Source organism: Bos taurus, chromosome 4, assembly GCF_002263795.3.
Source record: "Bos taurus isolate L1 Dominette 01449 registration number 42190680 breed Hereford chromosome 4, ARS-UCD2.0, whole genome shotgun sequence".
In the NCBI taxonomy this organism is placed as follows: domain Eukaryota; kingdom Metazoa; phylum Chordata; class Mammalia; order Artiodactyla; family Bovidae; genus Bos; species Bos taurus.
The window spans coordinates 112,465,615-112,588,783 of record NC_037331.1 but is presented as its reverse complement, the minus strand read 5'-3'; the positions used below and the strand labels follow the sequence as shown (position 1 = coordinate 112,588,783).

At 48.5% G+C, this 123,169-nt stretch overlaps 2 protein-coding genes and 8 non-coding genes across 24 annotated transcripts; 3 read left to right on the top strand and 7 right to left on the bottom strand.

The window, feature by feature from the left end:
• Window positions 1-1,785: 1,785 nt before the first annotated feature.
• On the bottom strand, window positions 1,786-24,202 carry KRBA1 (KRAB-A domain containing 1). 9 transcript variants are annotated; one of them, XM_024991223.2, is made up of 18 exons: window positions 23,971-24,202; window positions 19,616-19,742; window positions 18,781-18,900; window positions 17,961-18,098; window positions 17,212-17,364; window positions 16,045-16,176; window positions 15,705-15,890; window positions 14,693-14,848; window positions 13,873-14,097; window positions 13,048-13,221; window positions 12,438-12,611; window positions 10,551-10,769; window positions 9,983-10,165; window positions 8,956-9,150; window positions 8,740-8,871; window positions 7,663-7,767; window positions 6,989-7,234; window positions 1,786-5,352 (listed from the first exon to the last, which is right to left on the bottom strand). In XM_024991223.2, the coding sequence occupies exons 1-18, from the start codon at window positions 23,980-23,982 to the stop codon at window positions 4,472-4,474; spliced, it is 3,558 nt and encodes a 1,185-aa protein (XP_024846991.1). In that variant the 5' UTR covers window positions 23,983-24,202; the 3' UTR covers window positions 1,786-4,471. The 9 variants fall into 9 exon arrangements, with proteins under 9 accessions (XP_024846991.1, XP_024846992.1, XP_059741964.1 ...); XM_024991224.2 differs by having other exon boundaries at window positions 19,616-19,724; XM_059885981.1 differs by lacking the exon at window positions 23,971-24,202 and adding an exon at window positions 22,047-22,106.
• Window positions 24,203-24,285: 83 nt separating this feature from the next.
• On the top strand, window positions 24,286-102,877 carry ZNF746 (zinc finger protein 746). 7 transcript variants are annotated; one of them, XM_059885607.1, is made up of 8 exons: window positions 24,286-24,451; window positions 24,728-25,404; window positions 83,757-84,056; window positions 84,142-84,262; window positions 85,799-85,912; window positions 97,477-97,668; window positions 98,453-98,578; window positions 99,990-102,877. In XM_059885607.1, the coding sequence occupies exons 3-8, from the start codon at window positions 83,772-83,774 to the stop codon at window positions 101,042-101,044; spliced, it is 1,893 nt and encodes a 630-aa protein (XP_059741590.1). In that variant the 5' UTR covers window positions 24,286-24,451; window positions 24,728-25,404; window positions 83,757-83,771; the 3' UTR covers window positions 101,045-102,877.
• TRNAC-GCA (transfer RNA cysteine (anticodon GCA)) lies at window positions 29,645-29,716 on the bottom strand. Its single transcript has one exon. It is a non-coding gene; the product is annotated as a tRNA-Cys (tRNA).
• On the top strand, window positions 33,431-33,502 carry TRNAC-GCA (transfer RNA cysteine (anticodon GCA)). Its single transcript has one exon. It is a non-coding gene; the product is annotated as a tRNA-Cys (tRNA).
• TRNAC-GCA (transfer RNA cysteine (anticodon GCA)) lies at window positions 38,316-38,387 on the top strand. Its single transcript has one exon. It is a non-coding gene; the product is annotated as a tRNA-Cys (tRNA).
• On the bottom strand, window positions 52,691-52,762 carry TRNAC-GCA (transfer RNA cysteine (anticodon GCA)). The gene has a single exon. It is a non-coding gene; the product is annotated as a tRNA-Cys (tRNA).
• On the bottom strand, window positions 56,811-56,882 carry TRNAC-GCA (transfer RNA cysteine (anticodon GCA)). The gene has a single exon. It is a non-coding gene; the product is annotated as a tRNA-Cys (tRNA).
• Window positions 65,694-65,765, bottom strand: TRNAC-GCA (transfer RNA cysteine (anticodon GCA)). The gene has a single exon. It is a non-coding gene; the product is annotated as a tRNA-Cys (tRNA).
• On the bottom strand, window positions 67,081-67,152 carry TRNAC-GCA (transfer RNA cysteine (anticodon GCA)). The gene has a single exon. It is a non-coding gene; the product is annotated as a tRNA-Cys (tRNA).
• TRNAC-GCA (transfer RNA cysteine (anticodon GCA)) lies at window positions 69,345-69,416 on the bottom strand. Its single transcript has one exon. It is a non-coding gene; the product is annotated as a tRNA-Cys (tRNA).
• Window positions 102,878-123,169: the final 20,292 nt, after the last annotated feature.

Genomic DNA, 123,169 nt, shown 5'->3' with positions numbered 1-123,169 from the left:
CCCGTCATGGACCCGACACTCCATCTTCTCTGCTCTAAATGTTGTCCATTCTCACTTAGCACGACTTGGACGTGCTAAGTCGTGTCCATGACTAAGTGTTTCAATTGTGTCCGACTCTTTGCCACCCTATGGCCCTGGACCCTGTCCATGGGATTCTCCAGGCAAGAATATTGGAGTATTGCCATGCCTTCCTCTCTTCCTGACCCAGGGCTTGAACCCACTTCCCGTACGTCTCCTGAGTTGGCAGACGGGTTCTTTACCACTAGCACCACCTGGGAAGCCCAGTCTGCTTAGAGTATCTATAGATGTAGGCTCTTATCAAATGATTTTTATGCAGCTATTGATCATGTGACCTTTCTTCTTTATTATGACGATGGGTTATGACTAGTGATTTCCAAATGTTAAAACCATCTGTGAATCTCTGCAACAAACCCAACTCAGTCATGATGTTTTTTATATCTCTTTGTGTTGTTCAGTCACTAAGTTGTGTCCAACTCTGCGACCCCATGGACTGCAGCATACCAGCTGTCCTTCACTATGTCCCGGAGTTTGCTCAAACTCCTGTCCATTGAGTCGGTGATGCCATCCAACCATCTCACCCTCTGTCATCCCCTTCTCCTCCTGTCCTCAATCTTTTCCAGCATCAAGGTCTTTTCCAGTGAGCCAGCTCTTTGCATCAGGTAGCCAAAGTATTGGAGCTTCAGTTTCAGCATCAGTCCTTCCAGGAATATTTAGGAACTTATTTCCTTTAGGATGGACTGGTTGGATTTCCTTGCAGTCCAAGGGACTCTCAAGGGTCTTCTCCAACACCACAGTAAGAAAGCATCAATTGTTTGATGCTCAGCCTTCTTGACGGCCTAACTGTCATATCCGTATGTGACTACTGGAAAAACCATAGCCTTGACTATACAGACCTTTGTCGGCAAAATCTATCTCTGCTTTTTAATATGCTATCTAGGGAAGCCTCTCTATATATTTATGTTTATGCTATTTCAGTAATTTCTACTCTTTAAAAATTAATTGGAGGATAATTATTCACAATATTGTAATGGTTTTTGCCATACATCAACATGAATCAGCCATGGGTGCACCTGTATCTCCCCAAATTTCTCTTACCTTTACATCTCCTTAACCTTTGGGGGAATTTCCTTCATTGTCCTGTTTGTAAATGCTCAGCCTTACCTTTTTTTGTACTCACTTAGGCCTACCCATTTTTAAGTATTAATTTAGCTTAATCCTACAAGTTTTGATATGTGGTACTTATAGTTCATTTCAAAATATCTCTTATGAATTCCTCATTGACACACAGATTATTCAGAATAATTCTTCTCTAATATATAAGAATTTTTAATTTTTTGTTATTTGCTTCTAGCTTAAAGCTAAAGTATGGCCAGAAAACATACTCTGTATAATTTTAATACTTTTAAATTTGTTTAAATTTGGGCTTAGTATAATGTCAATTTTTGTAACTGTTTTACGTATGCTTGAAAAGAAGGAATATTCTGTAGTCCTGTGGTGCAACGTTCTAACTATTCATCAGTCGAGCCAATTTTGTTACCTGGTTTGCCCAAATCTTCCATATCCTTCCTGCTTTGTCCAGTCAGTTTCTAAAAAAGAAAAACTATGCTAAAACTTCCCAAATATAATTGTAAATTTGAATGTTTCACCTTTTAGTTCTTTAAATGTTGAGGCTCATCAAGGCGGGGGGAAGAATGACTCAAAACCCACAACACTGCCAGTAGGAAAGAAGCCTCCTGCCCGAAACGAGTGAAACAAAAACACCAGCAAAAATAAGATGGTATATTCAAATCTCAGTATATCAACAATAATATTACACAGAAGTGGATTAAGGGCTCCGACTAAAGAATAAAATTTGTCAAGTTGGATTAAAAGACAAAATCCAACAGGAGGCTGTTTACAGAAGCCACATCTAAAACATAAGGACACAAGAGGGTGGAGAGCAAGCCTGGTCCGCCCGCCTGACGAGCTCCTTCCGGAGAGTGGTGATGTCGTGGGGTGTCTCAGGGGGCTAAGGCCCCCCATTCTACCGGACCCTTGGGGGGTGTCATCTGGAGGCTGTGGGGCCCTGCCTTGACCCGCCCAGGTGGGACCTTCCCGCTTTCCTGCCTCACAGTGGCCTCGGGCTGACAAGCGGTGGTAGGGACACAGGGGACCCTCATGTGTGCGAGCGCCCGGGGAGGGAAGGTTCTCTGCCCCCCACCTCCTGACCCCGGGAATTCCTGAGTTCACAACAGTCTGTGGTTTCTCCTACCAAACCGACCACATTTCCTCACCAAGTAGATGGAGACGGACACAGGACCAAACTCCTAAACTGCCGACAGGTTTCTCTACCAGATCAGTGGTTCTAGAAGGCTTTTCAATTCATGCCTTGGGAAGGGTGTTGTCCACGTAGCAGTGGATCTGGGGGCGAACACAGCTGCGGCTCGTGGAACCTCCCACCGTTCACTTCATGGCTGGCTTTCCACATTCTTAAAAAAGGACCTGAACTTCTCACAAGGGCCAGCTGGACTGGGAGCTCCCCGGCCTGGGCGGCATCAGGGCACGCACTGTCCTAACTCGGCCGGAGGAAGGCTGTGCATCCCCGAGCAAGCCCCTCGCCCTGTCTGAGCCCGTGTGCTCCTCCGCGCCTGCAGCACAGGGTGGTGCAAAGGCTGGTATTTGCAAAGCCCACAAAAACGAGCCCTAAAATGCCACACGGGCGTGTACGGCAGGCCACCCTCTGACTCCTGCTACGGCGGGTGAGCAAAGGGCCGGACAAGCCCTCCTCCTTCCAGCCCGAGCCCCTGGTCCACAGCGCTGACTCCATCAGACCCTTCCGATGGCTCTGAAACGGCCCAGCGTCACTCCCTACACAGCCTGGAGACAGCTGGACTCATCTTTCTAGGAAGAAGGCCTAGACCTCTTCTGTTCCTTATTCTTCATCAAGTTATGGCTAGCTGTGAAGGCTGCGTGTTTAAACAACCTACTTACATGATCTCATACACCTAGCTTCTGAGACGGTCATCAAGGGACTTGCTCCAGTCCTGGAAACGTTCTAACACTCAGTTTTGATAGTCTGTTTACCCAGAACCTGCCTCTCCTGCCGTTGCCATCAGTGCCTGCTCCTTCCACAGGGACCATGAGCAGCACAGGCCAGGCCCTGCGTGTCCCCAAAAACCCGATTTTAGGGGTACACTGGGCAAACCAGCCAGTGGGCCCCCCTTGAGCACTCACTGTGGCTACAGCCCCTCTGGGTCCCAAGCCAGCTCAGGCCTCAGTGCTGCGCCCGGTTCCCTGACAGCACAGCCAGGCAAGGCCTTCCCAGAGTGCATGGACCGTCCCGAGGATTCCTCAGATCAGGTAAGGGCTTGGTGGGGAAAGATCGGGAAAAAAGATGGGAAATGCAGTGATGACAAGCAGGTCACTCCTCATGCCCCAAGTGAGGGGTGGGGCCCAGGGCAGCCTGGTGACCCTGGTGACACTCCCTCCTCCCACCAGGACCAAGACGAGCTCGGTCCCTCATGTGTGTCGGGGGTTGGATTGTGCGCTCCCGCCCCCAGATTCACACACTGGAACCCTAACAACCCCAGGACCACAAACGAGACCTGAATTAGAGATGAGGTCTTTACGGAAGCAATCGTGTTAGAGGGAGGGCGTGAGGATGGTGTCCTTAGACAAAAGGGACACTGAGGGGCATGAGCAAAGGGAGAGCGCCCTGGGAACGCGAGGACAGTCAGCGACCAGCCCCGCAGAGGGGCCTAGGGCAGACTTGGAAGGAACCAACTCTGCCGACACCTGCATCCTGGACCTCTGGCCTCTGAACCGGGAGGATGTAAATGTGTGTTGTTGGAGGCTCCTGGGCTGTGGACTGTCACTACGCGAAGCCAACACGTGCGCCGCTGTCTCCTTTGGAGTCGGCAGGATTCTTCCTGTAACATCGGGCAGACTGCTGGATTCTCCGGAGGAGGCGGGAAGGCAGGAGCCAGCTTGTCCCCAGTACTGGTGACAACCACACAGCCACACTCTGCTGCGGCCCCTCTGAGTGCCTTTCTTCCCCTTGGCAACCACCTTGAGTAACTCAGAATGCACACAGGTACTCCCAGCCTCGGCCAGGGGGTGGTGGAGATCTGCCTCAAAGGGAAGCTAAGCCCGGGTGGACCAGGAAGACGGGCAGCACGCTCCCCAGCGCTGAGGTCAGGATGGCAGGTGCTGAGACGAGGTGGTCTCGTGGCCCCTCTGCAGTAGCCCAGGGCACCCCGGGCACATGTGGCGTGCCCGCACATGGCACACACACACATGTGGACGCACACCACCCTCCTGCCCGCCTTGGCGGTTCCAGTGAGAAGGGCCAGAGGGGGAAGCAACATTCAAATGAACCTGAGTCAAGAAGCCAGAGGCATGGTTGGGAAACGCAACCCCCTCAAACGGCGGCCTCCCTGAGCAATGGTCACCCTGGAGTCAGGGGGCCCCTTCACGGCCTCAATGTGGGGAAGGTTCTGCTGGAGGGGGGCGAGGTGGCCGGAGGTGGGGCACCCTCCGTGGGGCTGAGTCCATGAAGGTGGTGGCTGGGGGGTCCCCATGCTGGGTCCCTGAGCTCCCCAACCCACTGTTCACCCTCGAGGGCTCTCTGGAGCCCCACCAACACGCCACCTGGATCCTTGGGCCACCTTGGGATCCTGGCGGGGGCAGCCACCACACCCCTCGGTTCTGCCTCTGCAGTGCCCACTGGAGCAGCCACCTGGGGGGGCGGGGCAGCCGGCAGTGAAAGGGGAGGGGGGCTCTGGCGGGCCTCGGGGTGCCCGAGGGGGTGACGTACAGTCTGCACAGCAGGGCCACTGCAGGCCGAGGAGTGAGGCTGCCAGGGAGGGCTGGAGCCGGTCCCGGGGGGCTCTGCTGAGGGGGTGTCCGGAGGCACCCGACGGAGCCTCCCACTGGATAGGCCCGATGACAGGTCCCCGGCCCTGCAGCCTTCGGCCGGGCCCCCCCGCAGGATCTTCGGTCTCGGCCTGGGGGGGCCCTTGTGCCTCCAGTAGGGCAGGTGTCTGTGGGCAGGGCCGCTGGACAAGCGAGGGCCCCGGGGGAGTCCCTTGGGCCCCGCGCCCCGAGGGCGCCTCCGGAGTCGATCCACCTGGGTCCTCACAGCGGCCACCTCCTGAGCCAGGCCGGCCAGGGCCCCGGCTAGACGGTCCAGCTTCTCCGAGAGGGCGGCGCCCAGGCTGTGGAGCTCCTGTTGCAGAGAAGCCCCACAGGGGCACGGCGGCCGCGGTGAGGTACCGGGTAAGGCCCCAGGGACGGCGGCTGCAGGCGCTGGCTGGGGCACACCCCCAGGAAGGGGCTCCCCGTCGGTCCCGGCTGAAACCAGAGCAGGATGCGGTGAGTGTGTTCAACTGCCGGGACCTTCCCTCCCCCGAGGCCCTCCAGCTGGTGTGTCTGTCACCCTGCCCACTAAGGGAAGGAAGGGTCCTGGTGACTCAGGCTGGGCAGCATGGAAGGCTGCCCACCTAATTCACGGGCAAGATAGATCACAGGCTGGGTCTCCAAAGAAACCAAGCTGACTTAGAACAGTGGCCTCCCCACCTCCTAGGAAAAGGACTGGTGGGTTCCTATGCTACCTCTGGGCCCAACCGCTGCCTCAGAGCAGCTAATTCTGCCTCTGGAGGGTCAGCGGGCAGGGCCGTGTGCAGTGTCTAGAGAGGGCCCAGGTGTCTCTAGCCGAGAGACAAAGGGGGCCGCATCAGCACCTAGCACTATTTGCTCTTCAGTCCCTAAGTCGTGTCCAACTCTCTGCGACCCCATGGACGGCAGCACACCAGGCTTCCCTGCCTTCACCATCTCCTGAGTAGCTCAAACTCATGTCCACTGAGTCAGTGATGCCGTCCAACCATCTCATCCTCTGTCGTCCCCTTCTCCTGATTTCAATCTTTCTCAGCATCAAGGTCGTAGTCATAAGCAAACCACAGGGGTCCCCACCCCCTCCTGACCTTTACCCTCCCTAATCAAATTACAGACATAGGACTTAAGTTACTTTAAAAAAAAAAAAAAAGTCACCTACTCCTTCACCCAAACTTCTCCCGGACCTGGTCTTCACCCGAGGCCAGCCTCATAAGGAAGCCCCGTTACCACCTGGAGCTGCAGGACAGACCTGGTTTCAGCCATGTCTGAGTCCCCAGACCGGCTCCGGCCTGAATCTCCCAGGACCCCCAGGGCTTCAAACAGCAAAAGTGGAGACTGGAGCCCAAGGACTCAAACGCTGCCCAGCCACGTTCTTCAGGAAAGATCTCGGCTAAGGGTCAGCAACGGTGCTGCTGTCCCAGGTGTCTTTCTACCCAAGATGGGGCAGTGAGTCCATGGGCCTTGGGCCAGCTCAGCACTCCTAACAAACAGCTGCACTTCCAGCCAGGCCAGGCCCATGACACGCTGGAGCCCCCACTGTAGGCTTCAAGCGTGAGGATCTGGGTGCATAGCCCAGAGTGGACCGGGCACCGAGCCCCGCCCGCCCACCTCTGCTGTAGTCTGGAAGACCTTCCCAGGGTTCGGGGTACAGATGCCTCTCTGGGGACCTCCCCGCCTGGTCACTCACTACTGACCCTCATTATCCCTACCTGTTCTCTAAAGTCCCCTCAAACCCCAACCTTTGATCCTGGATGCATCTATTCAGTGTTTCTTTTGCCTCTAAGAAGTGTCTGCGTCCTTTCATAAAATAGCCAGCTATTCCTATAGGAAAACCCTGAAATGAAATAAGCCAGCTGAAGGGGACTCGACGTGAGGCTCTTCCTACTTAGGACCCAAAGGAGCCTGGAAGGCTGTTCAGAGAAAGCCTACCCCAGGCTGTGGCCCCGGGGGTTCTCACCAGCCCACCCTGCCAAAAGGAACTGAGCAGCGGGGAAGGAGGGAGGGGTGACCGTGCAGACGCTGAGCCCCAGCCGCCCCCCCACCCCGTGCCTGTGGGGCTCCCGATACTTGGGGGGCCGGGGAAGCCCCAGCTCACCTGTCACACCTGGTCTTCCGTCCCCAGGCCCCAGGCCCCTGGACTCTTCACCGGCCGTCGGCTTCCAGGACTGGGGCCCGTGGGCTGAACCAGGAGGCTGGCAGGGCCCAGGCCCCGGTCTTCTTCCCAGCTGACCGGCAGGGCAGGGATGCACAGCGGACCGCTCAGGAAGAGCACAGAGCATTTCTGGTGTGGCCACGCACTGCTTCGCCATGGCCACACTGACGGGGGACACTTGGACATGGCCTAAAGCAAAACGAAACTTTCAAGCACTGGTGAAATGAGACGCGAGAGGGTTACACTGGGCTTACCAGGAAGCCCATCTCTGGTTGAATGGCTGGCTAGGGCCCGCGGGCTGAGTGAGGGTGGACATTGTTTCCAGAATCTTCTGCGGCTCTAGCATGAGGCCTCTGGCTCTCCCAGGAGGCTGGAGAGAGCAGATGGAGAGGGCCATGCCCACAGGTCCAGCCCCCGGTGAGGCTCCTCCAGGGACGTGCTAGGGGCCCTGTGGATCCATGCCCGGCCCACTCTGCTGTCTCCTGTCAGGCCCACGGGCAGGAAGGAACATGGGGACCAGCCAGGGCCTGTTCAGAGGTCAAGGACTGGGTGGAGTCACTGGCCTGAGTACAGCAGGGGGGCCCCCTTCCCAGACCTGGCAACCCACCCACCCCTACCTCCTCCGGCGCTGCCCAGGGGGCCAGGCAGTCCCAGGGTCTCCAAGCACACCTCTCTCCAGGGCGAATGGGACCTGCCTCCCACCTTCTCTTCTGCTTTCCCTGCTGGGAATGATCACTGGGTCAGGACTGGACTGAGAAGCAAGGAGGCGTTGATACATATATATATATGTATGCTAAGTCACTTCAGTTGTGTCCAACTCTGTGTGACCCCATAGACGGCAGCCCACGAGGCTCCCCCGTCCCTGGGATTCTCCAGGCAAAAACACTGGAGTGGGTTGCCAGTTCCTTCTCCAATGAATGAAAGTGAAAAGTGAAAGGGAAGTCGCTCAGTCTTGTCTGACTCTTAGCGACCCCGTGGACTGCGGCCCACCAGGCTCCTCCATCCATGGGATTTTCCAGGCAAGAGTGCTGGAGTGGGGTGCCATTGCCTTCTCTGATACATATGTATATATATATATATATACATACGTATATGCATGCATGCATGCTAAATCGCTTCAGTCGTGTCTGACTCTTTGCGACCCTATGGACTGTAGCCCGCCAGGCTCCTCTGTTCATGGGATTCTCCAGGCAAGAATACTGGAGTGGGTTGCCATTTCCTTCTCCTATTATATATATCAAGTTTACTGGGCTTCCCTGGTGGCTCAGACAGTAAAGAATCCGCCTGCAATGCACAACACTCGAGTTCAGTCCCTGGGTGGGGAAGATCCCCTGGCAGAGGGCATGGCAACCCACTCCAGTACTCTTGCCTGGAGAATCCCACGGACAGAGGAGCCTGGTGGGCTACAGTCCATGAGGTTGCAAGGAGTCAGACACGACTGAGCAATGGACACTTCGACTTTCCAAGTTGATTACCAGGTCTTTAAACACACTCGTTTGACACCCCTGGGGCCCCAGGGGCCTCAACATCTCCACCTTCTTTTCTTGGACTCGGCTCATCCTACAGGGAACTCAAGTGTGACAAAGGCAGAGAGCCTTCTGGCAAGAGTCAGGCCAAGTGATGTGTGGGACTGTCTTTGCACCCATGGCCCTCCTGGGGGACACGCTCCCCTCCTCCAGAGACCCCGGGCTCACCTGCACTGAAATCGCAGCGGTGCCTGGGCTCGCGTCTCCTCGAGCCTTCCCCAGGGCTACAGCCAGCACGGGGGCCACCACATTGTGGGGACAGGGTGCCAAGGCCCTTGCTGCTGGGAAGATGGTCCCTCTCTGGCAAAAACAGAGCCGGGGTCAGGGTGGCGCTCACACGCCGAGGCCGGGCTCCTGGTCCCCCTCTCCCCCCAACAAGCTCACCCTGCAGGGGGTGCTGCCAGAGCTCGGGTTCCGGCCTCGGGTCTTCTCCTTCTGAGCTGCTGATGCTCGAGCTGGAGCTGGAGCGTGGGCTGGGGCCCAGGCCGGCCAGGCAGGCAAAGCGCAAGGGCCCCCCAGGCAAGATCCCCTTCAGAGAGTTCTCCAGGCAGTGAAGCGGGGAAGGCTTGGTGGCTGGCCCTAGGCAAATGGCAACCAAAGAGCCCTCTGTCCATGAGCCCAAGGACAGGCCGGAGGGCCTCGGCCTCCATGGGCAGGCACACAGAGCTGGTCCCCCTCCAGCTCAGCCCCAAACAAGCCCTGGGGGAGCCTGAACAGCATCCCATGGCCACGGGAAGCGGAAGGAAGCAAAGTCAGATGCTGGTCTGGCCCCCAGCCACTCTGGAAGGCCGCAGCAGAAATTCCAGAAGCTCGGGTTCCGAGTGACCCTGGAGGCCACTAACAGTCTGGTTCCAGCCAGGCTCTGAGTCTCATAAGCCAGGCGGCCCGTTCTACTTGTGTTCACTCAGGACCAGCAGCCTACGGAGAGGCTCAGTCAAGTCCACGGGAGGCCCCCCGGAACAGCGCTTGCGTGGAGGGAGTATGACAAATACCTGCACTTTCTCAATTAGGTCAGGCCTGACCCGCCCACTTCAGCAAATCTAGGCAAGGATTCCGCTGTAAGTTCAACTGAACTGCAGCAGCAGAAGGAGGAGACCCCCACCCCCCAACCTCAACCTCCATCCCCAGGCAACTAGAATTAAGGAAATAACCGGTCCTTCGCCCAGAGAAACCCAGCCTCTGGATGAGAGCAGTGCTTTCCCCACTTGCTTTCAGCACACTTCGGAGCGCTCCAGCCAGCAGGCTTCCGGAGACGCACGCACACACCCTCCAGCCAGCAGTCCAGGAATGGCTGAGACAGTGAAGGAGTGGAGGAATAGGAGGGGAAAGGGAAAGTCTATTCTCTCATCAAAGATTTTACACTGAGGGGAGGAGACATGCAAGCGAGTCCCTAGGCAAGAATCCCGCTCACCGTCTCGAAGCCACCTCCACTGTCCTGGCCTGGCCGCCCCGAGGTCTCTGGGGCCTCGTGGGGAGCAGGTGGGCAGGGCACCAGAGGCAAGGGCCTGCGGGCTGGCCAGTCGGAGGCTCCTGGCGGGCACGTCGCCCCCACGCTGTCCCAGGTGGGCTGGTTCACAGGCCTCGCCCCTCAGTCCTGTTTCAATGAGAAGCCAAGAGGCCCATCAGCTGGGAGCCTTGAGTTAGCACGCAGGCCAGGGAGGCGCTGTTCAGAAGACAAACTCTGGTCCAGGACGTTGGATGACGCTACCGAAGTGGGACACACCCTGGCCCTGCAGATGTTCCCAGGGCCACCCTCATCCTCCAGGATCTCGTTATTTCTGGACCCAGCTACCCAGCCTCCCGGGAGCCCCCACAGCTCAGCGCCATGCCAGAGACCAAGGCCAGCATACAGACACCCTGTTGTCAAGGCCCCAGCTCAGGCCTGGACTCGGAGCAGCACTGGGGGGCTGGGTGTCCAGGCCCACCGCACCCCTCCACCCAGGAGAACAGCGCTATTGGCCTTGCGGCCTCCCACGAACCTCTGGCCAGGCTGCTTCCAGAAGGTTGACTCATCTCAGGCCGGGACGTGGGCCTGCCCACATTACCTTCCATGCCTGCTGCCCAGTTCCTGGGCTCCGCTCGCCGTGGCCCTCCATCTCCAGCTGAGGAGCAGGGCCAGGCAGGCTGCAGCCGGGGCTCAGGTATCTCTCTGAGACAGTTCTCCAGGCCCTGGAGCGGGGAGCTTCCCACTGGGCTTCCTGTGAAAACCCAACACTCACGGTCCTGGCCAGCCAGAGCTCCGTCCTGTGAACCCCAGGAGCCTTGCCCGTGTCCCGGGTCCACTGCAGCTGGGGCCCTGGACCTGTCACACCAGCTCAGGGCACCCAGAGGGAGACCTGGCCCCAGACCCATGTCAGCCCTGCCTCTGGGTGGCCCTGGGAGAGGCCCCCTCATCTTGACCACCTACACAGAGAAGCCAGTCAGCAGGCCACCGGGCCAGTGACGGGGGAGATGGGCCCTGAGGCTGGAATGTTGTCAGTTATTCACTATTCACATGACTAGTCAAAGAGGGAAAAGGGTACAGATGCAACAGGTGAAGAAGGAGAACATGAATGCATTTCAACTCGAGGATAAAAACACACTGCAGAAATCCTATTTCTAGTGACAGCGCTGGAGAAGCTATAGCCACTACATGAACTGAAATTCTAGATAAAGGAAAAGCCCTCCCCTTCCACATCTCAGCCAAGCTCTTTCCAGAAAAGCATCTTTGCTGATGCGGGCGTCAGGCAGAGAAGGGGAGAAAAGAGAAGCTGCCAGAGGTCCAGGCATCGTGGGGCTGGGACCTCAGTGTCTCGAGAGGAGTCCTGCATGTGGCTTCCCCACGGATGCTGCGGGGTTCTGGGGCAGCACAAGGAGAGCTAGGGGGCGGGGCTGGATGCATCCACAAGGCGGCATGAAGTCGCCTGCTGTTTGGGTGACTCAGAAAACAGGTCTGCCGATAGAGAACACTCGAGAAGGAACCACAGACACTGAGCAGCTGCAGGAGAGAGGGAAGGGGGCCCGCGCAGCGCCGAGGACCCTAAGGCCAAAGGGAAGCGGGAAGACAGGGAGCTCGGTGGAGAAACTGCGAGAGGGATGCTCGCCCACGCAGCATCCCTGAAAGTGCAGGAACCGGCAGCAGGGGTGGCTGGAGAGCAGGGGAGGGAGGCAGACGCCACCGACCCTCTGCAACCTACCGCAGCTTTTCAACAAGACGAAACGAGCACAGTACCTACTAAAAATTGAAAAGCAAAGTCAGCTGCCTGTTGGGAGCTAAAAGCTCCCCTACCCGAGGGGCTGAGCTGTGGTGGGCGCAGGAACGCGGGCCCCAAGCCCATCCGATGGCCCCGGGGGGTGCTTCAGGCCTTTCCACTGACAGAGTGAGGCCAGGACACAAGGTGAGCCCCGGGGAACCGGGTGTCCATGAACAAGGCAGATGGGGAGCCCTGGCATTATTCAAGTGGAGAAAAGGGTTGAGGTCCTGCAAGGTCCCCTCACGGAGGGACCCGGGGGAGCACGCACCAAACACACCCTTCCAAGATGGTTTTACATGTTTTCCCTAAGTTGGAGAGTCAGTCAGATGTTACAGACACTGACTTCTTCAAGGCTGGGATAAAGAAGTATTTGATGCTTCTAGTAAGAATGCTTCTAGTAAGAAGCATCAAATGCCTTCTAGAGATCTTAGATGTTGTCCTGCCTCTTCTGAGCCAAGTCACTAAAACAGACCCCCACCCCCCAAAACAAGTCCTGCGTCTGCTCTCTGCGGCCTCTCCAGGCGCGGAAGCCTGGCTTGGACACTGGTCGGGTCAGACACATGGCAGTGGGCAAGGACGCTCCCCGCCGCCCTTCCCCAGGACCCACTCCCAGCCTCAAGCTGGCCATCTCACCTTTTCCGGGCCGATGCCCCTGGCTGCGCTCAGGGCTCTGGAAATCTAGGTCCCCGTCAGAGCTGCTAGATGACGAGAAGCTGCTGGGGGTGCCTTGGGAGCCCAGGGGCAGGGCCGGGCTGTCTCTCATGCAGCCCTGCAGGCCCAGAGCCGGGAGAGGCCCTATGACCACCTCTGTGGGGAAACGGCACAGCTGGCATCGAGAGGAAACCACGGGCCAAGAGATCCCCTGGGCACTGGGCTGCGGACAGGCGCCCCGCCTCGCCCCAACGCCTCTCCCGTGCAATCTCCCCTAAGGTTAGGGTGCTCATGGCCCTGATTAAAATCCAGTAGCTTGTTAACCCACATAAACCCAACTGCTGGCCTCAGGGGCCTAGAGGGTCAGTGAAGCTCTCAGAGGTGGCAGGGGGCAGAGTTTAACTGGCTTCCACCCAACACAGGGGTTGTTGGGGGGCAGGCATGAGAAGGGGCTGGGAGACAGGGGCATGTGTGCCCCCCGCTTTAGCCTGGGATGAGGAGGGGGGACCTAATGGCATCCTCAGCATTCCCCCCACTGACCCCCTTCCGTGCACAAGGATAAACGCCACCCTGAGCCCATGGTGCGGGCTACCTTTGCTGTGTGGTCCGAGGCGCGGCAGCTCGGGCCTCTGAGACCCGGGGTCTCCTGGCTGGGGGCTCCGGGACCAAGAGCTGGCCGGTGGCTGGGGAGGCAACGACCCACTCAGGGGAATGCCCCTCAGACAGGCCTCCAGGGCTTCCAGGGGTGAGCTCGAGGCGCTGCCGGCTGGGACGGGGAGATGGCCCGTCACCATCTCTGGCCCATCTCCCCCCCCCGCCCAGCCCCGGCTGACTGCCCGGCCTGCCTGCCTTCCTCAGGGGTGGTGAGTCCCACACCAGGCGTGGGGCCTGCCAGGCAGGACGCCCTTCCCTCAGGGCCGGCTCCCATCAGCTCTCTGCTCCCCAGTCTGGAGGAGTGATGCCAGCCAGCTGTACCCAGGCCCAGGGGTGGGTGGAGAGAGAGCCACACGCAGTGGGCAGCTTCCTGACACTTGGGGATTCTCTGCAAAACCAAGGCCCTTCTAATGGAAGGCTCCCTGGGCAAGGGCCTGGGTTAAGGAGGATGGAGATTAAGGGATGGGACGAACCACTTGGAACCCTGGAGAAGGAAATGGCAACCCACTCCAGTATTCTTGCCTGGAAAATCCCATGGACAGAGGAGCCTGGCGGGCTACAGTCCATGGAGTCACAAGAGTCGGACACGACTTAGCGACTAAACCACCACCACCACCACCACCTCTTGGGAAGGATGCCCAGGTGGACGCCTCTGTCCACGCATGAGACACCCAGGTGCCCCTTCCCTGTGGGCTGGCAGAACCTTGTTGGGGGCCTGAGAACCCCACCCGGGAGGATTTGAGCAGATGAGTCCAGGCCTCACCTTGAGCTGCAGGGCCCCAGCTGGGCACCCGGACCTGGGTGGGGGCAATGTCTTTGACATTCCTGGGGCTGCTGGCGGCAGAGGGGCCGTGGGGCTGCTTGCTGAGCTGACAGGATGTGGGCTCCAGGGGTCCCTGGGGCCAGCTGTCCTCCACCTTCACTGCAGAGAGCATGCTGCCGGCTCCAGGCCCAGGCCCCGGAGGAGGAGTCTGGAGGGGTTGGAGTCCTGTGGGAAGTCACTCATGAAGTCTCTATAGGGTCAGGATGGGGTTTCCACAGCCCCCAGCTTCCACAGCCATCTCAGCTCCAAGACAGTCACTGCCCAACCATCAGCAGATGGACCAAATCCCACCTCCACGTCTAGAGGTTTCTACCGAGGGGTGATGCCAAACCAGCCCACCCCAGGAGCACTGAGTCAGGGTCCTGCTTCCGAGGCCAGCAGCCAAACGACTCTCAAGAGTTCTGGAACACCAACAACCCATGGTGAACCCAAACGATCACAAGAACCCCCGCGTCAGAATGAGCCCCGGAATGTGCACTGCCCAGACCTCTGCCTTCTGCTTTTTGTCTCTCCCTCCCAGTGATTCCCTCCTTCCTTTTGGAACCCTCAGCTCCTACTATAAGAGCCAATCTGGAACGTTTTCACATTGATGCACCTCCCACAAGCCCAGCTCCTTCTATAGCGTGAGCCCCAACGTTTGGCCACTGCAGCCAACACACTGACATGCGGGCCCGAGTGTCTGGTGGTGGAAGGTCTGCTTAGAGCAGAGAAAGGAAACAAGCGATGCCCAGGGGCTCCCTGCCCAGCCAGCGGCCTTTACCTCCAGAATTCCTTTTCCAGGCCCCTGGGTCCTCCTGCAGCCGTGGGTCACTGGCTCCTAAGGGGCTGGGATGCCTGTCCCGAGCCTCGGGGATCTCCTTCAGACAGTTCAGCAGGCTCTGGAGGGGACAATCTCCCGAGGCTGCCTCTGTCTTCACTACAGGAAAAAAGGAACACGCGTCCCCCTAACCCAGTGACCTCAGTCTTGGTGACAACAACCGAAAGAGGGATCAATTAAAGGTCCAAGGCCAGAAACCCAGGGATGTGGGTCTTCTTGCAACTCACTCAGCCTTGCGTGGGGCCACTGTCTTCTTAGCGCTTGGTTTAAAAATGCCTGGCTACACCTCCCAGAGCTGGCTGGGTAAAAGGAAGATGAGGTTCTGCTCTGAGAACAAATGAAGGAAGTGGGTGGCCTGGCTCACTACTTGGAAATGGTTCTCTTGGCCTTGAGCAGGATTTAATTTGAGGACGCCCAAGCGTTTTACAAACACTTATGCACACATCATTAGTGTGCCTAAGCCTCAGGACAGTCCTCTAAGGTGAGAACAGTTACCCTTTTTACAGATGGGAAACCGAGGCTCGAAGCCTCAAGGAGCTTTTCTCATTCTGCCCGGCTACCAAGCTTCAGAGTTCAGGGCTGGGGCTCCAGTCCCCACCATATCACCCCCATCCCCAAAGCCCATCCCAGGGATCCCGCATAGTGTCAACAAGAAGTACCCCTCAGCCTCTTATTCTCAGATGTCCCACCTTAGGATGAGTCAAGAACCCATAAGAATCCAGGGCAAAATCTATTTCTGGTTTTCTTCCACAAGTTGATTATGCTGACCACGCTGTTCCCTTAACACAGCCATCTGGCTCCAGAAATGTGACACTAGAGATACTGGAGCAGCCAAGCTGGCAAGGATCCTTAGGGAAGACGTCATATTTTACAGAGAAGTATCTGCAGAGAGCAACTGGAGCTCTCCACAGGCTCAGAAACCTTGGCCCAAGGAGACAGGTCCGCAGGGACTCACCGGCCCAGGGCGGGCCCCCAGGCCCCAGCTCTGCCCTGGTCAGCTGGGAGGCACCCAGGCTGGGGGCAGGTGGCGGTGGCGAGCTCCGTGGTCCCTCGGGGCCCTGGGGCCCAGGCTCGAGGATCTCCTTCAGGCAGTTGATGAGGCCTTGCAAGGGGCTGTGCCCAGGAGAGATGCTCACAGCTCCTGCAAGGCCAGCTGCGGTCAGGTTTCCCACCCATGACCACAGGGATGCCATCTGCCAGGTAGGACCATCAGGAGGCCCCAGGTGAGGGCCACATGATGCCTCCCCACCTGCCCCCCATCCTCAGCCCCACCCTCAGGAAAGCCGGCCCCTCACCTGCCCCCGGGGTCCCTCTCTCCGGATTCCTGCGGCTCTTGCTACTGCCCTGACTGCAGGTGGCGGGGCTGGGCTCCCGGCCAGGGGCTCCTGGGCTCCCCTCCTCCACAGGCCTTGGCTTGTTGGCAGTTTCTGTTGCAGCAGAGACAGGCAGGCCTTTCCAGCCCAGGCTCCAGACCCTGAGAAATTGCCCCTCCCCAACACACACACAGAGGATGGGCCTCCCCAGCTTTTAACTGCTCCCCGAGGGACAGCTGAGTCCTGGGAACTCGGTGGCTCAGCCAGCTACGACGGGCTTGTTCCCAGAGTCCATCCTAAGGTGCAGGGTCCTTCCCCATTTCCTTCCGGTGTGAATGTAAGCACAAGACTGCTCGCCCCGGGGACCCTCCCGTAAGGGTCTCTGATTGCCTCCTCAAGTCAGGCCCCAGCCTTGCACTCAACATTTCTCAAAGCTGGACACGTGGGACTCCAGAGCAAAGGTGCCAGCTGATGCCTGAAACTACGAGCTAAGTGGGGCATGCTTTTCTTTTTTTTGGTGGCCACCGGCATGTGGAATCTTAGTTCCCTGACCAGGGATTGAACCCACGCCCTCTCCATTGGAAGAACGGAGTCTTAACCACTGGACCACCAGGGTTAAGCCCCTGCTGCTGCTGCTGCTAAGTCACTTCAGTTGTGTCCGACTCTGTGTGACCCCATAGACGCCAACCCACCAGGCTCCCCCGTCCCTGGGATTCTCCAAGCAAGAACACTGGAGTGGGTCGCCATTTCCTTCTCCAATGCATGAAAGCACTGGCTATTTTATGCCATATTAATTTAAAACAGTTTAGATAAAAATAGACATTTAGACAAATGTAAAATCTGCACGCATTTTAAAAATAAACTGAGACCCAGAGAAATTCCAAAGGCCAGCCTTGTCTTGCCCCGCTGTTAGGGCTGCCCTGATGAGAGGTCTGAGAGTCAGGTCCGCAGACACGCTGCACACAGCACTCCACGAGTGAGGCTGAGCATCCTGAATCCTCTCTGGTCCCCAGACAGAGGCCAGCACCAGGCCTGCTCCGCACCTCCCCCAACTCCGCCCCACTGAGGAGCTGGACCCAGGTATAAAGGAAACCAAGTCCTGGAAAAAAATCAAGAGGGTGTGGGCCCCCTGCACTGAGTCCTACTCACTGATGGGAAGGGGGCTCCCCGGCCCCCCGGCTCCGGGGGTGCTGCTGGACGAGCTGCCGCTGGGCTTGGCGGCCAGGCCAAGCAGGCCCACGGGTGTATCTGGAAGGCAGCGGAGCAGGTCTCGAAGAGGGCACGTGTCCTCCGTCACAGCTGCTGAGGGGGGTGCGGGGTACTGGAATTAAGCCTGGCAGGAGGTACAATGCCCCGACACTGCCCCATGCTGGCCCTTCCTTGCCATGTTCCACTAACAACGACCAGGACGTCAGTAACCTCTGCCTTGCCATCCCTGGGCTCCGAGATGTAGATTCAGTCTGTGGCCTTGTTCTGATAAGATCGTCCCCAGCTGACCATCAGCTGAGGGGACGCAAAGAAACCCTGCAGGCTGGGGCTGGGGGGAGAAACTTCTGGGGAGGCGGGAGAGCCTTGCAAGCTTGGGGGAGGAAGAAGTCTGGTAAGACGGGGGGAGCACAGGCTGTGGGGGACTCGGCCGCTGGGCACTCATCTACACAACAGGGACGGCCTCATCCGCCACTGTAGGGCAGGACGCGACGGGGGCCACAAGGGCGTGGATGAAGCCGGGTCGAAACCACTAGAGAAAGTCAGAGGCCACAGTCTCTCCCCCGTCCATGTCCTCTCAGGGGACCGGCCTGCCACCCGGGTATTCACATTAACGGGTAATTCCACCCAGGGGCCAGGCCAGCAGCTTGAACTCATCTGTGGGACGCAGCGGGGCCCACCGTCAGACTCACCCTGGGAGCTCACAGCCACCCCATCCAGGCTGGCTCCCCCACTACTCTCGGGGCTGCCTTCCCCGAACAGGAACTCGGGGATCTCCTGCACGAGCTGCACCAGGGCGCTGAGGTGCAGGCTGTGCTGGGGGGCTCCTCCTGCCAAGAGACCACAGTGAACTCCCGCCCCTCCCCCAACATCAGTCGGCACGTGCTGCGTCTCACGTAATCCTCCCACCACGGGAGGGGCTGCAAAGGAGACACTGATGTCCACAAACAAAGAGAACCTGGGTTCAAGGCAGGTGCCCCGCGCGTGGGCGCAGCAGGACCAAGACGCTGGGGGCTGAGGGTAACAGAGCTCCTCTCTGCTCTGTCCCTCAGTCCCTGTTGGGCCATGGAGGGGACACCAAGGGAGGACTGCCTCCCCATCTCCGGCCACCATCCGGACTCCTGCCTCTCCTGCCAACCCCTGGACCACATCCACCCCACCCCCGAGCTCTCTGGACCTTCAAGGGCTGCAACTGGCTCTGTTTGGATGGCGGGGGAGGGGGCCTGAGGGGCAAAGACTCTCCCAGGGTGAGCCCAGGCTGCTTCTGAGCGCTTCACACAATGAGCAACAGTATACCAGGTTCCTGGTCCAGAGGGGTCGGGTGAAAGGTCAGGGAGGGGTGGAGTGTGGCAAGGTGGGGAGTGCTGAGGTCACAGTATCCTGTACGGAATGAATCCAGGGGCCGAGGACCACGCGGTGGGAAGGGACATGAGTGAGTTCACCCGGGGCCCAGGCGACCCAGGGGGTCCAGGACCCCGCCCCGAGGGGCTCTCATCTGCACAGATTACTCACCCAGGGGGCCTCCTCCCTGGGGTGGCTCCTGCCGGTCTCCAGCACGGCTCCGGGCCCCCACAGCTCCTCCAGGCTCTGAGGGAGATAGGAAGGCCGAGAGGGGGAGCGGTTCCGCCGTCCCTGGGAAAGAAAAGAGGGACCGTCCCTGGGAGTGGAAGCCGGCCTCCACCCTTCTACATCATCACACCAGAGGCCCAGGCACCCAGACATCCAGGCACCTATGTACATGTGTGTACATGCATTACAAGTCTATCCATGTGACTTTCCAAATCCCATGTACATGTGTATACACGTCTATCTGTGTGACCACCCAAACTCCATGTACATGTGTGTACATGTGACCACCCAAACCCTGTGTACATGTGTACACACATGTCTGTGTGATCACCCAAACCCCATATATATGCATGTACATGTCTATCCATGTGACCACCCAAACTCCATGTACACGTGTGTACGTGACCACCCAATCCCTGTGTGCATGTGTACACGAGTGTGTTCGTATGACCATCCCAAACCTGTGTACATGTGTGCACATATGTGTGTCTGTGTGACCACCCAAACCCCAGGGACCGTCAGAACTTCCAAGACCAGTGCCATTGTGCCAGCTGTTTGGCACCCCCACCAAATCACACCCAGACCCTTGGTACTGTCCACAGTATCAATGGCATGAAAGACCCGAGAGGCGCCCCCAGCTCAGCGCCGGCTCTCTGACGCCACCTTGCCGTGTGAACGAAGACTAAGGCCCCACAAGACACCCGAGCTCCCAGGCAACCCTGGACCCTCGAGCTGCTGCGCCGGCACCCTCCCATCCAACAACGGCCCTGCTCCTCACCCAGGGAGGCCAGGGTGTCGTAGTTCTCCCGCATCACGTCCAGGTAGAGCGCCCTCTGGCCCTCCCCCAGCAGCCGCCACTCGTCCTCGGAGAACCGCACGGCCAGGTCCTGGAAGGCGATCGACACCTGTGGGCACAACCTCAGGGCAGTTGGCTCGTTCCCTCCCAGCAAGGCTGCCCAGGAGTGGTCCTCGGCGTGCTGACCCAGCCCGCATCCCCTGGTGGACACGGCGTGGGCACCTGACACGTGGAAACAGGCAAAGGGGCAACGGGACAAGAGATGTGTTCCCAAAAAGGCATGCTGATGTCTTCACCCTGGTAGCCGAGAATGTGGCCTTATTCAAAACTAGGGTCGCTGTAGATGAAATTAGTTAAGCTAAGGTCATAATGGACTAAGGTAGGTCTTTAATTCAATACCTGGAGAAGGAAATGGCAACCCACTCCAATACTCTTGCCTGGAAAATTCCTTTGGATGGAGGAGCCTAGTAGGCTACAGTCCATAGGGTCGCAAAGAGTGGGACATGATTGAGCAACTTCACTTTCATTTTCTTTCACTTTAATCCAGTATGACTGGTGTCTTTCTAAGAAGAGGAGCACAGACAGACCCACAGGGAGGAAAAATCCACATGACCAGGGAGGCAGGAGTGATGGGGCCACAAGTCAAGGAATCCCCAGGGCCACCAGATGCTGGAAGAGGAAGGCAGGATCCTGTCCTAGAGTCTTCAGAGAGGGCATGGGCTCCCCAACATTTTGATTTTGGACTTCTCCCTCTTGCACTGTGAGAGATTAAATTTGTTGTTTAAGCCCCCACCCCCGCTTTGTGAAAGTACTTTCATGGCAATCCAGGGAAGCTAATACAGAGAGTCTCGTGGCCTGCAGCTCGGGCCCAAGAAAACATCGACTCCAGGATGGGAACTCCAGCCAGCCCTGAATTCACCATGCTATAACAGGTTTTTTAAGATGGTGATGGAGGAGACAGGATGGCTCTTGAGTACAAATAAATGATAAATAAATACAAATAAATGTGTGTGTGTGTGTTAGTCGCTCAGTCATGTCCACCTCTTTATGACTCCATGGACTGAAGCCCACCAGGCTCCTCTGGGCGTGGAATTCTCCAGGCAAGAATATTGAAGTGGGTTGTCATTTTCTTCTCCAGGGGATCTTCCCAATCACTGAATATTCACTGGAAGGACTGAAGCTGAAGTTGAAGCTCCAACACTTTGGCCACCCAATGTCAAGAGTCACTCATTAGAAAAGACCCCAATGCAGAGAAAGATTGAGGGCAGGAGAAGAAGGGGGCAATGGAATGAGATGGTTGGATGGCATCACCGACTCACTGGACACGACTTTGAGCAAATTCCAGGAGATAGTGAAGGACAGGGCAGCCTAGTGTGCTGCAGTCCATGGGGTCGCAGAGTTGGACACGACTTAGCAACTGAACAACAGCTCCTGCATTGCAGGCAGATTCTTTACCATCTGAGCCACCAGGGAAGCCACTGCTAAATGGCTGAGTTTAATAGCACGGCCCTGGCTGTAGCAGCAGGCGGGGAACCCAGCAGAGCTGAGTGGTGATTCTGTTGACCAGCTAATTCATGCCAACAGATAGCTTCTCTACTTAGCAAACCAGGTAAAAAATACTCTGTGTCCTTATCTTCTCCCATCAGAGTTTACTACCTAACCACTGAAAACACAAAAGAGCTTTTAGGTTCAAATAAGGTTCACAGTTCCCTTTATTGAGGACTGAATTTCTCACCTGATCTTAGATCGACTAAATCACAATGGTGTTCAGTGCTTTCAGAACCCAGAAGCTGACATCTTCAAGCTTCCCAGATGATTCTGACACATTCTAAGTTTAGAATCAGAGTGCTGGGGAAGAGCTGCTGTCCAGTTACTGGCTCAAGACTTGGGTAGACCTGCCTGGGCTGCCAGAAATGAAAACTACTCCGGCAAACGGGACCCTCTCCTCCCCGCAGGGGAGAGCTGTCCACTATAGCATGTCTGTGAACTAGAACTCACCGACAACTGCAGAATACCTTTACGGGGTAGTGAACATTTAGTGCCAACTTCTAGGCTCACACAGTGAAGAAGCTGTCTGCAATGCAGGAGCCGCAGGGAGATGTGGGTTCAATCCCTGAGTCGGGAAGATCCCCCAGGGAAGGGAATGGCCACCCACTCCAGTATTCTTGCCTGGAGAATCCCATGGACAGAGGAGCCTGGCAGGCTACAGTCTACAGGGTTGCAAAGGGTTGGATACCACTGAGTGACTAACTCATTCATTTTTTTTTTTTTCCATTTACAATAGGGGGCTCTTCAATTTCTACTTGAATACCCATAGCAACTATGGGGGCTCACCACAGTCCTATGGCTGGCCTAATCTGGCATTAAGAAGTTCTGGGACACAAACAAGCAGAGTGTGGAGGTTTGAGCTTACCCCAGGAGCCAGGTGGCTGGAATTCCAATCCCTGCTTTGCTTCCATTTAGCTCTGGGCCCAGTAAACTCATCTATAAAAGGAGGATCATAAGAACCTCTCTCATAGGGATGTTGTGAAGAGTAAATGAATTACTGTGAGAAAAGTGCTCAGAACAAATGCTGGGATGTGGTTAAGTGCTATGATTCCTGCTCCTGCAGCCAAATCTGTCTGCCTCACATCCACTGGCAGGTCACAGTCGGCCACCTCACACACCACTCCTGACCCCAAATGCCTCTTTGTCTCCTGGCTAAATATACCAGCTCTTTTAGACATCCGGAAGAGATGGTTTCCAGGCCACTCGCCACCTCAGCCAGAAGATAAACTCTTGTCCAACAAAGTTGGGAACAGGAACTGACTGTGGCCAGGGTAAGTGGGTCCATCAGTAGCAGCCCCCACCCAGAAAAAACAGAGGAGTGTGTGTGTGTGTGTGTGTGTGTGTGTGTGCACGTGCACAAAAAAGGTAGGGAGCAAGCACAATGTGCAAACCCTCAGGCCACAGACTTGGCCTGCGGGTCCTTCCCAGGGCAAACCCACTTTCCTGGCATGTTTCAGGCTCAGCCCTGAGCCCTGCTGCCCCCACCTGTGGGCTGTGCTCCCACAGCCCCTGGGCATTTGGGAGTCACGTTAGGCAGGAAGACAGGAGGCGCACCCTGTTCCTCTCCATCTGACTGTGACCTACTAGCCCCCAAGGCCACGGCCAGGCCCTTTTCAATGAAGACACACAGCGTAAGGACACACCCCAGGACACTGGATCTGAACGATCAGTGATCCAACCCCTCGCTGTATAGAGAAGGAAACTGCGGTCGGAGGAGGCCTGAACATGGGGCCCATGGGCACATCTGAGCAGAGATGGGGGTGATGGTGGAGGGTGTCCGGCTTCCTAACTGTACGGCCAGATCTGAAAAGGAGACTGCCCCTGCTCCCACAGCAGCCAATCTGCCTGTTGTTGTTGTTCAGTCACTCAGTCGTGTCCAACTCTTTGCAACCCATGGACTGCAGCACGCCAGGCTTATCTGTCCTTTGCCATTTCCCGGAGTTTGTTCACACTCACGTCTATTGAGTTGATGATGCCATCCAACCATTTCATCCTCTGTAGCCCTGGCTTCTCGTTTTTTCCCAGGAGCTTGTGGGGCATTAACGCCATCAAGGTCTTGGCAAAGTGATGCTCTGCCTGGCCACAGACTGCCCTAGCCCCTCATCACCACCCGCTCCTGGGCCCTCAAACCATGGAGTCGGCAGTTGCCTGAGGTTGGCCCAAGCTAACGAGCCACAATTACAGAGCTGGCTCCAGGCTCCCCCAAAAGGACGTCCAGCAACTCCCCACTGGTATCCTCAGGTTTCCTAGCACCTTCACAGCCCTGCACACAACTTGCACCCGACACACTGGTCCCAGGCTATGACAGATGGGGCTCCCCCTGTAGCTCTCTCACCTAATGGCTAAAAACCTGGGGCCCTGTTCATGCCCTCCCCCAGCCGGGACCCCAGGATCCTACCAAGAAGGAAAGTGCCCAGATTTACTCTTTCTCCTTGGGCCTCCATGCCCATCGCTCCCAGGATAATTTTTAAAAGCCACGCCAAGACAGTGTGAGGCTTAACCCAAAGGAGTTTCCAAAGATGGAGCTCCGGCTCCAAGTCCCTTACACGGAGGGGACGGGGAGAAGGGAAGAGGAGGGGTCCCAGATCCTGGACTTCCCTGCACCAAATCCTGCGCACCCCAACCCCCCACGCACCTCGCCCGGCCAAAGTTAGCGGGTCCCAGGCTCGCCCCCCGCCCTCGAGGCCCGCACAGCGTCGCACAGGGCAGGCCCGGCCAAGGCGATTGTCTGTCCTCCCCGGCTGCCGGCGGGATCCCGGCTCGCGCGGCGCTGTCCTGGCTTGCCTTACCTGGCCCGCCATCCCGGACTCAGTCTCTGCTCCCGACTTCCGGCACGGCGGGGGGAGCACTCGCTCCGTCAGCGATCTAGGGCGGCGCAGGAGGAAATCGGGCCCCGGGGAGCGGGCCGCAGGGGAGGGGGCAGGGGTAGGTGGGCGTCCGAAGCAGCCCAGAGCACCGCATCCCAGGAGAGTGGGACCAGCCCCCGCGGCCCTCCGGGCGCAGGCGCGAACTACATTTCCCAGAAGGCGCCGCCTAGCCGGCCAGGAAGGCGGGGGGCGAGGGGAGGGCGGGGCGAGCCTGGCGGCGCCCCCTCCCCACTGGTTATGCCTAGACCCGGTGAAGCTTGCCAGGGGAGGGGCTTGGCGCCGGGATCGGCCTTGTGGCCAGCTCGCTGTGTGCTTGCCGGACTAAACCCGTGCATCCACACATCCATCCATCCATCCATCCTTTCTTGCATCCAACTTTTACTGAACGATTCCTATCCTCCAGGTGGGGATGCTCGGATTAAACGGGATCCGTCTCTGCCAAAGGACGCATCCCGCAAGCCGACCGTGACTAGGGAAGGGGTGGGGGAAGCGGACCCCGAGAGGGGCGGAGGGGGCTGCAGGCTGGACCCCGTGACTTGGGTGGTGGATGGGCCGGAGTGGCCGCCAGACCCCAGCGCGCGCTCAGGTCTGTCCCCCGGCTCCCGCGCTCACCCTCGCCTTGACCAGGGAGCCACCGTACCTGTGTGACTATTTGCTGCTCTGTTTTGTTGATTTGTAGACGTTCCTGGCAAGGAGTAGGCCCTCAGATAAATGTGTTGAATGAATGAAGCGCGAGCCCACCATTCTATGGGTCAGAAAGGACGCAGAGAGGCTGGAGGAGAGTTGTGGACTCGGTGCGGCGGAGACGATCCCTGGCTGGGCCTCATCCCAGGTCTGGTGGACCCTTGTTAGAACAGCTTAGAGAAGGCGGGCTCGTGGGGCTAAACCTGCGGTTTGCAGAGGCCGAGGAAGCCGGGGTCCAATAGGAGGCGACGCCTGCCGCCCGGAGAGCCTTTCCCCACGCCTGCGCCCCCGACAGTTCTCTTCCTCTGGACTCAGAGAAAGGGAATTTCTTGCCCAGAAATCCCAGTGTTGGTCCCTGAGGGTCTAACCTCCGTGGGTCTCCGCTGGCCTTGCTGCGGGTCGCCTCCCAGAACTTTGGGGTACAATGTTGACCACCTTGGCCTGGCCTCCAAGGAAAGACTGCGTGGGTAGAACACCCCCAGTGACTGTCCAGCCCCTTCCTTGGACAAAGCCCCCTTCTCCACACCCAGGGAATCACTGACACAGGACCCATGTCTGTGAAGCCCACGGTCCTGAAGATCTGAAGATATCACAAGGTGTCAGGCGGTGGAAAAAGGCAGGTGCAAGTTCAACATCTGCTCTCAGGATTCCTCAAGGCCACAGTGCCCCTTGGTAAGTACCTTACCTGTGCTTGGTGCCTAGGGCCCTTCTTGCTGAGGTCAGCTTTCTCCTGGTAGGTATCCCTTCTCTCAGCTCATCCCACATGCCACCCTTAGTTTCAGAATCTGTAAACTTTAAAATCCCTTCACTTAAAAAAAAAAAAGTAATATCTCTACCCAAGAAAGATATGTTTCCTTAAGCATGTACAGGCTTGGTACCTCTTTGATTCAACCTCCCCCTTACCTGACCAGGCTGGGGCCCCAACTGTAGACTCTGGGTCAACAATTGCTTGAAGCAATTCACCAACATCCTATGTGCTGAATGACCCTGTTGCCAAAAATCAATTTGCAAATGGCCAGTTCTCCCAGTGCCTGAGAAACCTCTTTCCTACCTTTAAATTGTAGTTGTACCTCCCACCCCAGGCCGACATCCACCTTGGCTTCTGTAACTGCCTTGTAAAATGATTGTGGAGAACTGTCCTAAATGTAGATCAGTGTTTATTTGGCAATTCTGCACACAAACAAAGGGAGGAATGCAAATGGAACACAATTTTTGAAGATTTTCAATAATTCAGATTGGTTTTTCAGCAACTCAATGTTCAGTGGTTTAACTTTCATGTACTTTGCTTTTGGCTGTCTGGTCATTCTGTGAATTGGCTTTTGGTGAACTAGCCAGCTACAGTTTTCCCAAATAATTTAGCTAGCTTCCTGTAGAGATGCTGTCTACTTCTCCTTGTGAAAACAGCCACAATCAATTTGAGTATTTAAATATTTTCTGATTTTTGTTATTTCCTTTTTTATCTATTAAAGTACTTTTTAGTTTCTGAATGTATGTCTTTAACGATGTTATATTTTTGTAACTGAGTTTTGCCTTGCATTAAAAAAATGTAGTATGTGATGCTCATATTTTTAAGGATTTTCTGATACACACTTTATGTTCAAGTTATGCAATAAATGTTTCAAAGTATTCTATGTTTGCTTCAAAAGAGTACATATGTGTGTGTGTGTGTGTATGTGTGTGTGTAGAGATCAAGTTAGTTCTATTACATCAAGCTTGGGTTGTGTTATTTATGTCTTCTATATCTTTTTTTTTTTTTAACTTTTGATCTATTCGTTACTGAGAAAGATGTGTTAAAACCTCCTGTCAATCTTGTGCATTTGTCAATTTCTTCCTGTATTTCTGACAATTCTTGCTTTACATATTTCAAGACTGTGTTTACAAGTTTAGAATTGTATTTTCCTGGGAAAGTGTTTATTTTATTATTATGAATTAATTCTCTTTATCCTTAATAATACTTTTAATCTATACTCCATTTTGCCTGACTTAGTATTGCTACATTAACTTTATTTTTGATAGTATTTGTTTAATATATCTTTTGCCGTCCTACTTTCAAACTTTCTGGATATTTATATTTCAGTTGTGTGTTTTATAAGAGCATGTAGCTACATTTTGTTGTTGTTGTATAATCCAATATGACAATCTCTATCTTAATTGCCAAGTAGTCTATTTACCTTTATTGTGTTTAGTAATATGTTTTACTTCATTTCTATCATCTTATTTCTTGCTTTCTATTGATAATGATTTTTTCGGTGCCTTTTCTACATTCTTTCCTTCTATTGGATTGATTAATTTTTCTTTACTCACCTTTTTTATTCTACTGATTTGAAATTTATGCCTTCCTTTTCTATGCTTTTAGAAGTTACTCTTTAAAATTCTTATACACATATTTGTTTGAATATAGTCTAATTATATTTTACAGTTCACTCTCCTTCTAAACAATAGAAGGACTTTAGTATATTAATTTGTATAATCTATGCTGTTTAGATTTACTACCATGGTTGCTAGTATCTTCATTCACTATTTTTTCTCTTCTTTTTCTTTTCTTCTGGGTTCTATGTTTTTCTTTCTGAAGTACAACTTTTCAAAGCTCTTATAGCAAAGATAGATATGTGAGAAGTAAAGGACTTCAGTTAAATACCTTATTATTCTCTCACTCTTTAATATCTGAGCTAAGTAGAGAATCCCCAGTTAGCTACTCTTGTTGTTGTGCTTAGTCTTTACCACCCCATGGCCTGTAATCCACCAGGCTCCTGTGTCCATGGGATTTTCCATGCAAGAATACTGGAGTGGGTTGCATTTTCTCCTCTAGAGGATCTTCCTAACCCAGGGATTGAACCCAAGTCTCCTGCGTCTCCTGCATTGGCAGGCAGATGCTTTGCCACTGAGCCTCTTGGGAAGCTCCAGTTACTTTACACACTTAATATTTTGTTTCATTGTCTTCCAACGTTCATTGCTTCTGTTGAAAAGTCTGCTGTCAGTCTAATTATTAGTCCTTCTCACAAGAATTGTCTTCTCTGTCTGACTGCTTTTAAAATCATCCTTTGTCTGGGTATTATGAAGTTTCTCTGCAATGTACCTAGGTATGGATTTATTTTTATTTATCTTTCTTGGAACTCATGGTTCCTAAATCTGAGGCATTGTATTTTTGTACAAGTCTGGAAAATGTCAAACATTGTATCTTTTAATAGTGCCTCTCCTCCATTATTTTTTCTGTTTGTAGAATTCATATGTGATATTTGTTGGAACTTTCAATTTTATTCTCCACCTTTCTTAGCCACTCCTTTATGTTTTGCATTCTTTTAGACTTCTGTGCTTTGTTCTTGGTCATTTTTTCTAAGATTTCTATCCCATTTCATTCCCAGATTTCTCTTTTCTCTCTCTCTCTGTCTAAACTGCTCTAAACTATTAATTTCAATTATTGTATTTTTTATTTTAAATGAATGTCCTTCATCTCATTAGAAATCATCTATTCTCATATATTCAATTCCTTATATCTCCAATAACATTAACCATACTTAATTTATAATATCTGTTTGATAATTCTGCTATCTGACATTCTTTATTTGTCTAATGGTGTTCATTCATGGTAGATGGATTCCTCATATATTTTACTATTTTGAACTGTGAACTCATCTTAATCCAGGTTTCATCAGCAGAGTTCTGTGGGGCCTCTTGAAGGCATGCCTGTAAGAGTTTGTGATTGCTCCTTCTGGGTACTCCAGAATCACTGTTAGCCTGAGTGCACGTTTAAGGTTAACTTTCAGCTTGGGAAGTGTCTGAAGCATGCAGCTGCTGTAAATTCAAAGCCATAACATATGTGGGAGTAAATCTGTGGCTATGAATTCTCAGGGGAGATGCCTCCTTCCTGCTGAAGAGAGAAAGGCCCCTTGTCTTCTTTGTGCTGGTGTTTTCCTAGTCCACCCTTTCACTAATGGTGTGGCTAGAGGGGATAAAAACCTAATTTCCTGGACTGAAATGGCTATTAAGACTCAGGTAAGTAGGTTATATCACCACAACCATCACAGTCCTTCTTGGAGGGTTTTAGTTCACCCTCCACCCCCATTCCTAAGAGATCTTTACTGCTGTGAGAGCTCAGCAAGACCTATGAATGGATATTTGCTCTCTTTCACTTTACATTTCTGGACATTCTGAGGTAGGAGGAGTTTTAGAAGATCAAGTCTAGCATATTGCTGGTTATAGAAATCCTTTTCTTTTATTTTTTCCTTTTCTTTTAAATTAGCACCTTTCTTCATTTATCTAGTTATCCTTACATTCAACTGACCAGTTCTTCACTTAATTCCCTTGCTCACCACAGACAGTTCCTGCTGTGCTCTGTCTCTCCTGTGTCTGGCATCAAGTAGAACACAAATATGTCTTGAGTAAATGGATGATTCTATGAGAGCCATTGCTCTTATTTCTGTAAGCTTTGTGGGGATATCGTGGGGGTCAAAGAGCCCATGCCACTACAGGAAGATGGGTTAGGAGCAGTGGTGTGCTTGAGCCTACTTGCACCAGAGAGGAACTTCAGCATGTCTTCCCAACACCATGATCAGCGATCTTATGTTTGTGGCTTGACATTGGATTTGGTGAGATTATTTATACTGTGAAGTTGGAAAACACTGCAAATCAATGCTTCCCCTCCCCTCAAGAGCTGGTTGTTAAACACTTACCAACACAGCACTGACTTAGGGCAATGAAAACATGTAGAAACAAGCCTATGTAGAACAAGACCAGTGGTAAGTGAAATAAAAAGCCATAGTTGGAGGAACGTATCACTCTAGAGTTGTGGTGTTCAGAGATAGGGTTTTAAGTTACCCCAGATTTGAGAAGACTTGGTATCCTGAGGCCCTGGATAGGGCAAAGAAGCCGAATCTTCAATACCAGCTCCAGCTAGCAAAAGTGAAGGACAGCAAGGGGGCACCTGGATTTGAACCAGGGACCTCTTGATCTGCAGTCAAATGCTCTACCCCTGAGCTATACCCCCTGATATAAGTGGAAGCCTTAGTACTACCTTTTACCTGTGTAGCCATGCCCAACATTCCTATAAATTTTTGCCACAAGATGTTCACCAGGCTGGGCCTGCTCAAAGCTGCCAAACCAGCCTCACTATAATTTTACTCCCTTGATGCCAAACAAGCACCGGGTTCCCCCTCCCTGTAACCACCTCCCTGCTCTTTCTGGAAAAGCACTGACACTGGTGTTTATGGCAGGAGGGGCCTTCAGGGTCACCGGTCTATGCCCTTCACAGTGGGCATCTGAACACAGAGATTCAGGATTACTGGTCTGCCCAAGCACACACAGCTCCTCACAGATAAACTTAGGACCTGAATCCACTTCTCCTGACTTTGGGTTCAGGACCTTATAACTAAGCCAGTGAGTCTCTTATCTTCCTCTTTTCCCTATCCTCTATCAGTCAAAAAATGTAAAGGCTACAGAAGAGGAGTGTTTTAATAGATTAATGATGAGTTGGGACCATCAGGGGAACTAGAGTGTGGGCCTAGCAGAGCACAAGGAAAAGCTAATGGGGACACCAGAATTTGACCTTGGGCATGCTGCACCCTTCGGGCCAGTCCTCAGATTTCCTGTGTTCAGGAAGCATCTTGGGAGCTTGTCAAACATGCAGACTTGATGTGGGGTTAGGAACAAGCTTCTTATTGAGGGTCTGGGGGATCCCACTTTGAGAAACACCTGTCACAGATCTATATCGGCTCCCTTGTGCGCCACCTGCAGGAAGACTTAGGTACTGAACCCCCAGGAAGGGATGGGTTAGGAATTCTAGCACCTGCCCCAGGGTCAGACTGAGCTGGTGCGCAGAGGCAGGATGAAAACTAAGGACCACAATCAGATTGCTCATCCTCTGAACTCTGTTCTAGACCCCTGGTTCTTAACTGTAGGGTGCGTCAAAATCACTTGGAGGACTTGTTAAAACAGGGATGTTTGGGCTTCCCCCTGAAAGTTTCTAATTAACAAATTCTCAGGTAACGCTGATCCTGGGGGACTGGGGCCATGCTTTAAGAACCACTGCTCTAGATCCACACATCTGTGACCAGGCCCTTTCACACTCGCAGCCACACCCAGGGCACCTGTTCACCCTTGCCTCATCTGTGTGCTTACTGAGCACTGCTGCCTCCACTACACCAAAGATCCATATCCTGAGACCCCCCACTCTTTCCTCCCATTGCCTGCTGGGAGCCCCTGGGAGGGTCTTCTTTGTCATGGATTAGCTCTCTTCCCAGTTTACCGTTCTGGAAACTAAATCTAAAGGAGCTTCTGCCAATACGGGGAAAACTCATTCAAGGGAGTCAAGGAGATCCAGCTCTTCTGTCCAGAGCAGCCCGATTCAAGCTGAAGATCCTCAGTCTGCCTCAGAAAAATTCAGCCCAGGGGGTTGCATTGTGACTCCTATATTGCAGATGAGGAAACAGAGGACAGGAGAGTATCTTTGGCCCCACAAAGGCAAGTCGCTCAGGAGAGAAGGCGGCTCCAGATATCCCAGCGGAGTCATCCTTCAGCTTTGCACTTCCTTGTTTCTCTCTGGGTTCATCTCCCTTCTTTCTCCTTAATTCATTGAGGTTCTGATCCAGTTAATGCTCTTAGGTTTGGCACATCTGAAATGTCTTTCTTTTGTCCTCTTGCTTGAATGTCAGTTTACCTGGGTTCAGAATTCTAGATTGAGTCTACAGCTGTAGCACCCTGAACGCACCCAATCTTGTCAGAATTCTAGGTTGGAAGTTTTTTTTCTTTATACCTAAAAAATTTATTTTATAATACTATAAAGTATCAGTAAAGACAACTTTATTATTCAATTGCTCTTCTCACCAAAGTATCACATTAAAAATTTTTTTGAAATGTATGCACAGTTGGGTCTGGCCACACAGCTATTTAATTTTACTTATTTGTGCCTATATCTTCACTTACACAATTTAAAAAATAACATTTTCCTAATTATGATAAATAATAATAAAGTGCTGTACTCAGTATGTCAGCAAATCTGGAAAACTCAGCAGTGGCCGCAAGACTAGAAAAGATCAGTTTTCATTCCAATCCCAAAGAAAGGCAGTGCTGAATAATGCTCAAATGACCGTACAATTGTGCTCATTTCACATGAAAGCAACTGCTACTGCTAAGTCACTTCATTTGTGTCCAACTCTGTGCGACCCCATAGACGGCAGCCCACCAGGCTCCTCCATCCCTGGGATTCTCCAGGCAAGAACACTGGAGTGGGTTGCCATTTCCTTCTCCAGTGCATGAAAGGAAAAAGTGAAAGTGAAGTCGCTCAGTCATGTCTGACTCTTAGGGACACCATGGACTGCAGCCTACCAGGCTCCTCTGTCCATGGGATTTTCCAGGCAAGAGTACTGGAGTGGGGTGCCATTGCCTTCTCCACATGAAAGCAAAGTAATGTTCAAAATTCTTCAAGCTAGGCTTCAGCAGTACATGAACTGAGAACTTCCAGATGTTGAAGCTGGATTTTGAAAAGGCAGAGGAACTAGAGATCAAATTGCCAACATGCATTGGATCATAGAAAAAGCAAGAGAATTCCCGAAGAACATCTACTTCTGCTTCTTTGACTACTCTAAAGCCTTTGACTGTTCGGATCACAACGAACTGTGGAAATTCTTAAAAAGATGTGAATACCAGACCACCTCACCTGTCTCCTGAGAAACCTGTAGGCAGGTCAAGAAGCAACAGTTAGAGTGAAAAAACTGGCTTAAAATTCAACATTCAAAAAAACTAAGATTTTGGCATCCAGTCCCATCACTTCAAGATAAATAGATGGGGGAAAAGTAGAAACAGTGACAGACTTTATCTCCTTGGGCTCCAAAATCACTGCAGATAGTGACTGTAGCCACAACATTAAAAGACACTTGGTCTTCGGAAGGAAAGCTGTGACAAACCTAGATGGCATATTAAAAAGCAGAATATGACTTTGCCGACAAAGGTCTGTATAGTTGAAGCTATGGTTTCTTCAGTAGTCATGTCTGGATGTGAGAGTCGGACCGTACAGAAGGCTGAGCACCAAAGAATTAATGGTGTTGAATTGTGATTGCTGGAGAAGACTCTTGAGAGTCCCTTGAACTGCAAGGAGATCAAACCAGTGAACCCTAAAGGAAATTAACCCTGAATATTCATTGAAAGGACTGATGCTGAAGCTGAAACTCCAATACTTTGGCCAACTAATCCAAAGAGCTGACTCACTGGAAAAGACCTTGATGCCGAGAAAGATTGAGGAGAAGAGGAGAAGGGGATGACAGAGGATGAGATGGTTGGATGGCATCACTGACTCGCTAGACATGAGTTTGAGCAAACTCGGGGAGATGGTGAAGGACAGGGAAGCCTGGTGTGCTACAATCTGTGTGGTCACAAAGAGTCGGACACAGCTTAGCAACTGAACAAGAACTATAATAAAGCCATAAAAAGGTATAAACCCACAGGACAAAAAGTATATAGATGAGATAATTAGTTTGACCTGGAAGGAAAAACCAAAACAGCTAACGTAGTCTGTAGAGAAATCATCCAAGAAGTAAGCACTTCTGTGGGAGGCGCAGGGGAGGTTGGAGACCAGAGGGCGTTACTGAGGGATGCAGTTCTACAGGTTCCCACTGGCTCTCGGAGAATGGATGGTAATTGCCATCTACTGCATACCTGGGTGTTATGACATCGTGAATTGGTGCTAGTTCAGAACCCAGAACGGCCTGGGGGTATAGCTCAGGGGTAGAGCATTTGACTGCAGATCAAGAGGTCCCCGGTTCAAATCCGGGTGCCCCCTGCTGATTTTCTTTCCATCTGGAGACCACACACGTGGTCACTGTAGATTAGATCTGAGTACCACCAACCTTCACCTCCACCCAACCCCGCTTGTTGGGAGGCTTTTTAAATTAGGCTACTTTCCTCTAGGGGGGCTTAGCAAACAGAACATGGAAGGAGTAAGGAGAGGAGAGGAAAGGTAGGAAAGGTCATCTTCTGACTCAGGAAATGGGAAGTTTTCCTCATCCAGCTTTAGAGGCTTTGTCTTGACCCTAAGAGCTGTGTGTGTTTGGTCACCTCTTCCAATTGCTGTTTATATTATTATTTCTCTTTTCAAGTGAGTTAGGAAGGTCCAAGGAGCCAACTGAATTAGCAGCTGTGCCCCACAGACTCTGGGGACGAATCTGAATACTTTTATTTGAAAAACAACACATTCTCTGCTCTTCCTACCCGACCAGCACTATCTACCCGATCAGACACATTTGGGGGAGAGATGATACTGGATGATTCTCAAGCGCATTTTGCCTGAACACGGGCTTCCCAGATGGTGCAAGTGATAAAAGAACCTGCCTGCCAATGCAGGAGACTAAGAGACGAAGGTTCAACCCCTGGGACGGAAAGATCCCCTGGAGGAGGGCATGGCAGCCCACTCCAGTATTCGTGCTTGGAGAATCCCATGGACAGAGGAGCCTGGCAGGCTACAGTCCATGGGGTCGCAAAGAGTCAGACACGACTGAAGTGACTTAGCACGCAAATATGATTATCAAAGCCAGTGCCCTCGACAGGGCCAGGAGCAAAGAGGGAGAGGGCAGACCTGGTGGGAAAGTCGTGCTTCTGCCAGGGGGCAGACCCCCAGGTTCTGGAAGCCACAACCACCTGGGTGACTGGCTGTGCTGTGGGTGGAAAGGTGCTTTTTAGATAATAATGGCTCACAGATCATTTAAACACAGATCACGAGGTCTCTGATTCATAATCCAAGTAACCTTACTGCTGTCACTTTAAAAAATTAATAGACTTTATTTTTCAGAGTAGTTTTAATTTTAAAGAAAAACTGAGCAGAAAATACAGAGAGCTCCCCCCCATCCCCTCACCTCAGCTGCCCCCTCCCAGCTGCCCCATTATTAAATTTTATACTAGTGTTGTTGTTGTTGTCCAGTCGTCCAGTCACATCTGACTCTTTGCAGTCCCATAGACTGCAGCACGCCAGGCTTCCCTGTCCATCATCATCTCCCGGAGCTTGCTCAAACTCATGTCCATTGAGTCGGTGATACCATCCAAACATCTCATCCTCTGTCAATCACCTTCTCCTCCTGCCTTCAGTCTTTCCCAGCATCAGGGTCTTTTCCAATGAGTCAGTTCTTCACATCAGGTGGCCAAAGTATTAAGAGTTTCAGCTTCACCATCAGTCCTTCCAATGAATGTTCAGGACTGATTTCCTCTAGAATTGACTGGTTTGATCTTCTTGCAGTCCAGGGGACTCTCAAGAGTCTTCTCCAATACCACAGTTCAAAAGCATCAATTCTTCTGTGCTCAGCCTTCTTTATGGTTCAACTCTCACATCTATACGTGACTACTGGAAAAACAATAGCTTTGACTAGATGGACCTTTGTTGGCGAAGTAATGTCTCTTCTTCTTAATATGCTGTCTAGGTTGGTCATAGCTTTTCTTCCAAGGAGCAAGTCTTTTAATTTCATGACTTCAGTTACCAGCTGCAGTGATTTTTGAGCCCAGTGAAATAAAGTCTGTCACTGTTTCCATTGTTTCCCCATCTATTTGCCATGAAGTGATGGGACTGGATGCCAAGATCTTAGTTTTTTGAAAGTTGAGTTTTAAGCCAGCTTCTTCACTCTTCTCTTTCACCCTCATCAAGAGGCTCTTTAGTTCCTCTTCACTTTATGCCATATGGGTAGTGTGATCTGTGTATCTGAGGTTATTGATATTTCTCCCAGAAATCTTGATTCCAGCTTGTATCTCATCCTGCCTGGCATTTCACATGATGTACTCTGCATAGAAGTCGAATAAGCAGGGTGACAATATACAGCCTTGACTTACGCCTTTCTCGATTTGGACCCAGTCCATTGTTCCATATGTGGTTCTGTTGCTTTTGACCTGCATATAGGTTTCTCAGAAAACAGGTAAGGTGGTCTGGTATTCCCGTCTCTTTAAGAATTTTCTACAGTTCGTTGTGATGCACACAGTTAAATGCATTAGCATAATCAATGAAGCAGAGGTAGATGTTTTTCTGGAATTCTCTTGCTTTTTCTATGAACCAGCAGATGTTGGCAATTTGATCTCCGGTTTCTCTGCCTTTTCTAAATCCAGCTTGAACCTCTGGAAGTTCTTGGTTCATTTACTATTGAAGTCTATCTTGGAGAATTTTGAGCATTACTTTGCTAATGTGTGAAAGGAGTGCAATTGTGCAGTAGTTTGAACATTCTTTGGCATTGCCTTTTTTGGGATTGGAATGAAAAGTCCTGTGAGACTTTGGAATGAAAAGTCCTGCTGAGTTTTCCAAATTTGCTGGCATATTGAGTGCAGCACTTTCACAGCATCATCTTTTAGGATTTGAAATAGCTCAGCTGGAATTCCATCACATACTCTAGCTTTGTTTCTAATGATGCTTTCTAAGGCCCACTTGACTTCCCACTCCAGGATGTCTGGCTCTAGATGAGTGATCACACTATTTTGGTTATCTGGGTCATGAAGATCTTTTTTGTATAGCTCTTCCGTATTCCTGCCACCTCTTCTTAATATCTTCTGCTTCTGTTAGCTCCATACCATTTCTGTCCTTTATTGAGTTTATCTTTACATGAAATGTTCCCTTGGTATCTCTAATTTTCTTGAAGAAATATCTAGTCTTTCCCATTCTATTGTTTTCCTCTATTTCTTTGCACTGATCACTTAAGAAGGCTTTCTTATCTCTCCTTGCTATTCTTTGGAACTCTGCAGTGGATGGATATATCTTTCCTTTTCTCCTTTGCCTTTCACTTCTCTTCTTTTCTCAGCTATTTGTAAGGCTTCCTCAGACAACCATTTTGCCGTTTTGCTTTTCTTTTCCTTGGGGATGGTTTTGGTCCCAGTCTCCTGTACAATGTTATGAACCTCCATCCATAGTTTTTCAGGCACTCTTTCTATCAGATCTAATTCCTTCAATCTGTCACTTCCATTTTATAATGGTAAGGGATTTGATTTAGTGTGACCTTTATTAAAAATAACAAATGAATGTTGATGCATTAATATTAACCAACGTCCATGGTTAACATTAAGGTCCATGCTTGGTATCATATGGTTTTGTGGGTTTTGACAAATGCATAATGTCATGTACCCACAATTACAATATCCTTCAGAATAGTTTCACTGCCCTAAAAATTCCCCTGCTGTACCTATTCATCCCACTCTCCCACCCTAAATCCCAGGCAACCACTGATCTGTTTGCTGTCTTTACAGTTTTGCCTTTTCCAGAATGTCATCTAGTCGGAAGTGTACACTATATGGCCTTTTCAAACTGGCCTCTTTCACTTAGCAATATGAATGTAATATTCCTCCATGCCTTTTTGTGGCTTGATAGCTAGTTATTTTTCATCACTGAATAATATTCCTCTGTTTGGACCTGATACGGGGTGTCTGGAAGTCTGCAAGGGGACAGGCACACACAGGACCCAGGATCTCCCACCGCAGGCTAGAAGGAAAGAGCTCTGACCACATAGCAGCGCCCCTTGGTCCCAGCCTGTAGGCCCCCAGATAACCACCTTTACGTATCTGGTCATGAAATTGAAAGACGCTTGCTTCTTGAAAGAAAAGCTATGACCAACCTAGACAGCATATTTAAAAAGCAGAGACATTACTTTGCCAGCAAAGGTCCATCTAGTCAAAGCTATGGTTTTTCCAGTAGTCATGTATGGATGTGACAGTTGGACCATAAAGAAGGCTGAGCACTGAAGAATTGATGCTTTTGAACTGTGGTGTTGGAGAAGACGCTTGAGAGTCCCTTGGATTGTAAGGAGATCCAACCAGTCAATCTTAAAGGAAATAAAGTCCTGAACATTCATTGGGAGAACTGATGCTGAAGCTGAGACTCTGATACTTCGGCTACCTGGTGTGAAGAACTGACTCATTGGAAAAGACCCTGATGCTGGGAAAGATTGAAGGCATGAGGAGAAGGGGACGACAGAAGATGAGATGGTTGGATGGCATCACTGACTCGACGGACGAGTTTGAGCAACCTCTGGGAGATGGTGATGGACAGGGAAGCCTGGAGTGCTGCAGTCCATGGGATCACAAATAGTCGGACACGACTGAGCAACTGAACTGAACGCCTGGTCTTAGGTTCCCCGATTGTGCTCCCCGAAGGATCTTGGCGCCACCTCTCCTCGAGTCTCCCCTGGGTTCAGCCCCTAGGACACCGCCTCAGGCGGGGACCAGGCCGGGAGGGCTGAGTGTGCCATGGAGGGTCAGGGAAGGCAGGAGGCTGAGGCAAGGAGGCTGGCGCAGAGCGGGGGGCGGGGTCAGAGGAGCTGAGGGAGGAGGAAAGGGAGGAAGAACGCTGAGGGGGCGGGGTCTCAACCCTAAAAGCCCTAGTTCTCAAACTTGGTGCCTCCCTCCCCGCTGCCGGCAGTGCTGGTGGCAACTAGAATGGAAAGGTACCTCTTGGACAAGGGCGGGGCCTCGGGGGCTGCACAGGTGAACTCATGGCCCGAGAATGGACTCCAGTCAGTTTGTGGTGGCTTCGCCAGTTTCAGAGGCGGTGAGGAATGAATAGAATTTACAGTAGCTATGGAATGCTTGGGTGTGGTAACACACTTGAAGTAGGGTATTGAGAAACCATTGTGGAGCAAGGGGGTATAGCTCAGGGGTAAAGCATTTGACTGCAGATCAAGAGGTCCCCGGTTCAAATCCGGGTGCCCCCTGGCAACTTCCTTTATTGCCAAATGGCTTCCCTGACAACAGATTTGTCATAACTCTGCCACCGCTCTTCCCCAGAACTTGTTGTCTTTCCAAGTGCCTTCTCTCCTGTGTCAGAGAGAAGTGAGGTAGACTGAGCTATTGGCTGTAATTCACCTCTGTCGTCGTTTCTACCCCTGTTGTTTTGTGACCTGTCTTTGCTGCAGAAGCCGGTGTCCTCTGCGTCCCTTTGCGCTGGGCTCTGCTGCAGTTTTCAGTCTAGGCCAATCAGGAGACAGAAACTACACAGTAATTTACACAGGGACGTTTAAAATAAAGAATGATTGTGCTAAGAACGATTGTGCTAAACAACGATTGTGCTATGAAGAGGGAATAACTATAAAGGTGCAAAAGTGAAAGAAAGTGAAAGTGAAGTTGCTCAGTTGTGTCCGACCATGGGATTTTCCAGGCAAGTGTCCTGGAGTGGACTGCCATTTCCTTCTCCAGGGGATCTTCCTGACCCAGAGATCAAACCTGGGTCTCCCACATTGAGGGCAGACACTTTATCGTCTGAGCCACCAGGGAAGCCCCATAAAGGTACAAAGAAAACCCTAAAGATATCCCTGGGGTGAAGGGCCCAGTCAAGGGCGAATTTGGAAGGGGAACCCTTCACCAAAGATCGGATTCAGACCTCATCGAGGAAGGTGGGGTTATAGCCCGCTAACCACGTTGCCCCAGCCAGACCAGCTCATGGTTTCCAGGCAAGCAGGAAGCAGCCTTGGGGGACACAGGTAAGCCGTGTTGAGGTGTGAGGCCTGAACTGTGCAGTGTCCACACTGGGAGGATGTGAAATCAGACTTCTGGGCAGAGGCAAGTTGAGGCTGGCAGGCAGGTGCATGGTGGGGCGGGGGTGGGTGGCGGCTGACAGGTACAGGAGTGGTCATCCGCTCAGCTGGGGCTGCAAGGTCACCAAGTGATTCGTCCTCTGGGTGTGTACCTGGGGCAGAGCATCACCAAGTGTCCTTACACACCCACACCACTGCCCAACTTGCAACAGGAGGGCCAGGGGCAAACAGCTGCAGGAGGAACTAGGCAGGGGACCGCTTTCTCCGGCAGTGTCCCCCTGCACCTTCTACTGACAACTGTTAATATTGTGCTCACTTAAAGGAGAGACAGAGAACCCAGTCCATTATCCCACCGCAGGTATGGAAGGGTGAATTTGGAGCTGAGAGTCCTGATAACTGGCACACCATGTGACTTGTTTTGGCCAACAGGATGTGGGTAGATATGATGCACGCAGCGCCCCGAGATCTACTTGCAAGGTTGGGTTTGCCCTCTGGCACTTCTGCCCTTACCCTGAGCCGGGCTTACCCTGTAAGCTTCTCTCCTTCCGCCGGGCCCCTGAATGAGCACACCAGACCCAACCCTGAGCCCAGCTCACTGAGAGGCACCAAGGCCAGCTGGCCCAGAGCTTGAAGCCCACTCACCCAGCCCAGCCCAGCCTAGACCAGCTGATTCCTGCAAACCCATGGAGGCGACAGTAAATGCTTATTGTTGTGTGTTACTGGTTGGGGGTGGCTTGTTATGCAGCATTTTTGTGAATAAGACCAGCCAGTACTGAAATCGGTGTCTCGGAGGAGGCTGTGGCTGTACCCAAAGGTAGAAGGGCACGTGGTGGTTTCTTCTGCATACTCATACCTGCTTCCTGTCTTGTCCAGCCTGTGAAAATAATGTTTATTGCAGTAAGTCTACTGCAAGTGATCCACTACTGTGTGTCTGCAGTGTCCTGTCAGTGGATTCGGGCTGTGTGAGGGGTGGATAACTTGTCATAGGTTTCCAGGTGCCTCACCCGGACCTAAAGTAGATCCTGAACTTTGTCTGATTGAATGAGACTTTGAGGACTTGGGATAAAGCTGAGTATATTTTGCATGTGGTAGAGCTGTAAGTAATTATGACCGAGAGGGCAGATCATGGTAGATTAAACTTTTCCCCCGCCTTGTTCACATTTTCTGTCTTGTGCCCTTTGCCACAAAGCTTTTCAGATCCTCCCATTAGAAGGAGGTATGTTTCCCTGCACTTGCTTTAGGGCTTGGTCCTGTGACTTGTTTTGACTGATGGGATGTTAGCATATTTGATACAAACAGAGGCTTGTGATCTGCTTGCGTCGTCAGACTTGACTTTTTGCATTTTTGCCATTTCCAAGAGAAAGCTTCCCCTGCTAGCTGCTATTCCTCCAACTGGGACTCTGGAATGAACAGACAGGGAACAAACCCGAGCCCAGTTCACAGAAACCGAGCACAGATGGACCCACAGCTTGAAGTGGGGCCACCAGGTAAAGTCCAGCTGAGATCCATCATTGTTTGGCATCTGTGCTGCTGCCCTATGAACATGAAAATAAATGCTTATTGTTGCATGAATCAGAATCCTGGGATTATTTGTCTTGAAGCATTACCGTGGGCATCGCTGACTGATACAACTATGGTTCTTACAGTTTTCTGTCCCCCACTACAGTGCTGACCAGGTTCTGAGTGAGGAGAGAGGATGAGACTTCAGTTTCTGAAGAAATTTGGTTTGTGGCTAGAGGGTGGAAAAGTGTTCATTAGACAGTGTGGGGTCTCTGGGGAATGGAAAAAAGATGAACTCATAGACAGAAGTCAGTCTCTACTCAGTTTGTGGTGGGTCTGCCAATGTCCACAGTCTGATTGGGAATGAACAAAGTTTATAGCACACTATGGAACTGGTTGGTGTGGCAACACAGGTGAAATAAGCTAAGGAGGACCTTCCTTTAGGTAAGGGGGTATAGCTCAGGGGTAGAACTGCAGATCAAGAGGTCCCTGGTTCAAATCTGGGTGCCCCCTGCTGGCAGCTTGCTTTATTAGCAGATACAGATAAATGAGCCTATTTAGCGTTTTTCACCACCGTCACCATCGTCACCACTCTTCCATGGTCCTTGTCAGCTTTCTCAGGTCCCTTGTGTTCTCTGACACAGATCATGGTGTATATGTGTAGTCGCTTCAGTCATGTCCGACTGTTTGCGATCCCATGAACTGTAGCCCACCAGGCTCCTCATAGTTCTGTCTTTGATGATCTGTGTGTGTTTCACTTCTTAATGAGTTCCTCTTCTTTAAAATTTACATTATGGAGGACACACTGAATCACAAGGTACCCCGCTTGACTGCACTGGAATTACTTAGGGACATTATTAAAAATACAGATTAGCAGGACGGGGCAATGTAGGGTAGGGGATTAAGAGGTACAAACTATTCGGTTATAAAAGAAGCTACAAAAAGATATTGTACAACACAGGGAATATAACCAATATTTTATAATAACTGTAAATGGAGTATGACTTTAAAAATTGTGAATCACTACACTGTACACCTGTAATATATTGTATTGTACAACAACTCTACTTCAATCAAAAATAAAATTAAAAATTTTTGAAATACAGATTAGCCCCAGAAATCCTGACTTAGTAGAACTAATGAGGGCATGTGAGCTTTGTTTTGAGGAAGGACACACTCCCCTGCTAACCTTGACCCCAAAATCCAATGATTCTAAGTGGCTAGAAAACTATTTTGGAACTTGAGTATGCATGCTAAGTCATTCAGTTGTGTCCAACTCTTTGTGACGCTATGTGTAGCCCGCCAGACTCCTCTGTCCCTGGGATTCTCCAGGCAAGAATACTGGAGGGGGTTCATGCCCTCCTCCAGGGGCTCTTCCTGACCCAGGAATTGAACCCAGGTCTCCTGCGGCTCCTGCATTGCAGTTGGATTTCTGCTGAGCCACCGGGGATGCCCTTTGGAACTTATACCCCTGTATGATGCTAAAGAACCTCTGGTGGCAAACCTCAAGGGTCCAGCTGGTGCCTTCAGCCCAGGACTGAGGGAAGACAGGGTGCAGGGCTGTAGGCATAGACCATGGCCAGGTGTGCAGAGGTGGGAGAACGTGGGACTGGAGGAGGGCACAGGCATGGTGGAGTGGTGACAGGTTATAGCGGCACAGTATTGCCAGCTGGGGTGACTGCCCATAAGTAGTAACTCAGCTCCCTTCATTAAAGTGCAGAATTGAAACAGGCTTATAGACACCACTGGTTGTGTCTGAGTAAAACATCTGATTGATGATTCAGAGAATCCTTGTTTATAGGCGGATGTGTTGCTTCCTTTTCCATTTTACCCCAGCCTTTCAACCCTTTTCCATGTTTTGAGGGTTCCCTATTGTGTGAGCATGAACCCTGGTGGAAGAAATGGCTCTGCTGGCAGCTGCAGAAGCCAAAATCAAAGGCTGTTTCCTCCCTCCATCCTCCTGGCATCTCCGACTCACATGATATCCATAGACTGAGTGGCACACACCCCAGGGTTGGCGGAGCCCAAGCACCGTCCAGGAGCGCCCTAACCAGCATGACTTGCCCAGCAAGCTGGCTGGGTTCCTTCCCTTGGACCATCCCTGGTTCACGAACCCGTGTCTCCAACCTTCCTTCAGTGCCATGAACTCTCCAACATCAGACAATGCTTGTCTTACCAGTTTCGCTTTCTGTAACGCTGTGCCTAGGGTAATGCAACAGTTGGAGTGGGTTGCAGACAAAAGACTTTAAAGAAAAATAGGGCAGATGTAGGACTGGTTTTCTGTCCTAATTGGGATTGAAGAAAGTGGAAATCCTTTGATTCTTCAGGGCCAAGAAACCAGGAGCCCAGGGCTTCAGTGGCAAAGTAGCTCATCACACAGATGCAACTAACCTTCTGGATTCAAGGCTGGTTATTCATCCGGAAGGCACTTAATGACTATTTATATCTGGCATCCATTCTGATTGGTCAGTGTCTGTGGTTGCAGTTGAAGGTTTTGAGTATCACCCCTTCTTGAACAAAACTTTTAAAGACCAGCTGTTGTTCTGAGAACGGTATGAAGGGCTGAGTCCGAAGGCTTTGGGAAGCTCGAAGATACATGCTGGAAAGCTCAAATGTCTGCATTCTCTTCTCTGACTCAGGTGGAGATGGTCAGTCTTCCCAATGACTGCACTGAAAAACTCAGCTCGTGCTGCTGAATGACGGGGACTGCTGGTAAATGAAGGCAGAGCTGCCAAATTACAATCCTAGTTGGGTTCGTTGTTTTCCCCGTTTCTGGTACCAATTGCCACTTCAGTGACGGCCATTCCCGCAAAGTTTCAGAGACTCTCAGGACAACTCCTCACACTCGAAACACAAGTTGCTGCATCTTGCCCTCACCTTAGCTTCTGTTGGGAGTGTTTTCTGTCCCTCAGGTAATGGTACCAAGGATGTTAAAATACTTAGACACAAACACGGTCTCCCTGAGTAGTTGTGTAGAGCCAGTGGTTACTAGTTGCCAAGTTCTACATCTATGTACATGTTTTTATATTCGTGGTAATCCCAAAGCTTTTTTAAAAAAAATATTTAACTCATACATACACATGCACACGCATGCGTGCGCACGCACACACAAACACACACACACAACTTCGACATCTCCCATTTGAATGTCTGTGGTGACTTAGACCTTCTGTTTCTCATCCAATAACATCTAATAATAAAGTGAACTTGTTAATAAGAGAAGGGCCTCCCAGGTGACTCAGTGGTTAAGAATCTGCCTGCAATGTAAGAGACGTGGGTTCGATCCCTGGGTCGGAAAGATCCCCTGAAGTAGGAAATGGCAACCCACTCCAGTATTCTTGCCTGGGAAATCCCATGGACAGAGAGTCAGACACAACTTAGCAACTAAACCACAACAGTAAGAGAAAGAGCCTTGGTATTGAGTTCAAAGGGATATTTGGCAGAAGCAAAAAGTACAGACTAGGAAAGCACTGATCTCCCAATTTCTCTATCCTCTCAGATGTCCAGTTGCAACAACTATTCCTATACTGCAAACACAGCGACTGCTTCACATTTCTTGATGCAAATATCTCAATAGTAACTAACGTTGTGGATGGGGGGGAGTACTCTGACTTCTCAACCTCCATTTCCCCATCCTAACAGCATTCCGGTCTCCACTTGGGTCAAGTCTGGTAAGACTGGAATCTCAGGCCTTCTATAACTAAGAAGTGGGCATGCCTTGATACTAACTAGGTCATGCAAATGATCCCTCCTTGGAAGGAACCCAAGCCTTGGGCAAGAGACAAAGCACCCAGATTGGCTGGTTCTGGATTCTGCAAATACATTTCCCTGACTACTCCAGCCTCACAGTGAGATTGCTACTGCAGTCTTTGAAGCTGACCTCAGAATTTTGGAGTTTGACTTGGTCTTGCCTTTCACATTGTCGTAGCAATTTTGTGATGTGTTTCCAATAAATTACTCTCTTAAATTAGGAAAAGAAGTTTGCTGAAAAATTGATACAGCTGTCTTCACGCTTTTCTTACTTTCTGGCAACTGGAAGATCCAAGCGGTGATGTGCTTGGACCAGCGGTGGGTGAGAGTGAGAAGCTTTGTGAGAAAAACCTATCTGGTTCTGCAGAAATGCAAAGACTCTCTCAAAAAATAAAACCACTGAAGTTACCAAAATGAGGTCAGAGATCCTGAATCAGGTGTCACTGCACGATGAGACAGCAGCCTGGATGCTGCGTCTTCTGTGCAACACGATCAGGAAGAAAGGTGGAATCTGGGCAGCCAGGACCTGTCTCCGCTGACCCATTTCAATCCTTATTCAAACCAGTTTATTTTCAGATAAAAGCATTTCTTAAGTGACACTGACAGTTGAAACCATTGCATTTTTTTAAAAGCAAGACTGAATTGTCTGGAAAAAAGCAAATAAGTCATTTCAGAGATAATACATATTTATAATATGTGTATAATTTTCTTACAACAATTAACTCTTCTTCCTGTTTCATGATGATTTTTAACAATAGAAGTCTTGATTACTTTTTCATGCCAATTAAAAAAAAAACCTTTCAGGACACCTTTCATAGTAGCTGCATAGTATTCTATATGGCTGCTGCTACCATTTATTTAGCCAGCCCATCTTTGTTGGATATCTGTGCAGTCTCTAATTCCACTCCTATAGACAGCTCTGCGAAGCGTCCTGTTGAAGATGTGTCTCTGTTTTTCATCTTACTTTGCTTTATCATAAATTCCTAGACATGGAATTTATGCATATGCATGTTTAAGCCGTTATATTGTGAAATTTTTCTCCAGAAAAGACATATTGACACATACTGTCAACAGCAGAGTCTGAAATTACCAGCAAATAGATTTTCATTGTGAAATATAAATATATAAAACTTATATGTACTATTTAATACAGTATTTAATAAATACTTATAGATACCCATGTATATCCACTGCTGAGGGAAAAATAAAACATTGCTAGCCACCCTCTTCCCCAGTGGCTCAGCAGCAAGGCATCTGCGTACAATGCAGTAGACACCGGAGATGTGAGCTTGATCTCTGGGTCAGGAAGATCCCCTGCAGGAGCAATCCAATCCCCTGCAGGAAGATCCCTCTGCAGGAAGATCCCCTGAGAATCTTGCAGGCCACCTAGGGTCCATTTGTGTCCCCTTTACTTATCACGACATCTTCCCTTCTAACTTGCATCCTGATCTTTGTGAAAATGATGTGTGTGTATCAATGAGGCCACGTTTGTCAGCTCTGTTATTGGCCCTCCACACCCCACCGCCATATTGTTTACCTGTTCTGTAAGGTATTGAGAAAGGTAAAGTCTCCTCAATCCTATGATTGAGGCTTTGTTTATTTCTCCTTTTTATTTCTGTCCATTTTATTTTATATGTTTTGATACTATGTTATTGGGTGAAATGTTGGAGAAGGCGATGGCACCCCACTCCAGTACTCTTGCCTGGAGAATCCCATGGATGGAGGAGCCTAGTAGGCTGCAGTCCATGGGGTCCCTAAGAGTCGGACACGATGAGTGACTTCACTTTCACTTTCATGCATTGGAGAAGGAAATGGCAACCCACTCCAGTGTTCTTGCCTGGAGAATCCCAGGGACGGGGGAGCCTGGTGGGCTGCCGTCTATGGGGTCGCACAGAGTCGGACACGACTGAAGTGACTTAGCAGCAGATTTAGAATTGTAATATTTCCACTGACTTCCTTATCATTTTTTAGCAGATTAGAAATCATTCCATTTTATTAACATATACCAAGTTCACATGTAGTCTGAATAAAGCCTTTCAAAACTTACTGTGAAATCCCTAGTCAAAATACAGATTATGGGAAGAAGTAAAATTATTATTATATGCAGATGACATGATACTCTATACAGAAAACCCTGAAGACTCTACACAAAGCCTACTAGAACTGATAATTAATTCAGCAAAGTAGCAGGATACAAGATTAACATACAGAAATTATTGCATCTCTTTACACTAACAACGAAATATCAGAAGGAGAAAAAAATCCCATTAAAGATCGCATTTTAAAAAACACCTAGGAATAAATCTGAGTGAGGAGGTGAAAGACATATGCTATAAAACATTGACAAAGGAAACTGAAGATGATTCAAAGAAATGGAAAGATATCCCATGCTCTCAGATTAGAAAAATTACTTATTTATCGTGTGTGACTTGCCCATTCAAACAATGATTCCCTTCACTAAAGTCTTAGGAGATGCATGGGTGTGTGGAGCATCTATATCTTTGAAATACATTTTGGTAACTGTTCTCTATAGACAGGGATGCTCACTGGAGATCTTACAGTGGAGAGGGATTCTCTGATTTCAGTGGGGATGGGAGGATCCTAGGGTGTTAGAGTTCAAGTGTGACTCTTCACCTCCAGATGCAAGTTGGAGGTTACTGTCTGGTCCGTGCCACACAGAGCGTGGCTGTGCTTGATTGGTTCTGAGGTCCTTGGGGCTGACGATGGGAAGCCCACCCCCATCCTCCTCGACTTGTAGCACAAGGAGATTCCTGACCTCTCACTCGGTTCCCAGATCTGAATCAGTTCAGAGGCCTGGCATCCCTTGAAAGGGAAATCTGAATACACTTGAGTAAAGGATTCTTCCAAAATATTCAACCGTGGGATGTGAACTTACTCCTAGATTTCCCCAAAGCACCCTTCAGCCGTTTACCTGGAAACTCTTCACTAGGGAAAGACAAATACCCATGTATCTTCCAGATTACTGGTGTCTATTGCCTCTGTGAAACTTCTGGAGGTCTAATATTTGAGGGAACATCAGCATATCCCAGGAATGACGACATCTTATACCTCACCCTGTTGAACCACCACAATCACAGCTAATAGCTTCCCCTGGAGGATCCCATCAAAGCCAAGGACCAGAGGGAGGAAGAACGGCAGCAGATGCGAGCTGAAGCCTAGGTCTGTCTGGTGGAGCCCAGGAGGAAGTCGTGCGGGAGGCGGGGTCCTGAAAGGGTCAGAATAGATACATCGAAGGATGGAGGGAGTCTCAGTACCAATTACAAGCCATGGCTTTACAAGCAGTGCCTTCAGCCTGGAATTTGAGATGACTGCAAGAAGAAGATTTTCTTTCTTCCCACCACCCCCTTCTTCTTTTTACCTCCCAGAACTTAGCTGTGTTACAAGAATAATGAGTCCTGTTCCTAACACACCTTTGCCACGGTCCTCCATGGCCCCCTGGGTGGTAGCCATCCGATGTTTTAGCTGCTAAGAAGATTAGTCAGTGACATCGCCAGAGCCTGTCCTTCGGTGGTGGGTAGTCTGTCCTGCTGCAGAACAGGGCTTGGCAAGGAGAGAGGCCTGTCTCTAGGGCCCCAGAAGGGTCAGCTCTTCAGCCAGGCCAACCTGCTGGTTTGGGGCCTCCTGCGGAAAGCTGGAGCTGCATTTGGGCCTCGTGGGGAGGCTGCAGGTTTCATGGCCAAATACCTGCCCTGGTGTCCACCAAGTCTCTGCAGACTCTGCCAAAGCCCTGGACTTGGCCACGGATGAGGGAAACACCACAGAGGAGGAGATGGCCATGGAGACCCAAAGTCCCTCCGCGCTTCTAGAGGGCATGGTGTGGAGGCCCCAGGTGGGTGCTGAGAGGGAGGAGCTTCAGGTCAAGGCAGAGGAGTGTCCAGGCCCCATGATCACAGGAGAACTGAGCTCATGGCCAGAGAAGGGTCAGTTTGCAGTGAGGTCCTTCTGCCAGGTGCCCAGGAACAGACTAGGAACGAACAGGAATGACAGTGTGCTGGTGAGGGTGGGGAGCACACTGATTAACAGCAATAAACCACCCTTTCCCCAGGAAAGGGGTATAGCTCAGGGGTAGAGCATTTGATTGCAGATCAAGAGGTCCCTGATTCAAATCTGGGTGCCCACTAATGAGCCTAGTTTTATCCACTGAAACAGCTCTGTCCCCCCAACCTTAGGAAGAGAGAAAGGGGCGGGGTCAGAATCACATGGTTACAGGTCTTCCTTTGTCACAAAGCCAGATGGGTTCCAACACCCAACCCCGCTGCACTAGGTCAGTCCCTTTCTTGTGGCTTCAGGCGGACTTTTGTCTTATTTTTTGCCAACCCATCATCGGAACGTTCTTCCTCTATTTTAGCAGAAGAAGCTTCTGAGTGCTCAAATGAGGAGCCTGGAGGAACAAGAGCTTGTGGTAAGAAGAGGGTGGCTCAACCAGGCCATAGAGCTGACCAGGGAGAAACAGAAATGACTGGGGTTCGGAGAGACTTCCACTGGTGTTCCAGTGGCTGGGCCTTTGCCTTCCAACGCAGGGGGAGCAGGTTCAGTCTCTGATTGGGGAGTGAAGATCCCACATACCTCTAGGCCAAAAAAGGAAAACATAAAACAAACAATATTGTAACAGATTAAAAAATACAAACTTAAAATACGATGACTGGGAGACTGGAGGACCCTCCCTGGGGAGGCCACAATCATGAAACAGTGTCACATAGGAAAGGGTCCGAAGTGGGTTCCTGGCTCAGGGGAGGGGCCTCTGACTGCAGGTTTAAAGGGTTGGATTTTCAGGCCCCTGCAAGCTTATTTCATTTAGTACCGGACATCGGGTGGAGGGCTTCCCAGGTGACTCAGTGGTAAAGATTCCACCTGCAACGCAGGAGACGTAAGAGACACAGGTTCGGTCCCTGAGTCGGGAAGATCCCCTGGAGGAGAGCATGATAACCCACTTCAGTATTCTTGCCTGGGAAATCCGATGGACAGAGGAGCCTGGCAGGCTACAGCCCACAGGGTCGCAAAGAGTCAGACATAACTGAACAACTGAACACACACACACACACACACACACACACACACACACACCTCAAGTGGAAACCTTTCAGGTCATCTCTGGGGAAGGTCTATCTCACTCCACCCCGTCAGGGCTCGGCCACAGGAATGGGCAGCAGATGAAGGCAGTGGGCGAGGTTGTGCCCTGCCCCGGGGTGTTGGGGGCAGGAAGAGCCTGAGAACCAGCCATGTGGATCTGGTCCCAACCCTATTATTAATCAGGCGTGTGTGCACAGGCACGTCTCTTAATTATGGCCTCTTTTTGAGCCTATAATGTGGAACACAAAACTAAATTGGTGATTCCCAATTCTCCCTTTCTTTGGGGATCTTCTCCAGAGTTTGTTAAAAATAGAATCTTTGGGGACTTTCCTGCTGGTCCAATGGCTAAGACTTTGTGTTCCCAAGGCAGGGGGCCCAAGTTCGATTCCTGGTCGGGGAACTAGATCCCACATGCCACAGCTATGACTTGGTGCAGCCAAATAAATTTTTTTTAATTAAAAAGAAATGATCTTGCCAAAAAGTTTATATTTAAAAATATAGAGGACTTCCCTGGTGGTCCAGCAGTTAAGAATCCATCTGCCATTGCAGGGGACCCGGGTTTGATCCCTGGTCTGGGAAGATTCCACATGCTGCAGAGCAACCAAGCCCCAGTGTGTCAACTACTGAAGCCCACATGCCCTGGAGCCCATCCTCTGCAACAAGAGAAGCCACCGCAATGAGAAGCCCACATCCCGAAATTAGAGAGTAGCCCCCACTTGCCACAACTAGAGAAAGCCCATGCAACAACAAAGACCCAGCATAGCCATAAATAAATAATTTAAAAAAAAATGGAGTCCTTTGATTTCATGGCCAACCCTTCTGATTCATGAGGTCTGACCTGGAGCCTTGAACTTCATGTCCATGAAAGCACATCCTACTTTCTTAACTCACAGGCCTGTGTGTGACTGGCAGCCCAGCTGGGGCACTGTGGCCTCAGTCTAGTCCAGAGGCCCTCCATGACACAGCCATGGACTTCTACTGATGGCTTGGCCCTGGATGGCTGGCCGGGGGCAGAGGATGGTGCAGGAGGGGATGACAAGCAGGGATGCCTTCCAAGTGCAATCAAGCAGGGCTCCTGAGCTCAATAGACGCAGAGCAGCTCAGTGTCTGGAGGAGTGCTGGGTACAATCACAGAGGCCAGGGGTCTCCGTTTGGCCAAAACAAAGAGGAGAGCTTTTAAGGACAGCTGCGTCTTCCCTGTTCTTATTGTGATTCCGGCTTCCTTTCCCTGGCCAGAGCCGATCACGCGGCACAGAGGAGAGCGAGAAAAGAGGCAAGGAGGGTCAGGCAAGTCCTTCCGCCATCCCCTCGCTCCTTGGCTTTAATCCCACAGCCGAGAAGGATTGGCTGATCCTGTTCTTCCCCAGGCCCTGCTCTGTCTGGGTCTGTGAATCACAGCAGACCCAGTGGGAGCTTTAGGACCTGGGGACATGGACCCTCAGTCCAGGACCTCTGACCTGCAGCCCAGCGTGAGGGGCTCAGGAAGCTAATACAGAGGCTCCTGTTGGTTCAACTACTTCTGTGTCGTAACCCACATGGGGTGTGATGGAGACTCACCAGCCGCCTCTGTGGAGAACGTGCGGATCTGTGGAAGGTTGAAATCTCTGGCTGGAGCTGAGGCAGAGCCAGAAGGGCTGGAGGAGGCAGGGATCTGTGCCTTGTGTTGGGGGCCAGAGTGAGTACTCCGCCTGTGACAAAGGTCATGAGGAAGGAGGCTCGACATACGCAAAGGCGGGATAGAGCCTCAGGAGTCCCCCTGAAACTCCTCGAGCATCTACCCCCATAACCAGAGCCTGCCTACTTTACTACTTTGTGCTCACCTACACCTCTGACTTTACGGGGGGCTGTCCCCCACCACCTCTTTTGGAGAAGGAGTTAACTTAGAGCTCCAGTTTATAATAATTCCTGGGCGTGATAAGAGTGTTTTAACCTACAAACTCCTCTGAAGGTTCTCTGGCCTGCCTGACAGGCTTGTCCGGCCACATGTGATCGCTCACAGCCTCCCAACCGTGAGAGGCACAAGATGCTTTAAACCTTCTAAAAACAGGTTCCTTAGAAAAGTTAGAAAACTATTAGTATAAGTATAATGGGCTAATTAGAAATTGTGTTGGTGAAGGGTTTTTCATTTGTTGAGCCAATGTTTGTTGCTAAGTCTCCATATCCCCTGCCCTTACACACATTAATGAATATATAGAATTAACCTTTGATATTAATCACGTTAGACCTTAGGCTAAGTAAATTCTTTCCTTAACTAAAACCCACTACACCCTCACCCTGTAGGAATGTAACTTTATTTGGGTGGTGTCTGTTTTGAGAATAATCAGCCCTGGAGAAATAAGTGTCCTGATTGACTGACCGCTGTCACAAGGAGAGGGTCGTAAATTGTCAGCAGGCCCCCCTGGCCAGAAGATGATGTAATACCCCTAAGACCTCTGTATACATTTGTATGAAGCACCTGACTTTGATAAAAGTCAGGACTGCTGACCCCGCGTGACTTTTGCATAACATCTCAGTGTATAAAAGTAGACCATGGAAAATAAAGAATTGGGATCAGTTTCTCGAAATACTGGTCTCCCCATGTCGCTCTCTCTCTCACTCTGGCTGAGTCTCCATCTGGAGCGCGGAACCCACCATGCTTACTAATTATGCCTGGGCTTCTAAGATCCGACCGGGGAGGCCTCAGTGTCTCCTCTCCTTCGGGAGAACGGAAGGACGCCTGCGGCCTACGTAAGTGGTGCAAGCTTCTTGTCTTGAAGTTTTATTGGTCCCCCGCGTAAACCAAGCTACTCAGCCTCTTTTCTCCACTGAATTTTCCTACTGAGCTATCCTTATTCTATTACTCTTTATATCTCTAATTAATATCTAATTGAAGCTATCGTATCCTGATCTTCGCCTACGCCGTCTCTCCTTCGAATACCCTGGATCAGCCGGGGCTGGTCCCCGGCAGCCTTGTGCACTTCCAGTTTCATACAAGTCACCTGAAGGAGCACCTTTAAATTCAGATTGGGTCTGTACTTTCCCAGGAGTTGTGAATCAAAGGGTTCGAACGGCTTTGTCTTTCTTCCCCAGGTGTCCTGATCTGGGGAAGAGGGGTGCGGACAGGTAATGTCAGACCCACTCTGGGATTGAAAATGAGAAAAAGGAGGGGGCACCTGGATTTGAACCAGGGACCTCTTGATCTGCAGTCAAATGCTCTACCCCTGAGCTATACCCCCTGACCTGGTAGGAAGGTACAATTAACACCTTTTACTGTGTTGACATACCAGTATTCCATCTTGCTGGTTGAGATGTCCAGGTCAGCTCTGCTTTTTTGAACCCTGGCCTCCTAGCTGTCAGGGACCAGCCTTTGTTTCCCTGTCACTTCTATGTGCGTCTGGCTGGGGGCCCCCTGGTAGCCTGGTTGACCTTTACAGGTTGGGAAACATTTCAAATCCTCCAGATAATCCTCTAGGGTGCTAACAGGCACTGAGCATCTACTGTGTATCAGGCGTGCTGGGATGACAATGTAACTGTGACATGGTGACATTGTCTTCTCCCACTTGAAAGACGTTCACAGCCTATGCCCAAGAGTTATTTAAAGACATAGAATAATCTTTATGAGAGTTCAAGTGAAAAGGCAGTTACAAAAGTGTGTCTGAGAAGAATTATAGGTGATTTCAACTTTTTGTGTGTTTTCTCTTTCAACTTTTCTATATTGAGCATGTTGCCATTGTAAAAAAAAAATGTTTCTTAGGAAAAATGATACTCTAGAAGAATGCCACTTGTAGGAATATATCCTTCAGAAATACTCATGAATGCACAGCGAGTGGTGGAGACCCACTGCAACCTCTTTCTGTATTAGCAGTGAACTGGAAACCACCTAATATCCACTGACAGGGAGACAGGCTATAAACATTATGCTGCAGTCATAGGAATATGATGCAACAAGAAAGGATGAAATTGGTCCAGAGTGTGTCATGGAAAGATGCTTAACAATACCATTAAGTGAAAAAAACCAAATTGCATGACAAATGCGTGTATGCTGTAAGTTCATTTGGGCTTTTTAAAAAGCTACTGTGAGGACTTCCCTGGTGGTTCAGTGGTTGACTCCACACTCCCAATGCAGGAGACACAGGTTCAGGTTCGGGTCCAATCCTTGGTCAGGAAACAGAGTTCCTGCATCCATCCCCATGTAAGTGTCTGAGAACAATTAGAGGAAAGCTCAACTCTGAGGCTAGTTGAGCCTTGCAATACAGTAAGTCCTCTATATACGAACCTTCAAGTTTTGAACTTTCAAAGATGAGCACATGCATGCCAGCCCTGGTATACCAGCTGTTGTAGTTCCCTACTGTACTTTTCAAGGTACTGTACTATAAAATTAAAATGTTTTCTTTTTTGTTTGTTTTTTATGTACATATTACGTGTGTGAAAAGTATTATAAGCCTATTACAATGTAGTACTAGATAGTCGACTGTGTTAATTGGGCACCCAGGCTAACTTAGCTGGACTCAGGAACAAATTGGATTTATGAACACGCTCTCTGAACGGAACTCATTTGTATGTCGGGGACTTACTGTAAATCGAAATGTGGATGGCAGTGTTTTCAAAGGCAGAGAAAGTTTTTCATATTCATTCTTGGAGCAAGGTATTCAAGGAAGGGCCTGGTCCCAGCTAAGTGATGAAATTATATACACAACTGACAAGGCCTCCCCCCAGCCAGAGGGAGACAGCTGGGGGTGGGGTGGGCCCTAGGGAGCCTCCTAAAGGGCAAGAGACAGGCGGATGCAACTGCCTCCCACTCAGAGCCTGCATGCTCAGTCCTGTCCGACTCTGATGGCTTGGTGGTTAAAAAAAAAAAAAATCCTCCTGCCAATGCAGGAGACTCAGGAGACTTGGGTCAGTCCTTGGGTCAAAAAGATCCCCTGGAGGAGGTAATGGCAATTCGCTCCAGCATTCTTGCCTGGAAGATTCCGCGGGCAAAAGAGCCTGACGGGCTACAGTCCAAGAGGCCGCAGAGTTGGACACGACTGAGCACACAGACCATTACATTATGGGAAAGGTTAAGAAGGAAGGAATCACCCCAGTCAATGGGGTTCCAGACTGATCTCAGGGCTGATGGGTCAGGTTGCAGGACCAAAGGAGCAAAGAGGAGGCAAGACAGAGGTGGCCATCAGTGAGATAACCTTCACTATCAGGAGGCATCCAGGGAGGGCAAGGACAGGAAAGGGACCAGCAACCAGATTCTAAGCCAAAAGTCCAAGCGCTTATGAACCTGGAATAACAATCGCCACCTCCCTGAGGAAAAAAAAACTAATGTAAAAATTCAAGTCTCTTGTTAACAAAATCAATGAGCTTTAATGAAAGAGGAATTAAAGCACAGCCCTGAAAATTACAGTTTTGCTTTTACAGGCACATATGCATATGTTGATAAGATAACTCGTGTTAAACAGAATAGTTACAACACAGGAAGTTAGACAAAGAGCTATTTGCCAACTTATCAAGTTAGACAAAGTCTGGAGGAAAACTAGAGTTGGCCATGCTCTGTCTTAAATGGCTATTTCTCAATAGAAAGAGATTAAGACTTTCTCGCAGTCAAATAGTTTTATTATGGGAGGCTATTTTTAGCCCATATAGACTTCTGTTGTTGTAGTTGTAAGAAAGGTCATAAAAGATGGTTAGTGTCAGGGATAACAAATTCAAATGACAAAATTCCCATGAACTGTACTTCTGAATTACATGCTAAGCTCTGAACCTACAGTGAATTCTCAGATCATCAACCAAAACGTTTGTTCTCCAAGCCAGAAAGTCATGGAGTTCTTTAGTTTTGAGATAGTTGATATAATTTACTGGTTCCTTCTGCAGACGTTTACTTGTAAAGCTTGAACAAGATATAAAATTGTCTTTAATAATTACAAGACCCAAACTTACACTTTCACATGTGCATTTTTCATCCTCCACGCACTCTCTGAGCCCCTCTCAGGGAGGGCTCATTCCCTGAGAACCATGGGTCCTGGTGATTTGGCTTGGAAATAGATCAGTTCCACCTCGTCCCACAGAGAATGACTGGACTGAGACAGGGAAAAATTAAGGAAACCAAAAAATGCTGAAACAGCAATTGTTCCTGGAGGATGACTTTAAGGTCAAGTGACAAATGATACCCTTCAGAATGGAGGAACTCCAGAACACAAGATGCTGGGCAGACATATTGCAGGGAAGAAGCCAATTCTGACTCCATGTTGGAAACTGTTTCTTTGGTTTGTTTTTGGTTGCTTTTGTTATTATGCATGTGTGTGTGTGTGTGTGTGTGTGTGTGTGTGTGTGTTAGGACTTCAGTCACGTCCGACTCTGGACCCTATGAACTGTAGCTCACCAGGCTCTTCTGTCTATGGGATTCTCCAGGCAAGAATACTGGAGTGGATTACCATGACCTCCTCCAGGGGATCTTCCCGACCCAGGAATCGAACCTTTTCTGTCCCCTGCATTGGTGGGGTCTTTATCACTAGCGCCACCTGCAATCATACATAATAGCCTGCCTCAGAGAACCGTGCCCCTCTGCCTGACTGTAAACTAAAGTGCCTTTGCTCAGCTCCTAGAGTGATAATCTGATCCTGACCACCTTGTGAATAGCTACAAGAAAAAGAAGAGATTAATGCACCCCGCCAAAGGCTGGCCATTCCCAGAGATGTTTTTGAAGACTGAAAGGCTGAAGACCCTTTCACTTTACTTCTCCACTGCCTCTCCCTCTTTATTCTGCCTTTTGACTTTAGTTCTTCATTGCTTGTCTCCCTCTGACTCTGTAAAAGAACTTGGCATCCAGACCCTAACAAGATGGTTACTCTGAGACATTAGTCTGCCATCTTCTTGGTCAGCCGGCTTTCCAAATAAAATATTCCTTGCCTCAATACCTTGTCTCTTGGATTCACTTGGACTCAGTAACAGACAGAGCTGGGATAAGGGAACCACTCTGAGAAAGCTTCTGAAATCTCTGCTAAAGCTGGCTTCAACTTCGTTGCAGACTAGGAGCTTTGGGGAGAGTTTACCATACCTGGGCTCCACCTCATATACACTGATTTAATTGGTCCAGGGTGGGGCCTGGGAAATGGTACTTTTATAGACTCTTCAAGGGATTCCAATTTATACTCAAAGTTAAGAACTGCCAACTATCATAGTAAAGCTTCACAATTTTCTGGTTTTTTAAAAAAACAAAAACAAAAAACTTTACATTGACATCTAATAAGGAAGAAGTTGAAATGCTGTACCAAAAGGGAAAAGTTAAGAATAAGTAGGGGGCACCCAGATTTGAACTGGGGACCTCTTGATCTGCAGTCAAATGCTCTACCCCTGAGCTATACCCCCTTCTGTGATGATGTTGTGATAATTAATGTTGTTGTCTATCCAGCCACACCCAGACTACCTGTAAACCTGTGAGTTGCCACTTCAGGATGGACCTCTCTTGGAAACTGCAAAATCTGCTGCTTGCAAACTCATCAACCTGCTACAGAAAAGGCAGCCAGCTCTCTCCTCAAAAACCACACAGCCTGTGTCCCCGTCTCACCCAGCCCTGCCCCCAGCCTATAGCCCCAGGGTGTGGGCAGCAGCCTGGAGAAGCCTAGACATTGACTGCAAAATGGCCTTCAGAGTCAGATGACTGTGCCCATCACGGTGGGCACCTGAAGAACAGAAACTGGAGGCGAGGGAGGTATCTGTCCAAATTCACTACATGAGCATCTAACCCTCAGGGGCTGACACTCAGCTCAGGGAACTTTCTAGTAAACTCAGTCAAGGACACAGATGACCGTACCAACCTCTGTTTCTTCAGTTAATAGAGATGTGACCACGGAGAGTCACCACTCCTAGGAACAGGCAGAAGTAGGTGAAAGAAGCCAATCTAAAAAGGATACATCCTGTATGGTTCCAACTATATGACATTCTGAAAAAGGCAAAGCTATGGAAAGATCTTAATGAACCAGATAACCACGATGGTGTGATCACTCACCTAGAGCCAGACATCCTGGAGTGCAGTCAATTGGGCCTCAGGAAGCATGGGTACAAACAAAGCTAGTGGAGGTGATGGAATTCCAGCTGAGCTTTTTCAAATCCTGAAAGATGATGCGTGGAAGTGCTGCACTCAATATACCAACAAGTTTGGAAAACTCATCAGTGGCCACAGGACTGGAAAAGGTCAGTTTTCATTCCAATCCCAAAGAAAGGCAATGCCAAAGAATGTTCAAACTACCATACAATTGCATTCATCTCACACGCTAGCAAAGCATTGCTAAAAATTCACCAAGTTAGGCTTCAACAGTACATGAACCAAGAACTTCCAGATGTTCAAGCTGGACTTAGAAAAGGCAGAGGAACCAGAGATCAAATTGCCAACATCCCTTGGACCATACCAAAAGCAGGAGAGTTCCAGAAAAACATCCACTTTTGCTTCATTGATTATACTAAAGCCTTTGACTTTGTGGATCACAACAGTTGAGTTTAGTTCAGTCTCTGTCATGTCCAACTCTTTGTGACCCCATGGACTGCAGCATACCAGGCTTCCCTGTCCATCATCAGCTCCCAGAGCTTGCTCAAACTCATGTCCATCGACTTGGCAATGCTATCCAACCATCTCATCCTCTGTCATCCCCTTCTCCTCCTGACTTCAATCTTTCCCAGCATTAGGGTCTTTTCCACTGAGTCAGTTCTTCACATGTATTGTAGTTTCAGCATCAGCATCAGTCCTTCCAATGAACATTCAGGACTGATTTCCTTTAGGATTCACTGGTTTTCTCTCCTTGCAGTCCAAGGGACTCTCAAGAGTCTTCTCCAACACCATAGTTCAAAAGCATCAATTCTTCAGCCTTCAGCTTTGTTTATGGTCCAACTCTCACATCCATACATGACTACTGGAAAAACCATAGCTTTGACTAGATGGACCTTTGTTGGCAAAGTAATGTCTCTGCTTTTCAGTATGCTGTCTAGGCTGGTCATAACTTTTTTTCCAAGGAGCAAGTGTCTTTTAATTTCATGGCTGCAGTCACCATCTGCAGTGATTTTGGAGCCCCCCAAAATAAAGTCTGTCACTATTTTCATTGTTTCCCCATCTATTTGCCATGAAGTGATGGGACCAGATGCCATGATCTTAGTTTTCTGAATGTTGAGTTTTAAGCCAACTTTTTCACTCTCCTCTTTCACTTCCATCAAGAGGCTCTTTAGTTCTTCACTTTCTGCCATAAGGGTGGTATCATCTGTATATCTGAGGTTATGGATATGTCTCCGGCAATCTTGATTCTAGCTTGTGCTTCATCCAGCCCAGCATTTCCCATGATGTACTCTGAATATAAGTTAAATAAGCAGGGTGACAATATACAGCCTTGATGTACTCCTTTCCCAATTTGGAACCAGTCGGTTGTTCCATGTCCAGTTCTAACTGTTGCTTCTTGACCTGCATACAGATTTCTCAGGAGACAGGTAAGGTGGTCTGAGATTCCCATCTCTTGAAGAATTTTCCACAGTGTGTTGTGATCTACACAGTCAAAGGCTTTGGTGTAGTCAATAAAGCAGAAGTAGATGTTTTTCTGGAACCCTCTTGCTTTTGCTATGATCCAAGTTGTTGGCAATTTGATCTCTGGTTCCTCTGCCTTTTCTAAATCCAGCTTGAACATCTGGAAGTTCACAGTTCCATGTACTGTTGAAGCCTAACTTGGAGAATTTTTAGCAATGCTTTGCTAGCATGTCAGATGAGTACAATTGTGCGGTAGTTTGAACATTCTTTGGCATTGCCTTTCTTTGGGATTGGAATGAAAACTGACCTTTTCCAGTCCTGTGGCCATTACCGAGTTTTCCAAATTTGCTGGCATATTGAGTGCAGCACTTCCACAGCATCATCTTTCAGGATTTGAAATAGCTCAGCTGGAATTCCATCACCTCCACTAGCTTTGTTTGTAGCGATGCTTCCTAAGGTCCACTTGACTTCACTTTCAAGGATGTCTGGCTCTAGGTGAGTGATCACACCATCGTGGTTGTCTGGGTCATGAAGATCTTTTTTGTATAGTTCTTCTGTGTATTCTTAGCACCTGTTCTTAACATCTTCTGCTTCTGTTAGATCCATACCATTTCTGTCCTTTATTGAGCCCATCTTTGCATGAAATGTTCCCTTGGTATCTCTAATCTTCTTGAAGAGATCTCTCGTCTTACCCATTCTATTTTTTCCCTCTACTTCTTTGCATTGATCACTTAAGAAGGCTTTCTTATCTCTCCTTGCTGTTCTTTGGAACTATGCATTCAAATGGGTCTATCTTTCCTTTTCTCTGTTTCCTTTCACTTTTCTTCTCTCAGCTGTTTGTACGGCCTCTTCAGACAACCATTTTGCCTTTTTGCATTTCTTTTTCTTGGGGATGGTCTTGATTACTGTGTCCTGAAGGATGTCACAAACCTCAGTCCATAGTTCTTCAGGCACTCTGTCTATCAGATCTAATCCCTTGAATGTATTTGCTTCCACTGTATAATCATAAGAAATTTGATTTAGGCCTTACCTGAATGGTTTAGTAGTATTCCCTACTTTCTTCAATTTAAGTCTGAATTTTGCAATAAGGAGTTCATGATCTGAGCCACAGTCAGCTCCCGGTCTTGTTTTTGCTGACTATATAGAGCTTCACCATCTTTGGATGCAAAGAATATAATCAATCTGATTTTGGTATTGACCATCTGGTGATGTCCATATGTAGAGTCTTCTGTTATGTTGTTGGAAGAGAGTGGTTTCCATGACCAGTGTGTTCTGTTGGCAAAACTCTGTTAGCCTTTGCCCTACTTCATTCTGTACTCCAAGGCCAAATTTGCCTGTTACTCCAGGTATCTCTTGACTTTCTACTTTTGCATTCCAATCCTGTATAATGAAAAGAACATCTTTTTTGGGTTTTAGTTATAGAAGGTCTTGGAGGTCTTCATAGAACCGTTCAACTCCAGCTTCTTCAGCATTAATGGTCAGGGCATAGACTTGGATTACTGTGATATTGAATGGTTTGCCTTGGAAATGAACAGAGATGATTCTGTCATTTTTGAGATTGCACCCAAGTACTGCATTTTGGACTCTTTTCTTGACTATAAGGGCTACTCCACTTCTTCTAAGGGATTCTTTCCCACAGTAGTAGATATAATGGTCATCTGAGTTAAATTCACCCATTCCAGTCCATTTTAGTTCGCTGATTCCTAACATGTTGATGCTCACTCTTGCCATCTTCTGTTTGACCACTTCCATTTTACCTTGATTCATGGACCTAACATTCCAGGTTCCTATGCAATATTGATCTTTACAGAATTGGACTTTACTTCCATCACCAGTCACATCCACAACTGGGCATTGTTTTTGCTTTGGCTCTGTCTCTTCGTTCTTTATGGAGTTATTTCTATACTCATCTCCAGTAGCATATTGGGTACCTACCAACCTGGGAGTTCATCTTTCAGTGTCCTATATTTTTGCCTTTTCATACTGTTCATGGGGTTCTCAAGGCAAGAATAATGAAATGGTTTGCAAGTGGATCATAACACACTGTGGAAAATTCTTCAAGAGATGGGAATCCCAGACCACCTTACCTATCTCCTGAGAAATCTGTATGCAAGTCAAGAAGCAACAGTTAGAACTGGACATGGAACAACAGACTGGTTCCAGATTGGGAAAGGAGTACATCAAGGCTAAATATTGTCATCCTGGTTATTTAATTTCTATGCAGAGTACATCATGGGAAATGCTGGGCTGGATGAAGCACAAGCTGGGATCAAGATTGCTGGGAGAAATGTCAATAAGCTCGGATATGCAGATGACACCACCCTTATGGCAGAAAGTGAAGAACTAAAGAGCCTCTTGATGAAAGTGAAAGAGGAGAGTGAAAAAGTTAGCTTAAAACTCAACATTCAGAAAACTAAGATCATGGCATCTGGTCCCATCACTTCATGGCAAATAGATGGGGAAACAGTGGAAACAGTGACAGACTTTATTTTGGGGGGCTCCAAAATCACTGCAGATGGTGACTGCAGCCATGAAATTAAAAGACACTTGCTCCTTGAAATGGAGAAGGCAATGGAAGCCCACTCCAGTACTCTTTCCTGGAAAATCCCATGGACAGAGGAGCCTGGTGGGTCCTAAGCTAAGAGTCAGACATGACTGAGCGACTTCACTTTCACTTTTCACTTTCGTGCATTGGAGAAGGAAATGGCAACCCACTCCAGTGTTCTTGCCTGGAGAATCCCAGGGATGGGGGAGCCTGGTGGGCTGCCGTCTATGGGGTCGCACAGAGTTGGACATGATTGAAGTGACTTAGCAGCAGCTCCTTGAAAGATAAGCTATGATAAACCTAGACAGCGTATTGAAAAGCAGAGATGTTATTTTGCCAACAAAGGTCCATATGTTCAATAGTTTTTCCAGAAGTCACGTATGGATGTCAGAGTTGGACCATAAAGAAAGCTGAGCACCGAAGAGTTGATGCTTTTGAACTGTGGTGTTGTTGAAGGAAAGGGGACCCCTTACAGGGCCCGAAACTGGGTTCTTGTCTAACACTTGGAAATGAATTGTCCGAGGAGACACATGTGCTGACAAAGCAAGAGATTTTATTGGGAAAGGGCACCTGGGTGGAGAGCAGGAGGGTAAGGGAACCCAGGAGAACAGCTCTGTCACATGGCTTGCTGTCTCGGGTTTTATGATGATGAATTAGTTTCCAGGTTGTCTTTAGCCAGTCCTTCTGACTCAGAGTCCTTCCTGTTGGTGCACGCCTTGTTCAGCCAAGATGGATGCCAGAGAGAAGGATTCTAGGAGGTGGTCGGACAGGTGGTGTCTCCTTTTGACCTTTCCCAAACTCTTCTGGTTGGTGGAGGCTTACCAGGACCTCCTGTTGTAAAACAGCTCATGCAAACGGTTACTGTGGTGCCTGGCCAGGGTGGGCGGTTTCAATCAGTGTGCTTCCCCTAACAGTGTTGGAGAAGACTCTTGAGAGTTCCTTGGACTGCAAGGAGAGAAAACCAGTGAATCCTAAAGGAAATCAGTCCTGAATAATCACTGGAAGGACTGATGCTGAGGCTGAAACTCCAATACTTTGGCCATCTGATAGGAAGAACCCTGCTCCTGGGAAAGATTGAAGGCAGGAGGAGAAGGGGACGACAGAGGATGAGATGGCTGGATGGCGTCACTTACTCAAAGAACATGAGTTTTAGCAAGCTCCAGGAGTTGGTGATGGACAGGAAGGCCTGGCATGCTGCAGTCCATGGGGTCGCAAAGAGTCAGACACGACTGAGCGACTGAATGTAATGTAGTGTAAGGTGGCTGAGTAGATTTAGGAATCCCCTAGATCATGAATGGACCTAAGCTAACATAAATCTAAGACCAAGAAATGCTGCTGGAGAAGAACCACATTCTACCAGAGGCTCTGTGATCTGTGGGCAAATGTGTAAGATGAACTCACTTTGATTGGCCCCCTCCATCTCCACGCCAGGGAGCGGGTAAACTTTCTTTGCTGCAAGCTGTCTCTCCCACCTTTGGAATCTCTCCCTCTCACCCATCAGCTTCCCCTTTGAGGCCTTGACACCCCAGCAACTACTTCCCCTCCTCTTGAGGTTAGGAGATAGATGGGCTCCACGTTGGACATTTACCATCAGCCAGCCTCCTCTTTGCATTTCCTGAGATAAGAGATAGGTGGGCTTTAGTTGAGGAATTTACAATCAGCCCTCTGCTGACTGGTAAGTAGCCAGTCTTAGTCTCTTGTAAACACCTCAAGGGAATAATTATGACAAGGACAAAGAGAAGAAAAAATTTCTGAGTAAAAGATAAGGGGACACTCCACATGCTCAGAGAGACTTGGAGTCAAAAGTCAGAGGATAATTCCAGGCCAGAATGAGTCTTGTTCCTCCCAGAAGTCTTCACTTTGAGATCCATCTTGGCTAAGGTGTGCACACCCCAGGGGAAGGTCCTGAGACAAATTAACCAGAGGGGAATAAGGCACGGGAAGACAAAGACCCATAGAACTGCCCCCTTATAAAGGATTTAAACTTCCCAAAGGCGTAACTCTCTCTCTGAGCTTGCCCATCTCCTTTCAGCATGTACTTTTCTTTTCAATAAAATTTTTACTTTACTCGTTTCCTTCTGCCTCCTTGCCTGAATTCGTCTTGACTAGGCAGACACTACTAGGGACCTTAGCCCTAACTGCTGGCTCCTCTGGCCCAGTTTTAGGACTCCCAGTCTGGGAAACTAAGACCCTGCTTCCAACCACTGCTCACAGCGCTTGCTGCAAGCTGCCATTTATGCTGCACGTGTCTGACGCTGGGAAGATTGAAGGCAAAAGGAGAAGGGGCGGGCAGAGGATGAGATGGTTAGATAGCACCACTGACTCAGTGGACATGAATCTGAGCACACTTTAGGAGATAGTGAAGGACAGGGGAGCTCGGAGTGTTACAGTCCACGGGGTTGCAGAGTCAGTTAGTTAGTGACCGAACAACAACAAATATATGTACCATTCATGTCGATGGGCATTTAGGTTGCTTCCCTGTCTTACCTATTGTAAATAGTGCTGCAGTGAACAATCAACATTGAGGGGCATCTTTTTAAAAAATCTTTTATGTTGTATTGGGATATAGCTGATTAACAATGTTGTGATCGCATGTATTGTTTTGAATTAGAGTTTTCTCAGGACACATGCCTAGGAGCAGGACTGCAGGATCATATGGTAACTGTCTTTTTAGTTTTGATTTACCTTTTTCTAATAATTAGTGACATTGAGTATCTTTCCCTGTGCCTGCTGTCTTCTTTGGAGAAATGCCTATGTAGATCTTCACCCATTTTTTTTTTTGAGTTTTTTTTTTTTAACATTAAGCTGTATGAGTTGTTTGTATACTTTGGAAATTAATCTCTTGTCTATTGTATCTTTTGCAAACATTTTCTCCCATTCGGTGAGTTGTCTTTTCATTTTGTTTATTATGGTTTCCTTTGCTGTACAAAAGCTTTTAAATTTAATTAGGTCTCATTTGTTTTATTTTTGTTTTTATGTCCATTACTCTAGGAGACCAGTCCAAAAAAATATCTCTGCAATTTATGTCAAGCAGTGTTCTGCCTATGTTTTCCTTTAGGAGTTTTATAGTATTTGGTTTTGCGTTTAGGTCTTTAATCCATTTATAGTTTATTTTTGTATGTGGTGTTAGAGAATGTTCTGATTTTACTCTTTTTCATGTAGCTGTCCAGTTTTCCCAGCACCACTTATTGAAGAGACTGTCTTTTCCCCATTGTAGACTCTTGCCTCCTGTGTTGCAGAGTAACTGACTGTAGACGCCTGAGTTTATTTCTGGGCTCTCTATCCTGTTGCATTGATCTACATTTGTGCCTTTGTTGACCACCTTTGTGCCAGTCCCAGAACCAGGGACCTCTTGATCTGCAGTCAAATGCTCTACCCCTGAGCTATCCCCCCAGGAACACCAGCACATTCTGAGGAACACCTTTCATCCGTGTGGTGACACTAAACTCTACAAAATTAAGTTATAGATCTCCTCCAGGACTGACTTTCTGGAAGCTGCCAGACCTGGCTCCTAGTAAGACATCTTCCATCCAGTCTACAACTTTTCAGGCCTCAGTTGGTGTGTTGGGTCATCAACAAGGAGAAAGGGAGAGCAGGTGCCTGATGAACCCCCAACCCACTTCCGATCGCCTTGCTTTAGCCCAAGAGCTGCCCAAAGGTCTCCATAACTGCCCACACACCCCTCCCTGGGCTCCTGGCCCCTTGTTCCCATAGGTCTGACCCTACCCCCACCCCCACCCCCACTCTGCTGTGCCAAACTGTTTTGGATGAGGGTGGTAATTTAGGGTTACCATTTATTGTCTGTTCTTGGGAAGTCAGCTGTATCTACAACTTTCTAGCCTGCCCTAAAAACACCCATCAGTCTGTATCGGGGGCCTTGCCTTCTCTTTGAGGATCCAACAGAGCTGGAGAAATGAGAAACACACAGAAGAAGAAAACGCAGATGCCACAAGGAGGCGGGATACCTGGAGTGTTAGTGCAGGAAGACACAGGAAGGGGTGTCCACCCAGGCTGCTCCTGTATTAGTGCCGACCTGGAGCTTCCTGTTTCAAGGAGGATCCGAACTGGTGGAAAAATGAAGAAAAATGGAACGAGTAACAGTCTCCATGAATGAAAAATCCAATATGGCAGGGGGCACCTGGATTTGAACCAGGGACCTCTTGATCTGCAGTCAAATGCTCTACCCCTGAGCTATACCCCCTTACTTATTATAGGTGTCTAATAATCACCTTTCACCTTCATAGTCACACCCAGGACTCATGTAACATACTGGAAGTTTCTATTGGTTTCTAGGAAGCTGGTAAGACCAGCAACTTATTCCTCCACAAGCTCAGCCCATAGAGGTCTCCCTCCCAGGCCCTGGAGTCCCACAACCCTACCCCTTCACATGCCTGCATCTCCCCCTTCTCCTCCATGTGTGGTGACAGCAGCAGCCTGGAGAAGCATGGACATCTATTGCTGGAAGGGCCTTTAGAATTTGTCTTTCTCTTATTCTGCACTACAAAACAGCAAGTCGAAGAGATCCTGCCAATCTCTTGGGAGACATATGCAGTACCACCAGAAGGTGTCTCTTCAGCCTGTGTATCTGTGCATTAAACCTGGGGGTGCTGGTGGGGACACTGGGGAGGCTGGTGAACTTCTTAGTCCCTAACCTGTATCTTTTTTATTTTCCTAAAGCTAGTGGTAACCTCATGCCTCTTAGGCAAATATTTTATATAACTAAGCAACTTGCAGCTACAATTATATTACCGTTAGTTGCTCAGTTGTGTCTGACTCTTTGGGACCTCATGAACTATAGCCCTCCAGGCTCCTCTGTCCGTGGGATTCTCCAGGGAAGAATACTGGAGTGGGCTGCCATGCCCTCCTCTAGGGGATCTTCATGACCCAGGGATCAAACCCGGGTCTCCTCCATTGCAGGTGGATTCTTTACCATCTGAGCCACAGGGAAGCCCACAATTATATTATTAGTGGTTATTATTATTCCCTCGCTTTGGAAGAGAAAACCTGTCAGACAGTATGATTTTCGCTTTTAACTATTGTGCTGCAGTCCATGGGGTCGCAAAGAGTCGGACAGGACTGAGCAACTGAACAACAAATTGTTGATGAAGAAATGGAGAGGAAGAGTGGAGGGAGAGGACCCGGAATTTCAAGTGGAATAAACAGGGCAGTGAAGTCTGTGAACTAGCTAGATGCGCCCCCAGGTGGTCATGATGTGAGTTTATTGACCTGAAATAACAGGAAGATCCCCTGGAGGAGGGCATGGCAACCCACTCCAGTATTCTTGCCTGGAGAATCCCATGGGCAGAGGAGCCTGGTGGGCTACAGTCCACAGGGTCACAAAAGTCAGACACAACTGAAGCAACTTAGCATGCATGCATGCAAGAGCTTCCTCGGGAGACAACCGGCCCACTGTATACAAGCTGCCACTGTGAATAACTGAGCATCCATTAGAACAGAATGGAAACCACTGCCTTTGCCAGCTTTCCTCCAATATTCCATAAAAAGTCCAGTGTAGTAGGGGGCACCCGGATTTGAACCGGGGACATCTTGATCTGCAGTCAAATGCTCTACCCCTGAGCTATACCCCCTTACTTGTTATGGGTGTCTAATAACCACCTTTCATGCTTCCCCAGTGGCTCAGCAGTAAAGAATCCACCTGCAAGGCAGGGGACTCGGGTTTGATCACTGGGTCGGGAAGATCCCCTGAAGGAGAGCATGGCAACCCACTCCAGTATTCTTGCCTAGAGAATTCCATGGACAGAGGAGCCTGGTGAGCTACAGTCCACGGGGTCACACAACTGAAGAGACTTATCACTCATACAACCACCTTTCACCTTCATGGTCACACCCAGGACTCCTGTAACACACTGAAAGTTTCTACTTATTTCTGGAGAGCTGGTAAGATTGGCAACCTATTCCTATCAAACTCAAACGGAAGCAGTCACCTGGATCATCTTCCTGAGAAAACATGTTGGAGCCCACTCACCCCCGCCCCCCGACCACGGGCCCTGTGAGTCTTTGCTGCTCGGGCTGAAAGCCAACGTCCACAGTACATTTCCAGGGTCCCTGTTAAAGGCAGGTGACTGAGGTTCTGATGGAAAAGTAGCCTGGGGCGTGGCACGGATCGCATGACTGAAAGTGGATTGCAGCCCCTACTGTGTAGCCGCCAGTCACCGTCCGCATGCTCCCTCAACAGTGCCCATCACTGCCACCACTGCCCTTTCTTTAGTCTCCGCTCTGTGCAGACCCTGCTGAAGCAGCTCAGGATGGAGCGACTGGAGCCCCGAGGACCTCCTATAAGCACCTCACTGTGATTGGTTACAAGGGGAGCATAGGAGAGGCATCAAAGCTCCCAGCTCCCCGCCACGGCGGTGCATGTGCGCGGTGAAGGGGGGATGAACCCGCAGGAAAGGTGACGTCTGCAAGGCTCTAAGGTAAGTGTTAATGGGCATCCAGTCAGCCCTGGAGAAGTTCACCTGGGGCTGCAAGAAGCTAGAGAGGCTTTCTGGCAAAGACCTAAACTATCCGACCTCTCCTCCATCCTACGATGACTCATTCCACGGGACCAGAGGCTAAAAAAAGACGGTTTTTTCAATCACAGAAAATTAACTGAAAGGGAGTTGTTGGAAGGTGGAGAGACCAAATCACATCCTCTGAACCGAGAAGGAACTTTAAGAATGAAAAAAGAAGCAGACGACTCCATAAAGTACAAATACGAAAGTTTATTGTGGATGACCTTCACAGGTAGGACCTGGCGGACAACGATCCAGCATCATTCAGAGTGGCGCCCTGCGCCGCTGATGGGGTACCAGGAGAATTATAGGGACCAAAGCTGAAGACAATCTGACCACCACAGGAGGAAGACATCCACACTGATGGGAACCAGGGTTTTGTCCTCCCCCATGGGGATCTCATGACCAGAACTCATGACCAGGGTCAGCAAAAGGCACTCTTCTGCGGTTTATCTCAGATGGAAGCAAGGGTAAAAGCTGATGGAGAATTTATCTGTCTTGGACACATTCCTTATAAGTGGGCTAAAGGAGGGGAGGGGATAAGACTGCCGGCCTGAGATGGAGCTGAGAAAATGGGGTCCCTGTGGTTCAACCCCACAGGCCCTTCCCTTGTTATAACTGTAATCTCAGCAGCACCTTTTTTTTACTTTCCATCAGCCCATGAGGACAACTCCACTGTGAACTAAACCCATTCCCTCTCCTTCGCCCGAGCGTGGACCCCCTCCAGCCTGGCGGCCCTGAAGCTTCTCCCCAGCCTTCAATTCATGCCAAGTCCTCTAAAGCGACTGCCGTTCTCCGAGAAGGGCTTTCAGGATGATCGAGTACAGGAGCTGCTAAATGAGGCCCCAGAAAAAGAAATCATCTCTGATGTTTCTGTGATGTGAGTGGATGAAAGGAAGTTTCAGCATGGAACTGAAAGGAAGTTTCAGAAAGGAACATCAGGAGATGTTTTACTGTTGAAAACAGCCGATCAAAACCTGAATCTCTGGAGACAGGCCTAGAGGGGGATGTATATGTTTATATGTTTCCGGGTAGTTCTAGTGCTCAGATGAGCCTGGAGTCCCCGTGGTCTAGGATAGAATCATCTTGCTGGTTCTGGGACTTTCCATTGCCCTAGCCCAGGAGATGAGCTCGACAGCTTCCTTTCTACTTTACCAACTCCTTTGCCACCATCTCCTTTACCAACTGTTGCACCCCTCAATCTGCCCACCGAGAAAAGCCCACCTGAAGGTGTAATTTGGTGTGGGTACTAAAATAAGACTTACTTGAGGGGGCACCTGGATTTGAACCAGGGACCTCTTGATCTGCAGTCAAATGCTCTACCCCTGAGCTATACCCCCCTTGCTTATAAGTGGTAGCTAATAAATACTTTCTCACCTGTGTTGAAATGCCCACACCCCCTGTGCACTGAAATTTCTACCGATTCTCAGAAAGTTCTGAAGATATGGAAATTTTGCCTGACAGGAAATTCGCACCTTTTGGCCCTCCTCTTCCCCATAGACCTCCCTCCCAATTTTAGCCCCCAGAAACCGCTACTCACAATTTTGCAGTCTCATTTTTCTTGGTACTACTGTGAAGGCACCAGCTGGAAAAATCACTGCTAAGCGCTGCCCCTCCTTTGCCTTCCTCCCTTTCCTCAGCAGCTCCATCTACCAACTTGCCCCCAGCTCGATTTCCATCTTCCCCACCTTCACCCCAGTCCTGAGGGGTGGACTGGGGGGCTCTGTTGCCCATCTCAGCCTTTCCCCTCTTCTTTCCTCTCATTGCAGCTATGTCTTGACTTTCGGCAAGATCTTGACTATTTTTTGATCCTCCAACTCCCCCTTCTGGACTTTTACTTCAGGATAAATTGTGTAAGGCTCTATAATTCCCTTGTTCAGTAATACTTAGGGTGATTTTGCTTCTCAGATGAATACTGACTGGCACATCTCACTGGGTTTATTTTTTTCACTTTTTCGTTCATGTATAAAATGTACAGAAAATGCATAAATCATAGGTGTTCCACTTTATGAATAATAATAAAAAATACACCATGTAATCTCACATCCAGATCAAGAAATAAAACATGACTCGGGGAGAATGGAAATGAGATGTAAGGGCTAGAGTAGAGAATTGGTCCTTCCTGAGTGTACACTTTTATATAGCTTCAAATTTGAATCATTTTAATATTTTATTACATTTCCAAAAAAAAAAAAACTTAAGTATGGAAAGACGAACCTGAAAATATAAACAAAACCCAGAAACCCAATGGTATGTCACACTGATAATTTGACCACAAAGAAGAAAGTACATTCAGTGGTATATATACTAAGGGGAAAAAGAGATACTGAATTTTACTTAGAAGTAAAGTTGTTTCACTTTACTTGATGTGAGAGTTGGACTATAAAGAAAGCTGAGCGCTGAAGAATGGATGCTTTTGACTGTAGTGTTGGAGAAGACTCTTGAGAGTCCCTTGGACTGCAAGGAGATCCAACCAGTCCATTCTGAAGGAAATCAGTCCTGAATATTCATTGGAAGGATGCTGAAGCTGAAACTCCAATACTTTGGCCACCTGATGTGAAGAACTGACTCATTGGAAAAGACGCTGATGCTGCGAAAGATTGAAGGCAGGAGGAGAAGGGGACGACAGAGGATGAGATGGCTGGATGGCATCACTGTCTTGATGGACACAGTTTGAGCAAGTTTTGGAAGTTGGTGATGGACAGGGAAGCCTGGCGTGCTTCAGTTCACGGGGTCACAAAGAGTCGGACACGACTGAGCGACTGAACTGAAAATTGTTTGGTATAACTTACAAAACCTATGTTTTTGAGCAAATGAATAAAGTTTTGATATTTGGGGGAACCAGGGTTCTAATCCTGAGACAGGAATACAAATATGGAACAGAGACAGGCAAGGAAGAACGGTGGAGCTGGACTGGAATTGTAAGTAGCTATGTGAACACACGTGTGCACGGTGCATGCACACACTCACACGCAAGTACACACAGACACTTCCTAACTCTGCTCTCTGAAGAGCACTAGAAACATCTCAGTTGCAGTGAGTGTGCCTGATGCCCGTATTGTAGTTATTAAATACCATTAAAAAGAGCCAGAAACTTGGAGATCTGGCTGATTCCAGGGCCGGGGAAAAAACCTAAAAGGTGAACTATGGAACGTTTCATGCTAGGAAGTAGGAGAGTGCCCCGAAACCAATGGGGACACGTCAACAGAGCACAGGGCCAGCTTGAAGAGGCTCACCACCAGCTAAATTTGGGACAAGTTGAGCATCAAAACAAACAGAGGAATGTGTTATAGCTCACTGGGGCTTTCCAGCCATTGCTAGTGGTAAAGAACCTGTCTGCCAGTGCAGGAGACATACGAGATGTGGGTTTGAACCCTGGGTCGGGAAGATCCCCTGAGAAGGGCATGGCGACCCACTCCAGTATTCCTGCCTGGAGAATCCCATGGACAGAAGAGCCTGGCAGGCAACGGTCCACAGGGTTGCAAAGAGTCGGACACGACTGTAGTGACTTAGCACACACACACGAACGTTTTAACTCATTAAAGAATCCATAAATCCACGTTACTGAGGTTTTTAAAACTTTTTTAGGTAGAGAAAGGAAAGCTTTACAAAAACCTTTACCAACAAGTCAATTAATAAAGGTAAAAAGCAGGATCGAAATACAAAATCATCAATTTATGACCATCATTGTAAAAACTTAGATAAGAATCATTAACAGATGCTTAATTTGTTAGATGAAGAATATCAGGGAACAGGATACAGAAAAATCTGCTAAACACTACTTCAATTCATTATCCAAATTCAACTTCATCAATAATGTAACAAAGTAACATCATTTCCCTTTTTTTTAATTAAAAAAAATTTTTTCATCATTTCCTTTTGATGTGAGGCACAAAAGACATAATATCACTTGTGTGGTCATTTTGCTAAGATACTGAACTTTAAATAATGAGGGGACTTCCTTGGGGGTCCGGTAGTTAAGAAGCCACCGGCCAATGCAGGGGACACAGGTTCAGTCCCTGGTCCGGGAAGATCCCACACGCCTCGGAGCAACTAAGCCAGTGCTCCATGTCTACTGAGCTTGCGCACGTAAAACCCGTGCTCTGCAACAAGAGAAGCCACTGCAACGGGAAGCCCGTGCACCACCCTGAAGCGTAGACCCCACTTGCCGCAACTAGAGAAAGCCTGGGCCCAGCAATGAAGACCCAGTGCGGCCAAAAAGAAATTAAAAATTTTAAGTCCATCTAAGGATGACTTGAGGTGTAACACACAAATTTTACATCTGTTCTATGTTTATCAGCATTCGTTTCAAAGTATTTTCTGTGAGTTCTTGAGAAGAGTGTCATAATCTACCATTCCCCATGCTTCAGACTTTCTGTTCCTGTCTGGAATGTTCCTTGCCCCCCACCTACTGACCCTGTATGCTCTAAGAAACCGCCCTGCGCTCGCAGGAAGGACCTAGCACACCTCCTGCGCGAGACGGAATGTCTCCACGTCCATCGTGAAGCTTCAGCCGGAGCAGTGTCAGTGGAGCAAACCTCCTTCGTGCTTATTTTCTGGAACAATCATCATTTCAGATGTTCTCCTTTATGCAAATGAATCCGTTTATTGTCCCAGGTTTTTCTACTTTGAGGGTCCAAATTACATTACCCAGATGATCTCTTAGCACCAGAAAGTGACATAAAAATTCTTTGTTATACTGAAAACCTGGGAGTTTTGTTTACAAAATGTGGTCATCTTGACTATATACTCTCCAGGCTGACGACCTTCAGGTACTCAGTATGGGCTTGTTGACTAAGTGCTACTAAGGTTTGCCCCTTGCCAAGCTAGAAAGGACTCGGTGTCCCTATAAAACACTCCTAATTTCATCTGACTAGCCTTTGATGTGACAGGCTTCACCTTGAAAGCCAGAGGCGGCATTATTCTCATTACACGGTCATCAAAAATGGCTGACTCAAAGGTCAGCCTTATAAAACTTCAACGTCGCTTGTAAATATGAGTCATAATCTGAGGAATAAGCTTGTTTCTCTTATAACTAATAATGTCATTGCTGGGGTAGGCCATGATCTGCACAGGAAGTGCTCCTTAATGTACATGGTGAGAAATGTTTGTTTTTTGTTTTTTAACTGAAACACTATTCCCAAAAGCTGTGGGGAATTTAGTTATGGGGAAATTCAATAACCTTAGCCATTCTTTAAAATAAACCTGAAAACAAACTTTGATCCTTGTATGAAAATATGTCTGGATTTCTCCACATCTGGGGTTTGCTTAAAGTAAAACCCACCTAAGGGTTGTCCTTGACAGCTCAGTGGTAAAGAATCCATGTGCGAGATGCAGGAGATGAGGGTTCGATCCCTGGGTTGGAAGGATCTCCTGGAGGAGGGCATGGCAACCCGCTCCAAGATTCTTGCCTGGAGAATCCCATGCACAGAGGAGCCTGGTGGGCTGCAGTCCATGGCGTCTCAAAAGAGTTGGACACGACTGAGCACACACACAAGACCCCCTGAAATCCTTTTGCTGTTCTTCTCACCTTTACTGGCTCAAGGTGACCTCACGTCTGCTCAGGGGGTGATCCAGGCCTAGAGGCTTTGCCTCTGCTGAGGGAGCCTGGAATCCCCTGGGATTCGATCCTTCATTCTTGAGGCTCATAGCTCTGATCCCAGGGAAGATGCAGGAACCCTGGGATGAGTTAGTGTCTAAGCTGTTGTCAGGTACTGACATCCTCAGTGTAGGCAAGCTGACACCTGCGTATAGAAATAACTGAGGCCATGGAAGGTTCTAGAAAGCACGAGGGGCAGTCATGGATGCCAGGGCACTGAAGCATTCCCAAACATTGGCCGCATGCCCACCTTGCCCCCGGCTCTCTAAAGCCACACCAGGGACTCCCTCCAGGTTGGCTGAGGGTGATGCCATCACCGGGGAAACTGAGCCTCCCTGGAGCTGTGCTGCTCAGACTAAGGCAAGGAGGGAGGCCCAGACTGAAGGTGGGGAGGAGCAAAGGAGGCTACAGGAAGCACTGAATCACCAACCTTCTTCAGTGGTTCATATGGCAAACAATGTTTAAAAATTCAAACAATCATAGGAGTGTTACAGAGCGACTACAAGATTTATCAGTTCAGTTCAGTCGCTCAGTCGTGTCCAACTCTTTGCGACCCCATGGACCGCAGCACGCCAGGCCTCCCTGTCCATCACCAACTCCCAGAACCTACTCAAAGTCATGTCCCTCGCGTCGGTGATGCCATCCAACCATTTCATCCTCTGTCATCCTTTCCCAGCATCAGGTTATTTTCCACTGAGTCAGTCCTTTGCATCAGGTGGCCAAACGATTGGAGTTTCAACTTCAGCATCAGTCCTTCCAATGAATATTCAGGACTGATTTCCTTTAGGATGGACTGATTGGATCTCCTTGCAGTTCATGGCACTCTCAAGAGTCTTCTCCAACACCACAGCTCAAAAGCATCAATTCTTGAGCACTTGACTTTCTTTATAGTCCAACTCTCACATCCATACATGACTACTGGAAAAACCATAGACTTAACCTTTGTTGGCAAAGTAATGTCTCTGCTTTTTAACATGCTGTCTAGGTTGGATCATTAAAGCATGGCCACTCCATACAACTTCCGGTTTGCTGAGGGCTTTTCAGGCAGTGCCCAGACCCATAGGACACACACAGTCTTGTGTCCAGCCTTGAGCACCATGGTATCAAACATTTGTGAAGTGCTGGTCTCCAGTCTGTTCAGTCCTTTGTATCCCACTCCTGCTATGCTTGGTCAGAACTCACCTCACTTCACGCTTGGACTCTTGCAGTAGCAGCCACCTGACCAATGTTACATCCCTCTCGACCCCTCCTGCCCGTCACCTTCAGGGACATCTCCATGTCAGCACCATGACCAGCTTATTCCCTGCTTGACTGCAGTTATCCGACCCAGCACCCCCCACCCCCAGAATAAAGTCTGTAAAGCTTGCTGTAATACGACTCAGTCTATTTTCCTTTGTGACTCAAAGTCCTAACTGATCACGTTCCTTCTCCAAAATGCGCTTTGTACCCTCTGGCCCCCCTTTTTCCTATGCTGTTGCCCAGCTCACATCTCTGCTACCATCCTCTGGTCTGGAATGCTCTCTGATGATTAACATCCTTCAAGATCCAGTTCAAACATTATCTACTTTACAAGGTTGACTCTGAAGAAAAAGAAAAATATATATATACATATATATATATTTACTATATGTGTGTGCACATGCATGCATACATCCACACACACATACACTTTCTTACCAGTTGTGTGCAAGGCTGTCTACCAGTCTTGAGGAATACAAAGAGGAGCAAGTCACTGTCCTTGCCCAGAGATGTACCCAGTGCAAAGGGCCAGAGTAGGAGACGAGGACTGACACTGGATGAGGCTCACAAACTCTATAGGCTGTTCATGCCCACAACTCCCTTTGGAGGAAGGTAATCCATGGTAGATCAGGTGGTCTGGTATTCCCATCTCTTTCAGAATTTTCCACAGTTCATTGTGATCCACACCGTCAAAGGCTTTGGCATAGTCAATAAAGCAGAAATAGATGTTTTTCTGGAACTCTCTTGCTTTTTCTATGATCCAGCGGATGTTGGCAATTTGATCTCTGGTTCCTCTGCCTTATCTAAAACCAGCTTGAACATCAGGAAGTTCACGGTTCACATATTGCTGAAGCCTGGCTTGGAGAATTTTGAGCATGACTTTACTAGCGTGTGAGATGAGTGCAATTGTGTGGTAGTTTGAGCATTCTTTGGCATTGCCTTTCTTTGGGATTGGAATGAAAACTGACCTTTTCCAGTCCTGTAGCCACTGCTGAGTTTTCCAAATTTGCTGGCATATTAAGTGCAGCACTTTCACAGCATCATCTTTTAGGATTTGAAAGAGCTCAACTGGAATTCCATCACCTCCACTAGCTTTGTTCGTAGTGATGCTTTCTAAGGCCCACTTGACTTCACATTCCAGGATGTCTGGCTCTAGGTCAGTGATCACACCATCGTGATTATCTGGGTAGTGAAGATCTTTTTTGTATAGTTCTGTGTATTCTTGCCACCTCTTCTTAATATCTTCTGCTTCTGTTAGGTCCATACCATTTCTGTCCTTTATCGAGCCCATCTTTGCATGAAATGTTCCCTTGGTATCTCTAATTTTCTTGAAGAGATCTCTAGTCTTTCCCATTCTGTTGTTTTCCTCTATTTCTTTGCACTGAAAGCTGAGGAAGGCTTTCTTATCTCTTCTTGCTGTTCTTTGGAACTCTGCATTCAGATGCTTATATCTTTCCTTTGCTCCTTTGCTTTTCATTTCTCTTCCTTTCACAGCTATTTGTAAGGCCTCCCCAGACAGCCATTTTGCTTTTTTGCATTTTTTTTCCCACAGGGATGGTCTTGATCTCTGTCTCCTGTACAATGTCACAAACCTCATTCCATAGTTCATCAGGCACTCTATCTATCAGATCTAGGCCCTTAAATCTATTTCTCACTTCCACTGTATGCAGGTCAGGAAGCAACAGTTAGAACTGGACATGGAACAACAGACTGGTTCCAAATAGGAAAAGGAGTAGTCAAGGCTGTATATTGTCACCCTGCTTAGTTAACTTCTATGCAGAGTACATCATGAGAAACACTGGGCTGGAAGAAGCACAAGCTGGAATCAAGATTGCCAGGAGAAATATCAATAACCTCAGATATGCAGATGACACCACCCTTAGGGCAGAAAGTGAAGAGGAACTAAAAAGCCTCTTGATGAAAGTGAAAGTGGAGAGTGAAAAAGTTGGCTTAAAGCTCAACATTCAGAAAACGAAGATCATGGCATCTGGTCCCATCACTTCATGGGAAATAGATGGGGAAACAGTGGAAACAGTGGAAACAGTGTCAGACTTTATTTTTCTGGGCTCCAAAATCACTGCAGATGGTGACTGCAGCCATGAAATTAAAAGACGCTTACTCCTTGGAAGGAAAGTTATGACCAACCTAGATAGCATATTCAAAAGCAGAGACATTACTTTGCCAACAAAGGTCCATCTAGTCAAGGCTATGGTTTTTCCTGTGGTCATGTATGGATGTGAGAGTTGGACTGTGAAGAAGGCTGAGCGCCAAAGAATTGATGCTTTTGAACTGTGGTGTTGGACAAGACTCTTGAGAGTCCCTTGGACTGCAAGGAGATCCAACCAGTCCATTCTGAAGGAGATCAGCCCTGGGATTTCTTTGGAAGGAATGATGCTAAAGCTGAAACTCCAGTACTTTGGCCACCTCATGCAAAGAGTTGACTCACTGGAAAAGACTCTGATGCTGGGAGGGATTGGGGGCAGGAGGAGAAGGGGACGCCAGAAGATGAGATGGCTGGATGGCATCACTGACTCGATGGACATGAGTCTGAGTGAACTCTGGGAGTTGGTGATGGACAGGGAGGCCTGGCGTGCTGCGTTTCATGGGGTCGCAAAGAGTCGGACACGACTGAGCAACTGAACTGAACTGAATCCGTGGTAGATCTCGCTACATAAAGCTGCTGGCTATTTTGCCAAGTACAAAATGTTAGCCTAGCAGTGCTCTTCTGGCCTCCAACCAGCTTTGGGGGCCTTGGCTTTTGACTCAGCTTAAAAGGGGCACCGCCTATTAGATGAAAGAACCAACCTGATCAGATCCTCTCTCCTGGGAAGATTCACACAGATGTCACTGGAGGCCAGGCTGCATCTGCCCCGTGCTGTTCTCCTCCTCCACAAGGCAGGTGATGGGTCCCATCTTAGAAGCACTGGGACCCCGAGGGGACACATCACCACTCTGTTTCCTTGAGAATGAAGAAGCCCCTTCTCCAAGGTAATCTGGGAGCTGACTGACACATGGTGTCATAAGAACATAAGTAAGCTAGGATGTGTGTGTTAAGTCGCTTCCGTCATGTCCAACTCTTTGCAACCCTGTGGACTGTAGTCTGCCAGGTTCCACTATCCATGGGATTCTCCAGGCAGGAATACTGGAGTGGATTGCCCTGCCCTCCTCCAGGATCTTCCCAACCCAGGGACCAAACCTGAGTCTGTTATGTCTCCTGCATTGGTAGGCGGCTCTTTACCCATAATGCCACCTGGGAAGCCCAAGCTAGTACATGAGTCACCATCAGACAGGCCACAGTGAGAGGAGCAGACCCAGCAGTGTTCAGCTAGGTCCAGTGTCAAAGCAGATGAGTGCAAAAGAAAGCCCAGACCCAGGAAGGTTTGCAGAATAACCTGATGTAATCTGGGTCTACATGTGAGCAAGGAGAGCCAGGGAGAGGCTGGCAGATGGGCCCAAGTAAATAATAGAACCAGTAAATAATAGAACTTTCACGTCCTAGAACCCGAGTTCTCCCCACAGTAACCCCATTGCACAAGTCCCAACCTAGACAAGACTTGGCTAGGTTCTGATGGCCTTTTTTTTTTTTTTAAATCAAGGACTTCTGTGAAGCTAAGGAAGCTTCAGACAGCATCCCTTGTGTCACTTGAGTACAGACTTTTTAAAACTTGGAATTTGGTGAAGATTTTTTTCTTCATATTCCCCAATTATACAAGCTTCAGGTGTGCACCCTTGGTACAGGGGATGGGTTATTTGGGAAGGAAAGATGATATGGAAGAAAAGCTAAAAGGAAAAGAAAAAGAAAAAAATTAAAAAAGGTAAAGGACCCTGGGGCAGATTCCAGAACATTCTCCTGCAGTGAGTTGGTCGACTTTGCCAGCTCACGAATTTCCTCCAAAAGGCCAAAGGATGCAGGGGCTCCAATTGGGAAACCCTTATCCCCCATCACACTCCCACATTTGAGAGGCAGGGTCGGAGGGTGGGGCGCACATCAGAAACCAGCTGGGCTAGCATCAGTGAGAAAAAGAAAGTCAGGCACCGGAAAAGACCTCCCGCAATGGCAACACTGTGAGTAAAGTGTCGCCTCCCCACCCCCGCTCCTCCTGGGGAGATTCCAATTTCATACACAAAGTACGCATGCGGGATGACCCCCTTGCGGTATGTTCAGCTCCAGGTGATGGTGAGAAAACAAAGGGCACCTTAAGGCCCGGGACGGCCAGAGCCGCAGCCCTGCGGAGTACCGAGCACGTGGTGCGCAGGTCCCTCGCAGCCCAGAGTCCGGTTAAGAGGAAATGCTGGGCGGCAATGCATCTGCACGGCCACACGGGGGCGTCAGTCAAAGGCGCTTTCTGTCCGCCCGCTCCGGTTCGCCTTTAGAGTTTTGAGACTTATTTTTCTCTCCTCGTTTAAAAAAATACTATTCTTGTTATTACAAAATGTTTTTAAAACATTACTGTCGTTACTACAAAACGTAAAGCATCTAAGTTAGAAAATGCATAAAAATGGCTTGTGGTCTGATTGTTAGAGAACTACTTAGACCATATGCTTCCAAACCTTCCAATGATTATCTACGTAATCATGATATACCTAATATATATTATATACATAATATATAAAATCATATAACCATCCTTGACAGACTTCTCTTAAAGTGTCATGAACATCTTCCCTTACCAACTTTTTGAGCGAAATAATTTCAGGTATTGGTGTTGTGTTCCCTTGTCCACTGCATTAAAAAAACATTTTTATAGGTCACCCACACGTTAGAGAAAGTTGCAAGTGCTGCCTACCGGGATATAGTGAACTATATTCCTATTGCTGGAAGGACGTTTTTCATTTCAACTCGAAGGTGAATAGGAGGGACGGCTGGCCAAGGAAGTGAACACGCAGAAGCCCCGAGCACGGGGGCCAGGACCCAAAGCCGCAGAGGCGACGTGGCCTCCTGCCCCTGGGGAGACGGCGCGGGCCTCCCGGGGCTGGCATGGGGTGGGGGGGAGAGGGGGCGGCTGCCGTCGCCGCGGTCACCAGGCGGGGCGGGGGGCGGCCCGGCTGTTCCCTGCAGCGGGGAGATTATTTTCGGTCACTGAGCCCCTCGGGGCGCAGGGGGACGGAAGCCCGAGACGCTCGCGGCCCCGCAGGCAGGTCGGACGCTGCGTCCAGGCCACGACTCTGCGCGCGCGCCCGGCCGCGGCCGGTGGGTCCCGGCGTCGGTGAATCTGGGGATCGGGGTGTCGGCGGGGTGGCGGGCCAGTTGGCCGGTAGATCGAGGGAGCCGGAGAATCGGCGGGCCGGTGGATCGGGCGGCCGGTGAGTCGATGGGTTGGCGGGGGCCGGGGGTTGGGGTGAGGGGGAGTGTGGGCAAGTCGGCGGGGCAGGGGTTGGGGGAGTTGGGGACTCGCTGGGCCGGCGGGCCGGGCAGCGTCTGGGGGCTCGGCAGGCAGGCGGGCCGTGGGGTGGGGCGGGGCGGGGCGGGGCGGGGCGGACGCCGCGCCTGCCGTTCGCCTCTCCGGGCTGCAGGTGGGGCTGTGCGGCCGCGCTGCCTCCAGGAAGCCTCACGGGCCTGCGCCGGCTCCCAGGATGCAGTGTGGACCGGCCGGGCGCTGACGGCGGCGGCGCGTCTGCGGGCGGAGCGGCGCGGGCCGGCCAGCGAGGAGCGCGGCGACGCGGGTGGGGACGGCGGGGCCGGGCGAGCGCCGCCTGCGGAGAGGCCCGGGGCCGGCCTGCTTGGGGCCGCGCGCGGCGGCGGCGGCGGCGACGACTTCCTCCGGGCCGGGCCGGACAGCGCAGGGCCATGGCTGAGGCGGCCGCGGCTCCGGTAAGGGCGGCCCGCGCGCACGGACGCGCGGACTCGGGGGCCCCCGGGGCGGCCGGGGCCCAGCACACGGCGCCGCAGGCCCTGGGGAAGGGCTCCGGTGGCTGGGCCTGGCCGCCGGGCCTGGGGCTCCGGGCGAGCGGGACGCGGGGTCCGCCGGGGCCTACGGCGCCCGCCCGCCGGCTGGGCGCCCCCCCCCCCCGTTCTGGGCCGAGCCTGAGCCGGGCGGAACCGGTCGTCCCCGCACCGCGGGCCGCCCCTCGCCGAGTTCCTGCTGCCCTCCGGGGCTTCCTGCCCCCGCCCCATCCGCTGGCCACCCCCCATCTCCGCGCGCGCCCCCCACCACCACCACCCCGCGTCTCCTTTCTCTGCCCACCGCTCGCTACCCCCCAGCTCCCCCCAGCGGCCTGGTGGCACCTGGGAGGTGTCCGGAGCGGCCGCGACTCCGCAGGCACCGAGTCCCCCTCTGCGCGCCCAGCTCCTCGGGGGGGTGGGGGTGCGGTTCGGGGCGGGGAGACAGCTGCTCCCCCCGGTTTCGTAGAGGCAGGGGCCGCACCAGCCGTTAGGCGTGATTTTGTCCTCGCAGCAAACCTAGGGCGGGGGTAGGTCCTCACTGTCATGAAAAAACCCGAGGCCTAGAGAAGTTAACTTGCCCAGGATCGCACAGCTGGCAAGTGCGTGGGAAGAGAGGGTCGCTCTGTGTGCTGGGACACTCGACGCCTCGGGGCAAGCAGACAGGTACACTTGGTGATGGCGAAGGAAAACACGAAAGAGGCAGGGGAGGACACCTTCTGGGCCTGGGCTGCTGAGATGTGAGTGGGGCTTGCAGGGGAAGGCTCGGGTTTCACCAGCCTGTGCGCGGACCCGGTGGAGCTTTTCGGATAGGATAGGAGGCTTGGACACGGAGAGGCGGGCCCCGGCCGGTGTGTTCGAGGAGGAGTCCGTTTGCCTGGAAAAGGAGGTTTCGGTAGGGAGGCAGGGGGAGAAGAGGCCGCAGGGAGAGTTGGAAGGGGTGTGAGGACCTGGACTGCATCATCCCGGGTGGGGAGCCACTGAAGGCTTTGGCCGTTCTCTTCCCATCGGCCGCTCCCAGGCGGAGGGTTTCTGCTTCCCTGGCAGGAGCCTTGAGGCCAGCCCCATGTCGTCCGCTCACCCTTCAGTGAGGAGGGGTCCTTGAGCAGTGGCCTCCTCCCACCAAATAGTGTGGAAGCCTTCCAGGAGGCTCCCTGGGCCCCCGTTAAAATGTCAGAAAACTGGGTGGTGCCTTTGTCTATAAGGTCAGAGTTTATGCAAAGGCCCTTTTGCAACACAAAGATGATGATAATGGGAGTCGGATGCTCTTGGAGGAGGTTAAGTAGGCTTTTAGGGGATACGGAGCTGGGCAGTAAAGTGAAGACACTTGTTAGCGTCCGGGGCCCTGTGTCAGGGACTGGTCACCAGAGGAGGACTGAGGGGAAGGGAAGAAACGTGGCCCCGTGCCCAGGGGCGCCTCGCACTCAGAGGCAGGGCTGAGCCAGCCCAAGGTGCCAGGCTGGTGCAGTCCCCACAGCCTCAGGGCAGAACCACTTACCTCTTGAGCAAGAGACCCACCCACATCCAGTTGTTTCTCTGCCAGTCCAGCTCCTCCATCCTTTGAGATCTGTCTTCCTTCTTCAGGTCAGAGGTCATTGGTCCAGCGGCCTTACAGACAACCCCACGATCCCAGATGCTCCGTCCTCAACAGTTTTTCCAACCTGTTTTCAAACTGTCTTGTCACTATTTTCTGAGGTGTCCACCCGTGTCTTGGTTCTCAGCAACTCTCTAAATGAATCCTCACTGGTTTCCTATGAGTCACTTTTTAACTTTGCAAATAGGCACCAAACATTTGGTTAGGAATGATTTTTAGAATGTTGTAAGGTCATTCTGAGGACCATTGATCCTCAGACGCTGCCAGAAGGTATAAATATCAGGTCTTCCTCCCTGACCCATGGGTCCTACCTTCAGGTGTGTGTGTGTGTGTGTGTGTGTAGGGGGTGTCTAGAGGTCTAGCCTACCTTTAGGTGTGTGTGTGTGTGTGTGTGTGTAGGGGGTGTCTAGAGGTCTAGCCTACCCAAAGCAAAATGTGCCAGGCAGGTCACTGGGGAGTCTCCGTGTCTTTATGATGATTGCAGCACATATGAAGTCTAACCTGTTGGCAAATGTCTTACCTTCCTCATCTGTCTGTAAGGTGTGTCACTGATCCTGGGGCAGCACCAAAAATGTCTGAAACTGGTTCTCCCCTTGTGAGTGGTGGGAACAGTAAGAGGAGACAGTCAGTCTCACCCGGGCAGGGTGTTCATGTTGGATCGGAGTCTTAACTCTTGGCTGGGGGCAGAGCCGGGGGAGGGGGGGAGATTTGCAGTCATGGTGATTTTTAGTTTGAGGGGGGTAGTAATTGGGAAGGGGACAAAATCAGATTGTCCTAGGGTGGAGAAGAACTGGTCGCTGGATTTCCATGTTTATTAAAGAGACACGAGATGCTTTTTTAAAAAGAGCAGTTGAGCAACGCTCGTGTTTGTGTTGTTTCAGTGAACCAGCTGTTTTTTTTTTTTTGCTAGGTCATCGTCAGTAGACAGATCCTGTGCGGTTATGATGGGAGGTGCTGGCTAGGCGCTAATAAACCTGCAGTTTACTATTTCTCCACTAAAACATACCAGCAGCTTGCAGTCACTATTTATCTAACACAATTGCACCGAGCGCCTACCATGGGCCCCGTGTGCTGTGAGCAGATACAGCACTGCCTTCAGAGGCAGAGGCGGGAGGTAACTTAACTGTACAGGGTGCTGAGTGCCGTGACTGGGGTCTCCATAGGTGGGCTGCAGAGGCCTGGAGGGAGGGTACCCACCCAGAGGAGCTGACCCCCCAGGCGGAGGTCCGGCCTGAACACCACCCCCATCCCGCCATGCGCACTGCTCCCCCCTCCCAGCACAGCTCCCTGACGCCTCAGGGAGAGGGGGCTCCTGGAACACAGCAGATGGAATGACTGATGCTGGTCTCCTCTCTTGTTTCTGAAAGATTTCTCCCTGGACAATGGCAGCCACGATTCAGGCCATGGAGAGGAAGATTGAATCGCAGGCCGCCCGCTTGCTTTCCCTAGAAGGCCGAACGGGCATGGCCGAGAAGAAGCTGGCCGACTGCGAGAAGACAGCCGTGGAGTTCGGGAACCAGCTGGAGGGCAAGTGGGCCGTGCTGGGGACCCTGCTGCAGGAGTACGGGCTGCTGCAGAGGCGGCTGGAGAATGTGGAAAACCTGCTGAGGAACAGAAACTTCTGGATCCTGCGGCTGCCCCCGGGCAGCAAGGGCGAGGCCCCCAAGGTAAGCCCTGGGCACCAGGGGTGGGACAGCCCACGGCCCTTGCCCGTTGGCGTGTGGGTGAGCCTGCGTGACCCTGTGGTTCCAGGTGCCCTTTGATGACGTGGCCGTGTATTTCTCTGAGCAGGAGTGGGGCAAGCTGGACGAGTGGCAGAAGGAGCTGTACAAGCACGTGATGAGGGGCAACTATGAGACGCTGGTCTCCCTGGGTAAGGCATGCGATTCATTTCCTGGTTAAATGTGATTTAAGGAGGTCTCAGGGCTTCCCTGGTAGCTCAGCTGGTAAAGAATCCGCCTGCAACGCAGGAGACCCCAGTTCGATTCGTGGGTCAGGAAGATGCCCTGGAGAAGGGCTTGGCTACCCACTCCAGTATTCCTGAGCTTCCTTGACAGTAAAGAATCCACCTGCAATGTGGGAGACCTGGGTTCGATCCCTGGGTTTAGGAAGATCCCCTGGAGGAGGGCATGGCCACCCACTCCAGTATTCCTGCCTAGAGAATCCTCTTGGGCAGAGGAGCCTGGCGGGCTGCAGTCCATGGGGTCGCAAAGAGTCGGACACAACTGAGCGACTAAGCACAGACAGCACGGGGAGATCTCAACCTCTTTCTTGCTGCTGGTGGTTTTTTATCGCAAGGACACGTAAATCACTGGGACCCTTGACCATGGACAGTTATCTCCCTCCTCTTACTGAAGTTGAGCCCAGGGTGACTGAGTCAAAGGCTGTCTTCTGCCCAGTGAAGTTCACGGATTGCCAAACTGAGAGGCATAGCGACCCCTCTCCTAACCAGGCCCAGAGCACAGCCGTTTCTGTCTCTTGCTGAGTCCTGGAGCGGAGGAGGCTCCTCCACTTCTCAGATCTTGTACGATCAGTCCACGTTTGAGGAGTGCTTTTGCTCTCGCCTTCTCTTACTGAGACATGAGGCCTTGACCGAGGAGAGTATGGGCAGCCCAGGCTTCTCGCAGCCAGTGCTGCCCTCTTACCTGGCGGCTTCCCTGACCCTGGGCCTGCTGCCGCTACCCTCATGCAATACCCCCCAAGAAGGCCTGGACTGTTTCTTCTGGACTTACTACCTCTTCAGATGATGTCTGTGTGATCGCAGGTCTGAAGGCAACAAGGCGTGCTTATGAGGTGGGAGCAGGAACAGGTGTGAGGTTATATTCCGGTTTGCAGGAATGCACTGCTTCTTAGGGGCTTCCCTGGTGGCTCCGTGGTAGAGAACCCACCTGCCAGTGTAGGAGATGCAGTTGATCCCTGTGTTGGGAAGATCCCCTAGAGAAAGAAATGGTAACCCACTCCAGTATTCTTGCTGGGAGAATCTTATGGACAGAGAGGAGCCTGGAGGGCTACAGTCCACTGGGTCGCAAAGAGTTAGACACGGCTGAGCGACTAAACAACAACTGCTTCTTAACCCAGAGACCCTGTATCAACGTGTCTTATGCTCAGCACCGCATCTTGGGCCAGATGAGGCTTTGTTTTGGGGACCATCCTGGGCCTTGTAGGACGGCCATCAGCCTCTTGCCAGCGGATGCCAGCGGCACCTCTGCCCCGTCCCCAGTCTCGACAACCAAAAACATCTCCGACTCTGACCATTTTCCCCCTGGGAGACAGACTCACCTGTGCTTGAGAATCACTGCCCTGTACCAATCGAGAGGTGTGGTTTCTAGGCCATCTTGGTTTCCCGGGCTGCCTATCCCCACCTCTTAAGTGGAACGTGGCCAAAGCTAACCCTTCTGTTCTTCTTCAGACTACGCCATCTCCAAGCCCGAGGTCCTCTCTCAGATTGAACAGGGGAAGGAGCCGTGCAGCTGGCGTCGTGCTGGCCCCAAGGTTCCAGATGTTCCCGTGGACCCGAGTCCAGGTGAGGGGTGGGGATGGCCGGGGAGACAGCAGGGGGTCGGATGGACCCAGGGGAGGACATGGCCAGGGCGGGTATGACCTTCTTTCCAGGGACAGCTAAGGAAAAACAGCAATGCTTTAAACACGAGTTTTCTTATGACCTTTAGCCGTTCAGCTTCCCAGCATGGAAACAGGTAGCAAACCTAGTTTTTAGGAAAGAGATGGTGTCTGTGGCTCGGAATTAGGGGAAGAGGGAGCAGGAAGCAGACAGGAAGGTAGAAGGTCATGAAGACAGGATTTAGTTCATTCATAGCTTTTCAAAGAGTCAGCCTTGCCTCCACCCGAGAACCAGATTTCACTGAAACGCATTGGCAATCACAGAACATTGACCCGTTAGTCACGTTTCAGTCTGACCAGAGCCACCGATTTATTTCAGGTGAATCTGGATACCCGACACCACATTCTCAGGTTTTCCTGGGCCAGTCAGCACCTTTGAAAGTTAAGAGAAGGACAGGTGGACACACGAGAAAAGCCAAACGGGTGAAGGGAAGACCTTGCTGGGCCGGGGGTCTGCGACAGTCTGTCCGTAAGCAGGGGGCAGCCCCTGCAGCCTCAAGCCAGCCTCCTCCCAAGACCTCTTGTCTGTCTGCACCACCTGCCTGGGGCTTTCCTTCTTGTCTGAACACCTGTCTTAGTAAACAGTCTTCTGTGTTTAATTTGTGATTTATGAAATGTGTCTCCATGTGTGCCGTTATCACCACAGTTGGATTTGCCATTTCCCAGGGGCAGGCTGTGCCCAGAAAGCATTCACCCGTCTAGGTCAACAAACATGTTTTTTTTTGAGAGTCTCCCGGGTGCCAGGGACTGTGCTAAAAGCAAGACCTTGACGAAGAGCAGAGTGCTGCCTGGATGGGGAAGACAGTTAGGACACATGGGCAGCCAGCCGCTTGCCAGGGTGGGAGGCTCCCCGTAGGTCTGTTTTATTGCACTGACAACATCTGTGGGGAGGCCTCCCTGGCTTCTCCAGCACGCTAAGAGAGTGAAATAGGGGCCTGGAAATGCGGTGGATTCTGGCGAGACCCTCCCCCTTGCCCCCTCCGGGCACTCACATTCCCCTCTCTTGGCCTTGAGCTCCTCTGCGGGAACCCCTGCCAGGTGGCCCCCCATCCCCTCCCAGCCTGGTCCCTGGCTCGCCCTCCCCAGCTCAGGGCTTGGTGCAGCCCCTTGACAGACCTCCTCTCCACTTTTCTGCAACCCTGAAGTCCTCCCACGGTAGTGCTCTGTGGAACTCAGTCCCCAGCAAGCCCACCCCCAACCCCCGACCCCACATCCTCAGGCTCTGCCCCAAGAGTCCCGCCTGCTCCCCTCCCCTCCCCTCCCCTCCCCTGGGCACCAGGGGTGCTTCTCCTGGTTTTCCTCCTGCCTGTCCTTTGCTATTTCCAGCCCCCCAACCTTTTCTGACCTTTCGTGGTTGGGGTGCCCTCAGTGTGCCCTCCCACACCCACACCCAGTCATCCTGGCGGGTGCTCTCACTGGGACCTCTCCCCTGAACTCTGTGGGGTCCATGTCCCCATGGACAGGTTACGGACGTCCTGTTTGAAACACGTGCCTCGCCAAGCTCCTCGTCCGCCATCAAAACCCACTCCTCCCAGGCAGTAGGCAGCCTCCATCCTCCGCTGCAGCCCCAAACCCATGGTCGTCTCTGACCCTTATCCACACCCGTCCGTCCCATCAGGGAAACCCTGCTAGCACTGCCTGCAGACTCTCAGGTCCCTGGTCTCCTGCGTGGCCTCATGGCAGGCACCTCCTGCCCGTCTCCCTGACCCTCTAGGGTCTGCTCTCCCGCGTTACAGCAGACAGCCCTGCTGGCCTTGCACCGACTCGCACCGTTGGGCTCATCCCCCTGGCGCTCCACTCCCTGTCCCAGCCTCCCTGCTGTTCTCCCAGAACTCTCCACTGGGCCAGCCTCTGAGCCTTTGCTCCTGGTCCTACCTTCTGCCAGGCATGCTCTGCAGATACTGTTTTATATTCACAGATTTTATGTGGACAAAGATATTATTAAGTATGTAGAAATAAAATATATTTCGTATTTATAGAAGATACATGTTTCGTATTTATAGATTTGCTTGTCTGGTAACCACCCCCACCTTCGTTAGGATATAAATCTCAAGAGGATAAGAACCTCTATTGATTTTGTTCATATAATCTGGGCTCCTAGAATACTGCACAGAGTGTATATATATAGCACAGAGTAGGAGTTTAATATTTGTTGAACGTGTGCCGTGTTTCATCATTTGTATGTATGTGTGAAAAAATATATTTCTGATATAATCTAAATTCCTTTTCAGCTCTCTCAGTCTCATTCCTCCCCAGGGTAACCAGTTGTCCAAAAGTCGATGTCTGTCCTCTCTATCCACATTTTAAAACTTCTATTATGTACATATGTAGCCATAAACAATACAGAATATGGTTCTGTGTGTCTTGAAAACATCACATAAATGTCATACTATCTATGAGTACTCTGTATTTCATACTTATCTCTATTGATGCATATAAATCAAGTGCATTCATTTAAAATGGATGCTTAGTATTCCAAAAGCAACTATATCTCAATTTATTATCCATCCCTCTGTTGAGTTGTGCATAAGTGGTTTCTAATTTCTCGCCGTCACAAGTGGTAGTCGAGTGGACATTCAAAGGCGTCTCTCCGTGTCCAGGTGCTGGTGTTCCTCTAGGGAACAGACCAGGAAGGGCATGCCAGCCTGCACCTCTGCCTTTGCGCTTAACCACAGATCACCCACCCTGGGCATCTGTGCTCCCCAGCCCTTACGGGTGGTGCCTGTCTTCTTAATTCCTTGCCCAGTTTTCAGAGTTAGATGTTTGCCAGTCTGATGGAAATGAAATGGTATCTTGTTTTAATTTGCATTTCCCCAGTTGTGAGTGGAGCTGAGCACCTTCTTCAGATTGTTATTTGGTTTCTTCTCCAGTGAATTATCTTTTTCTGTTTTTCTGCTGTTTTCATTATCTTACTGATTCAGGACCTCTATGTAGTTTGGGATATGAACCCTTTATCTGTTATTTACATTACAGATTATCTTCTCCCAGGCTGTGGCAGGTCTTTTAACTTTGTAGTCCTTGGGTAGAAGTTTTAATTTTTGGCGGAGTCGTTAACACCAGCCTTTGCCTTTACGATCTGTGCTTTTTCTGCCTTAAAATATCCTTTCCTGCCTCCCTCTAGTTTTGCTTTTCACATTAAAGTCTTTAATCCGACTAGAATTCATATTTGTGTAGATTGCAAGGAAGAATTCTTTCAAAGTTTCCCCACAAGACATCTGACCTTCCAGCAGAGTTCACTGGATGTTCTTCCTTTTCTCCGTGTGTAATGTCCGTCGCATCATGAACCAGATTTCCGTACACGCGTGCACCGTTTCTCTGTCTTCACTCATTTCTTCTGTCTCTGTCTCTGTCCCAGTTCTCACTGTTGTTAGTTTCATCATAAGCCTTGAAATCTAGGAGACTACACGTTCCCTACTTGTTTTTCTAAACTTTTCTTGGCTATTCCTGGACCTTTGTTCTTCTATATGGATTTCAGAACCTTTACGTCAGGTTCTCAGAAATCCTCTTGGAATTTCGACTGGAATTGCATTTCCTTTGTGATTTCACGTCTGGAGAACTCCTGTCATTGCAATATGGAGCCCCCTTATCCACAGGAAGACTCGTTTATTGTCGCCTTCTGCGTGTGCCTGAATAAGGCTTTAACGCTTTTCTCATGCTCGTTGTTTCTATTGTGGATGAGATTTTTAAATTAATTACACGTTTTAAATAGTTGTTGCAGGTGTGCAGTTATGCCGCTGACTCTGTTTAGTGAAAGAAAACATTTTCTCAACCTCTCATTACGTCTAATGACTTGTCAATTTAGATTCCCAGGTTTTTTTTTTACATAGACAGTTGGGCCGTCCCTGGACAGCACAAAAGTTACCTCTTCTTTTGAAATTGTCTTAACTTTATTTTTCTGGTTTCGCAGTGGGTATAGGACATGGTTAAATATTAGTAGCAGCCACGATAGCTGGCGTCCTTGTCTGTGGAGTTTCAGCATTTAGGGTGATTTTTTTGCCATAGACTTTTTGTTTTTTAATTGGGGGATAATTGCTTTACAATATTGTATTGGTTTCTGCCATACATCAACATGAATCAGCCACAAGCATATATATGTCCCCTCCCTCCTAAACCCTGCTCCCACCTCCCTCCCCACCCCAGCCCTCGAGGTTGTCACAGAGGACTGGGTTGAGCTCCCTGTGTCACGCAGCGAATCCCCACTTGCTGCCTATTTTACATGCGGTCATGGATCTGTCTCCATGCTCCTGTCTGTGTGCCCCGCCCTCTCCTTCCCCCACTGTGGCCACAGGCCTGTTCTTTATGTCTGCATTTCCATCGCTGCCCTGCAAATAGGTTCATCAGCACCATCTTTCTGGACTCCATATGCATGTGTTAATATACAGTATTTGTCTTTCTCTTTCTGATTCACTCTGTATAATAGGCTCTAGGTTCATCCACCTCATTAGCACTGAACATCGCTCATTACTAGAGAAATGCAAATCAAAAGTACAATGAGGTATCACCTTGCACGGGTCAGGATGGCCATCATTAAAAAATCTGCCATAGACTTTTGAAGATAACTATTAGTTTAAAGATGTTTCCTTCCACTTCTGGCTATGGTTTTTAATCCTGAACAAATTCGTCATGTTATACCAAATGCTTCTTTTTTAAATATTGTTTTATTTCTTTCATACATTGTTACTGTGTATTGTATAACATAAAAAATACATACAGAATAAATATACATAACATAAACAAAATACATAAAGTTGAGAGAACAATTAGTCAACACCCCCCATATTCCCAACCTCCAACATAAGAAATAGATCATAACCAGAACCTTCTAACCTTCTAGAACCCATTGTCCCTTCCAGACCCCACACCCTCCCTTACTCTTCACAGATAAACAGAAATGCAGACCTCTGAGATCAGTCCCTTGCTTTTCTTTGCCTTTTTATTACCTGTGTATATATTCCTAAGTAACATTGTTTAACCAGTTTTGAACTTTCTATGAATGAGATCATACTATATATATTTTTTTTTCTTTAACTCGCTTTTTTCGTTTGACTTTACGTTTTTGAGAGCCATCCACGTTGATGTAGTATAGCTGTAGTTCATTCCTTTTCATGATTTTCACCCCTTTATAGTTTGTATTTTTGAATGTAACACAGGATGTGTTTTTCCCTTCTGCTGGTGATGGGTGTTTGTGCTGTTTCTAACTGTTTTGCTTTCAGGAACAATGCTGTGGTGGAAAGTCTTACGCACGTGTAAGAGTTTCTCAAGGTGGAGGCCGGGCAGCAGAACTGCTGGGTCATAGGAAAGCGCACACGTGGCTCTTCCCGGTAGCATCTCGGTGTGCTCTCCAGCAGTAGCGCACCCTGTCCTCAGCCCTAGAAATGCTGTCTATTTTTATTTCTGCCCATCTGGTGGCAGTGAAATGGTTTAAAATTTATAGTTTCAAATGTGTCTTTTCCTAATCAATGAACATTATATCCTCTGTTTATGGGCCACTTATCTTTCTCTTTTGTAAAATGCCTGCTTATGCCTTCTGTATACTTTTTTTTTTGGGGGGGGGCCCGTGAAAAGAAAAGAGAAGGGGCCTGTTTTCCTCTCGAGGTGAAAACAGCCTTGGAACTGGCAGGTGCACGGCCCCAAGCAGCTGCTTGCGCCTCGCAAGCTGAAGCTTCTTACCGCCTTCTGTATACTTTTGTTTTCCCCTTCTGTATTGACTTGTAAGAGTTCTTTACTGTTCTAAATATTAATTCTTTCCCTATATATATATGAAAGTGAAAGTGAAGTCGCTCAGTCATGTACGACTCTTTGCCATCCCATGGACTGTAGTCTACCGGGCTTCTCTGTCCATGGGATTTTCCAGGCAAGAGTACTGGAGTGGGTTGCCATTTCCTTCTCCAGGGGATCTTCCTGACCCACAGATCGAACCCAGGTCTCCTGCACTGCAGGCAGACGCTTTACCCTCTGAGCCACCCACATATATATTTTCTCCATTTACGGTAGATTTTAAAGAACAGATGCTTTTTATTTTAACATACCTGGACTTTCTAATTTTTTACCTTTACGGTTTGTCCTTTTTATATCTTAATTAAGGAATTTTCCCCTACCTCAAGGTCACGATACACCATCTTATTTTTCTTCTAAAATGTTGCCTTTTATGGTCAAGTTCTTAATCCATCCGGAACAAACTTTTATGGCCATGGGAGGTTGGAATGCTGGTACTTTTTTACTGGCACTCTGGGCTTCCTTTCCTTTGTCCTTTAAGGTAAACGTCCTAATTGCCTTACCAAATTCCATAAAAAATCCAGTTGGGATTGTGGTTGGAATTGCACGCATTCTGTTAATCATTTTGGAGAGAACTGACCTTTTTACTATATTAAGGGTTTTATTTGTGAAGATCGTTAAGTCCCTCCGTGCAGCTCATCTGTAATGTCTCAGTGAAGTTTTATAACATTTTTTTGTTATATCTTATATTCCTCCATTCTTTGCATGTTTTGAATCACTGTTGTCATGGTGCCTTTTTTTAAGGTGCATTTTCTGTTTGTTGCTGCTGTGTGCTGGGGTCATTGGGACAGGGAGCACCCTTTCCCAGTGCTTTTTCTTCTGGGACAGGGCTCGGTTATGTAACATCCCACCGTCTCCCACACAGTTAGGCATCCCACCAGGGACGCACCTTGTCAGGGAGTTTGGGAGCAAGGCTTGGACATGCACAGTCCCTGCCCACCCTTCTTCCCTTGGGCAGCTGGCCGCCCCCAGGGATGTGCTGCTGTACTGGGGAAAGCCTCCTTCACCATGGTCCAGTGGGTGACTTCCTGATCCAGGGTCAGTACTGAGGACCCCTCTTGCCACAGATAAAAGCTGCATCCCTGTTTATCAGTTATAAGAAGGGTTTATCCTCACCAGCCTTCCTCTTGGGTTTTAGTTCTCTGATTGTTAAGATCCATGACAGGGAAGAAAAATGGTGATTGCTATGCTCCCTTAAAACCCTAGGAGTAAACGAAAATGCAGTTGTCTTTTATTTATTGATATTTCTAAGAACTTTGCTAAAATTCTCATTAGTCCTAATAACTTTTATAATAATTGTCTGATGATTCTCAGGTTTTCTAAAAAGATCATCATATCCCCTATGAGTAATATGAATTTTTTGTTTGTTTTCAAATCTTTTAGTTTTCTCTTGTGTGCTAGCTGAGAGCTCGCAGAAAATTCTTATACAGAAGTGATGACAACAGGTGTCCAATTGGTTCATGATGTTAAAGAAGATGCTTTTTAACTTTTCACACTGAGTCTAATATTTGTTAAAGGTTTTGTTGATCAGTGTCATTTATCAGGCTAAAAGAGTTTTCTCTATTTCTGGTTGACTAGATATTTCTAACAAGAACAGCTGAACCTTAGTCGTCTCTTTATCCAGCTTTGACTCATTTATCAGATCTCAATAGAATCATAAATTCCTAAGAAAACCTTCAGATCCTCATGTAGTTTAATGGCCAAGTCAAGCACTCATTATACTCTGTACTCTTTCATAACACTCAACATGAATAAAATAGAATGATTAATTTGGAAAAAAAAAAAAAGAATAGCTGTGAATTTTTATGGAATGCTGTTTTGGTATCTATTGAGATGATTATAGGCTTCCCTAGTGGCTCAGATGGTAAAGAATCTGCCTGCAATGTGGGAGACCTGGGTTTGATCCCTGGGTTGGGAAGATCCCTTGGAGAAGGGAACGGCTACCCACTCCAGTACTCTTGCCTGGAGAATTCCATGGACAGAAGAGCCTGACAGGCTACAATCCATGGGGTCGCAAAGAGAGACAATTATATGATTCTTCTTCTTAAACCTCCTCATAATGGTAAATTATGTTATTTTTCTAATGTTGAACCACGCTTGCAACCTTGGGGAAAAGTCTAAGTTACTCATGATCCTCTATAAACAGTGCTAGACTTAATATGCTAAGTATTTTGTTTAGAATTTTGGAATCTTTCTTCATGAGTGAGCCTGGCCTATACTTTTCCTTTCTTAGACTGGCTTTGTCTGGTTTTGATATTAAAGATAAAAGTTATGATGCATTCCTTCTTTTTTTAATTTGGTCATAGACTTTCTGTAATATTGGAATTATCTATTCTTTGAATGTTTTTCTTTCTAGGGAAGATTTTTATCTACTGATTTAAGTTCTTTAATAGTTATAGGACCTTCTATTATTTTTAATTAGTTTGGAAGTTATGTATTGTTTCTATTCTTTTAGAAGTAATCTGGAGATGTTTATCTTCTAAAATACACACTTGTTATTTGTGTGTGTGTGTGTGTGGATCTGGTGATGATAAAAACTCTCAGTTGTGTAGGTTTGTATATGTGTTTATATGTGCCTGAAAATGTCCTTCCTCCATTTCTACATTTGAAGGACGTAATTCTAGTTTGATTGTTAGCTTCTTTTAGCCCTTTGAAGATAATTTGCTAGCCAGTATTCTTGTGGGAAATCTTTTTTCCCCTGCCTTTTAGATATTGGTCTTGGTCATCTGCAGTTTCACTACAGTGTATCAAGGTGTGGATTTCTCTTTCTTTATCCTGCTCCAATCACTGATGTTTTTCAACGAGTTGGGAGTTTTGCAGCACTGTCTTTGTGAATACTACCTGGCCCCATTTCCTCTGCTCTCCTATTCTGGAATGGTTCACATCAGTTCATAACTTTGACCTTCTCTTCACATCTTCCTCTCCGTCCCTTCACTGAGCTCTGAAACATCTCTTCTGATCTTTTCTTCTAGTTGGTTCACCTCGCTGTAGCCGGTCGTTTCCATTCTGTTGTTTAACCTCCAGGTTGGGTTTCTAAATCTCAATTATTTTATGTTACCACTGTTTTGTCCATCTCTTATTCATTATGCTCTCACTCTATTTATTTCTGTGAGTGTATTAAACTTCAGATTCTGTGTATGAGGTTTTCCATATCCAGTTTTTGCAGTTCGTATTCTGCAGCTGATGATTTCTGATGGACTGAGGTGACTAGTTTTCCTGTTGAGGTGGTGGTTTATATTTGGGAGTTCTTTAATGCCTGAGAGCTATTTAAAATCTTGTCCTGAGAATCTCTCTCTGCCTTAGCTTGTCATCAGGTCACTACAGTGTTGGCCTTGAGGTTTTGGGGCCATGCTGTTTTGTGAGGCCCAGCACCAGAAACCCTTGAGCACCCACCTGGGCTGTGTCAACTCCCGGGGAGGCTGTTCTTCCCATTCAGCCAAGACCAAAGGCCAGAATGGGCAGTCTCCTTCCACGGGACAGGTTTTCACCTTTAAGTTTAGTGCACTGGGAATGCTGCCTTTGGGCCCAGGTTTATGTGTGTGGTGGTGGTGAGGGGTCTCCAGCCCAACCTCCCACCCTGCTTGAGCCCCAGGCTTCTCATAGGTGGGCCCAGTCCATCACAGCCCAGCAGTAGAGCGGGAAACGCCTGGCAATTTACCATGGTTGACCTATGCTTTCTTAGAGGTCATCCATGGTTAAAAACTTTGGGGGTTTTACACTTTACCCATCATTTTTTATATTCCACACTGAGAAGCGTTCCTCTGCACAGCTAACCAGTCAGACAGAAACATTAGAAGTGAATGTTGCCTCTGTGTCCGTTGAAATGACTGTATGGTTTTCTCCATTAATCTGTTTGGAGTTGTGTTACTGCATTTTCCAGGAGTAGCTTCTTCTTGAGTTCTCAGGATAAATCTGGTTTGTTCTTAATGTATTGTCTGTTTTCTTTTTTAAAAACATATCACTGGACTTAATTTGTAGTTTTTCATTTAGGATCTTTGTGTATCTGTTCATAAATGATCATTTTATAAATTGTTTCTCTAGTTCATGCAATGAAAATTATACCAGCCTCATAAAATGAGTTGAAAGTGATTTTCCCTTAGCATTTTGAAGATATTATCTTCTTACAGAAGATATTATCTTGCTGACAGAAATCTGCTTTCAATCTGAATGTCATTCTTTTATCTTTGGTGTCCTTTAAAATTTTCTCTTTGACTTTGCTCTTATTCCATTTCACACAAGTACTGTCTAGGTTTGTATTCTTTCTTACTCCCTACTTAGGAATTGGTGTGTTCCTTCAAACCATGGGCTCACCATACCTTCAGTTTTGGAAAATTATCAGCCATTATTTCTTTCTACCCGTTGCCATGTATCCATTTCTCATTCCCTCCTAGATTTCTACCAGCTTATGTTGGAACTTCTCGTTGAATCCTTTGTGTCTCAGCTTCTCTTTTATATTTTCATTTCTTTATCTCTCAGTGTTGTGCTCTGGACTGTTTCCCCAGTTCCGTCTTCTGAGTCACTAAGTTTCTCTGCAGCTATGTTCATTCTGTTGTTAAGCCAGCCATTGACTTTTTCATACCCGTGACTGCTTCTGTCATTTCTAGAATGTCTGCATGGTTCTCTTTCAAATCTGCCTTTTTAAAAATAATTTTCTGTCCTTGCCTTAGAGAGTCTCCCTTCATTTCTTTGACTGTTTTAAACATACATATGCTATTGTATCCTTCTAGCTATTCTTTTTTTCCTGTAGTCTGTGGGAGTGAGTTCTGCTCTGGCTCTCATGCCAGTTGGCTCCACTTCTGGTTTGTAGGTTTAGCCTTTTAGTAGGGGCCCTGTAAGGCTTGCCTTGTGGGGATGCCCTAATGGGCAGGTTTGCATTTGCCTTGGTTTGGGTGTCTCTTGGGTTGCCATGGTTTTCAGTCAACTTTTCTGTGAATTTCTCAACTTAAGGCTTCTGCACCATATGGGTCGTATGAAGTTACTTTCTAATTTCTTTTAATTTCTTCTGGATGGCTTCCCTACCCATGGCCCTGGACAAGAGGCAGCTTCCTCATAGCTTGCCTTTCCTCATGGATGGTCTTAGTCCCCATCTCCCCGACGGGACAGAGCCCCCTGGCTGGATGCTGCAGGCAGCTCAGCCCTGCTGCCTGCTCACTTGGACGTCACAGCCCAGCCCCTAAGACCTGCATCCTGATGATGCAGGCAGCTCAGCCCTGCTGCCTGCTCACTTGGACATCACAGCCCAGCCCCTAAGACCTGCATCCTGTTTCAGCAGCTCTAGTTGGCTCCTCACCCAAACTCTTCATTTGACTCTGTGTTCCTCCTTTGACTCTTATATACCTGGACTCTTTCTCTTGTGCTTGCGTAAGTACATGTGTATGGGTAAGACTGTGGGGGCAGGGGGTAGATTTTATGTGTTTAATGAGAACAGGACCTCCCTAGGGCAATTCAGCCTTGCTCATGGACCAGAGATCCAGCTCTGAGCGTGTGTTCTGTCTTCCTACCTGACCCATGTGCTCCATACCATGTGACCTCGTGCTTTGCCTGGAAGGCCCCTCAGTTCCTCTTTGAGCTCTTGCCTTCCCTTCCCACCAGGCTCTTTGACCTTTGCAAGGCCCTGTGTGCCTTGCCTTGGCTGGAAGTGTGTCTACCCCAGGGCCACTGATGCTGTCACTCACGCATTCTCTATTTTCTCAGGCTCTGGGCCCCCCGTTCCTGCCCCTGACCTCTTAATGCAGATCAAGCAAGAAGGTGAGCTCCAGCTCCAGGAGCAGCAGGCTCTGGGTGTGGAGGCATGGGCAGCCGGACAGCCAGATATTGGGGAGGAGCCGTGGGGCCTCAGCCAGCTCGACTCTGGAGCAGGAGATGTCTCTACCGACGCTGCCTCTGGTGAGTGGCTGAGGCTGCGAGCAGACAACAGGAACCAGATGTAGAGACTGAGGGCAAGGCCTGGGAGGAGGAGTTCCTGGAAGCATTGTGGCGGGACTGCGGGCTCTGGAACATCTAGCCTGACTAGTTTAGGTTTCCCACCTCATGGCAGGGGTTGCTCCAAATGACATCTTTCGAGTCCCTCTTGTCTCTGAGATGCTCTTGTCCTGGTATTTCTCTGCTTCACTCTCACCAGCCACACCCCTGTTCTTCTTGCCCTAGCACTGAGCATTTAAATCACCAGCTGCCTCCTAAGAGGCGCTGTATGGAGGTAGAAAACAAACTTAGGGTTACCAAGGGGGTAAGGACGGGGAGGTGGGATGAACTGGGAGTTTGGGAATGACATGTATACACTATGTATAATAGACGACTAATGAGAACGTACTGTGCAGCACAGGGAATTCTACTCAGTGATCTGTGGTGACCTAAATGGGAAGGAAATCCGAAAAAGACAGAATATGTGTACACGTATAACTGACTCACTGCTAACACAGCAGAAACTAACACAACATGGTAAAGTAACTGTACTTCAAAAAAAGAGAAAAAAAGGGGGGGAGGGGGCTGTATGACAAGAGTCAGCCACATCTGCGTTTCCTGGTGCCTCAGAGAAGAGGGCAAAAACTGGTTCAGGAGAGGTGGGGCCATGATGCTTGGGCGGGAAAGCTGCCGCTGGTGGGGTCCCCGGGCGCCTGCCTCCCCGCACTTTCCCTGACCCACCCGCTCGCCCGCTCTCTCTTCACTGCAGGTGTCCACGCCAACTTCTCAACCACTATCCCGCCCACCTCCTGGCAGGCCGACCTCCCTCCCCACCACCCCTCCTCCGCCTGCTCCGACGGGACGCTGAAACTCAGCACAGCCGCCTCCACAGAAGGTACGGGGTATGGCGGGAGGACTGGAAGAGGGAGGAAAGGAAGTGCTCATGGGGACCGGAAGTGCTCGCGTCTGCTTCTGAGGCACCAGACCCGCCAGCCGGGAGGCATTTAGGGGCCAGTGATGCGAGAACGCTGTGCAGTCTGGCCTTCTCTCCTTCCACATTGTTAGACTTGAACAGCCTTTCTTGAGAATGTCCATGTTTCCCACAGTTCCTTTCTTGTGTTATTAACCAGTCAGTCCTGACAGGCTGATCCCGTGAGAGAATATATACCTCTTGCCCAGACTCAGCAATCCTGGCCCCTCTCTGACCTGGAAAAGCCAAACCCAACCGGAACCAATTCTTAGGTATTAGCACTACCAAAGACAGAGGTCCACCAGCTCAAATTGGAAAGAACTGCCATCAGTTCAGTTCAGTCGCTCAGTCGTTTACAACTCTTTGCAACCCCATGGACTGCAGCACGCCAGGCTTCCCTGTCCCTCACCAACTCCCGGAGCTTACTCAAACTCATATCCATCCAGTCGGTGATGCCATCCAACCCTCTCATCCTCTGTCGTCCCCTTCTCCTCTTGCCTCCAATCCTTCCCAGCATCAGGGTCTTTTCAAATGAGTCTTTTCAAAAGAACTGCCATATTTATGTATTAATTTTCTGTTTTGAAAAACAATTCGCTGTTACTTCAATAATTTCTGTCATATTTTAACACCCCCAAATTGTGCTAAAAGCCTAGATCTCTGATATAAAACTTGAAAGTGTGAAATTCAAGTACATTTAAGTAAAATCAAACATTACTATTTCATGAGTATTTTTATCATTAAATATATCATTAAATATATATCATTAAATGCAGCTAGCTGGCTGCATTTACTGAATGCTTGCTGCATGCAAAAACAGCATGCTCAGTGCTTTCACGTGTGCTGCCTGGTTTAATCTTCATGCAACCCTGTGGAAAAGGGTATTCACAGAGGAACTTGCCTGAAGTTGCAGCTGATCTGTGGGGAGCCAGGGTCCAGTCTCAGATGTGCCTGAGCCCAGCTCTGTGCATTGCCACCAGTGGTCTGAGTTCCTTCCTTGGAATAGCTTCATGATTAGCCTTACCAGCCAAAGTGAAAATGGGAAGTGATGGGGAGATGCAATGGTTCCTTACCTGTGGTGAAGGCTCTAGAACAAGGTGAGCAGATATGATGGTTGCTTTACCTGTAGAGAAAGTTCTGGAACACGATGTCCTCACCCACAGTTTGAGGCAGTTGCCTGACCACCTTGGGCACCTCTGCTGAACTAGATCCTGAGCCTTGGAGACTAGGGCTCAGAGTGGCCTTGGTGGGGCTGAATATCCAGAATAAAGTATCAGATCTTCCCTTTGTAAGCAGGAAGGGGGACAGAATGATACCTGGTCTTTTCTGTCTTTCTCAGCAGATGTAAAAATTGTGATAAAAACAGAAGTCCAAGAAGAAGAAGTGGTGGCCACACCAGTGCACCCTACTGACCTAGAAGCCCACGGGACACTGTTTGGACCAGGCCAGGCCACAAGGTTCTTCCCCAGTCCTGTCCAGGAAGGAGCCTGGGAGAGCCAGGGCAGCTCGTTCCCCAGCCAGGACCCCGTGCTGGGGCTGAGAGAGCCCGCCCGGCCCGAGCGTGACCTGGGGGATCCCACCCCCACAGTGCCCCAGGACGAGACCTCTCCAGGGGACTGGCTCTTCGGGGGGGTCCGGTGGGGCTGGAATTTCAGGTGTAAGCCTCCTGCGGGCCTCAACCCGAGGACTGGGCCCGAGGGGCTGCCCTTCTCCTCCTCCGACAACGGAGAGGCTGTGCTGGACCCCGGCCAGGCCCCGAGACCCTTCAACGACCCCTGTAAATACCCCGGCCGGACCAAAGGCTTCGGCCACAAGCCGGGTCTGAAGAAGCACCCGGCAGCCCCCCCGGGGGGGCGGCCGTTCACATGTGCCACGTGCGGGAAGAGCTTCCAGCTGCAGGTCAGCCTGAGCGCACACCAGCGCAGCTGTGGGGGCCAGCCCGATGGGGTGCCCGGGGCGGCGGGCAGCGCACGGGACGGCAGCGGCCTGCGGTGTGGCGAGTGCGGCCGCTGCTTCACGCGGCCGGCCCACCTCATCCGGCACCGCATGCTGCACACAGGCGAGCGGCCCTTCCCCTGCACGGAGTGCGAGAAGCGCTTCACTGAGCGCTCCAAGCTCATCGACCACTACCGCACGCACACGGGCGTGCGGCCCTTCACCTGCACCGTGTGCGGCAAGAGCTTCATCCGCAAGGACCACCTCCGCAAGCACCAGCGTAACCACGCGGCGGGCGCCAAGCCGGCCCGGGGACAGCCCCTGCCGCCGCTGCCCGCCGTGCCCCCCGACCCCTTCAAGAGCCCCGCCGCCAAAGGACCCTTGGCCCCCACGGACCTCGTGACCGACTGGACTTGTGGCCTGAGTGTCCTGGGACCCACCGACGGTGGAGACCTCTGAGCCCTGCGCGGCCGCCCAGCCCTCGGGCCCCCGCAGGCCCGGGTGTTAAGAATCGCCTCTCCAGACGGCCGGGCGGTGTGCGCAAAGCCTCGAAGCCGGACGGATGGAGCCTGGAGGGGAAACCAGATTCCCATTTGCTGAACTGCTCACCGGAGCAGGAGAAACTCCCAGACGGCCCAGCTTCCACCTCTAAACAAAGTAGAATTCTCTGATTATGAAACTGAGCAGCATAGAATCTTAAGTAATTTAATTACGAAACTTTTTTTTAATTCTTGGAAGACAAAGCTGGAAAATAGTAGTAGTACCAGTTTAAACTTTAACAGTGTACCTTTGGTTTTTGGATTGCGTGTGTGTTGTGGGCTGTGTCCTTATGGAGTCTTGACAGAGCTGCCGGGAGCTTGGCCGGCCGGGGATGCGGGCGAGGAGGCACTCCGACCTCCCTGGCCCCAGTGACCCCCGGGGGACGGGCCGGTTTCAGCGCGCACACAGCCCCAGGGGAGTGGAGATCCGGCTCTGCCCGGGGCCAGCAGGGCGCCATGGACGTCCAGCAGCAGCTCGGGCGCGAGGAGGACTGAGCCAGAGCGGGCCGGCGTCTCCCAGCACCTGTAAAGACCCCCCCTGCACAAGTGCCGGCCCTGCGGCAGGCACCTGCCGCCTCATGGCCCTGGGACGCATGTGACTCGGGGCCTCGTGATGGAGGGCTGTCTGAAGACACCGGTAGGGCTGCAGAGGTGAGGCGCGGGGTTGGGGGCGGCGGGAGCACAGCCGGCCACAGAGCCAGGCCTGCCCACCACCCCGCCACGGGGGATGCTGCCCTCTGCTCCAGCCCGATGCCCGCTTTTCTCCTCGTGCGGTGTCTTCTCTCTGTCCAAACGCTTCCGCTCCGAATCTCATTTGATTGTTCCTGTGACCTAGTGAAGCGCCCAGAGGAGCATCCTTTCCCATAAGAGAAGAGGCAGAAAGTTAACTCGGAGGAGGGACTCAGCTCAGCCTCGCACGCCCCCCTCTCCGTGTGCACAGTGAGTGCAGACAGCTGGCAAGAGCCTTGGGTCAGACGGGTCGGCACGAGGCTCATCCTCCTGGGCCGGCAGTCTGGGGTGGACAGCTTTTCACGCTGCCCTCTTAAAAGATTTGACCCCTAACTGCCCGAGCCGGAAGTGTCAGGCCTCACGCTTCAGCTGAGCCGCGGCCTCTGTGACTGGTGGTTGCGCTTCCTTTCCCTCCCACCCCAGGGGCCAGGGCAGGGCTTGCTTGCCCCCTGGCTGGCATCTTAAAAGAAGGTGGAATCAGAAATGGGCTCAGGTTTCTTGATCCCACCCCAACGCTGTCCCTGCCACACGAGTATCCATTCCTGTTTTGTTGAGGCAGACGCTGGTTCTTTGACCCCGCCAGGATCTCGTTTCCCCGAGGACAGGGAGACCACGGCTCCTGTTCATTCAGCTCCCTTGTGTGTACTTTTATTAGGCAATAGACTAGTTAAGAAAATTGTTTCTATGTACTGTATATTTTGTACCTGTTTACACTTCTAATATTGATATAACTGATATTTTGGAAAAAACAAATGAAGAGGAGACATCCTGTTAAAAATAAAACCTAACCAGCACCAAGGTGGTTTGGTGGGTTCCATTCTTAAACCTGGTCTTTGGCGCTGGTGCCTCTCTGCACGCATCACCCGTGGTCAACTTCTGTACCCTCCTTCTGCTCAGGGTCGCTGGGCCCAGGGAGGCGACTGTTTCTGAGAGCTGGGATGGGAGAATCCAGAGAAGTTTGACTTTGTGGTGATAAAACTGATATCTGAGAGAAAATAAAGCCACATCCAGTCCCTTTGCTTCAGGATATAGTAATGGTTTTTGTCATTGAGTTTAATATAATATGATACCATGTACATGAAGACAGGAAGAAAAAAAAATTGCAGGATATCAAAAAAAAAAAAAAAAGCCAAGCCAGATGTTTTCTCTTTGCGTCTTTTCTTGGCTGGGCAGAGGCGAGGATCCTGGGTGCCTGTAGTGGCCGTAACCCTGATCTTGGAGTGAAGTCTACCTGAGGGACTTGAGCCAGGCTGGCTGACACCCATATTCCCACCAACCAGAGTTGACAGTTGTTAGCAATCCTATCTCATGTTTTGGTTACACTCTCTTGTTTTGATCATTGTTTTTTGTTTAAGAAAACAAAAAGATTTAAAAAATCCACCCATTTGTCACCGAGGGCATGGCAGGCAGAGAAGGAAGGGGAGTGGAAGTCATCTAGACCCATGGTGAGATGGCGGGAACAGGCCATGGCGTCTCTTTCCTTCTTAGCAGCTCTGACCTGTCTCCTGTGCTTCTGGCCCACCCTGGCCCCCACTGGCCATGTCCCAAGTGCTTGGAAGTCAACCGGGACACTTCTGGTGTCTGCCCAGCTCGCAGTACCTCTCTTCCACCACCACGCCCTCACCCATCTTCACGGTGTCCTCATATCCCCTGACCTACACGCTGCATGCCTGTTACGCTACAACCCAATGGCTCATGAATGGACGACTCCTACATTCTGGCTTGGGTGCAGTCTCCAAACAGACAGCATGGGAGGAAAGGGTTTAGGAGTTAGTTCAGTCTCAGACATCCAGAGGGAGCACTCAATCAGGGAGACCAGACACACTGTGGAATGGGGGCCTCCAGCATAACTCCCAAAGGATTCCTGGGAAACCTTCCTCTGCCACTACTCTAGGAATCCCACTGAGGCCCGAGCACAGTGGTCCTTTGTATTAGTTTCCTATCGCTGCTTTAACAAATTACCGCAGACTTTGTGGCTTGAGCTAGCTTAAATGGCTTAAACCATTTCTGGAGGTCAGAATTCCAAAAGAGTCTCCTGTAGCTAAAATCAAGGGCTGCATTCCTTCTGGAGACTAGAGGAGAATCCATTTCCTCACCGTTTCCAGCTGCTAGAGGCTACCTGCATTCCTTAGCTCATGGCCCCTTCATCTTCAAAGGGAATCACTCCAACTTCTGCTTCTGTCATCACATTTCTTTTTGACTTGGATTCTCTTGCCTCCCTCTCATAAAGCCTCTTGCAATTTCCTTGGGCCTGCCTCGATAATCAGAAATGAGCTCTCCATCCAAAGATCCTAATTTAATTATATCTGCAAAGTCCCTTTTGCCATACTATAAGGCCACACAGCCACAGGTTCTGGGAATTAGGGTGTGGACAGCTACCCAGATCTCAGGATAACCCCCAGCACCTCATTTCAGTTCAGTCGCTCAGCCGTATCCGACTCTTTGCGACCCCATGAATCACAGCACGCCAGGCCTCCCTGTCCATCACCAACTCCCAGAGTTCACCCAAACTCATGTGCATCGAGTCACTGATGCCATCCAGCCATCCATCCTCTGTTGTCCTCTTCTCCTCCTGCCCCCAATCCCTCCCAGAATCAGGGTCTTTTCCAATGAGTCAACTCTTCTCATGAGGTGGCCAAAGTATTGGAGTTTCATCCTCAGCATCAGTCCTTCCAATGAACACCCAGGACTGGTCTCCTTTAGGATGGACTGGTTGGATCTCCTTGCAGTCCAAGGGACTCTCAAGAGTCTTCTCCAGCACCACAGTTCAAAAGCATCAATTCTTTGGCGCTCAGCTTTCTTCACAGTCCAACTCTCACATCCATACATGACCACTGGAAAAACCATAACCTTGACTAGACGGACCTTTGTTGGCAGAGTAATATCTCTGCTTTTTAATATGCTATCTAGGTTGGTCATAATTTTCCTTCCAAGGAGTAAGCGTCTTTTAATTTCATGGCTGCAATCACCATCTGCAGTGATTTTGGAGCCCCCCAAAATAAAGTCTGATACTGTTTCCACTGTTTCCCCATCTATTTGCCATGAAGTGATGGGGCCAGATGCCATGATCTTCGTTTTCTGAATGTTGAGCTTTAAGCCAACTTTTCCACTCCCCTCTTTCACTTTCATCAAGAGGCTTTTTAGTTCCTCTTCACTTTCTGCCATAAGGGTGGTGTCATCTGCGTATCTGAGGTTATTGATATTTCTCCCAGCAATCTTGATTCCAGCTTGTGCTTCTTCCAGCCCAGCGTTTCTCATGATTACTCTGCACAGAAGTTAACTAAGCAGGGTGACAATATACAGCCTTGACGTACTCCTTTTCCTATTTGGAACCAGTCTGTTGTTGTGTGTCCTGTTCTAACTGTTGCTTCCTGACCTGCATACAGGTTTCTCAAGAAGCAGGTCAGGTGGTCTGGTATTCCCATCTCTTTCAGAATTTTCCACAGTTGATTGTGATCCACACAGTCAAAGGCTTTGGCATAGTCAATAAAGCAGAAATAGGTGTTTTTCTGGAACTCTCTTGCTTTTTCTATGATCCAGCGGATGTTGGCAATTTGACCTCTGGTTCCTCTGCCTTTTCTAAAACCAGCTTGAACATCAGGAAGTTCACGGTTCACATATTGCTGAAGCCTGGCTTGGAGAATTTTGAGCATGACTTTATTAGTGTGTGAGATGAGTGCAATTGTGCGGTAGTTTGAGCATTCTTTGGCATTGCCTTTCTTTGGGATTGGAATGAAAACTGACCTTTTCCAGTCCTGTGGCCACTGCTGAGTTTTCCAAATTTGCTGGCATATTGAGTGCAGCACTTGCACAGCATCATCTTTCAGGATTTGGAATAGCTCAACTGGAATTCCATCACCTCCACTAGCTTTGTTCACAGTGATGCTTTCTATTGAATGGTTTGCCTTGGAGACAAACAGAGATCATTCTGTCGTTTTTGAGATTGCATCCAAGTACTGCATTTCGGACTCTTTTGTTGACCGTGATGGCTACTCCATTTCTTCTGAGGGATTCCTGCCCACTAGTATATATAATGGTCATCTGAGTTAAATTCACCCATTCCAGTCCATTTCAGTTCACTGATTTCTAGAATGTCGACATTTACTCTTGCCATCTCTTGTTTGACCACTTCCAATTTGCCTTGATTCATGGACCTGACATTCCAGGTTCCTATGCAATATTGGTCTTTATAGCATCGGACCTTGCTTCTATCACCAGTCACATCCACAACTGGGTATTCTTTTTGCTTTGGCTCCATCCCTTCATTCTTTCTGGAGTTATTTCTCCACTGATCTCCAGTAGCATATTGGGCACCTACTGACCTGGTAAGTTTCTCTTTCAGTATCTTATCATTTTGCCTTTTCATACTGTTCATGGGGTTCTCAAGGCAAGAATACTGAAGTGTTTTGCCAATCCCTTCTCCAGTGGACCACATTCTGTCCTACAAGACCACATCCTGACCTACAAGACCTTTTAGAACTAACACCCAAAAAAGATGTCCTTTTCATTATAGGGGACTGGAATGCAAAAGTAGGAAGTCAAGAAACACCTGGACTAACAGGCAAATTTGGCCTTGGAATACAGAATGAAGCAGGGCAAAGACTAATAGAGTTTTGCCAAGAAAATGCACTGGTCATAACAAACACCCTCTTGCAACCACACAAGAGAAGACTCTATACATGGACATCACCAGATGGTCAACACCAAAATCAGATTGATTATATTCTTTGCAGCCAAAGATGCAGAAGCTCTATACAGTCAGCAAAAACAAGACCAGGAGCTGACTGTGGCTCAGACCATGAACTCCTTATTGCCAAATTCAGACTGAAATTGAAGAAAGTAGGGAAAACCACTAGACCATTCAGGTATGACCTAAATCAAACCCCTTATGATTATACAGTGGAAGTGAGAAATAGATTTAAGGGCCTGGATCTGATAGATAGAGTGCCTGATGAGCTATGGAATGAGGTTCATGACATTGTACAGGAGACAGGGATCAAGACCATCCCCATGGAAAAGAAATGCAAAAAAGCAAAATGGCTGTCTGTGGAGGCCTTACAAATAGCTATCAAAAGAAGAGAAGCGAAAAGCAAAGGAGAAAAGGAAAGATATAAACATCTGAATGCAGAGTTCCAAAGAATAGCAAGAATAGATAAGTAAGCCTTCTTCAGCGATCAATGCAAAGAAATAGAGGAAAACAACAAAATGGGAAAGACTAGAGATCTCTTCAAGAAAATTAGAGATACCAAGGGAACATTTCATGCACCTCTCCTAGGCCAGGCCAAATCCTCCTGGGATGCTCGGGTGTGTTCTGGCACTGAAATAACGTGCCAAAGTGAGAACGTTTGAGATTCATCATCCCCAGTCATTCCTTCATCCTGGCCACCCTCTGTTCCCCATCAAAAGGTACCCATCTGCTGCCTGCCCCCTGTTGACATCTCTCTTTACCTTCATCTTTCTACGACTTTGTTCTCATTCCTATGCTTCCAAAAATGGTCTGCATCCCGTCCAACTCTCCGTTGTTAAGTAGTGGTGCTACATCCTTGTCGTGTTTACAGCAGACTGAGGACAAGGTGGGTCAGCTGCACCTTAACCACCGCAACAGCACCAAGATCCTCGGAGACTGTGCTGGCTGCATGTAACCATTACTCTTTTATGTCTTCCTGCTGGGGAAGATGTCCCCTCCTCTAAAGTTCCTGACACCTTGTCTCTTTTTCTCTGTTTATCAGTCTTTTTCCACATCAGCAAAGGCTTGCCAGAAGTCCTTCTGGGCAAGTCTGTGATTCTGAGCCCAGCTTGCACTGCTGCTTCCCTCACATAGACGCAGGGTGACCTTTCTAACCGGGAGATGTGATCCCTCTCATTCCCAATTAAAGTCCTCCAGGGACTCCGTCACCTGCATTGAGAATCTAAACTTCAGTGCAGCAACTCAGGTGGCTCCTTCCCTGCCGCATCTCCTGCAGCTCCCCTTGCATCTGACCTTGTAGGTGAACCAAACCCACCTGCCCTTCTGAGAGCATCATGCTGTTCCTAAGCTCTGCAAGTGCTGTTCCCCCTACAGACCATGTCCTCCCTCCCTTTGCCCCACCACCCTCATCCACCTAGTGTATCCCTTCTTACCCCTCAGATCATCGTGTCACCCAGCCTTCCCCAGTCTCTGCAGGTGGGATTAATGCCTCCCCTGTTTTCCATAGACACTTGCTCAGACACCATCTGTCATTTCATTGGACTCTCTCCATATCATGTGTTCCTGGAAACAGTATAAAGGTAAATGTGTAAAAATGAAGCAATAAAATGATGCGACCAACAAGGGGGTAATTTCCAAACTATGCAAGCAGTTCATACAGTTCAATAAAGGAAAAAAAAAAAAAACAATGAAAAAATGGGAAGAGCTAAGTAGACATTTCTCCAAAGAAGATATACAGATGGCCAACAATCACATGAAAAGATGCTCAACATCACTAATCATTAGAGAATGCAAATCAGAACAGTAATGAGGTACTACCTCATACTGGTCAAAACGGCCCTCATCAAAAAGTCTACAAATAATAAATTTTGGAAACAGTCTGGAGAAAAAAGAACCCTCCTATGCTGTTGGTGGGAATATAAACTGGTCAGTCACCATGGAAAACAGTATGGAAGTTCCTTAAAAAAACTAAAAATAGGCTTACCATATGATTCGGCAATCCCATTCCTAAGCATATATCCAGAAAATACAAAAAGTCTAATTTGAAAAGATACATGTACTGCAGCATTCATAGCAGCACTATTTATAATAGCCAAGACATGGAAACAACCCAGATGCCCATAAACAGATGACTGGTTTAAAAAGATGTGTTATACACACACAATGGAATATTACTCAGCAAAAGAAGAAGAGGGCAACAAAGGATGAGACAGTTGGATGGCATCACTGACTCAGTGGACATGAGTTTGAGCAAACTCTGGGAGATAGTGAAAGACAGGGAAGCCTGGCATGCTGCAGTCCATGGGATCACAAAGAGACATGACTTAGCGACTGCACAACAACAACAATAAAAAAATAACGAAATATTGCCATGTGCAGCAACATGGATGGACCTAGAGATCATCATACTAATCAGAGAAAGACATATACCATATGATATCGCTTATATGTAGAATCTAAAAAACTGATACCAATTAACTTATTTACAAAACAGAAGTAGAGTCACAGACATACAAAACAAATTAACAGTTACCAAAGGGGAAAAGGTGAAGAGAAAGAAAGTATGAGTATGGGATTAACAGATACACAATACTATACATCCATTCAGTTCACTTCAGTTCAGTCACTCAGTCATGTCCCACTTTTTGCAACCTCATGAATCGCAGCACGCCAAGCCTCCCTGTCCATCACCAACTCCCAGAGTTCACCCAAACTTATGCATCGAGTCGCTGATGCCATCCAGCCCATCTCATCCTCTGTCATCCCCTTCTCCTCCTGCCCCCAATCCCTCCCAGAATCAGGGTCTTTTCCAATGAGTCAACTCTTCACATGAGGTAGCCAAAGTATTGGAGTTTCAGCCTTAGCATCAGTCCTTCCAATGAACACCCAGGACTGGTCTCCTTTAGGATGGACTGGTTGGATCTCCTTGCAGTCCAAGGGACGCGCAAGAGTCTTCTCCAGCACCACAGTTCAAAAGCATCAATTCTTTGGCGCTCAGCTTTCTTCACAGTCCAACTCTCACATCCATACATGACCACTGGAAAAACCATAGCCTTGACTAGATGAACCTTTGTTGCAAAGGTCAGTTTTCATTCCAATCCCAAAGAAAGGCAATGCCAAAGAATGCTAAAACTACCGCACAACTGCACTCATCTCACATGCTAATAAAGTAATGCTCAAAATTCTCCAAACCAGGCTTCAGCAATACGTGAACCATGAACTTCCAGATGTTCAAGCTAATTTTAGAAAAGGCAGAGGAACCAGAGATCAAATTGCCAACATCTGCTGGGTCATCAAAAAAGCAAGAGAGTTCCAGAAAAACATCTATTTCTGCTTTATTGACTATGCCAAAGTCTTTGACTGGGTGGATCACGATAAACTGTGGAAAATTCTGAAAGAGATGGGAATACCAGATCACCTGACCTGCCTCTTGAGAAATTTGTATGCAGGTCAGGAAGCAACAGTTAGAACAGGACACACAACAACAGACTGGTTCCAAATAGGAAAAGGAGTAGTCAAGGCTGTATACTGTCACCCTGCTTAGTTAACTTCTATGCAGAGTAATCATGAGAAACGCTGGGCTGGAAGGAGCACAAGCTGGAATCAAGATTGCCGGGGGAAATACCAATAACCTCAGATATGCAGATGACACCACCCTTATGGCAGAAAGTGAAGAGGAACTAAAAAGCCTCTTGATGAAAGTGAAAGAGGAGAGTGGAAAAGTTGGCTTAAAGCACAACATTCAGAAAACTAAGATCATGGTATCTGGTCCCATCACTTCATGGGAAATAGATGGGAAAACAGTGGAAACAGTGTCAGACTTTATTTTGGGGGGCTTGAAAATCACTGCAGATGGTGATTGCAGCCATGAAATTAAAAGACGCTTACTCCTTGGAAGGAAAGTTATGACCAACCTAGATAGCATATTGAAAAGCAGAGATATTACTATACATAATACAGATGAGCAAAAAGGATTTACTATAGATCAAAGGGAAGTATATTTAATATCTAATAATAACCTATAATGGAAAAAAATTTGAATCACTTTGCTGTCACCTGAAACTAACACAATACAGTAAATCAACTATACTTCAATTAAAAAAAAAAAAAAGCAATAGACTTACAAGTCATAAGGAAGACTATTCCCTGACAGTTGTAAAACAAAGTTCCTGATTTGCATATCAAATTTCTTTTCACCCTGAGTATTGTACAATTTATACATGATTATTTAAAAATCTTAAAAGCACAATTTAGACATTAAGTATATATACTTTAATAATTTCCATCTTAAGAAAGTTCTTAGTCAAAAAGTAATAAATATAAAATACTGAGCACACTCCTGATACAAATACCTAGAAATTCCAGATGTGATATAATAAATGTAATTTCAAACAGAGAGCTAATATAAAAAGGAATAAAGGGAAATCATATTGTGCCGGAAATGAAGATAAAAGAGAGCAGCCATGTTGGAAGCCTGAGAGTAGCAGCCGTAGGTACCTGGAGTGGGGTGGAGAGAAGAGTAAATAGGCCTTGGGCCCCTCAGGGTGAGAAGTTGGAGCTAACACCTCCAGATAAAGTCCCCTCAAGGCCTCATCTTCGGAAAATGTATGGATCAGAAAAAAATGCATCCTAACCCAAAAAGACAACATGTTATTTTGGGCCTCGGGAAGTGGGTGCTGAGACATAGTTTGAAGTACAAGAGGATTATTGGAGAATGATGCCTATAAAGGTAAAAGGAGGAGGAAACGGGGTTTTGCAGGCAACATCTCAGACCAGGACACTGGTCCAGCATCTGTGAAAGGAAGGAGGAGAAGAAGCAGGTTTGGGAAGCAGAAATAGACCATGATGCAGCCTTGACAAAGTTTCAGCCAACTGAACAAAGGATTCTAGAGCAAATATTGCCCATTAGATGAGTCCTGTGTTGGGCAGAAATGATGGTTTCGAACTGTGATGTTGGAGAAGATTCTTGAGAGCCCCCTGGATGGCAAAGAGATCAAACCAGTCAATCCTAAAGGAAATCAGTCCTGAATATTCATTGGAAGGACTGATGCTGAAGCTGAAGCTCTAATACTTTGACCACTTGTTGCCAACAGCCAACTCATTAGAAAACACCTTGATGCTGGGAAAGATTGAAGGCAGGAGAAGGGGACAACAGAGGACAAGATGGTTGGATGGCATCATCAATTCAATGGACATGAGTTTGAGCAAACTCCGGAAGATGGTGAAGGGCAGCAGGGAAGTCTGGCATGCTGGAGGCCATGAGCCATGACTGAGTGACTGAACAACAACATTAGTAACTGGTCAGTTAACTGCACTTCTTGTAACTGAATGGTAAGCTCTTGAACAGAGATCTCAGTGGCATGACTCCATGGCTGCCACAGATGACAAAAGGCTTTCTATCTCAAGCTAAGCTCTGAGCTTACCTGATGGTTGGATGGCATCATGAACTCAATGGACATGAGTTTGAATAAACTCAGGGAGTTGGTGATGGACAGGGAGACCTGGTGTGCTGCAGGCCATGGGGTCACAAAGAGTCAGACATGACTGAGCAACTGAACTGAACTGAACTGAAGCTCTGAGTGATGGTAATGGATGGGGTGATATCTTCCTTGAGAATCCAAAACCACAGCTAGTACCTTACGGAGACCGGGATTCAAGTTTATATTACCCTCAGGGCTGATACATTGACATTAAAATTGGACCTAGGCCAATGAAAGCACTTGAGGTTTCTGGCTGAAAGAAACAAAAACAGGAGGAACTATCCCACAGTCCAGACCACAAACCTGGCTCAATATAAGCTCACAATCAGAAATTGCAAAATCCACAAGGAAACAAAAGAGCAAGAGTAACTATCCAAGAACTTGAATTTAGGTAAAATAATTCAAAATAGACTAGAATGTTAATATTTTTATACTTTATAAAAACTAAGAACAGGGAATCCCCTGGCCACCCAGTGGTTAGGACTCTGTACTTTCACTGCAGAGGATGCAGGTTCAATCCCTAATTGGGAATATAAGATCCTGAGAGTTGTGCAACTAAAAGTAAATAAACTTCTTACATTGTTATTAAAGAAAAAGCAAAACACGGGCAAAAAGGAAGCAGCATAGAAAAAGTAAAGTTAATACAAATCAACAAACCTTAAGAAAAAACAAGATACTATTAAATAGAAACATTTTAAAAAGAAAACAAGAGAAGAAAATCAGATCAGATCAGTCGCTCAGTCGTGTCCGACTCTTTGTGACCCCATGAATCGCAGCACGCCAGGCCTCCCTGTCCATCACCAACTCTCGGAGTTCACTCAGACTCACGTCCATCGAGTCAGTGATGCCATCCAGCCATCTCATCCTCTGTCGTCCCCTTCTCCTCCTGCCTCCAATCCCTCCCAGCATCAGAGTCTTTTCCAATGAGTCAACTCTTCGCATCAGGTGGCCAAAGTACTGGAGTTTCAGCTTTAGCATCATTCCTTCCAAAAAAATCCCAGGGCTGATCTCCTTCAGAATGGACTGGTTGGATCTCCTTGCAGTCCAAGGGACTCTCAAAGAGTCTTGTCCAACACCACAGTTCAAAAGCATCAATTCTTTGGCGCTCAGCCTTCTTCACAGTCCAACTCTCACATCCTTACATGACCACAGGAAAAACCATAGCCTTGACTAGATGGACCTTTGTTGGCAAAGTAATGTCTCTGCTTTTGAATATGCTATCTAGGTTGGTCATAACTTTCCTTCCAAGGAGTAAGCATCTTTTAATTTCATGGCTGCAGTCACCATCTGCAGTAATTTTGAAGCCCAGAAAAATGAAGTCTGACACTGTTTCCACTGTTTCCCCATCTATTTCCCATGAAGTGATGGGACCGGATGCCATGATCTTCGTTTTCTGAATGTTGAGCTTTAAGCCAACTTTTTCACTCTCCACTTTCACTTTCATCAAGAGGCTTTTGAGTTCCTCTTCACTTTCTGCCATAAGGGTCTTTCTCTTCAAGAAAATCAGAGATACCAAAGGAACATTTCATGCAAAGATGGGCTCAATAAAGGACAGAAATGGTACGGACCTAATAGAAGCAGAAGATATTAAGAAGAGATGGTAAGAATACATAGAAGAACTGTACAAAAAAGATCTTCACAACCCAGATAATCACAATGGTGTGATCACTGACCTAGAGCCAGACATCCTGGAATGTGAAGTCAAGTGGGCCTTAGAAAGCATCTCTACGAACAAAGCTAGTGGAGGTGATGGAATTCCAGTTGAGCTCTTTCAAATCCTGAAAGATGATGCTGTGCGAGTGCTGCACTCAATATGCCAGCAAATTTGGAAAACTCAGCAGTGGCCACAGGACTGGAAAAGGTCAGTTTTCATTCCAATCCCAAAGAAAGGCAATGCCAAAGAATGCTCAAACTACCACACAATTGCACTCATCTCACACGCTAGTAAAGTCATGCTCAAAATTCTCCAAGCCAGGCTTCAGCAATATGTGAACCGTGAACTTCCTGATGTTCAAGCTGGTTTTAGAAAAGGCAGAGGAACCAGAGATCAAATTGCCAACATCTGCTGGATCATCAAAAAAGCAAGAGAGTTCCAGAAAAACATCTATTTCTGCTTTATTGACTATGCCAAAGCCTTTGACGGTGTGGATCACAATCAACTGTGGAAAATTCTGAAAGAGATGGGAATACCAGACCACCTGACCTGCCTCTTGAGAAACCTGAATGCAGGTCAGGAAGCAACAGTTAGGACTGGACATGGAATAACAGACTGGTTCCAAATAGGAAAAGGAGTACGTCAAGGCTGTATGTTGTCACCCTGTTTATTTAACTTATATGCAGAGTAATCATGAGAAACGCTGGGCTGGAAGAAGCACAAGCTGGAATCAAGATTGCCGGGAGAAATATCAATAACCTCAGATATGCAGAGAAAAAAATAGAGCCACTGAAAACTGAAAAATCAATGGACTTGTTAAGGTTAAGCAGCACATCTAGAAACAGATGGGAAGAATTACTGAAATGAAAGATAGACGAAGAAAGTACCCAGAATGAAAGACAGATATAATGATGGACGGAAACACAGCGTATGTTGAGAACACAGACTAGGAACACCTACCGTACATCTATCAGATCAGATTTTCTCATCCAGAAAGAGATAATTAGGAAATTAGAAGAAAATAAATATTTTTGAAAGAATAACTAACTTTCTTCAAGAATTAATGAAAGACATAAATCCTCAAATCTAAGAGACACAAATGTAAATCCACATGTATAAACTTTGTGGTGAAATTAGAGCACCAAAAGCAAAGCAGAAATCCTAAAAGCAGCCAGAGAAAAAGGCAGATTGACATCAAAGAGAGAACTATTAGATTGACAATAGGCTCCTCTGTGATAAAAGTGGAGGTCAGAAGACAATGGACAAACACCCACAAGAGTGGTGAGGGGAAATAACTGTCAACCTAGATTTCACACCGTGATCAATTTATCACACACAAGCAAAGCCAAATAAAGACATTTTCAGAAGATAAAAATTGCAAATATACCATTTATAAAACCTCACTGAAAAACTACTGAGGACTATACTTTGAGAAGAGGAAACTTGAATGCAGTAAGAAGGACACAAGAAAGCTGATGAGCAAAATAAATTTAGTAATCATGGGTAGATCTCAATATGCATTGACTTTATAAGACAATAATAAAGACAAGTCTAGGAGATACAAAACAAATGGAACTATAACAGCAGACAACATTTAAGAAGGATGGAGCATAACTTCAATGAAAGCCCTGGTGATCTCACTAGAAGGGCAGAGAGAGAGACTACATTTAGACTAAGTCAAACATACATATTTATTATGTTCATAATAGCTGCTAAAGGAAAGAGGTAGAATGGCTCATAGCAGAGAGAGAAGAGGTGACTAAAGAAAATCTGATTAATTTAACAGAAGGTAGAGAAAGGGGGAAAGAAGCAAAGTTACAGTAAAATAAAGATCACAAAATAAGATGACAGACAAAAAATCCAAATATATCTATATTCACTACAAAGAAAATAAGCTCTTCATTTGAAAGACAAATTGTCAGGGCCTTCCCTAGCTTCCCTGGTGGCTCAGAGGGTAAAGTGTCTGCCTGCAATGCAGGAGACTGGGGTTTGATCCCTGGGTCGGGAAGATCCCCTGGAGAAGGAAATGGCAACCCATTCCAGTATTTTTGCCTGGAAAATCCCATGGTCAGAGGAGCCTGGTAGGCCACAGTCCATGGGGTCACAAAGAGTCAGACACGACTGAGCGACTTCACTTTCCCTAGCGGTACAGTGACTAGAACTCCACACTTCTAATGCAGGGGACCTGGGTTCCATTACTGGTCAGGGAACTATATCCCACAAGCCACAACTCAAGAGTTCACATGCTGCAACTAAAGATCCAGCACGCTGCAATGAAGATCAAAGGTCCCATGCGCCAAATCTAAGACCTGGTGCAGCCAAATAAATAAATGTCAAGGAGACATATTATCAGATTATAAAACTATGCAAAAATCCAGCTCTATGCTTTGAAGTTTTATGAGAAATATTAACTCATTGGGGGCATAAACATAAAATAGTTTCCCCTTTTCCAATGACTGCCCCACAATTGTGTTATGTCAACCCTTCTTTCCTTACCAGTTATTTAGTACAATAATGACATTTTTTTGAGATTCCAAAATATTTCAAAAACTTTCTGTTGTCAGAAAGTCTCATTCCAGCCTCCAGTCTGAACCATGTTTGAACTCAGTCAGAGCCGGGGCCCCTTCTACCCCAGTTCAGGTTAGATCTGTCTGGGACACTAGTGAGTGAGGAAACCACGTGGTCTGCTCATCAAACCCTTCCTCCTTTCTCTGTCCTGTCTTCCCAGCTTCCTTAATCCACACTCTAGGTTGTGTGTGTGTGTGACAAATCACTTCAGTCGTGTGTGATTCTGTGTGACGCCATGGACTGTAGCCGGCCAGGCTCCTCGGTCTGAGAGAATCCCCAGGCAAGAATACTAGAGTGGGTTTCGGTGCCCTCCTCCAGGGGATCCTCCCAACCCGGGGATTGAACCCAAGTCTCTTACATCCCCTGCATTGATAGGAGGGTTCTTTACCACGAGCGCCACCTGGGAAGCCCACACTCTAGCTTAGACCTTTGCAAAGCCTCACTTGGGGCCAAGGCATGGAGCGTTCAGAAGGGAGCTGAAGGAGAACGTGGCTGTGTGTGCTGACCAGAGCCCTCCCTCCCCTGGGTGCCACCTGGAGGCCACAGGCCTGTGCTGCTACTGGCTTCTAGGGACGCGATAGGGGAGGTTATCTTGGGGCAGGGCTCAGCTTCACCCTGTCCTTCTCTCACACTGAGACTCACTCCCAGAGGGGTAACTAGAAACGTTTGCCCCTAATTCTTCCCAGGGGTAGGTGCCCATTACTTGGTCTGTGGCCCTGTGTAGATCTGGACAGTGGCAGGGTCCCTGTCCCACCCCGTCTAACCTCTGTGCTCTACAAGAAGTCGAGGAAGCTGCTTGGGTCTTTACACTGCACCATCAGGGATTGAGGGGAACTTGAATCAGGTGGGAGTAGCGTCATGTTTTCCTGGTCATGTATAAAGCCTTCAGAAATGGCTACATTAAAAACTGTCTGCTTCCATGTTCCACCATTCCCACACACTTCAGGAAACATGTATCACGTACCTGCCTCATCTTCCCTGTAATGGAAGAGAGCCCTGAGCCACACTCCCGGGCTCCACAAAAGGGGACCCAGATCTCTCTTACACGGTGGAAGGGGAGGGACGGCCCAGAAACCCCTTCTCTTGCAGTCCTGTTTATGCTGGGGTGGGGGTAGGGGAGCAGCAGGAGGGACAGTATCAGTTTGAAAGTAGTGCCTCCTCATAAGTTCTGTAGGTGACTGTCCCCATGCCTTCAGGCTGCACGAAATCAAAATGTGGGGTGGTTTAATGCTTTTTGTCCTCAGCTCTGGGCCTTAGCCTTGATTCCCAGATAAGGGTAAAAACACACTTGATATTATGTAAACAGCATGTGACTAAATACCTAAAACCTAAGGACACAGTATAGTGCAGAGTAAAGAACTGGGAAGGAAAAAAGGCACATCACCAAACACTGATCCAAATACAGTTGGCACAGCAATACGACTGGAAAAAACACGCTTTAAAGCAAAAACCAGTACTAGAATAAAAAGGTTACTATGTTGTGAATGATCTCTGTTCATTTCCAAGGCAAACCATTCAATATCACAGTAATCCAAGTCTGTGCCCCAACCAGTAACGCTGAAGAAGCTGAAGTTGAATGATTCTATGAAGACCTACAAGACCTTTTAGAACTAACACCCAAAAAAGATGTCCTTTTCATTATAGGGGACTGGAATGCAAAAGTAGGAAGTCAAGAAACACCTGGACTAACAGGCAAATTTGGCCTTGGAATACAGAACGAAGCAGGGCAAAGACTAATAGAGTTTTGCCAAGAAAATGCACTGGTCATAACAAACACCCTCTTCCAACAACACAAGAAAAGACTCTATACATGGACATCACCAGATGGTCAACACCAAAATCAGACTGATTATATTCTTTGCAGCCAAAGATGGAGAAGCTCTATACAGTCAGCAAAAACAAGACCAGGAGCTGACTGTGGCTCAGACCATGAACTCCTTATTGCCAAATTCAGACTGAAATTGAAGAAAGTAGGGAAAACCACTAGACCATTCAGGTATGACCTAAATCAAATCCCTTATGATTATACAGTGGAAGTGAGAAATAGATTTAAGGGCCTAGATCTGATAGATAGAGTGCCTGATGAACTATGGATGGAAGTTCATGACATTGTACAAGAGACAGGGATCAAGACCATCCCCATGGAAAAGAAATGCAAAAAAGCAAAATGGCTGTCTGTGGAGGCCTTACAAATAGCTATCAAAAGAAGAGAAGCGAAAAGCAAAGGAGAAAAGGAAAGATATAAACATCTGAATGCAGAGTTCCAAAGAATAGCAAGAAGAGATAAGAAAGCCTTCTTCAGCGATCAATGTAAAGAAATAGAGGAAAACAACAAAATGGGAAAGACTAGGAATCTCTTCAAGAAAATCAGAGATACCAAAGGAACATTTCATGCAAAGATGAGCTCAATAAAGGACAGAAATTGTATGGACCTAACAGAAGCAGAAGATATTAAGAAGAGATGGCAAGAATACACAGAAGAACTGTACAAAAAAGATCTTCACAACCCAGATAATCATGATGGTGTGATCACTGACCTAGAGCCAGACATCCTGGAATGTGAAGTCAAGTGGGCCTTAGAAAGCATCTCTACGAACAAAGCTAGTGGAGGTGATGGAATTCCAGTTGAGCTATTCCAAATCCTGAAAGATGATGCTGTGCAAGTGCTGCACTCAATATGCCAGCAAATTTGGAAAACTCAGCAGTGGCCACAGGACTGGAAAAGGTCAGTTTTCATTCCAATCCCAAAGAAAGGCAATGCCAAAGAATGCTCAAACTACCACACAATTGCACTCATCTCACACGCTAGTAAAGTCATGCTCAAAATTCTCCAAGCCAGGCTTCAGCAATATGTGAACCGTGAACTTCCTGATGTTCAAGCTGGTTTTAGAAAAGGCAGAGGAACCAGAGATCAAATTGCCAACATCCGCTGGATCATAGAAAAAGCAAGAGAGTTCCAGAAAAACACCTATTTCTGCTTTATTGACTATGCCAAAGCCTTTGACTGTGTGGATCACAATCAACTGTGGAAAATTCTGAAAGAGATGGGAATACCAGGCCACCTGATCTGCCTCTTGAGAAATTTGTATGCAGGTCAGGAAGCAACAGTTAGAACTGGGCATGGAACAACAGACTGGTTCCAAATAGGAAAAGGAGTTTGTCAAGGCTGTATATTGTCACCCTGTTTATTTAACTTATATGCAGAGTACATCATGAGAAATGCTGGACTGGAAGAAACACAAGCTGGAATCAAGATTGCTGGGAGAAATATCAATAACCTCAGATACGCAGATGACACCACCCTTATGGCAGAAAGTGAAGAGGAACTAAAAAGCCGCTTGATGAAAGTGAAAGTGGAGAGTGAAAAGTTGGCTTAAAGCTCAACATTCAGAAAATGAAGATCATGGCATCCGGTCCCAGCACTTCATGAGAAATAGAAGGGGAAACAGTGGAAACAGTGTCAGACTTTATTTTTCTGGGCTCCAAAATCACTGCAGATGGTGACAGCAGCCATGAAATTAAAAGATGCTTACTCCTTGGAAGGAAAGTTATGACCAACCTAGACAGCATGTTCAAAAGCAGAGACATTACTTTGCCAACAAAGGTCCGTCTAGTCAAGGCTATGGTTTTTCCTGTGGTCATGTATGGATGTGAGAGTTGGACTGTGAAGAAGGCTGAGCGCCGAAGAATTGATGCTTTTGAACTGTGGTGTTGGACAAGACTCTTGAGAGTCCCTTGGACTGCAAGGAGATCCAACCAGTCCATTCTGAAGGAGATCAGCCCTGGGATTTCTTTGGAAAGAATGATGCTAAAGCTGAAACTCCAGTACTTTGGCCACCTGATGCGAAGAGTTGACTCATTGGAAAAGACTCTGATGCTGGGAGGGATTGCGGGCAGGAGGAGAAGGGGACGACAGAGGATGAGATGGCTGGATGGCATCACTGACTCGATGGACATGAGTCTGAGTGAACTCCAGGAGTTGGTGATGGACAGGGAGGCCTGGCGTGCTGCGATTCATGGGGTCACAAAGAATCAGACACGACTGAGCGACTGATCTGACTGATCTGATCTGATGTTGTGAAATAGTGGCAGGCTTTATTTTGGGGGGCTCCTAAAATCACTGCAGATGGTGACTGTAGCCATGAAATTAAAAGACGCTTACTCCTTGGAAGAAAAGCTATGACCAACCTAGACAGCATATTAAAAAGCAGAGACATTACTTTGCCAACAAAGGTCCGTCTACTCAAGGCTATGGTTTTTCCAGTGGTCGTGTATGGATGTGAGAGTTGGACTGTGAAGAAAGCTGAGTTCCAAACAATTGATGCTCTTGAACTGTGGTATTAGAGAAGACTCTTGAGAGTGCCTTGAACTGCAGTGAGATCCAACCAGTCCATCCTAAAGGAAATCAGTCCTTAATATTCATTGGAAGGACTGATGTTGAAGCTGAAACTCAAATGCCTTGGCCACCTGATGTGAAGAACTGACTCATTTGAAAAGACCCTGATGCTTGGAAAGATTGAGGGCAGGAGGAGAAGGGGACGACAGAGGATGAGATGGTTGGATGGCATCACTGACTCAGTGAACATGAGTTTAATTAAACTCATCACCGGTAGCTGGTGATGGACAGGGAGGCCTGGTGTGCTGCAGTCCACAGGGTCACAAAGAGTCGAACACAATGGAGCAACTGAACTGAAAGGATGTTGTGAAAAAAGTAAGGTACAATGTACCTTGGAGAAGGAAATGGCAACCCACTCCAGTGCTCTTGCCTGGAAAATCCCACGGGCAGAGGAGCCTGGCTGGCCATGGTCCACGGGGTCGTAGAGTTGGACACGACTGAAGTGACTCAGCACGCACAACGTACTCAACAGCATGAACTTAAAACACAAAAAGCAAAGAACGACAGAATGAGGAAAACGTAGGAAAAAATCACCATGGCATGTATCTACGCACCTCTTTCTCTGTAATTGATAAAACAGACAAAAATTAGTAAGAATATAGAAAATCTGAAAAACAACTAGATATTTTATGTTCTTTTTAAATATACATAGAATATTTACAAAAATTGGCTGCAAAGCAAATTACAACAAATTCCAAATAATTTTATTCAGATCACTGTTTATAATCATAATGGAATAAAATAAGAAATAAATAATAAAATGATATACAAAATTTTTTTTTTTTTTAAGATTAACCACTTATTTAAGAAAAAACAGAGACTTCCCTGGTGGTCCAGTGGCTAAGACTCCAAGCTCCCAATGCAGGGAACTTGAGTTTGATCCCTGGTCAGGGAACCAGATGCCACATGCCACAGCTAAAAGATCCCCTGTGCTACAACTAAGACCCCACATAGTCAAATACATAAACATTTTTAAAGAAGAAAAACAAAACACATTTTGCTGACATTTTAATACTGCCTTACATGTTTGGTTTTTGGAACAATTCCTATGTAATAAGTTCATAGCAAAAAACTTCAACTGATTATACAATATTTACTATTAATGTATCAAATATACAACTGTTAATCTTGAGGGAGAAAATATAGCAAAAGTTTATACAACTATAGAACTAAATTCATAGTGAAAAATACGTGTGTGTTAGTCGCTCAGTTGTGTCCAACTCTTTCCCACCCCAGGGACTGTAGCCCGCCAGGCTCCTCTGTCCATGGGATTTCCCAGGCAAGAATACAGGAGTGGATTGCTATTCCCTTCTCTAGGGAATCTTTGCAACCCGGGGATTGAACCCAGGTCTCCTGCATTGCAGACAGATTCTTTACCATTTGAGCCACCAGGGAAGCAGGGAAATGCAAATCAAAAGCACCATCAGATACCACCTCACACCTGTTAGAATGGCTACTATCAAAACAAAACAAAACAGATGATTAGTGTTGGTGAGGATGCATAGAAATTGGACCCCTTGTGCACTGTTGATAGGAGAGTACAATGGTGCAACTGCTATGGAAAACTTTTGGTGGTTCCTCAAAACATTAAAAATGGAACCCATATGATCTAGCAATTCAGCTTTGAGTACATACCCCAAAGGATTGAAAGCTGCGTATCAGAGATATTTATACAACCATGTTCATAGCAGCATTATTCACAATAGCCACGGAGGAACAGATGAGCAAAATATGATTTACACATAAAGTGAAATATCATTCACCTCTAAAATGGAAGAAAACTGTGACACATGCTACAACATGGATAAATCTTTTTTTTTTAATTTTTGGTCATATGTAGGACCTTAGTCCCTGGAGCAGGGATCAAACACTCAGCCCCTGCATTGGAAGATAGAGTCTTAACCGGTGGACTATGGGGGATGTCCCCGAGGAGTCTGTGCTTATTTATTTATTTATTTTTGGCTGCACTTGGCTGTTTGTAGGAGCTTAGTTCCCCAACGAGAGATGGAACCTGGACCCACAGCAGTGAAAGCCTATGTCTCAACCACTGGACCATCAGAGAATTCCCAACAAGGATCAATCTTGATGATGGACATTATGTTAAGTAAAATAAGCCAGTCACAAAAAGACAAATACTGTATGATTCTACTAACATGAGGTACCTAGAATAGTCAGATTCATAGAGACAGAAAGAAGAAAGGTAGTTGCCCAGAGCTGGGGCTGGGGCAAATGGGGAGTAATTGTTGGATGGGTATGATGTGTTAGTTTTGCAAGATAAAAAGAGTTTTGGAGATTGGCTATACAACAGTGTGAATGTACTAAATACTACTCACTTTGAAGTGTACACTTTAAAATGGTTAAAATGCTAAATTTTATATCATGTGTACTTCACAGCAATTAAAAAAATTTTAATGGGCAAAGATTCTGAACAGACACGGCTCCAAAGAAGACATACAAATGACCAACATGCACATAAAAAGATGCTCAATATCATTAGTCATTAAGGAACTGGAAATCTATGGTTGAGGGGC

Bases quoted from the DNA above. Each gene is read 5' to 3' on its own strand.
- KRBA1 (XM_015470819.3), bottom strand. From the start codon at position 18,381: ATGGTGGCCGGAGATGGGGAGGCAGTCCTCCCTTGGTGTCCCCTCCAT. The intron at 14,098-14,692 runs GTAAAGGCCGCT...GACTTCCCACAG, and splicing joins CTGGAAAAGGAATTCTGGAG to GACTCCAACCCCTCCAGACT. The intron at 10,770-12,437 runs GTGAGATGGCCA...GGGTTTTCACAG, and splicing joins GGGGCATCGGCCCGGAAAAG to GAAGCCCAGTGGGAAGCTCC.
- ZNF746 (XM_024990700.2), top strand. From the start codon at position 80,703: ATGGCTGAGGCGGCCGCGGCTCCG. The intron at 80,727-83,756 runs GTAAGGGCGGCC...TGTTTCTGAAAG, and splicing joins CTGAGGCGGCCGCGGCTCCG to ATTTCTCCCTGGACAATGGC. The intron at 84,263-85,798 runs GTAAGGCATGCG...GTTCTTCTTCAG, and splicing joins TGAGACGCTGGTCTCCCTGG to ACTACGCCATCTCCAAGCCC.